Here is a 144,179-nt window from a genome sequence, read left to right as displayed (position 1 = left end):
ACCCAGGGGAAAAAGGGGGGGTGGGGGGGGGGCAGGAGACGTTTCCTTGAGGGTCACAATCACTTAGCAAATGCTCCCAAGGCTACACTCTAAACTGCAAACTTTTTTTTTTTTTTTTAGTATTTACTAAATACGAGTCCTGGTAGACCCCGGGAGTTGGCCGGTATGGTTCTAGGACATTAACAGCAAGGTCCCTTAAATTATTGCGGTGGAGCTAGGCAATGATCAAATTAATAATTTCAGATCGTGGTAAGTGCCTTAAAGAAATAAAATATCTTTGGTGCATGACGGTGGGCAGGGAAATGGATATTGGAGCAGAGATCTGAGTAAGGACAAGCAAGCGAAGCAAAGGCAAGAGATAATCATTCCAAGCAGAGGGGACATCAGTACAACCATGAGTTCTCTGGTTTAACGCTGATTCGGGGTTTAAGAAATGTTTGCTGAAAAATTAATGTTCTCAAAATTCTAGTACAAGGTAGAGTTGAGCTCTTAAGAGTGCAAAGATCAAAGTGCTATATTGGAAAATTTGTTCTTGGCTTTAACTGAAGAGCAAAAAAAATGTGTGTGAATATATATTTATATGTCTCACAAGGGTCTTTTAAAAAAGCCTTTCATGTCCTTTATTCTTTAAACTTTTATAACATAGGTTGAAAGCATGATACAATCTGTTAACTTCCAGCTCATGTACTGAGAGATCTTTTGCTCAGAACTAATGAAGACTTCCGTTCTGTTAGGAGGTAATTCACCTCCCTTGTTCCAGAATTTGAAATAAGAATGCAGTGTACCTCTAAATGCAACTATGTAAACATCTGTGTGCACACGGACTAGGCCGTGGGGAATATAGGACAGGGGCAAGGTTGTTTCCAATATTCCTTTTTTGTTACTAAAACTGGGTAGAAAAGAATACATTGTGCACAACTGTGCAATCTCCTTGTCCTCTGATGTGAATAGATGTGTTTTTAACTGCTGTTTATATCCCATTTCTAACATCACAACCATCTACATCCTCTCCAAGCCAAAGAAAGTTGAAAAGTGCACGAGGTCTTTACAATCTTGAACAGTGAGTGCGCCTGCTCAAGTACAAACCGTGTGCGCCCTTCTTTCTCTCTCTAGACAGAATTTCTTGGGGATCCTTCAGGCCCCCGGCCGTATTTCTCCCTAGGCTCTTATTAAAACCAGGTGCGCGGGAGGCGGGCCTTTTTGGACAGAAAAGCCTTCTCTAGGCCCAAAGCTCCCCCTTCCGGTGTGTTTTCTAGAGGGGATTCATGAGCTGAGCAAAGAGAAAGCAGGCAGCTGGTGCTGGCTGGCAAGCGGGGGTGAACTTGTCGAGACGGGCACGCGGCCTGGCTGGGCGAAGGCAATGTGTACAAGGGCAGAAAGTGAGGTTGGGCTGGGGGTAAACAGCCGGTGCCCAGGGACATTTCCGCCCAGTGCCACGCAGGAGCGTTGTCCGCGGGCAATGAAAGGCCCCCAGGTCCACCGCGCTCTGTAGGGCGGGGAGGAGCGGAGGGAAGCCGTACAGCCGCCGCGTATCTGAATTTGAAACCCGGGCGGGCTCCGGCCAGACGGCGGCCTGCGCCCGGGGCGCGCGGAGGAGCCGCCGGAGACCCCGACTCCCTCCGGCTTCCACAACGTCCACGGGATGCGCAGTGCTTACCCTCGGTGTCTTCCAGGGACCGGGGCGGCCCGGCGGGGACCGGTCGTGAGTGGTGCGGTGGCCCGGGCCGCGGAGCGCTCAGAGCGACCTCCCAGAACGCCGCAGCCCGGCGCCCGAGAGCCTGAGCTTCCGGGGACGCGGGGCTGCGCGACGCGAGGTCCCCGTGGGTTTCTCTGCCCGCGACCGTTGACCCGAGAGCCTAGGAGCCGAGCAAGGCTGCAGCCGGTGGCCGGAAGGGGCAACAGCTGGGGATGGGGAGGACAGTTGGGCCGCGAAGGCGGCACCCCCTTTTCGAGCTCGCAGTAAAATTCGAGCGAGCGCTTGAGAGCCTCACCCCGCAGCCTGAACCCCAAATCCGGCCCAGCGTCTGTGAGGGCGTTGGCTACTTATTAGGGTCAAGGATCGGAGTGCTGGCGCTTTGATCACACTCTAGAGTAGGAGACAGGCCTCAGATGAAAGAAGAACATGTTAGGGCACAAAAAGTTAAGGTGCAGAGAGGAACAAAGACCCCAGAAAATGTGCTTCCGAATTTTGAGTAACCATTTCCTATTCTTTGGACCAAACATCAGGCCAACCTGTTTTCTCATTTTCTCTAATTGCTGTTTAAAATTTTAAAGTCCTTTGCCAGGGTCTGTATAGCCTTTCAGCCTGACAGCCATGTTTTCTGAGGGGATTGCATGAATTTTAAGTGACCCCAGGAAATAGACAGCCAGCCAGACAAGAAGGTTAGAAAGCCCTACCATCGCAAACGTTTGCCTGACACACTGGGCTCTGTAAAAACCACTCCAAAGTGGGTCACTCCAGCACATCTTCTGGGCTTGGTGCCCTGTTTGATGGGAAAAAGTGTTCTCAGCCTTAACCCCAAGATCCTGTGACAACTAACAAGGAAACTCCAGAGAAGTTTCCAGATTCAAGCAACCCTAGTGATTTCTGGCAAAATACTGCCGATGCCAGTTTCTCAAATTTTGGTCCATGAAACACCTACAGCAGATTCCTGGGGGAATCCTTGTTGTAGGTTCAGGATTTAGGGCCTACACTATAGATGATGAGTTAGATTAAGAGCAATGAGCCCAGAAATCTGCATTTTTAACAAGCTTGCCTTGTGAAATGTCTGCTCACTATAATTTGAGAATTACTAGACTTGGCCCTTTATTTGACATTGCTGAAATGGTGCTTGTTTTTCTATCTTGAGCCCTCTCTCAAAATTCTCAACGGTATTAAACGTTCTTTTTTTCTGTTTTTTTTTCCAAGTGTAGACTATGAAGTTTGACTTCCAAACAAACTGTGCCTTATTTCATGAACTTTTTTAAACAAAATTATGCCAAAAGCATTACTTCCCACTGTATAGAGCTCTGAGCACATCCTGAGGATAAGTAGGTGGGCTATACTTTGTGCCTTCTGCCAAGGCACAAAGAGCTGTTTGGGCTGTTTGTCTTTTTTTTTTTTAATTTATTTTTAGCTGCGTTGGGTCCTTGTTGTTGCACGCGGTCTTTCTTTTAGTTGCGGCGGGCGGGGGCTACTCTTCGTTGTGGTGCGCGGGCTTCTCATTGCGGTGGCTTCTCTAGTTGTGGAGCACGGGCTCTAGGCACGCAGGCTTCAGTAGTTGTGGCACTCGGGCTCAGTAGTTGTGGCTCGTGGGCTCTAGAGCACAGGCTCAGTAGTTGTGGCGCACGGGCTTAGTTGCTCCACGGCATGTGGGATCTTCCTGGACCAGGGCTTGAACCTGTGTCCCCTGCATTGGCAGGCGGATTCTTAACCACTGCACCACCAGGGAAGCCCCTGTTTGTCATTCTGAGCCACACATATTCCTGCCATGCTACAGGAGGCTGAATGTTTTATGCCCCCTACCCGCTCCCCCCGCACTGCCTGCCAGATTCACTTGTTGAGACTTAATCCCCAGGGTGGTGGTATTTGGAGGTAGGACCTTTGGGAGATGATAGGTCATGAAAGCAGAGGCCAGTGGGATTGGTGTCTTTGTAAAAGAGGCCCCAGAAAGCTTCTGCACCCATCCCGCTATGTGAGGACGCAGCTAGTAGATAGTGCCTATGAGCCAGGAAGTGGGCTCTCACAAGACACCGAATCTGCCTGTGCCTTAATCTTGGACTTCCAAGCCCCCAGAACTGTGAGACGTAAATTTCTGTTGTTTATAAGCCACCCAGTCTATGGAGTTCTATTATAGCAGCCCAAAGGGACTAAGACACCTGCCAATTTTTTTTCTACTGCTTCACTCAGGCCTCAAACAGCACAGCTTTTCTTGGGTAAAATAGAAGCAGAGTCTGTGATCAAGATGGTTTCCAAACTGAACTGCACAACAAAAGCATCTATGGAGCTTTTTAAACTACTGACCCACACAGAATCTCAGCAGTCCCAAACATATTTGTTTGCAGAACCTATTTCACAAAGCATCTCATGGGACTAATGAGCTGTCTAAAGTATTGACAGTGCTGACAGAAGTAGCACTGAATTGAATTTGAGGAAATAATTAATGGCATAAACAATATTTGCAACAAAAATGTTCAACACACAGTTGCTTATAATATAAAGAATTTGGAAATAACCCAAATTTATCCAGCAGTAGAAAGTGGGTTAAATAAATGATGGTGCATTTATATGAAGGAATACAAGGCAACTATTAACATAGTTTAGAGAATATTTATTGACTTGGAAAGATGTTCTTGATGAGTAAAGTGAAAAGTGCAACATGAACAATTGGTCTCTTCTTGTTAAAAAAAAAAAAAAAAAAAAAAGCCTAGTGGTAACTGACAGAAGACCCAAGAAAGCAGACTCCTAAACTGATGATAGTGAGCACTGAAAAGAATCCTAATTTGCACTGCAGAACTGGAAAACCGCAGAACACAGAGCTGTAGTTGGAAGGCTATTGAAGAAGCAATTCAATGTCCTCTCCAAGTCATTACAGCTGGGTGACTGTCCTCCACCCCAGCAAAACACTGGAGGCTTATTTCCCAGAGAGGCTACGTGCATTAAAAACAAGAGGATTAAATGATAATTTAAATACTGCCCAAGCCCTCTCCTCCAGCAGGCTGGAAGCCTGACATACGTCTTCCAGAGAGGAGATTGCAGAATTCTTCTCTGGTGAATCTGGCCCGCCAAAGAGAAAAGAGAAAAGATACTGACATGACAGGCTCCTGATCAGATCCAAGCCCATAGCTGACAAACCCCATCCACACACGCACAACTTCCAATTAGCTGGGGGATTTTTTTTGCCCCACTTGGCAGATACCAAGAATTACTTGCTGTTAGAAGAAAGATTCTAACGTTAAAGAGATGGTAAGAGCAGACAGCAAAAACCAAGGCTATTAACGGAAAAGAAAACCCGTTTTTTTTTTTTTCATGAAAATTCTCAGAGAGATAAAAGAGTATATGCACCCATGAAACAAGAACAAGCTGTTTAAAAAAAAAAAAAAAAGGAAATGAGAACAAGGCAGAGCTCTTGGACGTTACCTATACGAAAAAAAATGACTAGGGATAAACGATATAGGTGAAAATAAAGGACAGGCCAGATCAACTAAATGATAGGAGTTCCAGAAAGAGAGGACAGAAAAAAATAGAGGGGAGGCTGTCATTAAATAAATAAGTTAGTTAATCAATAGGATTTCCCCAAATTGAAGGACATGAGTCTCCTGATTGAAAGGACCTCTTAAGTGCCCAGAATGGGTGAAAATAAACCTACATGAAGGAACATCCTTATAAAATTTCAGAATATTTGTACAAATAGATTTTAGCCACTTCTAAAGATAAAGAAATGAGTGACCTAGAAAGCATCAAGAATCAAAACAGCTTCAGACTTCTCAACAGCAGCACTAGAAGTTGCAAGGCAATAGTAGCTAATAGTTCAGGTAGACTCTAACTATATTGTACTGTATTAAGTACTTTACAATTCATCCTCACAACAACCCTGTGACATAGGTGCTATTATTACCTTCATTTTACAGGTGAGAAATCTGAGGTACAAAGGAGCTGACAAACTTGCCCAAATGACAGAGGTAATAAATGCTAGGATTTGAATCAGGCAGACTGGCTCTAGAGCCCATGATCCTAATTGGTATATCATACTGAAGCAGTGCCTTCAAAATTAAAAGGGAAAAGTATATGCAACTCAGAATTATATATCTGGCCAAATTATCATTAAGTGATAAAGTAGATAATTTTTGGATATGCATATTCTCAAAAATTATACCTCTCATAACTCTTAAGGACAATTATTGTACAATTTCACTTATATAAGGTGCCTAGAACAGTCTAATACATAGAAACAAAAAGTAGAACATTGGTTACCAGGGGCTATGGGGAGGTAAGAATGAGGATGAATGTTGTTTAATGTGTACAGAGTTTCAGTCTGGGATGATGAAGTGGAGATGGATAGTGGTTATGGTTGCACAATAATGTAAGTATAGTTAATGCCACTTAAAAATGGTTGAAATGGTAAATTTTATGTTATGTTTACCAAAAGGAAGAAAAAGCTCCTATAGGAAAAAGTACGCCACCCAAGTGAGGGAGTGAAGCAAGAAAGAGGAAAGTTAGGATTCAGGAAGCAAGAAATCCGACTCAAGAGTAAGGCAAAAGGAATCCCCCGGATAATGAAGAAGGGAGATCCTGGGATAGCGGCTGTGCATTAGGCTCAGCAAACAACCACTTCAGAAGGTACAGGGAGTGATATTTCCAAAAAGATGAAATTGATAGAAGACATGATATTTTTCTGAACTTACTGAGAAGATATACAGCTAACTGGGAGAGAATTTGAAGCTAAATTAATAATTACATAAAAACTTAAGCAGGGACTTCCCTGGAGGCGCAGTGGTTAAGAATCCACCTGCCAATGCAGCGGACACGGGTTTGAGCCCTGGTCCGGGAAGATCCCACATGCCGCGGAGCAACTAAGCCCATGCACCACAATTGCTGAGCCAGTGCACCACAACTACTGCAGCCAGTGTGCCTAGAGCCCGTGCTCCACAACAAAAGAAGCCACTGAAATGAGAAGCCTGCTCACCGCAACGAGGAGTAGCGCCCCTCGCCGCAACGAGAGAAAGCTCGCACACAGCAATGAAGACCCAACGCAGCCAAAAAAGAAAAAAATTTTTAATTAAAAATTTGTTTTAAACTTTTTAAAATTAAAAATGTTAAAAAAATTTTTTAATTTAAAAAATTTTTTAAATCTTTAATTTAAAATTTTTTTAAAATTTTAAAACAACTTAAGCAAACAAACAAAAAATAAGATAATTATTAATCCCAGGAAAACTTAGTGTTGTGATACAAAAGAAAAGTAATCTTCATACTTTTTTGTACTACATGACTCAGCAGTGAATTGCGTGTTATCTAGTCGTGATAATGTGAACACTAAATATCGATCTAACCAAAGGTTTATGCTAGATCTGCATCAAGAAGATGAGGGTATGAGTGCTGTGTACCAGGGTGGGCAGGTGAGGATGGAAACTGAACTCTTATATGCCTTAATGGAAATCAACAGATAATGCCTAAAAAAGAAAACTCAAGAAGTGACTTAGACATATGTGTTAAATACCAAAATAAACAACTATAAACAACTATAAGATTTAAAAGCAGTTGCCTCCAAAATAAAGCAGAAAATTGAGGAGATGGAGTGGTTTGGAAACTGCTATTTTTTTTGTGGTAAATCTTGGAGAACTGTTTGACTCTTTAAACCCTGTGAATATATGTTTGGTAAAAATCGAAACTAATTTTCAAAAAAGAAGACCAACACAACTCTAAAGCTTCTCCAGAAAGTCCAGAAAAGCCTGTTTCTACCTCCTTGTTTTCTCAAATCAAACCTACTTTTTTCCAAGCAGTAGTTTTCTGCACAATTCTTCTGTGATTCTCTGCCATTGTACACACATTTTCATAAAATAGGCTTTTGTGAGCTAGCCTGGGAATTTAACCATTGCTTATATTACTTCTCTGGAGACATGTATTTCAAGTTCTAACCAAACAACTTCCAAAAATCCTTTCAGAACTTCTCCTGTTTATTAACTGGGGACTGTATTATCCATTCCCATAAGACTTTACATACAATACAGCTAAAAAGACATTTGAAAAATCACAGAATATTATCATTGCATTTGACACTGTGCCAGCTGGTACAATCAGTGAGTGATGTGGCTACTGGACAGAAGAAGGGTAGGAGGAGAGTCATCAGGGGAGACTGTGTCAAAGAGCCTCAGTTCAAGCTGAACGTGCAAAGATGGATTGTAGATTGTTTAAATGGTGGCATCAATCAGGACTTTCTATGAAAGTGACAGACACTCAACCCAAACTAGCTAAGCCAGAAATGGAATTTTTTGGCTCACCTAACTAGGACATCCCAAGGGGTCTGGCATCAGGCAAAGATTGATCCTAGGTCCAAAAGAGTTGCTAAGCTCTCTTCATCTCCATTATTCTCCTCTACAGCTCCAGTCTTACTTCCCAGCTTTGCAGCATGGGGTGCTGATGAGGTGGATGGGTAACTCTATTGGCTGTACGTCAGAATCCCAGGGGAAGACCCTGATTGGTCCTCCATGGGTTCAGGTGAATGGATACTATGATTGGCCAGGCCTGAGTCAGCTGCCAGAAAGGGAAGATGAGGAATAACCTGCTGGGCTGCCAAAAATAATACCTATTACATCCCAGTATAATTGTACATACCAAATATGCTCTGGTGGAGATTTATTAGAGCCTGGGCCAATTGGCAGCGTAAGTAAAAATGCCTCATAAATGCTAAAGCACCATGAAATGTTGGTTGTGAGTCAGTACTAAATGTAAGTCTACATTGGCCCTACCCAGCCAAACTGCAATTACTCCTGGATCCTCAGCTCTCTGAATGTTTTAAGTTTTTCTTTCCTCCTAGCAGATTCATTTGTCACAGTTTCCCCGCGTATTGGCCTCTTTCTTCTAACAGAATCTGCTTCCAACTGCAGTGAAAAATTTGTTCATGTCATTTTTCAAAGGAAGTTAGGAGGAAAAAAAATGTCCACAGTTGGAATAGTTCGAAACTGAAAACATAATGGATGTATGTGCGTGTAATCAGATTGTTCTCGGCATCTTTCACTCTACCGTTTCTCTAATCTATTGAGTCACTTTCTTGGCCTTGTTGAGCCAGTCCTCAAATAAGCCAAAAATATTTTGCTGATACTAGCTGCAATTTACTGAGTGATAGGATATTTGTAATGTACTTTGAGACTGAGCTTATAGCCCTGAAGATTAGGCAGTTAATTAGTAGAGAAATGTTTTCACCATCTCGAAAAAGCAAACTTCAGATTAATTAACAGTCTATACTGGAATTTCCAATTTTTATAGGCCTACTTTAGATGTCTGATTTTTAACTAGGTGTGAGGTGTTCCTTGACTGCTGACAATGTAAAGTAGGCTGATGGCTAAATGTGTTTCCGATAAACCTCTCATTGATGTCAACACTTGAATACCTAATGCTACACTGAACTTTGTATTCGAAGATAGTATGGATGAATGCTAACTACTTGTGAGTCTGAGTTTTGCTGAAAAGACCTTAAGCCAGATTTGGGTAATATTCTCTGTAATGGATACTAGTAAAATCTTAGGGCAGGCCTTCACTTCATTTGCACAAAATTACCAAAACAAGACATTACTAGATGATTACCCAAGGCCATTCTCCGTCCATCTTTTCCTTGCCAGTCTCTTCCCATGACAGAGACTGAAAATGGCAGGTATTCACTTTCCCAGCCTCCTGTGCAGCTAGCGATGGCCGTATGATCCAGGTCAGGCCAGTTGGAATGAAGAGAGAGATGGCTGGGATATTTGGGGGAGAGATTTTTCTTACCTCAGTGACAGACAAGATGCATGGGTAGACAGCCTTTTTATTTGCATCCTTCCTGCTTCTTCCTGTTTGGGTCACATTTGAGAAGGTAATGCCAGGAGCTCTAGCAGCCATTTGTGACCATTGCTGAAACACTGAGCATGAAACTGAGAAAAAGCCCAAGTCACTGGGAATATCACTGAGCCACTACACCCACTGGAATGGCCTGCTTCCGCATTTCATGCAAAGTGAGATCAATCATCTCCTACGTTTCAGCCATTGGGCATTCTATCACTTTCAGCCAAAGGCATGCTTTCATCTTTAAATGATTCAAAGATACGAATTATTTACCCAGTGCTCATTCTGTTGATATGCTCTCCCCTTCTTGACTGTACCCAGATTTTATTTGGGTATCCAACCTCTCTCTGTATCCCATGTGGCCAGTGGAAGCAGATTCTTCCCTTGTTTATAGGGGTGATCATTGGTTGGCTTAAGTCAGTCAATACATTCCACTCCCCTGGAACTGAATGGAGGATTCCATTCAAGGGTTAGCTACAACTTAAGTTGTCCGACCAGAGTGAATCTTTGGATTCTTGCTTGGAATGCTGGAAAAGATGTGCTCTCTTACCTTCTCAACTACTCACATATGAAGCCAAGAATGCTATTTTGCCACCATGAAGTAAATTAGCCTTTGGAAGAAGTACATGCCTCAGAAGGCAGAACAGAAAGACAGAAAGAAACTAAGCCTATACTACCATTCTTGAGGTGTTGGATCACTGTAGTTTTGGACTTGCCATTACGTGAGGGCAAAAATCTCCTTTATTAAAGTCAGTTTGAGTTGCATTCTCTGTTCTTTGCAACTTCAGAATGCATTCTGATTTGATATACTTCCTGTCTAGGCTGTTAGGCGACAGGCAAAGAGGGAAACCAAATGGCAATCTTTTAAAAGGCAAAAGCGAAAACACCTCTCCATAAATGAACCATATTGGGTAGGTGCGTGGTCATCCATCATCCTTTTCTTCTCTCATCAAAGATAGAGAAGAAAACGATGTATTGAACTGCCACATGTAATGTGCTCTGCCACTTAACTCTGTTGGGCTTTGAGCAAGTTACTTAAACTGCTTGTGCCTTGGTTCCTGTATATGTAAAACGGAGACCATGATAGTATCTGCCTTGTAGGGAGGCTCTGAGATTAAATGAGATAATACATGTAACGTGACTCTAATGGGGCCTGTTCATAGTAAACACGCAGTAGATGCTAATTATTATGATTATCAGGATCCTCAGTCAACTGGGGATTGTGCTGGAGAGGACCAGTGTCTCCTGCCAAATCTTCCAGATGATCTCTGTACAAGATACTATCTTGTTGCTGAGGAGCTCACACCTCTTCTTTTGGTCAAAAGAGAACAAAATAATATTCCTGCAGATTTCCAACTGCACAACTCCTTAGCTCATGCACAGACTCTCTTACTCAAAGCTCAGTCCTGCCTTTCAGAAGGGCCTGGAGCACTGATTCTCACTCTCCATGAAAGGAGGTGAAGGACACCCCCATCCTCTTATGCCAGGAATCCAGAACTAGCCCTGTTCATGGCAGCACACCAGCACACCAGCCCAGCATGAGGAGAAAGCCCACCCTGGGAGGGGGGAGGGGTGTTTGTACTTGGCAATTGCCCACCTCACCCCGCAGTCCCCTGGGACAGACCAGGATGGATTAGTAAACCCAGAGCGAAAGGGAGAAACCCAGAGACTGAGAAGCAGCCTTTGTAAACAGGGTTCATGGAACGGCTGCATCGGTGATTTCATCCCTGACCAAGGATGCCATAAAAAAGAGAAATATTCAGTGATCACCATTTCATGTCACTGTAAAAGACTTAGAATCGGGGCCCAGAAAGCTCAGGTTCCAGCAACATTCTGCTTTGACAGGACCTTAAAATGCCTTCTGGAGTCAAGTCAGGGAGAAAAATTCTTAAGGTAACTGAGTGCAGCACATAACTAAGTATGAAGAATCCACTCTAATTGCCAAAAAGGAATATGGCCAAGGCTTCTAAGGAAAGGGGGAAAAAAGTGAAAAAGAAAGCAGAAACATTATGATAAGAAGAAAAGGGATGTTCATTTTCAAACAGGAGATAAGATATGGATTAAAGTTCATCCTCAGAATAATGTAGCAAGAAACTTTATAGCCAAACTGACTCCAACCGGAAAGGTCCCTGTTTCTCGGATCTCTTTGAATTATAGGGAAAACTAATTGGATCTTCATGTTTACCATGGAGGAAACCAAGTGTTACTCAGGATGTAAATCCTGGAGGTACTTTAAAAAAACAACACTGACCTTTACAAGCCTCTAAACTTATAGATCTGTAAGGAGAAAAGAAAAATTGATTTCCTGACCTTTGCCTGGTTTCTTGTCTTTTTTTTTTTTTTTCTCTAAACAGGGGCCTCCAATCCCCTCACTCTCTTCCTGGTGTTAATTTTCTGACTGTGCCCTCTGTCCCTGGTCAGAGCCAGGGGAAGGGGATGGGCCCATTCTCCATCTAGACTCTACAAAGGCCGGTCCAGGTTGAGGGATGACTCCACCACTCAAGGACCCTGGGTGAAGCCTGCTACCTCTCAGCTTCCTCCACTGTGTCTAGAAGGTGGCTCACCTCTTCAGCAGTCGCACGACAATGAGACTAGCCATCACGTTTGAGCACCTACTGTGTGCTAAGCATTGTGCTATGACATTTTTAGACATTGTCTTTTCGGTTTTTTTTTAATTTGAGCTTTTATTTTTTTTTAAGACAATCTATTTATTTTTCTCTTTGGCCATGCCACGCAGCTTGTGGGATCTTAGTTCCCCAACCAGGGATAGAACTCGCATCCCCTGCATTGGAAGCTCAGAGTCTTAACCACTGGACCCACAGGAAAGTCCGACATTGTCTTAATTAATTAATCCTCACAACAACCCTATGAGTTTGGGCCTCTAACTGGCTACACATCTCTCTCCCATTTCACAGATCAGGAAAACCCCTGTTCCCTCACCATTTCCTCTCTCCTCCTTTCTTTAGCCCACCTTCCCTGTGAGCCAAGAGGTGAGATCAATGAAGGACAGAACCATTTGAACTCCCAGAGTCCTCCGGGTTGGCGGGGCAGTTGTTGTAGAGCTGAGGAAACTGAGGCCTAGAGACGGAGGCCCACCAAGTTCCCGAGAGGCAGGGTGAGGAGACCCCAGACCAGCATCGTTCCACTGCCCCACACAGCATTTTTTCATTCACTGAAGTCTGGTCCGGGAGGCCACAGTGACTCACCATTCTTCCGTGTGAAGTAATTCCTTTGCGGTATCTGGCATATTTAGTGTCTGAGTCTACAGTGAGAAGAGAGGGGAACTTTAAGGTCATTGCAGGATTAGAGGGAAAGGTGGGTAGCGAGGGGGAAGAGGAACAAATGGGCACACCAGGGAGAAGCCAGACCATGGGAATATTAGAATCCTGGGGCGGGCGATGGATGAGGCTAAGTGATTTGTCAACATGAATTTATCCCTAATCCTCACGCAAAGATGACCCTTCTCATAATAGGCAAGGAGCTAGGCAGTGTGATCTGAGATATGCCTGCCTCAGGGGCCTGTATAGGGGCCCAAATCATGACTCTTTGCCACTCAAATGGTTTACAGCAATGTCTCCTGCTTTTAAGTCATTTGCTCACCATTATGAAGATTTTTGTTGTATTTGTGAACCATCTGCAATATTATTTGCTTAAGAGTTTAGCAATTTGGGGGACTTCCCTGGTGGTCCAGTGGTAAAGAATCCGCCTTAACAATGCAGGGGATGCGGGTTCAATCCCTGGTCAGGGAACTAAGATCCCACATGCCATGGGGCAACTAAGCCCGCACGCCACAACTACTGAGCTCACGTGCCTCAACTAGAGAGCCTGCGTGCCACAAACTACAGAGCCCACGTGCCCTGCAGCCTGTGCGCCACAACTAGAGAGAAGCCCTCACACTGCAACAAAAGATCCCGCATGCCTCAACAAAGATCCCCCGTGCCAGCAACTAAGACCCAAAGCAGCCAAAAATAAATAATAAAAATAAATAATTTTTAATTTATTAATAATAAATAATAAATAAATCTTTTTTTAAAAGAGTTTAGCAACTTTTAAAAACATAAATAGATACATTTAGGAGAAATGTTGTATCAGTACTGTAAGGAGAAAGTCAGTATCATTAGCCATAAATAGCGGCATAGTAATAACTACAGTGAAAACAAAACAAGGTTATTAGACTCTTGCTGGCTAGTTGCCTGTCAGAGACTCTGAGCCTGAGCTTTGTTCTTTCTTTGTTATAGAGGTTACCAAGTGTTAGGTGTTAAACACAGGGCCAAATGGAAATTATCTCCTTGACCTGAACCAGAAGGATTGACAGGAAGTGAAATGCTGTTGAACATCACCTAAATCATCTTGAGAACCGCCAGTGGTCTTGATCTCAGACATTAGGGGATTCTGTGGGCTCCTTTCATGTTTCTCCAAAAAGCAGCAATAGTTACACATAAGAAGGAACAATTCATCAAAGACATATTATCCAGCTGTGAGTTGGGGTGATTCACTTCTCTGGGCCTCAGTTTTCCTCATCTGCAAAATGGGAGGGTTAGAGCAGATAATGTCTTTCAGTCTTTTCCAGCTCTAGATCCTACTGCCTCTATAACCTCAGGAAACAAATATCGGATCTGGGACACAGGACAGCTTGGGTGTAATGGGCAACCACAGGGTCATTTGAAAGGTGGTAGAGAACAGGCTAGCAGTCCTGAACACTGGAGAAAGGGAGGTGTTTAGAAGTACCACAGATAAAAGTCACCCTCTTCCCAGCCTTACCCAGGGCCACCAAAATAACATGTGCATCCCAAGAATGCTCAAATGGTGAAAGTGTTAAACTCTGATCTTTTCATATTCAACACTTGGATTTCAGAGCTAAATTGCCTAATTTGCAGTGAGAAAATTACACTTCATTTTCCTTTAAAAAAAAAAGTATTCTCTTATATGGAGCATCCTGAGTAGGCTGGTTTCTGTTTGACTGAGAGGTGGTTTCGAGCAGTGGTTAGGAACTGGCCTGAAATCCATCACTCACTAAGGGTATGACTTGGACAAGTAAGTCCCCATCTTAAAAGGGGGGTTAATAATGATACCTACTTGTGGTTCCACTTGTGGTGGGTACCATTATTCAATTGTGCTGGTTGGATGAAGAAATATGTGTAAAGTGTTTGGCATAGTATCTAGCAAACAGTAAACGTATAAACAAAAATAGTAGCTGTTAGTATTTCCTGCCTATCTCATCTCGGCCCTTCTACTTGCTATCCCAATACAGCCTCTCTCCCACTCTCTCTCTCTCTCTCCCCCTCCCCCCCGCCCCCCCCCCCTCCGCCTCCACCCCACTCTAGTCCTTCCTTCCTGTCTTGGTGATCACCTTTCTCATGCTCCGGCTGGTACCTCTCTATATGTCTGTCTCCACGTCCTTTGCCAGACACAGTCAGCACTCAATAAATCTGTTGAATTGTGTAGAGGCCCCTTTGAAAATAGTGGAAGCAGCCTCTAGCTGAAAACAGGAAGGATTTTACAGGGACATTTTTACACTGCCTTCAGACTGGCTGCCGAAAAACCTAAGCCAAAAGTGTGTTATATACGAGGGATATTTGTGGGCATATGCCATCTTTATAGGACTTAGTTGAAACAATTCCTTGTTTGCTCAATTAAGATGAGGAAAAGAACATAATCTCCCACTTCTGTTTCATTTCACCCCAGGATAAGGAAGAAAAGAGGATGCAAGTTTCCTAACTGTCCTGGTTTTCTTCTTGGGTTCATCTAAGTGTGTTTACAAAATATACACAGTGGATTCCTTAGTAACACACACATGATTAGCCCCTTCTGATATCTGAAAGATATATGAATTGCTGAGCTGCTGATGAGAAAGATCCACGAATAGTTTTTTTAATTGGTTTAGTAAGATTATTTCCAGTCAACAATTCCCTAGTTTAGTGACAGAAGATAGATCTGTTTTCCATAAAAAGTGAAATGCCAGACTTTTGAATCACTCCAAATAAAAAACATTCCCTTAAAGAGTCACTTGCTATCATTTGTTTTATAGCAAAAAATAAAAGCCAAGATAGAAACTATTATCACAGAATGGCATGCTGAAGAGGCACTAGCAGTGATAAGAACACAAACAGTTCTCAGTCCTTCACTAAATTTCCAACTACTGCTGCAGGATATGCTGTGCTTCGTTGGAAACAAATAAACATAAGCCAACTTGCCCTCATTTGTTTCCATCAGCTCAATAAGAACTTGTGTCTCCTACTTGTACAGCACTTTAGAATAGAAAATGCTTTCCTAATTTTTATCTGGTCTTCAGAACATCCCTGGGAGGCAAATAGGGTGGGTAAGAGAGGTAACATCAGAAACAACCCACATGTCCACCAACTGACGAATGGATAAATAAAATGTGGTATATCCATACAATGGAATATTATGGGACAATAAAAAGGAATGAAGTACTGATATTGCTACACCCTAGATGAACCTTGACAACATTAGACTAACTGAAAGAAGTCAGTCACAATGGACCATATATTATATGATTCCATTTATACAAAATGTCCAGAATAGGCAAATCTATAGAGACAGAAAGTAGACTGGTGATTGCCTAAGGCTGAGAGAGCATGGTGGGGTTGGCGTAGGAAGTAGCCAAAGGGTAAGGGGTTTCTTTTGGGGGGTAGTGAAAATGTTCTAAAATTGATTGTGATGACCATTGCACAACTCTGTGACTATACTAAAAGCCAGTGGATTTTAAATGTCAAATAGGCAAATTATGTGGTTTCTTGTATCACAATAGAGCTGTTTTAGAAAGAGAGAGAGGGCTTCCCTGCTGGCGCAGTGGTTGAGAATCTGCCTGCTAATGCAGGGGACACGGGTTCGAGCCCTGGTCTGGGAAGATCCCACATGCCGCGGAGCAACTAGGTCCGTGAGCCACAACTAATGAGCCTGCGCATCTGGAGCCTGTGCTCCGCAACGAGAGAGGCCACGACAGTGAGAGGCCCGCGCACCGCGATGAAGAGTGGCCCCCGCTTGCTGCAACTAGAGAAAGCCCTAGCACAGAAACGAAGACCCAACACAGCCAAAAATAAATAAATTTAAAAAAAAAAAAAAAAAGAAAGAGAGAGAGATGACACTGTGGAGTCTGCGTTTGGCATTCATGTGGCTTCCATCTCAGGTTTGCCACTTAGGTACTACGTGACCTTAGTCACTTATTTCAACTTTCTGAATCCAGCTGACCTGTCTCAGAAGTAGTGATGCTTCCCTTGCAGGGCGGTGTGGGGACCCAGTCAAGGCCCACAGAGCGCCTGAAACCGTGCTGCATGTGCAATCTGCTCGATACACGGCGGCCGTAACCAGGACCACTCTGATGGTGAGCTAGCTGAGGCTCGGAGTATAAACAGCCTTGGCAATGGATACGAAATGGGCCCGACTGGCCTCCTGACACATGGCACTGACCTGCCTTCTTCATGGTTGAGACAGAACAGAAAATCAGAAAGAACGTCAGATTTGGAAACAGAAGAACTAGGCACTTACTCCCTGCTGCCTGCTAGCTCTGTGCTGGCAATGAGGGCTCAGTAGAGGGTTAGGTAGATGTGGTCCCTGTCCTAATGGAGTTTACAGAGTGGCAACTAGGAGAACCAGACTTGCTTCACAATCCTGGGCAAGTTATTTAACTTTTCTAAGGTTCAGTAACTGCCAAGCGTCAGATGAGAGTAATAGTCATGCATCATCTATAAGATTGGTGTGACCATTTAATCAGATTATCTATAAAAAGTACTAAATACAGTGCCTGACACACGATAAACACTAAAGAAATAACTGTCATTACTATTTTATTTATTATTATCATCTGCAGTAGCATTGTATCTGTACTAGAGGACAATCTGTTCAACTTCCATCAGCTTATTTCTTTATTTATGAACTGGAGATATTAATGGTTATCTCTAGCTTTTTATGCAAGCCAGATAAGAAAATTTGTGTAAAAAGCATTTTTTTTAACTTTTTATTTTATATTGGAGTATAGTTGGTTGACAATGTCGTGATAGTTTCAGGTGTACAGCAAAATGATTCAGTTATACATTTTCCTGTTTAGATTGTTGCATAATATTGAGCAGAGTTTCCTGTGTAAAAAGCATTTTTGATATGGGGTTATTATTTTCATTCCATGAAAGTAGCACCACTCAGAACCTTGAGTGAACCAAGGTATTGCTTTGTTTTGCCTCAGACAGAAAGCCCTTCTAAATTACAACCCTGGGAAATCAAGATGATAGTAAATTACTCAGGCCATCCCCTGGCCTGGGGGACTTAGGGTTAGGGTTCAGGTAGTAAGTCCTAGAGTAAGTGGACGTGTAGCCAGGCTGCAGATTGATGAGTGCCGAGAGGAGCCGGTTATTTGATCCCCAGGAAATGTTTCTGTGCTGGGGTCACTGTTGCCAGCTTTTGAATCAATAAGGCAGCACCTTTTAGACCAGAAAGTTCAGTTCTATTTATCAAGTCAAGAGAAGTGAGAGGAGCAACAAGCATGATGAAAGCCGGGCTCTAGCTAAGCCTACAGTCAGCTCCAGTGTGAGAGGGAGGGACCCAGGCAGAACAGCTGCAGCTTTCCAGGGGCTTCCCAGGATTTCCGGGGTCTTCCTTCAAGAGCTCCACCATTTTCTCACCTCTCCAGACACTGATCAGCACACGCTGATTCATTCCATAACCCTTTACTGAACACGTAGCAAGGGCCAGGCACTGTTCTAGGCACAGGGAATCTTCATTCACGTATTTGTTCAACAAATAAATATTGAGCACTTACTGTGTGCCAGACACTCTGATAAATGGAACAATGGCTGAGACACGGCCCCTCCCAGAGCTTCCAGTGTAGGAGGGAAGAGAAGTAAGTCAGCGATGACAGAGGATAAACAGCATAAGGGAGGACAGCCCAGGGTGCTATCAAAGCACAGAGGAGGGACACCCAACCCAGTTTGGAGGCTGCCTCCCCAGTTTGAAGGCCTGAGTTGGCCTTCAGGCCTCCAGGAAGTCTCTGTGCCCAACAGCCAGAGCAGGCACACATTGTCAATAGACACACGAAAGAAACAACCACCCAAATACGGGTTCTCTCAGTGACCCTCTGTTCATAACTTGAAATCAAAACACCCCCTTCCACCCTCTTCCTACTCCCTCTCCAATATGTTGACTTGGCCTTTGAAGTCACTAAAAACTCCCCAAAGGGAGGAGACCCCTAGAGGCGAGCTGGCCCCGTGTCAAGGAAATGAATCAAACTCACACTTTTATGTTATGGCATCACGTCCCTCGGGTACTTTTCCCAATTCGTGTGTTATCTGGCCTCCATGACTCTCCCGGGGTTCCCATCTAAAGTACTCCCTTGGGCGGTTTCCCATCAACCGTTACTGAGATTTTCGTGCAAGGAGGCACTTGTCACATGCCGGGTCTGGGGCAGAGGGGAAGGGTGCTCAGTAGAGCAGGGGACTCGGCTGCCCGGGTGGGGCGATGGGCAGAGGATGCTGGCTTTCCTTGCTGGAGTGAAAAAGGGCAAAAGAGGAAAGACACAAGATGAGCTAGATTAAAAGACTTGCCTTGGGAGATAGATATGTATTCATCTCTCTATTCTTGACTGTGAATGGAGTGGCTTAAAACAGTGCTTCTCAAACTTAAGGTGCGTGTGAATCATCTGGGGTGGGGTCTCGCTAAACTGCAGCTTCTGATGCAGCACCTCTGGGGTGACGCTTGAGGTCTGCATTTCTCAAAGGCTCCCAGACAATACTATGTTAGTTACCTATGGCTGCATAACAAGTTACCCCGAAACTGAGCAGTACGAAACAACAAGTACTTATTATCCCACACAGTTTCTGAGGGTCAGGAATCTGGGAGCAGCTTAGCTGGATGACTGTGGCTTGGGCTTTCTTATGAAGTGAAGAGCCAGCTTGTGAAACGGCGGCAGGCTGCAGGCTCTGAAGGGACTGGATCCCCCGCTTCCAGGCTCAGGCACGTCAGTCCCTGATGGCAGGAGCCTTCAGATCCTCACCACGTGGCCTCTCCATAGGGCAGCTCGCGGCATGGCTTCCCTGAAGACGGAAGCCACAGTCTCTTTACAGGCAATCCCAGCAGTGACATTCCATCACTCCTGCGTATTCTGTTCATCAGAAGTGAGTCATTAACTCCAGCCCACACTGAAAGTGAGAGAAATTAAGCTCCACCCCTTGACAGGCAGAGACTCAAGACTCTGTGGACATTTTTTTTTTTTAAGACATCAACTGTACTTGAACATTTGTTATTATTATTTTTTTTAATCTATTTATTTATTTTTGGCTGTGTTGGGTCTTCGTTTCTGTGCGAGGGCTTTCTCTAGTTGCGGCGAGCAGGGGCCACTCTTCATCGCGGTGCGCGGGCCTCTCACTGTCGCGGCCTCTCTTGTTGCGGAGCACAGGCTCCAGACGTGCAGGCTCAGTAGTTGTGGCTCACAGGCCCAGTTGCTCCGCGGCATGTGGGCTCTTCCCAGACCAGGGCTCGAACCCGTGTCCCCTGCATTAGCAGGCAGATTCTCAACCACTGCGCCACCAGGGAAGCCCCTCTGTGGACATATTTTAAAAGCCATCGCAAATACCATTGCTGCTGGTCCTCGGCCCATACCTGGAGAGACAGGGTTTAGAACAGCCTCCGTAGTCATAGAGCTGAGGCTGGAAAGTACCTCACCTGATAAATGGGCAGAACCGTGGCACCTCTCACGTAGGGTTGTTGCCTTATGAGATAACGCACAGAAACCGCTCGGCACGGTACCTGGCATGTAGAAGTGCTCAGTTAATGGTAACCAGTGTTATTACTGTCCATAATGTTATCGTTTGAGAAGTTGACCTGCTTCCCAGAGTCAGGCCCAGGTGGCTCCGGGCTTGGCCCTCTTTGCTCCTTGGTCCCAGTCCCACGCAGCGCAGGTGAGCTACAGCAGGAGGCGTGGACTGCACTGGGCCAGAAGTCCAGAGAACCCTCCCTTCTCACTGCTCTGCAGCCTCCCACACAGGGCTTGGGTGGGTGGGCGGAGGGAGGGGAGCAATGCCTAGACAACATGAAACCAATGTTTGGGATGCAGCACAGACAGCCTTGAGGTGGTGATGGCAGATTTTAAGGGTCATCTTAGAAGAAGACCCACTGAATCAGAATCTCTGGAGATGGAGTCAGCCAATCTACATTTATAACACACTCTCTGGGGTAATTCCTATGCACACTAGTGTTTGAAAAGCACTGCCGACAGATGTGAGAGATTTATTTACTCACCTGCCTCCCCCCTCACCTCCCAAAGAACAGGAAGGCTTGACTTTGAGTTCCTGAGAACAATAATGAGCTGTCCTCTGGGGGCCCCGTCCGAGGCCAGAGCTGGACTGGCCCTGGGGTTGACCCGGTGCAGAACTTCTGTCCTGGTGACTAATGATCCAGCACGGCCCAGCCTGGCTGCGGTTTGTCTACAGGCCCCATGACAGGCCCATCCACCCAGATAACTGCAATCTTGCCTTGTGGGATCAAATACTGGCTTGGGATTTATGAGTCCAAGAAACGACATGGCTGTGTTAGCGAGGGGGTGGTGGAGGGCGGGCGGCAGCCACTTCTCCCCCCGGGAGCCTTGGCTCCTTACCTGGCTTTGGGCTGCCTGGCAGGCCCAGAGGACAGGCTGCTGACTGTTTTGGGTCTGAACAGGGTCAGGGTGCCGGTGAAAAGCAAAGCAGCTGCTTCGCGTCTCCACTCAACCCCTTCCACTTGTGTCGGAGGGAGAAATCATTGCATGGTACACGCTGGTGCATTGTGTCATCTTAGAACGAAGACGAGGTTAAAAATAAAAAAGCAGCATTCTCCCATTCCATAGCCAGGGAATGGAAAGGACGTTTGTCCTTCATACCCCCTCAAAGCTGGAGTTGATGGCTTGCTGAGGGCTGAGCTGCTGCAGGCCTGAGTTGTGACTTGCAAACGGGCATCTTTCTCTTCATTATTCCTTTGCGAATGTGGGCCTGTGTCTTGACAATTAGGAAGGGTGAAGGACCCCAACCTCGCTTTCCAGGCGTTCAGGTCTCATTGATTATAGCAGGGCAGCATTCATTCACTGATTTATTCATTCATTCAACTGAATTTGATTAAGTTCTGTTTGCCAGGCACTTTCCTAGGCAACTGAGGAAACAGAAACTACCAAGACAGATCACATTCTGGGGAGGTGCCAGTGGAGACAAATAATACACAAGGAAGCATAAATTAACGAGATAATTTCCAGCTGTGATGAAGCAGGGTTGGAGAGTTGCTAGGAGAATTTTTAACAAGCATTAACCTGTGCTACGTTTGGAGAAAACAAAGAATTAGAAAGTGATTTGCAACCTAGACTTCAAGTTCTTTCACCATTTCTTTTCTGAAATGGTTACCTGACTTAAGGACCATCTTTCACTCACCTTTCACTTTCCATTTTGTTTGGATGGAACATCACGCAGCCTCCCAGCACAGAGACCCCATTAATAGCACAGTTGTTACTACACAGATTTGTCCAGGTCAGATTTTATTGCCTTTGGCCCAAGGCTGCTGCAAAATTTACAGAGCAAAGAGAGGTACAATGTGGTCTACTGAGCAAGTTACTGGGTTAGAGTGAGTTTCAGTGCTTGAAGATACTTAGCATTTAAAAGCAATTTCATAAAAGTCATCATTAGACTAATATATCACAATGGCAATTCAACAATGATGTCTAAAAGTTTTAACTGTGATTTTAGAGCAGCCAGTACCAAAAAAGCCTTGAATATGGGGTTGGCGTGTTTTTGTTCATACGATTTGGGGGTGACTGAACGCTCTGAGACATGTAAGATGCCGTGAGCCGTGGAAAATGCATGTGCATTCACATAAAATTTCAGGGTGCATGAACTCCTGAAGTCCATTCGTGGATTCCCCTGGGGATCCACGGGCCCCTGTTTCCTGCTCTAAAATTTACACTCATGGAAAGATATCCAAGATATTTTTTAATGAAAAAATAAATAAATTGCAGACAGTATATACAGCATGATTCCGTTTTTCTCTTAAATGTTATATATATATGAACATTCCATACCTGAGGCGAGTGGGATCAAGGGAAAGGATTACTTTTACCGTTTATTCCATATACTTCATTTTGAATTATTTCAGATAGCAAACATTACTTTTGTAATAGTAATTTTCTTGAAAATTTAGCCTCCAAAAATAGGAATCATGCCCATGACTGAATCAGACAGTGCACACTTACCATTTCTGGGCAACTGATCTTGACTGAGAACCAATACTTACTGGAGACTGTGGTGTGGACCAGAATAGAAGGGGCTGAATACAAGGTCATGTGGAAGGTCTCTCTCAGGGCAATTTAGATATAAGGTTGCTGGATTTAAAAGAGTTCAGTTGGAAAGCCATGGAATAACTTGGAAGTACATTTCTGAATGCATTTGTTTAAATTGAGGAAAGAGTAAATTAAGCATGCAGAATGGTCTCCTCAGATGATTTTAGGTTACATTGCAGAGGTCTACAACACAAAGCATTTTGATCAAAGATCTCTGTTCTTAGAGACTGATGCCAGTAATAGCCCACGATGAGTCCTCATCAGAAAGAAGCAGAGCTGACACAGGCAAGGGAGCGATGAATCCAGCTTCCACAGTTCCAAACCTGGGCACCATTCGCAGGGAAGTCTTACATCTAGGGGGTATTTGACGATGCAGAGAAATTGGGTATCTCGTGTTTTAAATCATGACCTCCCTCCCATCTGACCCAGAGCTGCTCCCTGCTAAGGTGGTGAGTAGAACAGATAAAAGTATTAAGGGGACTTTGGTGGTCCAGTGGTTAAGGCTCCGTGCTTCCAGTGCAAGGGGCGAGGGTCGATCCCTGGCCGGGGAAATAAGATCCCACATGCTGCGGCCAAACAAACAAACAAACAAAAAAGTACTGAAAAAGGCACTTTGCATTCAGGAACATTTATTGTTCTGAGCGTGGGTTTTTACAAAACCATTCAGCTTAGCATATCACACGGTATGTAAAAGGGAGCTCAGCCGTGCAAAGAAGAGAGACCGGTCCCTCCTCTGAATTAAGTCCTGGTCTGCCTTTGCTGCTTTCCTCCCACCGCGAAACCACGAGCTGCCGAGAGCAGGCGTGGGTCAGCTTCTGCTCCGTTTCCCCTGGCCTTGGGGAATGGAGGCCAGTTACATTTACTGGAGCCACTCCATCTGCTGCGCACATGCCCAGGCCTCTTGAGCTTAAGCCGGACAGGGTTAATCACCACACTTCAGAATGGCTCTTCCAGGGGAGGCAGGAGAATGAGGTGATTAAGTTAGCTATTATCAATGTGATTTTAGTGATACTGCAGAGCTGCTGCAAGACAAGGCCTAGGTCTTGCAAAGGTCTACCTGGCATCTCGGGCGAGGGTGACACTTCTGTCCCACGTCCAGAAAGTGAAAGCATTTATGGAGTTAAGATCATTCTGACCCCTCCTATCTTCCATCCCCTGTCCCTCCTTGAGACCAAGCCCATCAGAGGGTATTGGGATGGCCCATGGCATCAATAGCCTATTATCCAATAGCTCATTCATTACTACCACCATCTTCCATCCCTAGAGTGCTTTCCAGCCTACACAGTACAGCCCCATGAATTAGTTATCTAATTTGAACTTCACAATATATCAGTGAGCACCAGATGAGTGTCCCCCACTTGACAAATTAGGAAACTGAGGCTTGGAGAGACTAAGGAATTTTCACCAAGTGCGCTCATCTCATTAGTGGAAGAGAAGGCACTTGAAACCAAGTTTTCTGACCCCAAGTCCAATGTTCTTTCCCCTCCACTAGGTGAAATTAGGCAAGTCACCACAAACAAAGCACAGTCCAGCACTGAACCAGAAAGCATCCCTGGGCGTGATCTGTGTTTTTCCTGGACACAGCAAAGGAAGCAATCCTTTGCCCCCCAAACAAAGATAATAATAGCTAGCTACATAGTTTTTACTCTGTATCAGACACGTCATGAATATTACCTCTCCTGCTCCTCAAAACCACCCTAAATAGAAAGTACCATTACTCACTTTATTAAGGAAGAGACTGAGGCTCAGAGACATCAGATGACTTGTCCATAGTCACAGACTAAAAGTGGCGGCGTCAGGACTTCATCCAAGCTATGGGACTCTTAACCACACACTTGCCTCCCGCTCCCAGTGGGCTTGTTCCTCAGTTCATTTGTCAGGCCACCCACCCCAGGCCCGACGCCCTCAGGACCTTTGCTTGGTAGCAGTTTACGTGATTGAATCGAGCAGAATGCTTCCACCTCATCTGTTAACACCCCTTCAGCAGTGGCGCGTTAGGGCCCTTAAACCAGCAACACAAAATCCTCTCTTTCTGCCAAATTGATCTTTCAGATCAGTCCATGAGGACACACAGACAGATTCCTCAAACAGAGTCTCACTCGGCAGCATAATTAATAAATGTCCTGAAAAGGGTCAGGGGAAAAGATTTGCTGCCGTTTTGCTGGGCATCTGGGGAGTGAAACACAAGCAATTGAAATACATTTTTTATTTCCACTCATTGCCTTTGTCAAGAACCTCCATATTCCATAACGCCAGATGAATTAGGGTGGTTTTTTTTTAATAGTTCCATATTTAAGTGAAATAAGACACCTCCCACCTCCGCCTGATAAAAAGAAAAACCACATACAAAGAAAGAGGAAAGGCAACAACCTAAGCCTCTGCTGTTGACAAATGCCACGGAAGAAAACTTCCTTTCGTCCAGTACACTTGCCCTCGTGTTTCAGAAAAGAAGATTTTTTCTGAAGGAAATAAATGCAAAATTGATACAATTTTGGTGGAGAGAACTAAACTTGCAATGGATTGCCCCCACAAAAATGTGCTGATAATGAAGGCGGGATTTAAGATTTTGGAGAGGGTTTATGCCAAAAAAGAGAAAGCAATGCCTTTGCCTGTGACCTGGAAGTCTCAGCCCTTCGAGTCCCGGAGTTCAGCTTCGGGTTCTGGTGTTCTCCTTGAAGACTCCGGATGATAGCTGGTGTCTCTGAGGATACAACTTGAATGAATTCCCAGGATAATGACCCGGCCTCCCGTGATTTACTAACCTCACCGCTGCACGGCCGCCCCATCAGGGCCAGTTAATCCTTTAATGGTCCCTGCAGTGTGTCCAGGGCTGCGCCGAAAATTCCCCAGCCCTCCCTGGAACACTGAGGGGAACTGAATGCCCTCTCCCCTCCCCGCCACATCTCCCCAGCCTCACCCCCTTATCTTATCAGGTAGCTAATTCCCACAAATTATTGTGTGATTCAGGCAGAAAAATGAAACTGCTCTCAAATCATAAATTTGTCACTTTCCGGACAGCTGCTAAGTCAAGAAAATCTTGACCAAGTGGCGCTGAGTCATTGTTCTGGACAATTAAGACCCATCCGTGCATTTGGTAATCTCTCTCTCAAAGCAATGTTTATTGATGGGTCGGAAGAAAACCGTTTATATAGAGATTTAACACGGTATCCACTCTTAAGTGGAGTGTAATCCTTCATCACGGGTAATGGGACTCCAGCATATTGTCCCAGGCAAAAGGTCTCTGTGGCCCACAGCACCCCATCACTGTGGCCATCCTCGGGCCCAGGACTTGCCTTGAGATGAGCAATACCCAGGCTTCCTAGATCTAGTCCTGCTCAGTGTTGAGGGTAAATACCGGAACTCTCACAGACAATGCCCGTGGGGTCCCACGGGAACCGAGCCTCAGAGGGGACACCGAGGAACTCTCCTTTTAGGTTGTGTGTACAAATCTGCCGACTTCTCACCACCTCCACCACTACCAGCCTGTCCAAGCCACCTCTCTTGGGCTGTGGCAGGAGCCTCCTTACAGATCTTCATCCTTACCCCACTTCGGTCTGTTCCCCATACAGAAGTCTGAGGGATCTTTAAAAAAATTTTTTTTTATTGAGTTAAAATTCACATAAAATGAAATTAAACATGTAAAAGTGCACAATGCAGTGGCTTTTAGTGCATCTACCACGTTGTGCAACCATCACCTCTATCTAGTTCTAAAACATTTCATCATCCCCAAAGGAAACCCGTACCTAGTAGGCAGGCACTCCCCATTCTCTCCTTCCCCCGCCCCTGGCAGCTGTTAATCTGCTTTCTTTTTCTATGTATTTGCCCATGCTGGACATTTCGTTTAAATGGACTCATACAATATGTGACCTTTTTTGCCCGACTTCTTTCACTTAGCATGTTTTCACGTCTCACCCATGTTATACCGTGTGTTCTTTTTTATAGTTGAATAGTATTATATTTTCTGGATAGACCACATTTTGTTTATCCATTGATTAGTTGATGGACATTTGGTTGTTTCCACCCTTTGACTACCGTGAACAGTGCTGCTGTGAACATTCTCCTACCAGTTTTTGTTTGAACACCTGTTTCCAATATTTTTGGTATATACCTTGGATCGGAATTGCTGGGTCACGATCCTTTTAATTTTTAAGTCAGATCATGTTACTCTTCTGCTCAAAACTCTCCAATGGCTTCCCGGCCAGAATGCAAACAAAAATCTTTACAATTCCCTGCAAGCTCCCTCCATGATCTGGCTCCTGAAACTTCTCATCCGTTACTTGCCCACTTGGCCCCAACAAACTGGCCTCCTTACTGGTCCTCAAGTACATGATGACGCCCCATCCCAGGCCTCTGCACTTGGCTGTTTTGCCTGGAACACTCTCTTCCCTCACCTCCCTCAGATCTCTTCCCAAATAGCGACCCTATTCAAAATGGAACACCTATCCCCTTTACCCTGATTTGCTGTTCTTCACCTGACCTAGTAAATATTCATTTGGGTTAGTTGTTAATGTTTTTTCTATTTCCCCCAATGCAATGTAAGCGCCATAAGAGCAGAATTTTTTGTTTTGTTCATTGACATTGCCGGTGTCTGGAACAGAGCCTGCACAGGCTAAAAACAACTAGCCTGACCCACCAGCAGAGTGCTTTTCATATCGAGCTATCGTCTCTCTTTATCTCCAATTACAGCACACGACATTAGTTCAATCTTTATGCATATATCAGATTTTTTTTAAAGGTTCAACACAAGTAAATTAGGCAGCGCATGCAAACAGAAGTATTCTACATATATTAGCTCAAATAATCTTGACAAGAAGCCCGTGTGTTAGCCTAGTTCATAGGCTTCTTGTAAAGAGGTTAAGTGACTTGCTCAGGGTTACACAGCTAGCAAGAGAAAGAGCAACGATTTACACCCAGCAGAGTGTTTGGTCTTAAGCACTATACTATATAATCTTGCTATCTGAATGCATTGAACTAATGAATGAACACACAAAAAATATTAGGCTTAGAGATCCAAATTTTCATTTCAAAAATCAAAAAAATAGGCTTAAATCACTTGCTGTGGTATGGGATATTAAAATATATTTTCTTTGACAGCTAAGAAGGAGTTTTGCGTTGTGGCAGCATAGTTACTTAAGCCATAACAGAGTTGACTTTTGCAGATATGTGAAAGCAAGAAGCACAGACATCAAGCCATGGAGTGGTTCGTTCATCTGATGGATGCATGTGGTGGGTTCGAATTTCAACCCACACATTCAAGAGCATATACAATATAACTTTATTTTCTTAGAATGGAACTTAATTCCTATACGTCAGACTCCCACATCACTGAGGTCTAATCTTGGTCAACTTTAAAAGTTCTAGCCTATGTTTCAGGGGGACTCATTGCCAAAGCATGGAAGGTAGTCTTTCTGCTGTTCCAGGAATCTGTGTGTGTAGGTACCCACTGAGACGCTTCTCCTGTCTGCCTGGCCCCTCCGGGCCGGGAGGGCACTAGATATTCAGCTGGGCTGCCTAGGGTCCTCCTCCACCCTGACTACCTAAGACACATCACTCAGCCACCCCCTCCTGGGGGCTTCCCTTCTCCCTTCTCAAGCCGCATTTTCTTTTTCCACCTCCTCCTCCCTCAAGGAATGTTTTTCTGGTCTTCAAGAGAAATCCCTCCTTCTTTTAAATCTTGGTAATTTCTTCTTAGAGTCATTCCCTTTATGACTTTTTGGCAAATACAAATATAAAAATACATAAAAATTCAAAAGCAGGACCAGCTGGCCATTTCTTCTTGTCATACCTGTTTCCTGAGGAAAAGAACCCAGGGACTACCTGCTAGAGTAGGAAGAGGGAGAGCAGAAAGCTAGGAGAAAGATAAAGAGGATAATATTCCCAAAATAGCATCTGCCACATGTTATTGAGTACATACCGTGAGCCAGTCACCGTTCTAGGTGCCAGTGATATAGAGGGAACAAAATCTGCACAGAGGATGTGTTTGTTTTCTATTGCTGTTACAGGAAATTACCACAAACTTAGTGGCTTAAAACAACGTAAATATTTTTATAGTATACTTCTGAAGATCAGCAGTCCAAAATGGTCCTCACTAGGCTAAAATCAAGGCATCATCAGGGCTGCATTCCTTCTGGGAGCTCTAGGGGAAAATCTGTTTCTGTGCCATTTGCAGCTTCTAGAGGCTGCCCCTTGGCTCATGGCCCTACATCGCTCTGAGCTCTGCTTCCTTTATCGTATCTCCTTTTCTGATTCAGACTCTCCCGTCTCTTTTCCTATTTATATGTAAGGTCCACCTCAAAAATCCAAGATAATCTCCCCATTTAAAAATCCTTAACTTAATCACATCAGCAAAATGCCTTTTGCCTTGTAAGGAAACATATTCATAGGTTCTAGGGATTGAGACATCTTTGGGGAGCCATTATTCTGCCTACCATAGGAGGTTTAAAGTCTAGCGTGGCATGGTTAAGTGCAATAATAGGAGAAATGTGGGATTGTGTGAGGGGTCACAGGGGTAGAAGGCTTGGGGATCAGGAAATGCTTCTCTGTTTAGGCTGAGACCTGGAGGATGAATAAGAGGGGTTTGGGAAAAATGGGAAGAGGAAGCTATAGAGGGAGGGATTCAAACAAAGTTTAGAACAAAAGCTCAGAGATGAGAGAGAATAAAGTAGATTATTGGAGCTATGAGTTTTGGGGCAAGGTAAGGTTCAGGCGTTCAAAGCCCTGGTAAACCCCTGGGAAGTTTAGGCTTTATCCTAAGGGAACCAGGTGATGAGGTGAGATGACTTGCATTTTACCCAAGTCCCTCTTGGCTGCTGAGCCAGTATAGATTATAGGGAGCAAGACTGATGACGGAGAGGATAATTATGAGGTTGTTATGATAATCCAGAGACAGATGATGGGGTTGGGGGCTGGGGACAAGTGGAAGCAGTGGAGAGAGGTTTAGATTTGGACTTAGGGCATCATGAGTGATTGGATGTCGGATGGGGGCATAAGGAAGGAGGAGTCCAGGAGGATTCCCAGGTTTCTGGTTGGAGGCACTTTGGAGCCACTGAGGAGGAGAAGGAGGAGGGTTGGGGAGGAAGGTGATGGGTTCCATTGTGAACATGTTGATTTGCTGATACCTGTGGGAGATCCAAGTGGAGATGCCTCGGAAGCAGCTGTGTCATTGGATTGTGGGGATTAAACGATCTATGGAAAGCACTTAGCCCAGTGGCTGGCACATAGTTAAGTGCTTAATAAATATGAAGTGCTGTTATTATTTTTTAGTTTTATATTCCGGTGTGGGCTATGCTTCAATAAACCATGCTCTGAGAGCCATCGGAGGGCGGGGTGGGGGGGACAAAAAGAAGGCAAATAAATGAGAGGAGAGCAAGGAAAAGGGTTATTCCACAGCTGTATCCATGTCCATGCTCTTATTCTGAATCCCTTGGATTAACAGATAAAGGATGGCAGTTTGCCTGCTGAAGTGGGGTTATCAATTAGCATTAACCAAATACAGAGAAAGCAAAACTATCCTGAGTGCACTTTCAGGAATTTGCCAATATCCCCTGGAGGAGGCAGGAGGGAAACTTGGGTCCATTGCTAGGATTAACTCCAGGCTGGTTTGTTTTTGATGGGGAGCTGGGTGGGCGTCAGAGGTGGGGCGGCCCTTTCTCGGCAATATCATCAGCAGCGACAAAAGCGATGAGTTGATTCTTTTCTTCACTCTGATTTCAATCTCATGTTGTCATCAAAGAGAGTTCTCCGTCTACACATCTGGGCACACAAGTACTTGTAAGAAGACTGGGGCAAATTCTCCTAGGGTTTTAATATTAATACTTTCCCCTCAGAGAGAGGAATTAATTAGTACTTGCCCCTCAGAGAGAGGAATTAATTTTCCTGGGCAAAAGTACCATTTGGTACAAGGGAAGGTTTTGATTTATGAGGCACCAGAGGCAATTTATTTCCTTTAAATATTATCATTATGAACGTAGCAACTTCATAAGAGAAAAATGGAATTCAAGGGACATTTACCTCTAAATAGTTACAGCATTTCAAATTCCTGTCCTGTCTTCATTGTCCATAGGATAACTTTGAAAGTTGTGAGCACAAGGTCAGACAATGCAACGAGAAATATCCAGGATCCAGCTGGGTGTTGTTTCAGTATCTTTTATTTGTTGTTGGACTCCAACACTGGAAAAATATTAAAAGAATGCAGGATTCTACCAAGTTTAGAGGTCTTTAAAACTAGACCAGAGACATTTAAATATCTTAAGAATCAAAGAAATGCAAAATCCAGTCAAGTGAAGTAACAGATTGGGATGTATACAGACTTCTGAAAGTAGAGACAAGGGTTAGGCATTTGTGTGACCTGAATCCAGGGGAGCCTGAGATACAGGACCAAAAATAAAGCTCACTGGGTCCCATCAGTCTCATGGAAAGTTTTGTAGTCAGCATCCAGGCTCAACCATACCAAAGGTAACCCCAAAAGTGTTTGGGATAATGAAATTGTTTCCTTGGAGGGTAAAAGCTTCCTTAATTCGAACACTGGGGGGACTTTGAATACTTAAGTATAGACATGGCAAGAGAATCAGACAAAAAATACCAGTATTTTTGTGTTAAGACATCTGTATGTATTTGGTGTTTAAAGTGTAATGCTTAAGAGAATTTGTTCTATCAAAGTTGTATTTCACATACAAGGCACAAATAAAATCCATTCTAGTGAATTTTCTTATATTTTCAGCTGCTGGACTCATTTTCTCTCACTAATCTTTCTTGGGTGCTTTCCTGAGATCAACGAGCTATATAATTATGTAATCTACAAATAAGTGATATTTTGAATATATTTTCCTGTGCATCTTCCTCGATGAAGTATCTGTTCAAAACTTTTCTATTTTTGTATTTTGTATTATGCCATTATCTCTTGTCTCTATATATCCTTGAACAGTCATTGCCAGTGTTGCCAATTCCTGTTAAATAGCAGTGGTAACAAGGGACATCCTTGTCTGCTTCTATTATGAAAGAGAATTTCTTGGGTTCTTCTACTTTGGCTTTTGCATTTAATTTTTAAAAAATATTATGGAAATTTTCAGCATGTACAACGGTAGAGAGAGAAGTACACTAAACCGCCATGTACTCAACAACCAGCCTCAACAATCTTTACTGCATCTCCATTCTTATTTTACCTACTGACCTTACTCCAAACATTCTTTTCCCTTCCTCCTCCTCAAAGATGATGAGGCAAACTGGAGTATTTTTTTAACTGAGGTAAAATCAATGAAATGTCTTGATTTTAAGTGTACAATCTGATGACTTTTGATAAATGTATACACCCACGTAATCAAAACCTCAATAAAGATAGAGAACATTTCTATCACCCTAGAAATTCCCTTATGCCCTCTTCCCCACTCTCCATAGGCAACCACAGTTCTGGTTTCTATCTATGAGTAATTTTGCCTTTTCTTGAACTTCATATAAAAGGAATCATGCAGTACATTCTCTTTTATTTCTGGCTTCTTTCATTCAAAATTTTTTGAGATTCATCCATTTTGCTGCATTGATCATTCATTCATTCTTTTATTACCAAATAGCATTCCATTGTATGAATGTACCACAATTTATTTATTTATCCCTTCTCCTATTGGTGAATCAACAGGAATCAAGAGGACAGATTCCATTTACTGAAAGTTATCAGGCATTGTGATAAAGACCCTCCATGGTCTCTTTCAATTAATCTCTCAAACAACTCTTTCAAGTCTTGTTCCAGTTAATCGGTTTATTGCCTCTCAGCTCCAAATTCACCCTTCAGTACCTGCTTTGCAATGATAGACGGGATTCTTGATGTATTTCTTCTTCACACTAAGCACAGTGTTAAGCTTTGTCAGTAGAGGGCAATGGAGAGACATTACAGGAGGAAGAAGTTTACCTGGTTTTGATGTGCTGTTTTGTCTTTGCTTGTTGCTACTGCTCTGTGCATCTGCCCATGCACGTGTGGAGACGTCTAGTGGTGTTCTATCCCACCCAGGGTGCCTAGTTCCGCAGCAACCTTGAGCCCTGTCCGGAGCCCAGTGACCACCCCGCTCTGGCCTTCCTGATGCAAACACTCCAAGTGTTCCCCAGGCTCCCTAATCCCCTGTACATCTGCCACCAGCCTCTGCTTGCCTGTGCCCTGGACAACTGTTTACCATGGCCTCCCAACATCAACACCATGAACGCCAGGCCAAGTGTCACCTGCCAGGAAGTAGACTCCCAACACCCTACTTCTCTTTGCCCACCCACCTTGGCTCACCTGTACGTGTGCTGTTTCCTACTGCCTCGCCACTGGAACAGCTCTGGGCCAAACAACCCAGCAGACCAGGTGGGCTCCACCCATACCTTCTCCAACGGAGTCTGAACCTCAGCCACAGGAAGGCCATGTTTGTCCTTCCTTGGGTAGTTGCCCTCAGCCCTGGCGTCCCCTTTAGGATTCTCTTTATAGCTTTGTAATTAAGCACCTATCTGAGTTTAATACTTCTTTAGATTAAACCACCCCTGTTCAAATCACTATGTGGTTTCTGTCTCCTGATTGGACCCAGACTGATACAGGCCAGTTCTATTATTATTTCCTTTTGGAAGATAAGAGAATGAGATTGAGAGAAGCTGCATGATTGCTCAGGATCATATGAGGAGTATGGCGGCAGAGCTGGATACAAACTCGGGACTGTGGGCTCTAAAGCCTTGGATTTTCACCACTCTGCTCCACTAACTAGGAGTCAGTGTAAACATACCACATGAGACAGAGCGATGGGCTCACCTCCCCTCACCCCCTCCTTTCCCATGCTTATATGTCCTGGGTGTTTCAGATTAAAACAAGGGCAAAAAATGCAAAAATGAGACCAGCTCCTAGAGGAAGATTTTCAAGAGTCAAGAATGTCAGTAGTCATCTCGAGCTAATGGCCAAAATAAACACACAAGAATAGAAAAGGGAAAAAAATCTACTGAAAAATCACTTTTACACACTTTACATATGGTCAATATTCTTCTCCAGATACATTTGTTTTGAGGCTATTTGATTTTTGCCAATTTCCCCAGCTTTGTCTTATCTGCTAAAATGCCTCATTTTGCTAAAGAGAGCTGAAACCTCAGTTTCGGGTCTCGTCTGTATTTGTATTTGGCTCAAGGCAGCCAGATTTCTGGATGATGTATGTCCCATAAGCTCTCAGGGACTCTGGTCCCCACTGGGGTTGTGCTCAGAGGCAACGTGTAACAGCTTCCATATTCCTGGAAATGAAGCCCCAGCCTTCTCGTACAGTTTCTCCCTTGGGGAACACAGCAATGTGAGTCCTAATTAGCCTCAAAATAACAAACCCCAGTACTAATGATCTTCCTTGAGGGTTGTTCTGGTCTTCCAGCTTCGATAGGAAAAAAAACAACAACAACAAAGTCCTGTGCAAGGATTAACCATTTCCTGCTGGTTAGATGCAGGGAACTCTGGACTCTGAGTTGGGATACCTGGATTTGAGTCCTGCCTCTGCCACTCATTATGTGGCCCTTTGTTTGTCTGCAAACAAGAAGACTGGATTCTAAGCTCCCTTCCAGATCTATGGTCCTTTGACTCAGAATCCTTTCAAGCCTATTTCATCACAGCAATTTAGATCATAGCGGCTTCCATCATTGAGGGCTCTCAATGTGCCAGGCAAATTGCTAAGTACCTTAAATGCACTATCTCGTATGATACTCACTGCAAACCTATTATTATCCACATGTTACAGATTCAGAGAGATTAGAGCATAGTGATAATAAAGCCACAGCTGTAAGTTCTCTCCCCGGATGGGTCACTGACTGTTCCCCTAACCTAACGAATGGGGTCCAGCAGAAGAAATGTAGGTAGATCGGTCATTGATTTTTTTTTAAAAAAGTTAGCATCAGCCTCAATTCACTAAATGAAGATAAGGCAGGGGGTGGGAGTAGTCAGGGCAATAGGGGAGGGAAAAAGACATTAACTAGCAAAGCCAGGTGCTTTGTACACATAGTCTAGGTTAATCTTTACAGCAACCCTATGAAGTGAGCTCGTTATTCTATTTCCACGACACAGATGAAGAAAATGAGGTTCAGAGAAGTCAATATACATTTGCCAACTCGTATACATTTGCCAACACTGGTCAGCAGCAAAGCCACGGTCTGAACGTGTTTTGTTTGACTCCTTCTATCACACTGCCCTGGGACAACTGTTTGTGGCCACAGGTTTCAGGGTCTGAGCAACTATACACACAGTTATCAAGCCCAAGGCTATGGCAACTGACAATGAAATAACTGGTCAATTCAGTGAAAGGAAGAAAAATATATTTCTTTAAAAAGTCAGTCCTTTTTTGACTTTGGCTGCGCTGGGATCTCCAGGGTCTGAGGCCCAGCCCCTGCCCTGCAGGATCTCTTTCTGGACAAGTGCTGTCCCACCCACGAGAGAGGAAATCAAGGGCGTGGAACTGATCACAGCGGGGACTGACCCTAGGTTCTAAAGTGACGGAGCCTTTAGAATAGGCACGTGGGAGGAAGTACAAGAACGTAGGCAGGGACACAGGCCTCGCAAACCAAGCCATCTTCGAAACAGAAAGAATCAGATTGTTGTTCTATTTCTCTTTAGAAATTGAGTTGTTCTATTCCTCATCCTTTAGGAGCAGCTGTTGAAGAAGAACCACACAGCCGGGCCTTTGGGAGAAGGGAATAACTGACTCTGAGTACAGAGAGACACGTTGCCCAGACTCTACTGGGATGTAACTACACATCTACCACCCAGAGCAGCCTACAGCAGTGTGTGTAAACCGGCTCTCTAAAAAACAAACTAACAAGAGCAGTCCTGCTTTGCAGCACTTGCCAATTTCCACGGTATAAACACTCCCAATTCGAGCTACTAATGTTTTGACAACCGGCTTGCAGAAGTCCTACATATGTAACAGCTGGCTCTCACAAGGCAGTGGAAGCCAGCTCCGTGCGCCACTGGGTAGCCGGCTCTGAGGACATACCATCTTGAGAAAGCAGGAGTCTTTTTGGACATGGCCCACTGCCTTCCTTCCCCACTATGGTTCCACGTGTACCAAGATATTCCCGGTCCTTTTAATTCTTACAGTTCCTTCTGCCTGGGGTGTTCTTCCCCTTCCTTTCCTTCTAAGAAAGGAAGGAATGCATCCTTCATGTCCAGGCTGAAAACTATTGTCTGGTAAGCCTTCCCTAGCCTGTTTAGGCAAAGCTCATTCTCGATCCTTTGCCCACCCCTGTATTATCTGCTTAAATTTCTGCTTCTCCTACTAGATTGTGAGGTCCCTTGGGGAGAGGGCCATGCTTGCTTCATCTCTGAACTAGGAGCCAGACACATAGGAGGCTCACAATATATGACTGCTAAATGAATGAAGTTATAAACTTATCTCTGATTTTAAGTTAGGCAGTGAATGACATCACTCCTTAACCTAGTTTAAATGTCCCTGTCTCTGGAAGGTCCATAAAAGCAGTTCTACTGGTAGTGGTTGGACAAGAGTGGCTAGCAGGGTATGTCTTTTCTCTAGCTGTGGGCAGGAAGTGCCCACTGCAGGGTAAGAGCTCCTTCTGGCCAACCTCAGCTCCGAAGGGATGTTCTGGGAAGACTCAAGCCACTACAGTTGGCCTTAAACTTTTTGGCAATCACAAAAAGGCGGCGGATGAGGTAGATGTGAAGGCAAGAACTTGATTCTTCTCTTAAGCTGCCCCCAAACCGATAAGCCTTCCACAAGGATGGACGGTGTCCTCTAAGATGTCCCCTCAGGACTGACACAAGAACCCCAGAGTCAGAAGGAAGAGCTAGACCGACCCTCTCAAACTGGGAATTTCCAACCTGCAAGAGAGAAGTAGAGGGAGGGAATGAAAAGGGAGAGGGTGAGAGGGGAAGGATAAAGAATAAGAATGACCACAGAGAGTAGTAACGTTCCCTATATACACAGGTGATAAAAGCTGATAACTGCAATGACAAAATTAAGAAAATAAAAACACTGCTCTGAAGATTTTAGACCAGCTAACCCAGAACTAAATAGGCAATAACTCGGGCTGATAAAAAGCAACAGGGCATCAACCACATAAACACCCGGCCACTTCAATGCTTCTGTCTGTATTATGATGACACTGGTTTGTTGACACCACACCGTCCCCATGACCCCAGGCACCAGGAGTGGTGCCCTGACTCACGGAGGGGGGAAGTTGTGCGGGGTTGATGCGGACGAGGAGCTTTTGGGGAAAGACAAGTTATCCTTGACTGGATGCAGATGGCCCAGTGAAAAATGAAATCTGCCAGCAGAGGCTGCCTTTATCAGCTGGAGAGGTTCAGCAGGGACAAGACTTCCCCATCCCCAGCCTGCCTGAACGAGCCTCCGGTTTCAGCAGCATATCACAGACTGTCCTAATGAATTCTTCTGACGGGCTGGAGCCTGCACATATCTGCTTCTAGGAGTGCATCCTGGCAGGCTGGGGCATGGTACGGAACTCGCCTGGTGTTTGCATTCCGCCTCATGGAGTTGGCAAGGAATGCTTGCCACGGGGAAAGAGCTGTCAGGTTCACCAGGACTGAATGCCCTGCCTAAACTGGCCATCCTGCCACTATCCTGGGCTCCCCTCACTGACTTCCAGTGGGCAGGGGGGTGCCCAGGAAAGGCCAAGCCAGACACCCAGTGGGTGCCCACAGTATCAAAGACAAAATTATAAGAACAAGCTGCTGTTTATTAACTAACTTCCCATTATGTGCCGAGCCCCACACCAGGCACTTTGCCACGTTTATCCTGTACAACTGTCCCATGAGGTCAGTGTTACATTCCCACCTTAGAGGTGAGCAAACTGAGGTTTCCGTCCAGCTGTCCAGAGTCATGGGGCTGGTTAAGTGGCGGATCTGGGGAATGAAATTGAGTTTCACCTATCCACACAGCCTGCAATCCTAAAAGGACTAGTGTGGAGGAAAATAGGCACAATGAAATAAATATCTGGAGACTCTGCAGTAGCTACTCAGATAAACCTTTCCTTTTTCATCCAGGTTTAGTAGCACCATGAGGACCGTAGTAAAATATTGATAAAATATGAATCTATCATTGGGGTTTTAAAAAACCCACACACTATAAATTCGTCTCAGAACCCAGAACCAGGAGTTTTTAATTGCCGCTGCTTTTGGTTATTTGAGCCATTGTTCTTCTCATTCAGTATACCAACCAAGGAATGCGGAGCCAGCAAGGTGTTTCCGAAGACCCGAACTGGCCCCCAGACTGAGACCCACAGCTCTCCCGGTTCCTTGATACTGTTCCTCTTGCTGACACACTCCATGTTTCGTACCTGAGCCAAGGCCTCTGAATACTTTCTTCCTCTCCTCTTCCTTGGGAAGTTGAAACCAGCAGCAGGCATTTTGATGGGTTCAGAGAGGACCTTTATACGAAAGATGCCTCACGACACCTGGGCATGGGCCTGACATCTGATGAGGGTGGGTCCCAGCTATCCTTGCCTGATTAGCCACCAGCTGGCCAGGGTGACTGACAGGTGGCCAGGTGACCTTGTGTCCCAGTCCCTTCAGTCTCCTGGAGGATCACAGAGACAACTGTGGGACAAGTGGAGTTTGGCAGTTGCTGACTACCTGCCCCTCCTGGCTTCGCCCAGCGCGGCCCATGTCTCCTCTCTGCAGTGCAGCGGGCCACGGCTTGCTGGTGGGGTGGCCCAGGGCCAGTGCAGGCGAGAACCCAGGGACAGGCTCTGACTCAGTCCTCGATGCACAGCTGGAGACCTGGCTACCCTGCCTGAGCGTGTGGACTAAGCCCCTGTGGCATCCCCTTCCGTGGAGGGGAGCAGTGTTGTTACTCTGAGCAGAAGCTGAGGTTCAAGTGTTTCAGGTCTCATGGTCTGAGCCTGTATCCCATTGCTGGGATGCTCTCGCCTCCTGGAGGGCACGCCCACCCCAAGGCCTCTTTCAACAATCCTCATGCTTTGCTTTGGGCCTTTCTAGACCGCTCCTGCTAGAGGTGAATGGAGGGACTCGCCAGGGGCGGGACCAGCAAGCTGAACCATTGTATCGTGCCACTAGCAGTTGGAATTTACTAGACACTTACAGGTGGGGGGAGGGTCTTCCAAGATTCACGGCCCCTCAGCTGCTTCTCCCAGGGCCTAGGAGTCTCTCTGTCTAAAAACAGTGGCAGCTTGTCTCCACGTGACAGCATCAGGAATCTTCCTCAGAACGTGCTTTGTGTTGCCCACCCAGCGAACTCAAAGGCATCTTCATCAGGAGGGGTCTACAAGGAGGGATGAACTCTGCCTCACTCGGCCTGGTGCTAGGATGAGGGCAGGGGCGGCCTCCCTGGACTTCTTCCCCCATGAGACCTTTGTAAGCCCTTACCAAGGATCACTGTGCCCCTTCTCCCCTGCCAGGGGAGAAGGTCTGCTGCAGTGGGGACCGGAAGGAAGGCTGTGCCCACGGTGAGTGATAAAGGCCACTGAGATGGATCATTATATTTGTAGACCTCAGAAAAATTAGGACAAGAGACATCTGTGACAGGCTCCCTGGCCTTCCTCCTTTGGATGGTAAGGACCCAGAGACATCTTAGAAAAATGGAGGCTGCCCGCGGAGACAAGGGGATAATCCTATCCATGGGACCCGTCAGGAGCTTCCCTCACCTCCACTGTCACCAGACACCAGCAGCTTCCTCCTGCACCCGCTCCCTCTGACGTAGAGCTCCTGGGGAAAGCAGGATGCTGCTTTTATAAAGTATTCATTGACCTTGAACTTTTAAATGTGTTTCTCAATTTCCCCCTTTTATCACTGTCCAGCTAACATTATGCTAGGTCATTTAAGTTCCGGTATTTAATATAAAATATTGAATGAAAACATACTTTACGAACAGGCTCTGCAACTGGAAACGGGAGGAGGGAACATTTTGCCAATCATGCCTATTCTTCCTCTGGACACCTGGCAAACATTCCTAGTATCCGAACAAGCCGGTGGGCAAGAAGGCGCCACTGTTGCCTTCTCTCGGCATTCCTGCTCCTCCTCCAGGCCAACATGCCCTGAGACAAGGGGGATAAATACCGTAAAATGAAGGGGTTGAGAGCGTGGGCTCTGAGTCAGAGTTGGGTTTGAATCTCTGCCATACGCGAGCTGTGAGATCCTGTGTGAGCTACTTCGTAGGGTCTCAGTTTCTTTATCTGTAAAGTGGGAACATTCTCAATAAGAGAATGCATGTACAATGGCACTGGTCTGTACATAAAGGTCCGATAAATGGCCCCATTATTATCATTTGCATGTTAGCCCTTGAGCATCTCCCACTTGGGAAGGCCCTGGGTGCGTGTTAACAGAGCTGGGGTGGGTTCACATGGGGTGTCGGGCCCTGTCAGACAGAAGCCCCCTCTTCCTGTCAGACCTCGCTGATATCCGCACTCCACCTCTCATCTGTCTCATCTTTCTTCCCAGAGTTGTCCCCCTCTTTCTACCCCTCCTTTCTTTCTCCTGGAGTCCAACTGCCTCCTCAGTGGCCCTCAGAATCCCTGCCGTGTCAGGCGATCCTTCTCACCCAGTGTCAATGTCAATGCTCCCAGGATGCCGAGAAGGGGAGAAGCCACTTGTTTCAGCCAACCCACCCTCTACGCTAATCTTAGCCCCTCCTCCTGGACCACCTCTCAATCCTCCCTGTTCCATAAAAATATCTTGTTATCTCCTAAACTCACATTTGCTAATTTGGTCTGCCTTAGCTGCTTATATCTGAGATCTGTCTGAGACTTCCACTCATAGCTAGCTGATTTTCATGGTGTGCTTAAAGGCACTGACTTTCCTGCATCTGCATCCTCAGGATTTTGTCCTCATCGCCTCACGAGTCTCTGAAACAAAACTTTACTCAGGAGGTCCTGACTGCGTACGGCTGTCTGCTGGCTGGTCTGGTGGGTTTCCAGCCCTCTGAGAGATGACCCTTCCTATGCTGCCTGACTCTCTCTTTCCTTCTCGAGGCTGCTTGAAAAATGGAGAAAAGCCCAGAGCCCTCCACTGAAGCAGCTACTTTCTCAGTGTAAGAAATCAGACCATGTGGTCATCAACATTGTATCATTTACATTTATTTATTAAGTTTTGTGCAGATTTCAATCATTTGAAATACAATAAAATAGTCACTAGAAGCAAAGACCTGAATAAAAAGGGCCAAGACCTTCATATTTTCTTGGGGATTTGTTTCCCTTACTGTAGTTCTTATACATTCACCTGTGAGAAGTTCCTATGAGCCACTCTGCCTGCTGCAAGCCTTTGAAGAAAAATGCCCCTAGTTGGGAACCACTGTTCTATTTACACACACACACACACACACACCCCTACACCTGTTCCTGACACACCTGTTAGTCCAAAATCAGTGGTGCAAACACCCTGCAGGGAGGACAGGGCTCTGGAAGACATTGCCTTTTTCCTTTTCCCTTTGGTACCCAAAGAGCTAAGCAAGTGGCTCCTCATAGGGACAAGACGTGGGGAATTCCTGCCTGGCTCACAGGGAATAAATCCGCTCCAAAGCCACGAGGTTTCAGTTTGCGGGTGCTGGAAAACACGCCTCAGGGAGGGAGAGGCCTGCTGTGGAGATGTGACCTGAGTGAGGTGTGAGGACTGGATATGCAGGTGGGACCGTGTACCGCCTTCTCCTTACCTGGCGGAGGGGGTCTCCCTTGCTTGGGGAAAGTCACTGACAGAGGACGGTCAGGCTGTTTTGGAAACAAAGCTCCTCACGGATGGACTCTCCTGCATACAGCTCTTCTGACTGCATTCAGCACCAATGTCCTGGCCCACAGCCCCGGGGCTCATCGCAGTGGGCCCCGGGCCATCTTCACGGATGCTCTCTACAGGCTAAAAAGGTTCAGGGCAGTCTCAGGAGCGTCAGGTGCAAAGCTCATCAGTCACCTTATAGCAAATATTTCTCGAGCCCAGCCGTTAGGTCTTTGTAAAGTGTCGTCCACAGACCAGCAGGGTGGGCGTCGCCTGGGAGCTTGTTAGGAATGCAGTCTCAGGCCCCACCCCAGAACATGCCTCAGGGAATTCCTCAGGGAATGTCTATCGATATTAAAGGTTGAGAAGTCCTCAAGGAAGTAACATGGGAAGGGAGACGATCCACTCCTCTAGAAACTCACACATGGTTAGGAAGATACCACTTGTAGACATGAAACCGTGGAGCAGAGTGCATGTCTATATCATCGAGCACGTTTTGGAAGAAAACTTGGATACAGAACACCTAAACCAAGTCCTGCCTCAGCCACTACTTTCACCGAGCCTCAGCTTCCTCATCTGTACAGTGGGAATAATACTTGTCCTGTCTACCTTATAGATAGATGGTCCTAGGTGGGAAAGCATGATACCCATAAAAAATACTATTGAATGTTATGTACTCTAAGGGCTACAGAGGTGCCGGGATGAGAGAGTCTGGGAAGATCCACTGGGGGGCTGAAGGTGGCCTTTTAAAGATATTGGACCATACACTTTACTAAAGCAAGATGGAAAAATGTACATTTTGACCTTTGCACCTCATATAGACTCTAGCCTGAGCTACAGAGAGCTCACTCTGACCAGCTTTCATCCTGACAATCTGCTCGTGGTCAACTCCACGGGTCTCAAAACACACACTCAATGCCACTGGGTGTGTTACAAAAGGCACAAAGCAAATAGATGTGGTCTCTGTGGGGAGGCTGACAAGAGCCCTCTTGCTGCAAACCTTAACTCTGGTTTGTAGCATATGGAAATGGATTTGTTTGTCATTTTGCATGAAGATGTCTGGACACCGCAAGAGGATGCAGGGGGTGAGGGGGGAGGTAAAGGAAATTAGCATGAGTTCTCAGGTAATCATTTTCCTAGATGATGCCTATTAAGCCTTTGCTATGTACTAGATGCTTTCATGCTTTTTCCCCCCATTTAATCCTCACTACGACCCTATCAGACAGATAGGGACAAAAAGTCCCCACTTCACAGATAAGGAAACCGAGGACTTAGGATCTGAACCCAGGTTGGTCTGCTTTCCAAAGCCCATGACCTTAACTGCAAGCTAACCTGCTAAAGTAGTGTGAGAATCTCTGGGCTTCCTAGTGCAGATGAAACAATGTGACTGCTCTTGTGAAACCTGGCTCGCTCTGGCTCGCTGACGTTTGCCATGCTTGTCCTGAGCTTCTCCAGAGAAATGCCGTCTTCTGGCAGGAAAAGATAAAAACTGCTGATACAAATGAGTCACTACACTGGCTATAATTAACAGTGATGCAAGAGCCAGATGCAAACCAACAGGGGCCTCAGGACCTGACTTTTCAGCAGCCCAAACTTTGAGCTGCACTTCAACGCAGAAGAGTCTCTGTTGTGAGCTGCTGTCTGCTCAAGATACATTTTAAATGAAGAAATGAAGCCTGGAATGCACACGAGCTCCCAGATACCGGAGTTGAGAGGGGTGGCACCAAATTAATCTCCTTATTTACAACTGAAAAACCATCCACCAGAACCAGAAAGAGAGTTTATAGTTTATAGATAACGTAGATATTTGCCTTTCACACTCGGCTGCCCTGGAAAGTCTAAGCAGTTTCCAACCTGCTGAGCTAATTTATAGCAACTACAATTGTAAATTTGGTTGTACTAGGTGTTCAGTTTACTCTCCTGATTGCAGTGTATACCAGTGAATTTTTCAAAAAAGACCAGTTATCATTTGCATCTCTCTACTCTGTTTTGCTGACCTGGAGTAAGCAGTGATACAATGAGAGCCCAATGAAAATGACTCTGAAAATACAATTCCCCCCACGCCATCCACATGGCATGATGAGAGGTGAAGGCGGTGCTCTCTGGCTGCTTCTATGACCAGTAATTGCCTCTTGAGGTTCAACTGAGAGAAATAACGAGTGGTCAGGACCTGGACAGACTTAAGTGGTCATTGATGTCAGCGTCAGCATCTTACCTGTTTAAAAGAGGCTCAACTGTCCTCAAGATTTGTACACAATACAGCTGATAGAATCTTACCACTTTCCTTTTGAATAGACTTTAATTGAGAGCGAAGTGAAAAATGCAGGTTACATTTTTAGTGTTACTTAGTGGTATACGTTGGAAGATCAACACCAAAACAGTGATGCATCTAACATTTATACATTTCCTAACTTTAGTTGTCAAAGAGCAAATCATTATCAGATATATATATTTACACAATAATTTCAAGCAACAGTAAATAATAAACTCCCTCCCTTAAAAAACAAAAACAAAACACACACATACACCCAACCACCTTTAAACAATGGATTTCCTCACACTAGTAAGTCTCATTTTTTTTCACATATACTTGTAGACCCAAAGTTACTTAAGTTACTAAAGAACAGTCTTATCAGTGGAGATCCTGGACCAGCCCTTATTTTCTTTTAGAGTCACTTTAATTTTTACAACTTGAATCCACATAACCAGTGTGGTCTGTACACTCTTAAGGACACCCCAAATGATAAAAATGAATTCCACTTCCTTTGTGTGAGGAGACACGTACATCTCTGAAGATGCATATGATTACAACTCAAAAAAGTCAAAAAGAAACACAAAAACAAAATCTCAGATCCTCAAGCACGGTTTCTTAAGAGCATTGTGCTAATGTTAACATTGAATTAACTGAATGATAAGATTCTTTTAGATATCTCTGCAGAGGTACTGGTTAGTTCTGATTCTTTTTTCAGCTGCTTGAAATGCTTGAGTTTTAAAAGTTGCCTGGTGGCGCTACATCCTGCTTTCCAGGTTAGCAGCCTGCCTAAGCTCCGGAATGTCGGACGAGACTCACCCCCAGTGCCTTGCTCTCTGATTTATTTCTTGCTGTTGCTGTTAGTAAATGGAAACCATGACAAAGTTTACATTAGCAGACACATCCACATGCCCTGGCCTATAAATATTCTATGATGGAAAAAGGTACAATGACTCCATTCCTCATGAAAATGAGCGTAAAGGGAGAAGGGGCAGGGGGGAACATTACCAACAATGGCTCTTCTTACAGTGGAAAATCCAGACCAAATGGCAACGGGCTTTTAACTAACTGGACGCTGACAGCCACTTCTCCAGAGCCTTATGAGTCAACTAAAAGTTGGCTAAGCAGAGACCAACTCCTCTGAGCAAACCTGGTAGGATCCAGTGGTACAGGCATCTTTCTCGGAAGCTGGATGAAGAAGATCAACCTCCGTTTCCTTCTTAGAGAGGCGAGTGAGGAGGAATTTTAAAGTCAGCTTTGAAGGTAGTTCACACACAGTCCTGCCTGAGACACAGAACGGTGCCTGGCGTGGACCCCTCAAAGCGCCAGCTGGAGTTTGCTCATGTTTCTCTGGTGCATGTTGTGATGGCGGACTAATTCGTCTGACCGGGCAAACTTTTTCTGACAACTGGGCCACCGACAGCTGAAGGGCTTTTCACCTGTTGACACAATGGCCAGTCAGAGACACTTGCGGTGGAGAGATGGGGCGCAAGTTTAATCATCAAAGGCCCAAATTAAATCATCACAAGACACCCACTCCAGATTCTCTCTAGCTCTTTCCCTAAGCTAACAAATCGGGCTCATCTCGCAAGCAGCCTTGAAGTGGCAGCACCTCTGGGCCTTAAGGATTAAAATACTGTGACAATTATAAAGTGTTATTGAGTCAGAAGACTGGGGAAATGGGAGAGAAAGAATGAGTCTAGTTAATGGAAATGTCTGGGCAATTCATATTTAATCAAGGGGGAAAAACATCTGGTAAAACCCCTGCCATTAGACTGTTTTGTGAACTGTGTAAATGTTTCCCCTTTGCTGTTTAAGGAGGGAATTGAGCTTAACTGGGAGGCAAGGGCCTCAGGATCATCACCCTGGATATTGTTGATTGACAGCCATCCAGTAGCGGAGCTGTGACTGTAGCTTTAATATCTCTGTCTGTATAGATATTCTGGATGGGCTGGGTGTTTTTAAATAAATCACTGACATCAGTGCACATGGTATTTGCTTCTTTCACCTTAAAGGATTACTCAGCATAATACCCATTATACAGAAGATTCTAACTGAGGCATGGTTTTGAGATTTTTTAACAAGCTTGCCAAAAAATCGAGGCTTCTCCATCTAAGGAGGCCTCAGAAGATCCTTCCAAGCCTCATTTTGGATAGGGAAGATAATTAGCATTTATGAATGCCTAATACATGCCAAGCCTTGTGCTGGGTGTGTGTGTGTGTGTGTGTGTGTCATATATATATATATATATATATATATATATATATATATATATATGACACACACACACACATATACATACATATATATTCAAATATATATATATACATACATGTACACACACACACACACATATATATAATTTCGTGTACTCCTTACAGCAGCCTGTAAGGCCAGCATTATTATCCCCACTCTACAGATGAAGCTGGACCTCTGGTGAGGGCAGACCCAGGCAAGACTTAAATCCAGGTCTGTCTGATTCCAAAGCCCACACACTTTGCTGCATCATACCTCTTGGACCTTGACATAATGGAAATACAGCCATAGCTTTATCCTAAGTAAAAACGTTGCAGGAGCCTATTCCTGTACCACGTGGGGATGTTCTCAGGATATGGCTAGTCCCACATTGCTTTCTCTGAGAACTACTGGATGGGACAAGCACTGAGAAATGTCCCAGGAGAGGCGCTGTTCCAGGGTCAGAACTGGAGGCCAGTCAAATAGAGCATTAAACAGTCTGCTGGTGACATACGTCACTTTGTACATATACAGATATGCACGGGGTAGGGGGCAGGGTACAAGCGATGATAACTCTTTCCCACCAAGTTATGAGCTAAGGACTAAGGCAAAGAAGTGACACCAAAGGCACCTGAGTTGGGGAACGAGATGCCCATCCCACCAACTCTGGGGCACAGGTGCCTTGACTGTCTGTAAGTACAGCCTGTTGGAGCTGAGAATCCAGGACTTCACAGGGGCTCATGACCTCCCGTTTCCCTCACCTCCTACTCACTGTTCCTCTGCTCCCCACTCCCACCGCCAGCCATGCTGTCAAAGATCACCTCCTAACGGACAAATCCCAACCTCTTCTCCTGTCAGTCATCATTCTCCTCAGTCTCTCAATGGAATTCAACTCTGCTGACCTTGGGTCTCTTCTTTATTCTCTATCCTCCCTGGGCTGCAAGGTGAACCCAGGCTCTTTCCCCAACAAAGAAGGCAGTGGGTAGGTGGGCTGGGAGAAGACAGAACTGGGTTTGCTACTTACTAGCTTTGGGATTTTAGACAAAGTCATTTTATCACGTGCCTCAGCCTCCTCATCTGTAAAATGGGGATACAACGTGCCTACCCTACTCTTCTTCCAAGGATGTTGTGAAGATAAAATGAGATAACCTAAGCATTGGCCCTCCCTCCAAAGCTAGAAAATACACAACAAAGATGGTGCTGTTTTCATTATGAATCACACCAGCCTTGTGGAGAAGCAAAAACTTTCAGTAGCCAGTGAATTAATGTCCTTTTCCCCTCTCTATTCTAGTATGAAGGAAATAATACCCACACACTGATATGGGTCTGGCAGAAACCATGACTGCTCCTGCAGCATTAACTTTTAGCAGAGCAAAGATTCAGGCCTCTGAAAATACTGTTGTGAAACACAAACTTTCAGGAAAATAAGTGTTTGGCTTGCTAAAATTTTTGCTGTTTTTCTGTAAGGTTGATTATCCTATCAAACTGAGTTGATAAAAATGTGATGCAACAAATTGGGAACAGCAGGGACCTAGCTTATCTCTTCACTTCATTCTGGACACTCATGAAGAGTTCTTTTCACATCTCTTATGCTCTGTGTCCCCCACCCTCATTCCTTCTTAAACAATGTTGTTATTTAAAGATAGCCATGCAGTGTTCTTTCTCTCCACTGAATCTAAACCTGTTTAGAACCTTTACACTTGTTTTTTCCAATCTCTCTCATCACAAGCAACTCCATTCAACAGTAGTTTAAAAAAATAATGAAAAATAAATGTGAAGAAAAGTTTACGCACTTGTTTTACCTGTATGAGTCCTGGTGTGGGTCTTCAGATGGTCAGACCGGGAGAACTTTCGCTGACAAGTTTTACACTGGAATGGTTTCACACCTAAACGGACAGAGAAGGTCTAGCCGTGGCCCTAACCATGTGGGGCAAAGCAAGGCCCACAAGGCCTGCTTCCCGGCGGCCCGAGGAGCCAGGCATCTCCAGCCACGCCTGCAATATCTGCCTCGCCCTCAGATTTCCCCAGTACCCCAGGCCCAGCAGGAACCACCTGATTTTACACAGTAATCCTTGAAGACCTGTGGTCTTGGGAACAACTACTGCTTAACCACAAATGTCCAGCTTCTCACCAAGTTCTCAGTTGTGTCTGAGACTGAAAAAGTGAATCACACACTACAAATGGGATTTTGCTCTCCACCACCCATGTTCTTTACTGACACTCAGTGTATCATCAGCAAACTGCTAGTGGGAATATCATGGCTCTGTGGTTTTCAGGGGAAATATGGGATGTTTCTTTTTCTTTCCTTTCTTCTTCTTCTTCTTTTTTTTTTTTCCTTAAGGGAAGGTAAATCCCCAGAGATTAGGGGGAAAAAATTATTGGAGAAACTAAACAAATGGCTGACCCTCTCACATCCATATTGAACAATAAAGAGAATCACAAAATCAACCATGACCCGAGGGAACACACTGCCAGCAACGAGAAGTGAGCCTACAAACCTGTGTGTCTCCTTTGGTGTCTTTTGAGCTGGTCTGAACGAGAAAACCTTCGCTCACAGTCCTTGAAGTCACACTGGTATGGCTTCTCACCTTGGGGAAGACACATATTCCGTTGGAAAATGATACTGGAAATGAGGATCTCATTAGAGGCAACTTCTCTTACTGGGACTGAAGGCATCCCAAAATGCTGAAGGCACTTGGGTGGAAGGTTTCAGGGATGTGCTGCCAACTGCAGTGTGAGGTTAAAGGCCCACCTATACATACACTCATGGGCAGGAGGCGTAGAAGGGGGTTGCGTGAATAAGGATGTGTTAGAAGTGAACGGAGGGGGACTTCCCTGGTGGCACAGTGGTTAAGAATCCGCCTGCCAATGCAGGGGACACGGGTTCGAGCCCTGGTCCGGGAAGATCCCACATGCCATAGAGCAACTAATCCCGGGAGCCACAACTACTGAGCCTGCACTCTAGAGCCTGTGAGTCACAACTGCTGAGCCCACGTGCCACAACTACTGAAGCCCGTGCGCCTGAAGCCCATGCGCCTAGAACCCGTGCTCCACAAGAGAAGCTACGGCAGTGAGAAGCCCACGTACCTCAACAAAGAGTGGCCCCCGCTCGCTGCAGCTAGAGAAAGCCCGCGCACAGCAACACAAGACCCAACACAGCCAAAAATAAATAAATTAAATAAATTAATTAAAAAAAAAAAGAAGTGAAGGGAATTCAGGTTCTGGAGTCTGACGCTGGGGTCACATCCAGCTCTTCCACTTAAAGTGCTGGTTGAGGTGTCATTTCCTTACTGTGAAATGGAGCCAATAATCCAACAACTTCCAAGGATTTATAAGCAGATTACAACAGACCATCCACATAAGGGTCTTAGCCCAGTGCCTAGCACAGAGACAGTGCTCAAAAAAGTACTGGCAGAGAATATTTAAACAAATAATAAACCAAAGCAGTCTTAAGCCCTAGGCTGAGTCTGAGGCAGAATTTTGGGATGGATGTGCCTTGGAGCCAGCCCCGTGAAATAAGTGTTTTATGTTTTATGGACTGAAGATCTGGTGTTCTCTGCTACTGACTTCCCATTCCTGAGTCAGGGATAAACAGCTGCATGATTGTGAGGTGCTCAAGTTAAACCAGGAGCCAGAGCCTTTAAAGTTTTTGGTATCCCTTTACCGGAGAGAAGTCAGGAGTGGGATTACACAACCTCCTGCCTCAGAATGGAGAAGCCCCACCCCTGTCCTCGCTGGAGAAAGTTCAGCCAAATCCTGGGAACTGCGCCCCCTGAACGCATTGAGCGACTCTGGGCCATCCCACCTTCTTATGAGAATTCTGAGTCACCAGCATTCTGGATGGAGAGCAAGGCTTCCCAGGATCAGCCGGCTCTTTCTGTTGCTGGGCAGTCCCTGGTTACCTTTCCAGCCTCATGACCCCCTCCGTTTCCCTGATTAATCTATATTCCTGATATACAGAGCTCACCATTCCCCAAAACTGCCTTGTACTTTGCTCACACTAAACATCCTTCATCCCTATCTCTGGATTCCTAACCCATCAAAAACTCTACTGCACATCCCTCACAAATGCCGCTTCCTCTGCGATGCCTTCTTGGAAACTTCATGTTCACATAGAAAGCCCTTCCTTCCCTCATTACAGAACTTATTACAGAACATCTAACATGGGGCCGTGTCCAGGTCTAGTTCTGCCGCGAGCTGGAAAATCCTGAGGGCAGGAGCCTTTCCTTAACTTTCTATTGATATCCAGCCCAGCAACTTAAGCTTCACCTCTTCAACCTGGGAAAAGCAACATTCCTGTTCAGTCTCATGTCTTTTCTCTGCCTTTCTGCTTCTGCTCAGCCTTTATTTCCTCTGCCCAACCTTGCCAATCCTTTGATGGTTAACCCAAGCCCTTCCTCCTCCAAGAAACGAACGACGCTCACTCGAGCAAGTCTTCTCAGCACCTCCAGATTCACACACTCTCTGTCCCTTTTCATTTGTGTATGTCTTGGCTCCAAAACAGACCACAGACTCTTTGAGAAGGGGGCTTGTGACTTGGAGTTGAAAGTCATGAGTTTAAGTCCCGCTTCCCTATATCCTACCCACCGGATAACTGTGCGTGAGGATTAAATTAAATAATGCATGTAGAGAATTTGGCACATAAAAAGTATTTAATATAAAAGCACTTAACATAATAGTCTGTACTATTATTATAAATAAATACAAAAAGATAGCACTCTTTCAAGAAGGGGACTTCAGCGTTGTTAAATACCCTGCCCTCCTCGTCTTCTGCAAGGAAGCGCTTCTTAAAGGTTCCAGCAGGTCTGGGGGTCGTGACTATCTTGCTCACTGCCTTCCCTTCCCACAGACATCTACCCCTGTTTTCTAAGTGCCTCTTTCCCATTAAAATTTCTACAACCACATTGCCTTCAATGTATTACATCTGTCTAGGCAGAATTTTACCTTATCATTTTCCTTATAATCTTAACAGATACTTTTCAAATGATCCCATTTGGGGAAATATGTAAAAATATAACATGCAACTGGTTCTCTCATCTTTAGCTTCAAAGCAAGTGGTTTACAGAGTGCAAACTCAGGTCTATGCCAGAAATACATCCTCAAGACACAATGGTTTAGCAAAGACCAATGGTCTAAAGAGATCTGAATGCAGCTCACTTTCTTCTCCAGCTTCTCCAAAGCAAAGTCCACAGTAACAATAAAATAATAATGGTAATCATAACAATGTAGCTTCCCTTCTGTTGTGGAAAGAAAGGTACCAACTCCCCAGCAGGAAAGCCTGTGCTTTGCCCGGCTTTTCTGTAGGGGAGACCTAGCCACACTCCTATCTAGTGCCCACAAGGCCAAGAGCAGACATTTGTGAAATGGCTGTTCACATTCAAGGTAGCCAACAACAGCACATGGCCAATTCTCTCTTTCCCAGAGGCAAACCCCTTGACCTGTGGGAAAATCCAGTTTTCTTTAAAACATCATCAAAAATCATCATCTCTTTTTTTTAAGATTGAAAACAAAAATTAAACCTACAATCCATTTTCCCATTCCCATCTGGTTGGTTATTACTATCCCAAGCAGTTAAGTTCTTCTTTGGATCATCTTTTCCTAAGTCTTATGATGACCTTGCATATCAAGCTCTCAGAATCATCTGATTACCAAGCTCCCAGGCTAGCTCCTCTCCCTTAAGAGATACTAATAGAATTATAAAAGTAATACTATCATCTATTCAGACCTATTAACATAGGAACTGTACGTTTCATATCTCTAACTCCTTTAATTCAATTTGATTTTAGAAGTTAATCTAGTCTCAACAATTGTATAAGGTAGGTGAGGCAAGTGAAGTTTGAAGAACAGTTCCGTAACTTGCTCAAGGTCACACCACCTGGTGGTGAAGCCAGAATTCAAACACAGGTCTCTTTAATTCTGTGGAATTCTCCCTCCACCTACTCTGCTCTGCCCTTCTTTAATAAAGGATGGACAATCAGGATACAAAATGACCTGGCATCCTTTTTCCATCACCTGGGCCAGATCTTTGAAAGCAGCACCTACTTTCCATCCCAGAAATCACCTGTGTCCTGGCAGCGCAGGAGCCAGGAGCAGGAGCTCCTGGGCCACCGCTGCCCAAAGGCCACCAGAGCCAAGGCTGGACAGTGGACGCACTTACCAGTGTGCTTCCGGCTGTGCATCTGTAAGTGAGACAGCTTAAAATATCTCTTATTGCAGCCCGGGTAAGCACACATGAAGGGGCGTTTCTCACTGGTCTCAGATGCCGACCGAACAAGAGTCGGGGCTACTCCGGGCACTCGCCGCACGTCCTACAAGCAGAGTGTAAGAGAAACGGAGGTTTTAAGGCACACATGAACATTCATGTTGGTCCCAAGGAAAGTGAGCCTTGAAGTATTCCCAAAGAAGGGATGGCAGATGTGAGGCCTAAGCCACTCCCCGTCACACCCGAGGCGCCCGTAGCAGATGTCACTAATGGGTGACAGAGCAGTACATTCTACAGTGCAGTGCTCTAACATCGTCATGGCTATCAACCAGAACGGGGACTTGAAATAAAGTCTGTCTGCTGCTGCTGATCCGGAGCTTATGGAAAAGAAACGCTGGTGACCGGAAGAGCTCCCAGTGCATCCTGTCTCTCAGCTTCTCCTCTTGAGGCAGTGAGGTCTGGAAGTCCGAAGCCCCAGATTCTATTCTATTCCCTCCCACTCGGGACACCGGGCCACATGACCTCGGGCCCAATCTGCAGTGGGTGGGGAAGTCCTTAGGAGAGAAAAACAAAGCATATTAAATGAACCCCCAACTGAGCAGACCTTCCACCTATGAGTAAATGACAAGGAAGAAGGAGCTCCTGGGAGGCGGAGGTTCTGTCTGTGAAGGGAGCTGAAACTCCAGGAGGGCCATGGTGTGGCCAGGGCACTCCTTTACTAGAGACACTCAGAAACACTGTGTCTGCCTTCCGTCCACTTCACGTGTCCGTCTCAGGGCATTCTTCTGATCCCCCTTATCTTGTGCGAGTGAGTGTGTGCATGGCCGGTCCTCCATGAAAAGGAGCTACAGGGAAACAGTGAGGCAAAAGCCCCTTAGGCTCCTGGGACCAATGAGTCATAGACAGGAACAGTGGAAGTGCCTGAGGGATCACTGTATCCCTTGTGCTCTCACAGATGTGCAGTCAAGGCCCAAGAGCACGGCCACAGTTTGTGTTAAGACCTGGAAACACTTCTGAGCTTAACCCACTCCTGCCCTGTGCACCTCCCACACCACCCCCAAGCTCCTGTTTGAGTTCCTATTTCATACTGCCTTGCACCGTGAGATCTTTTTGAAGAAAATGTACAGTAGTCTCATACAGCTCTGCTATTGATGGGCCACAGTGCCTCGAGGCAAAATGTGGCATAAGTTTAAATGGTGAGCCAGCGGTGTCCGATTGGTCTACTCTAGCAGAAAATGAACACCCGTCTGGTCTGGAGTCTATCAGAGGCCATGACAGCGAGTCTGACAAACTGCGCTTGGTGGAAAGGAAGGCAAAAGGAGCTTTTTACATTTCCTTTAATTCATCCTAAAGGCAGCACACACGGCAATAGGATATAAATCTGAGCTGTCAATGTCAGCCGGTCCCGGTGGAAGAGTCTGATGGTACTTGTCTGATTTCCATCTGATTGCCATCATATTTCTGTAACCCTTGCCTTTATTCCCACCACTGGAAGGCCTGAGATGAGGGAGCATGCTGTTCTATCACCATGACGCTTCTGGAAACATTAATCAGAACATCTCAGAGCACTTGCCCCACACATCACGTGAGGACTTGGCCCACACACAATTTGTTTCTAGTGTGCTGACTAGGCCGGTGAAAGTATCTCAGCCGTTCCTCATGTTGCAGACACTGAGTCACATGCCAGAGTCACAAACACAAACCCTTGGTAACTGTGCATGGTTCTGAGCATCCAAAAGAGGCTCCCTGGAGGTGGCCTTCCATCGAGTTTCCTGAATTCTCTGAAAACGTCAGCCTTTTTACTTTACTTTCTTTACTCTCCCTTAGAACTGCACAACACACAAAGTGAACCCTAATGTAAACTATGGACTTTAGTTAATAATGTATCAATATTGGCTCATCATTGTAACAAATGTACCACCAATACAAGATGTTAATAATAGGGGAGACCAAGGGATGGGGTGGGAGGTGGATATGGGAACTCTCTGTACTTTCTGTTTTTCCTTACACCTAAAACTGCTCGAAAAAAATGAATTCTATTTTTTTAAAAAAGTCCATGTATAAAACTGAGCACAATGCCTGGTATATAGAAAGTGTCCAGCCATACATGGTGCTGTTATTATTGTTATTATTAGCAATGATAGACTCTAACTTTGGGCACTTTACCTTGCAGACCAAGTCTCCTTACAAGTCAAGAGTCCAGGTCATTAATTCAAGCTCATTTACCCCCCCACCCCGATACAAGATGTGCGCGGCCCACCCTGGAGAAGGCGAGTTAAGCAGTGAAGGAGGAAGGGAAGGGGTTCTGCAGGAAGCATCCTGGTCTGAGTCAGGGAGGCGGCCACATCCACACCGGCCTCTGGAGAGGAGGAGGCCCCCAACCTGCCCCAGTGGAAGAGGAGGGGTCCCTGCTGTCACAGGAGCCTACAATTAGGAACAGACTTGCCAGGGCCAAATGGCCTTCAGCAAGGAAGTGAAAGACTGTTGGGAAGGAAAGAGGCAGCTGAGGCCCCTGCATACTCACCTGAATGCCCCTGAAGACGCCGTGGGTGTGTATCCTGTACTGGGCACCACAGAGGATGGGGGTGGTGTGGTTATCACTATCGTACCCCGTGCCATGGCTGCAAACACAAAGAAGGGAGAACAAGACTCAGGCTGGCTCACAGGCACCCTTTGGAAACGCACATCTGCAGCGGAAGGAATGTTCTTTAAAAGCTCTCGGGACGATTTGGTTGGTTTCTGTCTTCCTCCACTGGGGCTGCTGGAAGCAGGGCTCTGTGAAAGGCGGGGCTGCTCGATCCTCGGGTCACCCTCATGCAGCCCCTCACGCTCAGATTCTCGAGGGCACACCACCTACGCCTCTCTCAGACAAGACGGGCAAAGTCACAGTGCAGGATTTCATCTGCAGCAAGTTGTTTACCATCAGAATGGGGCTGACAGCTGTGAATATCTCAGGAATGAGCAGATGCCTCAAGTTTCACATTGAGTGCAAGGAATTCTTGTCGGCACCTCATGACTCAGTTTTTACCAGATAGCACCAACTAAGTGATGACACTTACAAGAAGAGATGTCACATCCTCAGAAGTGGGGATTACACATCTGTGGCTCTGCTCCGCTCAACCCACAGATCACTTTTCCAGATCAGCTTAACTCTTTGCAGCCACCCCATACCCTAGGTGGACACTGGATAGGTGATCTGCCTCCTTCCTTCCTCTGACCAGTCCTCTAGTCAGAGCTCAGTTGACCTTCGACTACTACCAAGAGCTGAGGGATGGAGAAGGTTGAAAAGAACACCTTGGAAGGGGTGGATGTTCTGCTCTAAAAGTATTCTCCCCTTCGGATACAAGCTGATCTCTGTTCTGCAGTTATTTTACTTCCAGATGAGGCAGAGTGAGGGTTCCAACCCACACGGGCAGCACAGTATAATCATATCTAGACCCACCACGGGGAGCTTTTATGAAACGCCTCTGTAAAATGGTACAGCTGCTTGGACAATGTCTGGCAGTTCCTCAAAAGGTTAGACACAAAGTTATCATATGGCCCAGAAATTCCACTTCTAGGTATATACCCAGAAGAAATGAAAATACATTTCTCCGCAAAAACTTGTACACATTGTTTACTGGCAGCATTATTCACAACAGCCAAAAAGTGGAATCAACCCAAACATCCATTGGCTGACGGTGGATAAAGAAAATATAGTCTGTTCTTAAAATGGAATATTCTTTGACAATAAAAGGAATGAAGTACTGGTACATGACAATGGGGACAAACCTTGAAAACATTATGCTAAGAGAAAGAAGTCCGTCACAAAGGACCGCCTGTTGTGTGACTCTCTTTATAAGAAAGGTACAGAATAGGCAAATTTATAGAGACAGAAAGTAGATGGGTGGTTGGTTGCCTAGGACTCAGGATTTTGAGGGGAAATGGAGAGCGACTGGTAAAAATGTCCTCAAATTGTGGTCCTGGTCATACAACTCTGTGAATATACTAAAACCATTGAACTGTACGCTGCAAATGGGTGAATGGTATAGTATGCGAAATATATAAAGCTGCTTAAAAAATTACCTTGGGGGTGGGGGAGGGATAAATTGAGAGACTGGGACTGACATATACACACTACTATATATAAAATAGATAACTAATAAGGACCTACAGTATAACACAGCAAACTTTTCCCAATTCTCTGTAATGACATATATGGGAAAAGAATCTAAAAAAGAGTATATATGTATATGCATAACTGATACACTTTGCTGTACAGCAGAAAGTAACGCCACGTTGTAAATCAACTATACTCTAATAAAAATTAAAGTGATTGTGCCAAAAAACTAAAACAAAATAAAATTGCAAGCATTTATAAATAAATTACCTCTGGGGACTACTATGCATTTTTTTAAGCCTCTGGGTGCAATCAACTGTCTGTCAGAGCTGAGAACCCCTACCCTCTGCCTCTGTTACTCTAGACATTCCCTGGGGCCCGACGCAGGAGGCAGGCGGCCCACTCCATCCGGGACTGGCTCAACTCTCACTCACCCAGGAGACAGAACTCCTGGAAGGGAAGAGCACATGCCAGGGCGACGGACATGTCCACACACCCTGTGGCCACAGCAGCTGTGGCGTTTCACATTTGGCTCTGGCTCCAAACTTTTTAGAAAGAATTGCCTTGTCTCCTTCGCACAGAGCAGTGAGAGCAGTTGGGGGAGGTGGGTGGCAACTCTGCGCCCCCTAACCTCCTACACCTCATCTCCACATCCTTCAGGTGATTTCTGACATACCTGGGGAAAATGTCCCAGAGAGCTGACCCAGGGTCAGACACACAAAAACTGGAAAGAAATGCCAAACTCAGATAGTGTCTGCCCTTCAGAACCTTAGAATGTGCTTGCCAAAAGAAAGAGGCCCTATCTACCCTCCTTACAATTACATTATATAGACAGTGGGGAAGGGAGAGCTGACGAGAACGGCGATGTGGCAGCAGAAAGAGACAAGAATGGTGCTGCCAGATTTTGCCTCAAATGCTGTGAAGAGATGCTGCCTTTGCTAGGTTTAGCCTTCTGCATGGAGCCAAAATGTGACTTACAGGTTTTGTAGGGCTGAGGGATTTTTAGGGACCCAACGATAGAAGTCTGACTTATTTTAAAGTTCCACCATCAAAGAGGAAGAACTTGGGCTTCCCTGGTGGTGCAGTGGTTGGGAATCTGCCTGCCAATGCAGGGGTCGCGGGTTCGAGTCCTGGTCTGGGAAGATCCCACATGCCGCGGAGCAGCTGAGCCTGTGAGCCACAATTACTGAGCCTGCGCGTCTGGAGCCTGTGCTCCGCAACAAGGGAGGCCGCGATAGTGAGAGGCCCGCGCACCGCGATGAAGAGTGGCCCCCGTTTGCCGCAACTGGAGAAGGCCCTCGCATAGAAACGAAGACCCAACACAGCCAAAAATAAATAAATTAATTAATTAAAAAAAAAAAAAAAAAAAGAAAAAGAGGAAGAACTTGGAATCTAATCTCTGGATGTTATCTGGATTCCTGGCCGGGGTGGGGGGGGGTGCAGGTGGGGGATGACATAGGAAATAGACTTTTCTCAGGATACTTGTCCCAGGAAATGAAGTGTTGTACCACTCAAAGGGGATGTCATGATCCTCAGAGCCAGATGCAACCAACAAACAAAAGAAGCAACAAGATTGTACCTGCCAAATACGCCACTAGATTCTTCTACCAGGTCCGTGAACAAGAAAACCAGCCAGGTCCCTGCTTACTGGCTCTTGTGTCTCCATAAGACAAACTCACCAGTGCAATTCCACACAGTAGAAACCCTGCAACCCCACACTCTTCCCAGCGTGGTCTGCCTAGGACACTGAGTACAACCCGTGGGCATTCAGTATGGTAATAACTCTCTTTGGGTAAGTAAAGGAAAGCAAGTCAGGGGACTTGGAACCATAGATTAATAAAGGCAGAAAAATCATCTACTCTGACCCCCATTCAAAGCTCCTCCAGTTCATCCTCACCAGCTGGACAACATGACTGGTGACTAGCTTTGAAGGCAGCCCACTCCACTTGGGGAGAGCTCTAATTGTTAGGAAAGGGCTTTCTAAACTGAGCAGAAATCTGCCTCCCCATTTCTGTCTTCTGGAGAACCAGAGAGTATTACTATTTTACAGCCATCTCTGTGTATCTCCTCCACTGTATGGTAAACTTGGCCTTCAGGACAGACTGATTTGCTCCCCTCTGTATCCTCTCAACTTTGTGACTGAAGTAAGGTGCATAGTCCTGAAAAATTCCCGGAGATGGACTGAATCTAACTCCTCTTCCACATGACAATCCTTCAGGTATCTGAAGACAGCTCTCCAGACTACAGAGCTGTGGCTCTCACAACTATGACAATGTGAACTGGCATCTAATTTCCGTGCTTTCCAGATCATCCTCTTCTTCATCCCCTTCATTTTATGAAGTCCCTCTCAAAGTGTAAGCTTAGGATGGACCCCGGTACCCGTGAACAGTGTTTAAATAAGGGACTGAGAAAGGAGACCACAAAAGTCTTTAGAGGGACTTCGCCAGTGGCACAGTGGTTAAGAACCCGCCTGCCAATGCAGGGGACACGGGTTCCATCCCAGGTCCGGGAAGATCCCACATGTCACGGAGCAACTAAGCCTGTGCGCCACAACTACTGAGCCTGCACTCTAAAGCCCGTGGGCCACAACTACTGAAGCCCGAGCACCCTAGAGCCTGTGCTCCATCCGCAACAAGAGAAGCCACCGCAATGAGAAGCCTGCGCACTGCAACGAAGAGCAGCCCCTGCTCGCCACAACTAAAGAAAGCCCACACGCAGCAACGAAGACCCAAAGCAGCCAAAAATAAAATTAAAAAAAAAAGTCTTTAGAATCAGAGAAGTAACATAAATACCTAACACTGGAGAGTATATGCCTTACCCAAAGAGATTCCATTCCGAATTTTTCAAAATCAGTATGCTAGTCAATACAATGTGTTATGCCCACAGGCTGCCAGAGCTCAATCCCTGGGCAGAGGGTCTAGGGCTTCCCTTTTCAACCTGGACAGAGCACTGCTAACACACCTAAGAGCACACCCCGTCTTAGGACTCAGGTCAGAGTGGTCTTCCTCAGTCAAATAAAATCTCCAACTCCCACCCTAGCACAAACCACAATTAAGGCAGGTATTCCAACCTTGAACTTGAAGGCGTGATTTTTTTTTTAACTGCAATTCAGGACTACACATTTATCCTTCAAATCCCATTCTATTTCTTTTAGCAAGCTATCCTCAACTGTTGAAATCTTTTTGATTTGGCTTCCAAAGCATTTGCTTTCCATCCCATTTCAAGTTATCTCAACATTTGAAAAGCACCTTTTCTGTTTTCATAAGAGGAAAAACTCTTCCTTGCTGTTGTTGGGAACTATTATATTAACAATATGTATAGTTATTCTCTGGTAACCAAGGCAGTGATAAGATTCTAGAAGGTCTCTCCATAGGGCAACCTGAGGGAAGCCGTCATAAAGAATCTGGTCATTTAAATGGGGTCCAGTCCAACAGAGCATAAGCAGGAGTTAATCTGAGACAGAAAAGCTCAGGAAGATGGCAGCTGCCATTGGGTCCATAGCTATTGTTAAGACCCAGCTGCTAGCTTAAATGGTGGAGTGAAACCAAGCTTTACCCCCAAAGAGATCAGACTTTAAAAGTTCCAATAAGTATGCTGTGGATGAACCAAATAGGAATGAAGGTAGGATTCCTAGAGGTCTGAAACCATTAAAGGGCAAGGAGCTATCAGCCTAGAGAAGAGATTTCTGGGGCCAATGATATACCTTTCAAATAAAGGACAGAGCCCCGGAGAGTTGTGGGGCAAAAATTGGTCATGACCCAGAGACAAGGGTGTTATCATTCATGGAGCTGATATCAGAAAGCAGGTTCTAGAGCAGAGCATGAATCCCACCAGACCAAGCAGTTGAGAGACCCCGTATCTCCCTTAGGGTAGAAATGCATGCAGTGACTAGGTCTACCTTCCAAGCCAGATTAATGAGGGAAAAGTAAAGGAACCTTGGCACTACACACAGAAAGGCACATGAACCAAGCCTGAGTGAGGCTGGAATTTCTTAGGGAAAAAAACTGGCACTTTATAAAATGTTTTCATGTTTTTCTGTTCTGTTGCCTCATAAATTTCTCTTTGACAGTTAAGATACTGGACTTGGCTGAATGACAGGGGAAATGGATTTGTTGACTCTTTGGCCAAGATAATCAGGGAGAGCACAGGGAAGTACAGTTGGGTGTAATGAGGGCAGCCATGGGTGCAGCAGGTGGGGAGAAGAGCTAGTGGTAACCATATGGGAGAGGAGGCTAAGAGTAATGCAATTGCTTCTTCCTTCCTGCCCCGGAGCTCTGCACGAGAAACCACTCACCAGCTTGATAAAGATACTTAAGACAGATCCTTTGGTTTTATTGTTCAACTAGGCACAAATCATTCATTTAAGCACTTGGCCCATAATTATCTTATCCACAAGGACATCAAAATATAACTAAGCTATATGGGGAGCAAAAGTTAACTTTCAGATGTCTTTTTGCAATAAAGATCCATTACATTAGTGACCTTCCACTGAGACTAGTAATTCTAGAATAGACTTGAGCACTGCCTTGCATACGATTAACATACCTTCGTTCTTAATCTCTCTTTTCTCCCCCATGTGCTTTCCGAAATCCAGCTTAATAGCTTTACCAACAACTCACGCTAATCTCACTGCTCTATGGGTTCCAGAATCTACTGGGGTTTTTTTTTTCCCCTACTTTAAGATATTTGCCTCATTTAAGACTAAAACTAAGACAAAAGTCTCAACTCTTCTGTCACCTCTCTAATTCTCCATGAATTTCCAGATTATTGGCCAAGGGTCAATAATTTTGCTAAACTGGTCAGAATACAGATTTGGGTTTTTTTCCTTAAAGCAAAGTCACAAACTCAGGTACCTACAGGGACCAAGTAAGTGAGAAAAATAAATGACGAAGGCCCCGGAGAGAAAGATGGCACCGAACTGGCAGGGACAACCACCCCACCCCCTGCCCAAAGGAGGCAGCCAGGACCCCACTCTACCAGCCAAGTACTGTCGATCACATAAACCCAGTGTTGTCAGATCTTCCCAGTCTCCAGAAAAGTCAGAAATCAGGACTTTTATATGAGATCACCTGACTTTTAAATTCTGGCAAATTATTGAAATTTTAAAGAATCACTGCCAGGTCAAACGAAACGTACCTCTGGCCTAAGGGCCACCAATTTGCAACCTCTGCTTTGAAGGCTGAGCAGTGAAGTTTAAGCCGCAAACTGGAAAATTCCATCTGGATTCTGTTGCTTCCTCCTACACGGCAACAAAGTGGAGGTGGGGATGTGCCTGATTCTTTGAGAACTGAGTATTAGAAACTTCCAAACCCTTGAAAGCTTGAAAGGATGCTGTACTTGAACAGCAGGAATGGCCAGTGTTGCTAGAGCAAAATCCAGAAGTTACCATCTACAGGGGTCAGTGGTTTACCTCTAAATGTCACTGGTCCATTTGAAAGTAGGCTTAAGCACTGAGGTTACAGATAGAAAAATGCAGTTGCTGTGCAGTAAGTTGAAGTGTATCTATTTTCTACAGTTACTGTAACAAATTACCACAAATTTGGTGGCTTAAAAGGACACAAATCTATGCTCTTACAATTCTGGAGACCAGAAATCTAAAATCAGCCTCACTGCACTAAAGTCCAGGTGTTGGCGGGGCAATTTTCTTCTGGAGGCTGAGGCGAGAATCTCTTTCATTGCCTTTTTCAGTTTCTAGAACTCACCTGCATTCCTTGGCCCCTTCTTCACATCACTACATCACTCTGACCTCTTGCTCCCTGCATCACATCTCCTACTTGTCTTCTATAGTCAAATCTTCCTCTGCCTTCCTTTTATAAGGACAGTTATTATACTTAGGGCCCACTCAGATATTTAGGATATCTCCCCATCTCAAGATCCTTAACTTAGTCACATTTGCAAAGTCCCTTTTTGCCATATAAGGCAACATTCACAGGTTCCAAGGATTAGGACTTGGATATCCTTGGCGGTCATTATTCAGCCTACCATACCAAAGGAACTGGATTTATTTGGTTTCTTCCAGATACATTTGCCAGAGCTAAATTAACCTGGATCCTTTATCTCCAGATTAATCTGAAAAACTAGTCTGAAAGAACATGGGTTCTGCATCTGAAGGCATGTGTTCCAGGCCCAGTTCTATCATTTATTTGCTCTGTGGTCATGGGTGAGTCATCTAAACCCTCTGTGACTGAGATTCATCCTCTACAAAATGAAGCAATAACCTATTTCATACATTTGTTTGAAAACCAAAGAGCTAAGCTATATGGGGAGCAAAAGTTAAATATCACTCAGTAACTTTATCCTAACAAAATGTTCAGGTCTATGGTTATATGCATTAGGTGACTAACAACCACAGAAATTATTTCTTGTATGCTTCTTATAAGCCTGGTGATTGAGATCTATAAAACATATATTTTTATCCTTAGCACAACACTAGAAGTCATTAAGGGTATCACTCTAGGCAAATGACTTAGCCTCCCTGGCCTCAGCTTCATGTAAAATGAGAAAAACAGTATCCCCGCCATTAGACTGTTATAAGGTCAAATGAGATTAGGTAAGTAAAGCACAATGCTTGTTACATGGTATGCCCTCAATAAAGGTTACTTAATAGTATTATCCCCATTTTACAGCAAAGAATACTGAGGTTTAAGGAGAGATTGAGTTATTTGCCTAAAGTCAGATAGATGGCAAGTGGCAGAAATGGGGTTTGCGTCCAGGTCAGTGTAGCTCTTCTTCCTTCGAAACCAGCTAGACAATTCTGGTGGTGCAAGCCCATCCTGGGTTCACTTCTGTCATCGTGACACTTGAATAATTCCCAGCTCTTTTCTCCAGGGGTGTGAATGAAATTAGCTACATTTGAAGGCTTGAGAAATGCAGTAGGAGTGGGTAGGATAGGAGGATGGGGGCTGTGAGGAGGGGCAAGTTCAAATATGCACTCAGCACACTTCAGCTTCTGCTCAGAGGCACAATATTTATTTGGTATAAGAAAGCGCAAGGTAAACTGCAGGAAATGGCCTGCTTATGTGCGATAGAGCAGTTGAAACTGAGGACAATTTTTACAGGAAAATTTCTTTCTACCTAACTGGGAAAATAAACTAAGCAGAAGCAGTTATCAGCAGAGCATACATCTCGCCACTTCATTTCTGGCGGTGGCACGGACTGTACATTTTCCTAAACAGCTTTAAAACGCATTAAAATGTATCTTGAGAAAGTGTGCTCTTCCTAGACAGCTTTAAAATACATAAACATGTGACCTTAGAAAGTTTGTAAAAAGAGAAAAATGTCCCTCATATAACACAAATTATGAGCCCTATTCATGCTAAAAACTTGTACATTGAGGTTCGGCCCAGAGAAAAGTTAATGTTTAAAGAGTAGCTTCTTTAGAAATGATTAATTTTGATATTTCACAGGCACAAGAAGATTAATAAAAAGGAATTGAGGTTTTACACATGAGGAAAACCAGAGCTGCCCTGAAATCCCTTATCAACAGAAGAGGTTTAAAAAAAAAAAAAAAAAGAGCCTTTTGAGGGCAACTAGCATTTGATAAGAATATTCAAAAAGGGGAAACCACCACCTGTGATTTCTCTCTCCCACCTCTAACCTTTGGCCAGGTGGGCATCCCCCCATCTTCACCTCTGTCTTCTCACCTCTGCAGAATTAATCAGATTTAAAGGGAAGCACATGGGAAAACTTCATACTCTTGTGTATCCAGAAAATGGAATTTACCCATCAACCCTTCTTCTCTCTCCACCTTTGCTACTCAGGCTTATATATGAGATGCTTAGGTGCCTGATTCCTTTTGGTGTTGAAAATACATTTTGCAAAAAAAAAGAAAATACACTTTGCTGCCAGCCTTGAGAACCATCATCCCTGTCTAGTGTGCCAGTTTTGAGCAATGGAACCATGTTTAAAAAGTGTGCTTCCTTAAAGTTTAAACCCAAGAGATGAGACTGAACACACCACCACTCCTCAATTATTCTTGCCAAAAAAAAAAAAAAAAAAAAAAAGGAACCCAAATCTAATCAAGCCTCCAGATCTAACTACTTAATTATAGGAAATACAGGGCATGGACATCCAAAGTTAAAAGACTATAAGAGGAAGTGATCTGCCAAATCCTGACTGTGAGATATTCTACTGACCAATTGACCTGCCATCTTCAACAAATCATAGCATGAGAAAAAAAGAGGAAGTGGGGGCGGGGAGGGCAGTTACAGCATAAAAGAGACTTAAGAGAAGACAATCAACAAAATAAAAACCAACAAAACAATAAGCCTCTGCACAAATGCTCACCGTGCACAAGGATGAGCCAGAGACAGCTGGACTTGAACCGTTCAGTTCTAGAGGCCTTAGAGTCAAGAAGTCCCCACGGAAGCCTCAGTGGTCACATCAGAATGCTTGGGTTTAAAGCTTTACTTTAAAGCAAATGTAATTTCCCTACAGCCAGAGTAATTTCAAAACTCACTTTCATATTCATTTATAAAATCTGACTTGGGAAAATGAATAGATATAGAACTATCTTTTTGTACATATTCAGAGCTGGTGTCGACCTAGCACAACTACCTCTAGTTCAATATGAATGCTATGTTATTCTCTTGCCTGAGTGTTATGATCTACAGGCAATATTTAAATAAAATTCTGCACAAATATTATCAGCAATGCCATCGAGCCATCCTCTTTTCTTTGTGTGATTTAATCTTTTATAGTGGAAGTATAACAAATCAATGTATATAAATATATGTGACATATAATGTATACATATATGTATGCATAATATAACACATAAATACATAAGATAATACATATAAAGTACATATCAATACAAAAAACAAAGGATTACTCTGCTACTGAGAACATAAAGGGAAAGGCTGAAAGATGCAGTTTCTTTTACTAATCCAGCATAGAAAGTAGAATCTAAAAATGAAACGACCAAGTTAAATTTGACTGAGTTTAAAAAAAACACAAATAATATCTGTAATCTGATAACTTATGAGTATAAAATTTCCTCAGTAGTCTACAGAAAACAATCAGCCATATTTTTACTTGAAATATTTACTTTCCTCCTGCCCTCAGGTGTTTCATTTCAGTTCACACCTCAAGAAAAAGACACATTTTTTACTTTTAATTTAAATATATTGTATGTCACTTTTCATTAAAAATTATACTATGGTAATAATTCTAACTATTGTACTTTTTAATGAACACTTTTCCCATGAGCATTAGAAAGAAAGCTCCTCCCGCCCACTCCATCCTTCATTTATTTTCTATCCGGGTCTTGTACATCCCTGCAGCATCCAGCTCCACATAATATCTGGAGGGGAAGAGGACTCACCCCACTTTCACTAACTCTGACTTTTTAAGTTCTCTATTGAGTATGTTTTTTTCTTTTTGCCCACCGTCCTCTGGTAACACAGCCTCTTCTCCTTTCAGGGAACCATCTCTCTCTAATCCCACCCTCAGGCTCCAGGGGTGAGTACATGCCTATGGCCTGGCCAATCAGACCACTGCGTTCTCTAGCTACCCAATCCAGGCCAATCAGAGGCTTCCCTGGGTCTTTTGGTGGAGAAGAACCAATAGGGAGGCAGTCTTCTTGTGAAGCTGTAGGTGCCAAAAAACAGCTATTTTCGCCACAGTGAAGAGAGCCTGTCTGAGAGGACAGCCAGCACAGAGGAGAGCAAAGACAAGGGACAATGAAACAGTGTTCTAAAGACACTGTCTCAGCCCCTGAATCCACACATGGGGTTTTAAAACACAATACAATAAGCCACTAAATTTAAATTCCCTCTTTGACCTATGCCGGTTACAACTAGGGTTCTGCCACTTGCAATAGAAAAAGTCCTGATAATACATAATCTAACAGTTATCTAGAAGTAATTGTATTTATTTTTCAGCAAATATATCAAAACATGATACCTATAAGTGAGTACTGCAAAAGGTCCCTTCAAAGTATTACCTTTTGGGAACTCTGCTCAGTTTTAGGTGGCAGCCTGGATGGGAGGGGAGTTTGGGGGAGAATGGATACATGCATATGTATGGCTGAGTCCCTTGCTGTGCACCTGAAACTATCACAACATTGTTAATCGGCTATAGTCCAATAAAAATTAAAAGTTAAAAAAGTAAATAAATAAAAATAAAAACAGCCCTCCATCCACATTTCATGATAAGACACAAAACTCAGTGAAATGACATCAAGAAAAAGGTAAAAAATAAAAATTTTAATGTATTCATTTAAAAAAATATATTACCTTTTGGAAGATGCTCACTTGTTCCAACCATGCTAGCTATTATTGCTAAAACTTGTTCGTATTCCTCTTTTGTAAGTTTCTTTATAGTCACAGCTCGTATGTTTTCACATCCATGCAGCCTAGTTCTTAGCCACTATTTAATAGGGAATACAGGCTGAGTGGTTAACAGCCTGACAACAACGCTTGTATAAATCAGCCATCATGAACCATCAAGCTTTCCTCACCACTTGAAATGGTACACAAACCTCTTCCAACTGACTTTTTTCTCTTATTTCACACTCAGAGCAGAGCTAGAAGCTATTTTAAATCTAGTTTCCCATAACAGTTTGGGGAGAATACAGCTCCCCTCCAAAAATAAAACTCCACACTATTTACTGGCTCCTACTGCTGGGAAGAATATTTTTAGGCATGACTTTCCTTCCTACTTCAACACATACAAACATAGGAACGCACGTTCTCGTAGATCACCTCATCAGACCATATGAGAAATATCTGGATCTCCCCTTACATGCGTCTGGTATTGAAGTGCTAGTTCATCAGAATCCCAGTTTCATCTAACTCACTGGGTTCTAGAATATCAGTGCTTTGGCTCCATGGCCAGAGACTGCTGCTAGATTCACCCCAAGAACAGCTGTCCCAAATTCACGATAGATAAATTCTACACAGGGAAAAGAAGCAGGATCTTTTCAGCCTGGGTTCTCAAAGGCTCCCACCCAGCTTGCTCACACACTCTTAAATCTGAAAAATTTGACTCAACCATTCTCAATTACTTAAAAAAAAAAAAAAAAAAAAGTCCTGCCTGAAACCCCAGAATCAAGCACAGCGCTCTTAAGACTAAGCCCTTTTCTGCTTCTCCACTTGAAACGGAGGTTTGTACACGTGAAGGCCACGTGCATAATCATCTCTACCAAAGGCACAACCTTTCAGCTGACATTAGTAACACAACAAAGTATTTCAAGGTAAAGAAACAAAAGAAATACCTTGTAATACATTCATAGGAATCACACTCATTCTCAAAGAGATTTATGAAGCCAGAGGCATTACTGTTAAAATTCCCGAAAAGGAGAAATTCAAAATAAGGAACATCTGATATACAAGACTTGAAAAAGAGTTGAGAAATGCCATCCATGTTCTTGAAGAAAGGACTAGCAATTTTTCAAAGGTCAAAACTCTCCAAAATTAATTTTTAAACCTGATGTAATTCATTCAAAATTCCAATTAAGAGTTTTATAAAATAAACTTGTTACTTTAGAATGGGTCTTTATTTCTAAAGATAATATAGACAGTTGCGATATACTCTGCACTGTTTCCTCTATTCTTAACATCTCACATTGGTATGGTGTATTTGTCACAATTAATGAACTAATATTGATAAAGACTTTCTTTGAAATTAACAAAATGAATCTAAAGTTCATCTTGAAGAATAAACAAGAGATAATAGCCAGAAATAGTTTGAAAAAAGAAATACAATGCTAGGGAACTTTCCTATCAGGTATTTAAACAGACTATAAAATTATAGCAAAGAAAACAGTCTGATGCTTGACAAAAAGAGCCGGACTGATCAAAAGAAGAGAATAACGAGTCTAGAAATGGATCCAAGGAATTTGATAGGATTCAAGAATTGATAAAGGTAATATACGAAGTTAATGAGAAAAGGATGGATTATTCAAAGCAGTTTGGGGATACTGGCTAGTCATCTAGAAACAAATCAAGGTGGAATCCAATCGCAAAATAAATTCAGAATAAATTAAATGTTTAAGTGTTAAGAAGTCAATCAAAAAATATACCAAAATACAGTAAGTAAATTTTTTAAAAATGGGGGGACTTCCCTGGTGGCGCAGTGGTTAAGAATCCGCATGCCAATGCAGGGGACATGGGTTCCATCCCTAGTCCGGGAAGATCCCACATGCCGCGGAGCAACTAAGCCCATGCGCCACAACTACTAAGCCTGCCCTCTAGAGCCTGGGAACCACAACTACTGAGCCTGTGTGCCACAACTACTGAAGCCCGCGTGCCTAGAGCCTGTGCTCTGCAACAAGAGAAGCCACTGCAATAAGACCGCGCACCACAACGAAGAGTAGCCCTCGCTCGCTGCAACTAGAGAAAGCACGCGCGCACTAACGAAGACCCAACGCAGCCAAAAATAAAATTAAAAAAAAAAAAAATTGGATATTTTTTGGATTGGATTGGAGAAATCTTTTCTATATAAAAGCCAAAACCTTGTAACTATGAAACATAAACTGATAATTTTTACTATGAAAATAAAAATTCCTGACAGAAAAAAAACATTAATAGTTAAAATACAAACCAGATAAAACATTTGCAGTACATATGACAAGCAAAGGGTTAATATCCTTAGAAACAAAGATCTGTTGTAAACCAATTTACTACTAGATGAACTATCCCAGCTCCTAGCTAACCAACCCCAGTTGCCCACGGAGCCTCTTCTCTCTCAAGGACCCTGTTCCAGCAATTCTATCCCCTCCCATCATTAATTATTTTCCCTCTTCTTGAACATTCTCAACAGCAAACATGCAGGTACTTCCATCTAAATATAGATAAATCAAAGCAATAAAAAACCACCTTCTCCCAACCCTCTTTCCCCATTGAGCTAGAACCCCATTTCTTTGCTCCCTTTTGCTGCAAAACTCCATGGAAGTGTGTTGACTTAATACAATGTCTCCAGCTTATCTCCTCCTATGATCTCTTAAACCCATCTCTATTAGGCTTTTTCCCTTTTCCTCTAAACTTTTCAGAGGCAACTACAGTTAATAGTTCAGTAAATGTTTCCAGAACTTCTTCTCTGCAGATACAAATATACCCCAATATGTTTAAAAACTAGTTATCTCTGTGTGGTGAGATAACAGATGACTTTTCTTTTTTTCCTTTATAATGTTTTGGTACTGTCTGAATTTCTTCAATATATAATAAGCCTGTGTTACTTTTATAATCAAGGGGAAAAAAGTTGTTTTCATTTTGATAAAGTCACTATCTTAGCCTTAAGAACACTACATCTGTGGCTTTGCTTTTAAAATGAAGAGTTAGAAATAAAACCAGAATAAATGAAATTGTTCACTTTTAAGAGGAAAAAAAACCCTACTAAAATAAGCAGTAACCCCTCATTCCAGAGATGCATTTATTTGGATGACTTTTTATGAGTGCAGCTTCTATATTGACGTCTTTCTAGCTAGAGGTTATGATTTTTTTCCTCGAATAGATGACAGGGAGAAGGATAAATGGTGAGCAGAGGGTCTCAGAAGGGCCTATGATGGGATCATAGACATGAGAGGTCCAAAAGACACCTTGAGGTCATGAAAGAGATCCTCCACTCATCTGATATAACTTCTCGCCCTCCAACACACACACACACACACACACACACACACACACACACACACAAACCCTTTATCAACAGACTGGAGCCCTCATTAACCCCTCCCTGCACCGAGTCCACCATGCTCCTCATTCCCAGCTTGACCCCCTTCATCACCACCTTCCTTTGCTATCTTTCCTGCTTGGCTTCTTTCTTCTCCTGACCTGAACAAACCTGTTATTCATCCTCCCATTTATGAGATAAAACTAATTCCTTGCTTTAAAACAGAACAGTTAGAAACATAGTATGGAGATGATAAGTCTACAAAGCCCAAAATACTTTTTAAAGTGAAGTATTTTTAAGAGGTTGAGAATATTTTCAAAAACACTCTCATGAAGGTCGAAACACAGAACTCGGCAATGGCCTATAGGAGTGCAGTTGCTGAATTAGATCTAAGCCGAAGCCAATCATTTGTTATAAAAAAGAAAAGGACACAAATGTATACCGATGCATGGCAAAAGGTCTGAAAGTGTATGCAACATAATATTAATAGTAGTTTCATCTGGGCTACTGGGGGGAGTGTTAATTTCCTTTCCTATAAAGTTGTATTTTCTAACTGTTCTATAATTTATACATATTACTTACATAATAAAAAAATTAAATACATGAATTGAATATAAGCCCAAAGAGAAAAGAAGGGGAAAGACAAAAAGCTAGGGAGGGGAAAGTAGTGGCAGGGAAGTGAAGTGAAGGCAAAGAAACTACTGAATTAGTCCACATTGAGAGGTACAGGGGAGACAGCTCTAAATCAGAGTCCCCATCTTTATCCTGCAAACCCGGGAGAGTCCCCTGCTTTGTTCTGGTAAGTATGGCTAACAGACTCTAGCCAAGTCCAGCACAGTTGAAATGCATAAATGTAACCATATAAAAGAAGAAATTAACAGCTTTATCCTGGGAGTGGAAGTGGAGGAGTACCCTCAGGAATGCTGATATTCCCAGAGCTGCTTCTCTCCACCTTTGTGTTTTCATCACAAGCTCCAGGAGCCCCTGAAAAGCAAGCTATCCATTTTCAAGAAGTAAATCTCTTGGATGAATACCTTCTGTTCACTAGCTGGAGAGGAAAGGTGCTGGGCTGTGTATTGGAACTCCAGCTATCTCTTCTGGCACAGGTTCTCAGGGATGAGACCATGTCTAGTGGGGATTTTCTCCAGATTCGACAGCCTTGGCCCTACCAAAACACGCAGCTTTGTTTTCACCATACATCACTCAACCTGAGTCTTTCGTTTTTCCTTTCAAGCATCCACAGGTCAAATACTGTGTGTTCCCAATGGTCTGAACTTCTTGGACCAGCAAAGGGACATTCATTTTGCTCAGCACTCCTTTCACATTTCTATTGTGTTCGATTTCCCACTCCCCCTACCCAAGTCCCCAGAGAATAACTTCTTCCTTGTTTTAATAACTTGGACGGCACTCAAGGTTGATGTGTTTCTCCATTTTGCAGGATATTTTCTTCAGAAGAGACAAAACAGAGGCTGACAGAGTAGCCGGGCTTGGGAGCAGCGTTAGGAAATCAGCAGGCGTTAGGAACACACAGAAAATGATTCTAAAGAAATACAAAGCAGACTGCAATGCGAGGCACCATACACAGAATTATTCATAAAGGTGGACTAGTGCTTAGAAAGATTCCCCTCCAATTTTTTCTCCCAATGACCCACTTAGAAAATATAATTTCATTTGTTTGTAAGGAAAAGGGTCAGAGTTAAGAAAGTGGCTTCATAAAGTACCTTCTCTTCGACTTAAATTGAAACACAATATTCTCCCATTTGAGGTCATAAAAGTAGCTCTGATCCCTACGGGCACGCAGAGATTAGAAAATGAGTAAAGGGAGGAGGAGAGAGGAGTAAATCAGTGGTAAGATTCCCTCCTCCCCACCCTGTTTCATGTTTTCATCTCGTCTTGCCCATGTCCTCCCTACAATCCTATCCCCACCCAGTATAATAACACTGCTCCCCAACGCCTAACGAAAGATGTCTCTGTGGACTTGCTTAAGCAAGGAAACAAGCTCACTCTTTTTTTAAAAAGTAAAATTCTCAAGAAAAGGCGATGTGAACAAATATTTAGTGGGCGTTAGTGGGAGGCACATGATCTTTTAATAAAAACATTATAATGCCTCTTTTTTATGAGTGATTTAGAAATTATATCCTTTTTCTCCAAAACATGACTCAAACCTCCAGTATTCATGTTACAGATCTACCTTGTCACCATGATTTTTCTTACTACTGATTTCAGATAGTGTCCAGACACTAGTAACAGATAAATGTAAAAACACAGTTATTTCTCTTTGTCTTTCTTCATGGAATATCTTTTCTCAAATGTATTTTCCGTATTAACAGCATTTTCATACCATGGCAAAGGAAAGCAAATTTGGTACAGAGAATAAAGATACCTACCCAGATTATGTACCCCCTGGGAAAAAACCACTTTCTACTGGGGTATCAGCTTCAATTGAATCCAGTTCTCTGCTGTTCATGGGCTTGGAGGAAAGAGCTAAGGAGTCACTATTTTTAGAGCTAAGAGAGGCAAACTGTGGGTCATGATCTATTAATGAGTTGTAAAATCAATTTACACATCTCAACCAGCATTTTTTAAAATGATATGTAATAAAGTAGAAAACATCAGTATGCACAGCATGTAGTAAGTATCGTTTTGTGAAAACTTCTACGTGTGTGGGTACATCTGATCTCAGTGTAAAAGGTATTTCTAACTGTGGTCGCAGTCTAAAAAGTTTAAGAAACTCTAATCTAGGGCCCAGATACTGGAGTCAGACAGAAGTGGGTTCCAACGTGGCTCTGACCCTTACTTGCTAAGTGAACTTAACCTCTCAAGCCTCCTCATGTGAAAGATGGGTGTGAACATAATACCCTAGGATTGTCATGAGATCAAAAGAGGAGAGGTATATAAAGCCCTTCACACCCTGCCCAATAATGTTAACAACCATCTTCAGGTAAATGTTCAGCTCACACTCAGAAGCAAACATTTAGTTGACTTACAACATGTGCTAAAGGGATAAAAACACAGTGTGAGAGAAGATATTAGGAAATTAGACAGTTGTAATGTTTTGCTCTCCAAAGAGTTACTCTTCTATAAGACTATCTACTGGAGGAGTCCTTGATGCTTTTTATACAACTCTCTGAATAAAGTATTCAAGAAATACATTTTAATTTCAGGAATCCTTTTCCAAAACGTAAGCACCAGATCAAGGAAAACACTTCTAGTTTTTGTTTCTTTCACAGGATTGAACAAAACAAATTATATGCATTTTGTGCTTCATCTTTGTAATATAGCTTCTGACTCCCTAGCAAGTGACTAATATCATGTGTCTAAAGATCTTAAAAGGTACCAAAATTATCTCACCTATGGAAAGACCCAGATTCAAATACATGCCAAGATTCTTTATATGTAATTTTTGCAATTAAGCAAATAAACTAACCCTGTACTCCAGCATGAAGAAATTTTAAAAACTGAAAACATACTACTCACTTCACAATCATGTTCTATCTATTCTTGGCAGGTAGTTTGGTGAGAGTTACTGAATTCTGATTACAGTAGAGAGAAGAAAAGCAAGGGATCCAGAAAGAAAGGCTGGGACCACGAAACATAGGACAAGTTTTGAGTAGGTGGAAAGATACAGTGCTAAAACTGTCAGCAGCCCCTTGTGCTGTGGGGAAGTGGGGAGAGAAAAAAATCCAAGTCAATAGCAGGCTTTTTTACTTTTGGGTCTAGAGAGACGAAGTGGAGATTTGGTTAAAATAGAAAAATTGGGGGCTGGGGGTGGAAAGAAGGATCTAATAGTGAGTCTTAGAAGATGAAAAACAACTTCACTAATCACTGAAGGATGATCCAACAAACAGGACTGAACCAACAAAAGAAAGATGAGAAGAGGGAGGCTGGTTTTGGTGTTTAAGCAGAGAAAACAAAATCAAAAGAAACAGTTACAGAAATGTCCAAGGGTGCAGGCTATAATAAGGCTGGGGAAAACACAGATGTTTAGGAATTTTCAAAAGTCTTTGCAGAAAGTCTGGCCATAGACTTGGGGTAAAAATTAAGTTCTCCCTGAGAGATTTAAAGGTAAATAGAGAAAAGGCTGAAAGATTTGACCGATCTAACAGGAATATGTGTAATGCCGCAAATTTCATATTTTTTGAAACGTTCACCAGGAAATGAGCAGGGTTGCTACAGCATCATTTTTTTAATTGTTTTCCAGGAGTGTGTTGATGAGAAATGTCACCACCTCCATTTTTACCCACAGTATATCTACAATAAATAAGAGGAGGCAGAGAGAGACAGAGGGAAAAAATGAATAGATTCTTCCCATCCCTGTGCACCAACTGCTACCCTGATTACCCATCATCAGTCCTAACTCCTGCATCACCCCAGGTGCCAGTCAACAAGGCCTATGTCATTTGCTTTGCCATCATCGCATTGTCCACTCACTTGCTCTGCCCTTCTGTCCATTTCACTGAGCTGGAGCTCCCAGCAGCAACTCTAGAAGAGAAGAAGAGGTGGGGAATGGGGACTGGAGCATGCGTGGCTCTAGCAAGCCCCCCAGATCCCACAGTCCAATGAGAAGCCACTAAATACACAGAGATGTAAAGCCAGCTGTCTAGTCAAGAGTGCTGAACTGAGTCCTCGATCCCACTGGGGCTGATGGGGTGGGGGTGTGGAAGGCAGCACAGGGAGGCTGGAAAGAGCCTTTGCTTTGGAATCAGATCTGGACGTGGAATCCCAGCTCTACCACATAGCATGATGTGAATTTGGGAAGTTACTTAATTCTCTGAGCTTGACTGACTTATTTGGAAAACAGGATAACAGTACCTAGGCATCATAATGCCATCAGGAAGATTAGATGAGGTGACCTAGACGAGAACCTGATACACCACAGGTGCTTCATGACTGTCACATCCTACTGCCCACCAACTCAGATTCGAAACCAAAAGTGAGTTCTTTTACTGTTTAAAGCAAGTCCCACCTGCTTTATTTTTTTCACTTCCAGGTGCAAAGCATTGTCCCTACCTATGTTTGATTGCTATGTTCTCCCTATTCTGGTTGTGTATCAAGTGTGATAAAAGTCTGTTCAGGCAACCAGGTGTGAACACGTCTGACTTTGGATGGTCCAAATCATCTTCACTCAAATAGGAGTTTGGATCCTGGACTTTGTAAACTCAAAGCATTTCCTGATAAGATAATGTAATGATTAACCTCTGTGATATCACTAGCAAAACACAAACATTAAACAAGTTTGAATGGGCACAAGTTTGAAGAACTCTAAAATATTCAATAAGGAAAGGCCATATTTAATTTTCCCAGTATTCTCAACCCCCTTGTTCTAGACGAGAACATCCCCTATTTATATTCCTAAAAATTTAATACTGAACAACACTGACCAACTGGGAGAGGGAGGAAAGCATCTTAATTCTACAGAGAGCCATGCCTATTCTTCTAAAACTGTACTCTCTTCATACGGTATAAGGACCTTTAAAATGGTTCAAACAAGTGTAAGTTACTGTTTAAGGGAAATGGAGTAGAGAAGACCTTACCCCTTTAATGTGGCTCCTAAGTTCATCTGATTCCAGGTCATGCATTCAAGTTGGGAGGTCATTTGGTATAAATTGTCACTGTTAGAAAAACATTCAGAGTTAGAAATGCATAATACAAAAGACATATATATATGCAACTGTTTCTCCAAAAAGCAATAGACTTTTAACTTTTCTTTACAATGAAAGCCTCCACATTTTCCAGAATGACAGAATACACGAGTCTGAAATGATTTTCATTTCATCCCACTGATCTCTGCACGTCATTCACTTCACACACAGCAGAAAGGATGTGAGAATAATTTGGAAGCCTTTAAAAAACCTTAGTAGAGCAAACACTGAAGTTTCTAGAGAGGTACTAAACCTCTGAAGGGAAGAGGCTAAAGGGAGTGAAACTTTGAAAGGCAACACAGGCTGGATAGCTCAACATTAAAGTTAAAAGCCTGCAGCTGAAAGTAAAAAGACAGCAGATTAATTATTCGTGAAAAGGCCATTAAGTTGTTTTAATCAAAAGGATAAGTATCATGTGGATTATGAGGGCCTGAAAAGTCAAAGAGTGATGGGTGATGGATGGTCTAATACTCAAGGATGTGACAAGCAAAAGAAAGAGGATGATAAACTCTAGATACAACTGAAGGAATCATTCTCTATAAATTTTATAGTCACGGAGTTTTTTTTTTTTAAAGCCCCCAACTCAGTTCTATATTATATGAGGGAAAACAATGGCTGATCATTTACATTAAGACCCCAAAGGAAAAATGTCCCACCATATAAACCAACCAAAAGTTTTTCTCTCCCTTTTTTTTTGCACATACAACTCTTAAAAACATCATTATTACATATGTTTTAAAACACATCTCTAAATGCATTATAGAAGAGCTATCACATCTATTTCCTGGAATAACACTCTTGTCAAAGTATCCTGCATGCACGACTCATGAACATCTTTATTATATGCTTTTATGTTTATTAATTTATTAATTTTATATTTATCTCCTTCCTAAAAAACTAGCACATAACTCAATTACCAGAAATCCCCTAAGTAACCAAGCTCATCTAGGAATAAATGTAGTTCTGAACTGAAATGGTTAATTATGAAATTTGAGACCCAAGAGATTAATGGTTTGTCTGGGAACGCTTGGTCTAAACACATTACAGAAGAACATTTCCACTCCACCGTCACAGCAGAAGGGAAAGAAGGTAAGAAGCTTTCAGTATGTAATGTATGATACCAGATTGCAAATTCTGGACAATATCCACCTTGTCACGGCATTCCTTTGGACTGCTTCATCCATCGGGCAGAGGTAACACCAAAGTTTAATTAAGAGAAGGTTCTGTAAGGCCAGCCAAACTGAGGACTTGTGGAGGGGTGAGGGAAATTACAGTATTTATCCCTTGGAATAAATGAACACCATGCTCTCTCTCAGCATAGCTTGATAAATCATGGTGGAGTCCATCTGCCTCTCATATAATCACTGAAAATTATTTGGAACTCCTTAGTGGTGGGTACACAGGATAAGGAGGAAATCAGATTCCAGGAGGGAATTTTACGTATGAAATGTGAAGTGACTTCAAACTCGAAGTACGTGTAGTTTCATTAGTCAGTGCATATCTGGACCCCATCATTCATCCCCGTGTCTGACTGGCTATTATGCTACTACAATATCCTACATATCAATGAAAAAAAAAATGATTAGTCTCTCCTGCAGCTTCCCTGTTCTCAGCAGCGGCCGGTGCTGGTCTGTGCCACTACGTTTCGCAATTCCACGAATTCTTGCTGTAAGGCCAGTGTAATTAATTCCTGAAGGACCCCAATTTTTATTAGAAGTGCCAGCCTGCTGCATTTAACATGGGAGAGTTTCTTGAACTTTCTTTGGGCTGACAGTTCATTAATAAGCGGCCTCCTCCACAATCTCTACTGGTTTTTGTTCTCCTGCGCCTTTTCATCAGGCAATCCATTTATTAATCTTGCCATTAATCTCAGCCAACAGGCATTGTATTCCCCAGGCAGCTCTCTATTTTTGTCACTGATTTTAAAAAATTGTTCACCAACTAAAATCACTCAGCCCCAGTTGACAATTTTCCTAGGTCCTATTGGGATGTGGGATCTTTCTGAAATTATTTCCTCCTTGCATAAGACTAAGAACACTAATTTTCAAGAGGTCTGAGAAGCAAGATGAGTGACAGAAGTTTACACACATGGGTCAATGAGTCCCAAATATCTAACTTTATGATTTAGGGATTTTCTCACAGACTTAAAGAATAGTCCAGCAGATTCCTAAAGAGAAAATCATTTTAAGGACATTTTCTTGGCCCCCAGAAAGCAAACCTTCTAAAATACAGAACCTATGTCTTATATATGTATCTTCCTAGTGGGTGCTTGATAAATACTCTCTACCACACTGCCCAATATGGAAGCCACTAGTCAGACATGGCTATTGAGCACTTGAAATATGGAGAGTACCACAGGTTGAAATAAGATTTGGGCTTTTGAGGTTAAATAGAATATTTTAAAAATTAATTTCCTGTTTCTTATGTTTTTTAATGTGGTTACTAGAAAATTTCAAATTACATAGATGACTTGCATTATGTTTCTATTGGACAGTGCTACTCGGTAAATTTTAAGACCTTGAGCATATCAGTTCAGCTCTCTGCACCTCAGTTTTCTCATCTGTTAAATGGGAATATTAATCTCAATCAGTCTAACTTTACTGGGATGTTGTGAAGCTCTAATACTGGCTCTTTCAAGACTATACAGATAATATATTTTAACTTTTTCTAATCCATCAAATTTTGTATAGTACATTCACACATCACCAATACTCCTCACAACAACTCTGTGAGGCAGGTGTAATTATGATTCCCATTTATCAGAGGAGGATGGGGGCTCAAGGAAGTGTCTAGTGCTGACTTGCCTGATGCCCCCACCTCTACCCTGCCAGGCCCCTTTAAAGGCTTCCTGGCATTATTTGACCTCTGAGTCTTGTCCTCTCACTACCATTTAAATGATAGTAAAAATAATATAGTAATACAAACAGGAGTCTGGAGGTGAAAGAGAACATACTCAAGGGAGCATCATGACCTACTCTGTCTCCAAGATGTGGTGTCCAACCACATCCTCTTCACCTGATTAAGAATAGTGTGCCAAGATCCCAGTAGGACCCTCACTTCGATTTCAGTGGTCCTGATAGCTCAGCTTGCAAATCCGCATAAGGGGAGAGAAGGTGGAAAGGGCCAATGGGGAAGGACTTTCAGAAAATCCCCAAGCAAAAACCAAAAAAGAAAAACAAACAAACAACAACAACCAGCAAATAGGTTTCCTGAGGCTGGCCATAGGATCAGAGCACAATTTTAACCACATCCTGCCTTCTGTTGGCTGCGGCTCCTCAGCAGCTCAGTCAGTCGGCTTGGCTGGCACCACCTTTCAGCTGGATGACAATGACAGTAATGACAATAGCTGCTGCTGGGAGAGGACAAAATGTGAATTTGAACTAAAAATACTGGTCCCAAGCATGCTCAAGCTCTGATCTCTTTGGGTAGTTGGTCAACACCCAGCTCTCATCATGAAAACCCACGAAAAGAGGCAGCACCAGTAAAGGAAAATATGACCCCTGGAAAATAAAGCATCTAATTACTAAATAACCACTGTAGGTGTCGACCACCTCATTCCCAGAGGAGATCAGATAAGCAGGTGGTTTGGCTCACAGTGACCACAGTGGTCATGTAGGCATTTCAGCTCCCAGCTCCCCATCTAACTCTGTCTGTTTGGAAGTGAACTCTGAAATTGCTGGCTGCCAAAATATATTCCAAAAGTCATGGTGTCTTTTATATTTTTAAGTAGATCTTTAAACAGAAAAAGTCACTGGTTTCCTATGTAAGAAATGTTTGAAGCTGGAAGCAAGGGAGAGAGGAAAGAAACTTCTACAACTGGGATTAATGCAAGTTGGAGTAAAATAAAAGGAAGTCAGTCCTAGCAAAAAGGGGAACTTAAAAGGAAATCAGTAGTAGATCATATAGAGTTTGCTTTGGCCTGGACTGCAGTATTACTGAGTTCTTGACCTCTGCACAAAAAGAAAGGAAGAGAAAAGCTCTCGGCTATTATCTGGACCAGAACTCCCCCACTCTTCAAATGCATGTGTAATTCAAGTATATTTTCATCTTTAAGTGTGTTTAAGTATATTCAGCAGAACAAAGTAGAAAAGTCCTTATTACCACTGGAATGGAACTGTCGAACCTGATTAAGACTGGAGTTACCTCTGCCAGATGGTTGCTGGCTGGCAAACCAGTATCTTGGTAGAAGAAAAGTATTTCCCGAGATCAAGGAAAAGAAATTCCCAATAAGAAAAAGGCACATGTAACTGGCATCTGCGAACAGAATTCATGATGTTTCCAGAGTTTGCTGTAATAGCTCTGCCCCACGCCTCTACCTGATGACCAACGCTCATGCACAGAGGCTGCAGCCAAACTTCCACGCAGACTTTTTCCTGCGTTCTTCCCTCCAAGGCGCCACAGAGGCTGCCTGTTCAGAAATTTCTGCTCAGCAGGCCATGGTGAATAATCATTTTACAGTCAATCTCTTGGTATTGTAATTTCTCTCTAGCTCACCAGTTAACCAAAGAAAAACCCACTAGGGATTCAACTTCTATTAATAAACACTTGGTCAGCACAAATGTTGCAGGAATAATTGAAACTAGATTTTTCCCACTCCCTGGAGACAAGTCCAATTCAAGCCTTTCTTTGGCTTTGATAACACTGCCCACCACCCTGGAAACCATTTCAGACTTTCTGCCTTCATGCCTACCTATATGGGAAACAAATATCAGTATTGTCTTAAACGAAACTTGTACACCATGTAAAGTGTTTGTAGACGACACGTAAGAAGAGGCATTATTAATTATGATTTTATTTCTTCGGTGACAGATGTCCTCTGATTTAATTCTACATTGAAGGCTAACCTAAATGGTAGATCATGTACTTCCCACTGACCGGATTCCCCAGAAGCTCTATGGCTGCTAAGGAAGCTTCTCTCACATGACAGTCTACCAGTAACAGGCTCCACTGTCAACTTCATCATTGGATTGAATTGTCAACATTCAATTACAAATATTCAAATTAGCAATTACTGCTTCTAAATTGGAATAGTTTTACCTGCTAGGGGGCCAAAGGAAACATGCATTCTCATTTAAATTGGTAGCACAGTTGCTAAAAATGAATATGTAAACCTAATAAGAGTGCAAAAAGAAAAGGAAACTAGAATGTCTAAAAAAAAAGTGTGCGTGGGAATATTTTTCAAACACAGGGCACAGAACTCCTTTTCAAGGTAGCTGTGAGAATCAACCTGTGAAATGGGCATGGTCAGGGATTGTGGGCTCCAAGGAGCTCAGCAAGCTGAGGGAGAGAGGGGGACTTGTGGAAGAGGATTCAAGGGAAGTGAGCGGGGAAGGCCCAGCTAGCTGCCTGCTCTAGGTCAAAATCAGGGGAAAACTGTGCTTGGTGTGGTTGGACTTCACTACGTTTTCCCCTCAGGGTAGCACGGGGTCCCCCCTGCCCTGGGAACTTACCTCTGAGCAAGCACAGACCAGGGTGGCCCTGGAAGCTGTCGCTCCCCCTGGGTCTGGATGGAAGGGAGAAAGGTCTCTGCCATTTCTGCCTGTTTCTTTAGGAGCCTGGACTGAACTTCAGTAGTTCACGCCCAGTGAGCGGTAAAGGGAAAGCTGGAGGAGTCTGGAGCTTGAAAGACAGCTGCTTTGTGAGTTAAGACTTCAGGAGACAGCTCACGTTGGCTCCTACAATACTCACCAATGAAAATACTGCCTCTGATCCACTGAGCGATTTCAATTGAAAACTATGGGTAAAACTAATGGATAACGGGGTTTCTTTCACAAATGTGAGGAATAAAGACCTTCCTCTAGCAAGACCTAAGGCAGATGCCACGTTTGGAAAGAAATGGCACTTAACCATCAGGAGAGGCAGCAGGGTGCAGAGGGTGGGAAGATGGGTTCTGGAGCCTCACACTTGCTCTGTCCCTTACTGTGTCACACTGGGCAAATTCCCCTCCAAGGGCTTCAGTTTCCTCCTCTGTAAAATGGGGGTGATAACCTATTGCCTACCTCAAAGAGTTTCAGATTAAATGTAAATAAGTCAATACCTGGGAAGTGCTCAGAATGGTTTCTGTAAGTAGTAAGTTTATATAAGCATCTGCTCTTTTTATTTATTAGCAAAGGTGCTGGCACAGACTGTATAAGGGGAATATTCCAGGTGGAGGACACCAAGTGGCTTGGAATCCCTCAGCGATTCAGAGCACACATGAGCTTTGAAGGCAGACAGACTAAGAATCAAATCCTGGTTCTGAGTCTCACTCGCTGTGCAACTTGAGCAAGTTACCTGGAGTCTCTGAACCTATCTCCTCTGCAGTAGAGTGCGGATTACCGTACCAACCTCGTAGGTAATCAGAAGAACTAAATGAGCAAACTGAGTGCAGCACACAGTGCAGTGCCCAGCAGCACAAAATATGCAGTAAAGCCTAGTGATTACGTAATGAGGGCTATGATCGCTGGGCTCCAGAAGGGCTGAAATCTGTTCCAGAATCCTTAGTGACCTTTAGACAAGATTCTACCCACTCTCAATACGGTGGGGAGAGAGTATGGAGAAAACTGTCTCTTAACACTTCGCATAAGTTGATTGGGGTGTCACTTTCTATTCACTACTGATCACATCTGTGTATAGCTGTAACTCCTCAGATCTGTAACCTGAAAGAGAGGAGAGAATCACTTCACAGTTCTCTCAGAATAGGCAGAGAATTTTGAGAATTTCCTCAAAGCAAATTCACATTGTGCAGTGCTTATTTAATGTCAGTGTATGTACCATTACCTTTAGGTCATGTGGGAAGGGAGACTAAATCCAAGAATGGGGAGACAGAAGCTTTGGAAGGGCAGGGCAAAGAAGCTGGGCAGGCTGCCTTAGGGGGTCAAGTGCAACAAGTCAAACAAAATACAAGCAAGCCTTTCCCAGGAGGTCCCAATTTTAGACAGAAAAGGGAACAAAGCCAGGGATCAGAAGAACCACTGAATATCTAAAATCTAAAACTTTAGCCATTAAGTGATTAAAGTTTAGTCGTACTTCCTATGCTTTTTCAAACACTGTGTTCACAAAAGCATTTAAATATCCTTCAAACATTTTTAGGAGTAGGAAAGAAGGAAATGACATAACCGTAATGGTAGTAACGTTGATGCACAGATCCAATTTTAAAACATCCTTACAAATGTCCATCCATCATTACTGCAGGGGAAGTACCTGATCTTTGAAAAGTGATTAGAAATGCTGTCAATTTAGAGTGGATGGAGCTTCAAAGACTCAGTCAGCACAAACTTCAAGGAAGCAAACTTTTCCTACGGGGTCACAAATTCTTTTTCAGGAGATATTACTTAGAGATTTTTCTGTAACAAGAGAAAATGGTATTTTTATGACATTCATATAAAAATGAGCAAAGAAGTTCCAATTATGTAGAAAGAAGAAAGGGATAAGCAAATATCTCTGAAAGATGAACCTGACAAAACTGCTTTATACAGTGGCCAGTTAGAAGATGGATTAGAAAATGTGAAATTTTTATGTATAAAATGCAATCCAAGTGACTTTTCCTGCTTCCATAGCAACCATTAATTCAGTCCTAAGTCAAAATCCACCACAGGGACTCAGTTTGGAGAAATGCTGTTAAGACAGAAGTTGTGATCACTTTATCCCCTACTCATTTCTAGGCTGTTCAGTCCCTTCGTAGGGACCCACAAGGTGGATCTAGGCTTGAAGAGGGGAGAGTAAGAAATGTGTGTAACTGTGTCACTACTGAACCAGACTCCAAAGCCTCCCACTCCCCAACCTCCAAGGAGGTATCCGAACCCATCTAAATAGCACCCATTCCAGCATCAAGGTCTTCCTCTCTGCTTGGGGTGAGGCATCAACCAGGAGCCAAGGAAGAATGACTGGGTCAAAGTCATCCCACCGGGAGCCATTCCAACTGTACCCCCAGTGGCTAGAATAAGAGCAATGCTGCTCTGGCAATGGGCAGGAGCAGCTCCTTAAAAAGGATGGCAACGACCCCACCATCTCAGTTTTGCTTGGAGAGGGGGTTCACAACAGAGATTTCAGATCCTGTACCCATTCCAGTGAGTTGACCCACCAAGGGAAGGTTCAAAGATGGTTGCTCGGGACAGATCACTGGGTCTGAGGTGCCAAAGAACAGAACTGGGTTCTAACTAGAGAGGGAGAAAAGGAGGGTGAGAAGCTGTGACCATTCAATACCTCTATCTGGGCAAAATGCATGCCTTTCCCCCCCCCCTCTAAAATTATTAAAAAAAAAAAAGGCGGGGGGAGCAGGAAGGAAAAAAAGTTATCTTGAATACAAGATCAGATCAGATATGCCGGATTTCCCGATCAAAAGGAAAGGTTTCCAAAATCTGTGTACCGTAGGCGTACAGAAGTAGACGGGCTCGACCCTGTCCCTCCCCGGGATGGGAGAATCAGACCAGTCCTAGGCTCGGTTTCATAAACACGTCGGAACATTGGCATGAGCCGCCTGCGGGCTCAAGAGCGAACACTCCTTCCCCTCCTCCACCTGTGGGACTGGAGGTCCCCCAGGCGCGGCCATTCCTTCCACCAATCTCCCAGGGCAGGCGCTTTTCCTTCCTTTATTACCTCACTACCTCCTTCCCTTGACGTCAGCCCCGGGTCTTCCAACAGAGGGGAGGGAGGATGGAGATGAGTCTGGGGCAGTCGGTATCAGGATCCCCGCAGCACCGGGTGGGGGGTAGGGATGGAATATGAGGTAATGCGCGCCCAATCCCCGGCATCCAAGGCCGCGATCTGCCACTTCCCTCCCTCCGCCCCACCTTCCCGCCCAGCTCCGGCCGGTATAGTTACTAGGCAACCCTATCGGTGACGCGGGATGCCGGCCAAGTTCACCCAAAGTTGAAGAGTAAATTTGGGGGAGAGAAGGTGGAGGGTGGAGCAAGAGCCTAGAGAAGGCACGAGGAGCTGGAAAAGAGTCTGCAAGGAAAAGAAGCTGGTCTTCGGCCTCAAGGGAACAGGAAGAAGGGCGGGCGCGGGCTGGAGCGGTCTCCCAGCAGGTACCGCTGCCGCCCGACCACAGTCCCGCACACAGTCCGGGGTAGCTGGGCGCTGGGTACGACGCCCACAGAGTGGTGCCGCAGCCCGAGACTCTGGGGGACAGGAGTGGGGAGAAGGTTGTGGCCCGAGTGTACGCGCCCTCGAATTCGTCCCAGAGAAGGCTGGCGGGTGTGGCCAGTGCGCGAGGAGGGGCTTGAGGAGTGAGAAGAACCGAGTGGGAGTGGACCCCGTGTTTAATCTTTGATCTCGAGGAAGCTGAAGTCCTCCCAGCAAAGAGCCCTTTTAAAAAAAACTCCTCAAAGCGCCGCTCTTCCTTCTTCATCTCCAAACAGTAATCGCCCTCATTTATATTCAAAGTAAGAACACTGGGGGGACTTCCCTGGCGGTCCAGTGATTAAGACTCCGCGCTGCCACTGCAGGGGGCGCGGGTTCGAGCCCTAGTCGCGGAGCTAAGATCGCGCATACCGCGCGGCGCGGCCAAAACCAAAAACCAACGTACACACACAAAGTAAGAACACCGGGAGACAGGGAAAGCTACTTCTTTCAAATGGGAGCCAGGAGAGAGGCTTTCATTTGCTTTATGGAGACGAGTGGGCTAAAGGCGTACTTTGCCTCCAGGACCCTGCACGGCCGCATCCGGGCTGCCCCGCGTCGGACGTTCCCGTGCTCGCTGGCTCGAGCGCCCCCTCCGAGGTCGCGTGGGCCCAGATGTGGTGCCGAGCGCCTTCCTACCTGCTGTAGGGCGTCCTCAGCAGCAGGGCCTGGCTGCCTGTGCAGCTGTCGGTGGGCGTGTGGCAGCCGTAGACTGGGGGCGGCACGGAGTACTGCTGTTCACCTGCAGAGAGCCAGGAGAGCGGGGTGAGAGCACACCAAGGGCTGGGGGTGCGGGGGTGCGAGGCTGCGGGCAAGGGCTGGGGCAGAGCGTCCTGAGCTGGGCTCCCAGGCTGCGCTGGGGGCACTGGGGCCTGGATGCCGGGGCCGTGCAGAGAGACGGCCTACAGGTCACAGCGAGCTAAGCCTCTCACTTCACATTCCCTTAGCAGTCAAGGCACAGAGCACCGAAAATGCCCTCTGGACATTCGCAGTCTCGGCTGAGCGGAGTTAACATACTTGGGGTGGGGGGAAACAATCTTTTCTTTTGAGTGAGATTAGGCTAATTATTTCTAAAATTCTTTTAGCTATCCTCTCCTCCCTTCCCCAGTTTGCTGTGTGCTGGAAATTCCTGGGGAGGGAGGGGTAGCATGGAAGAAGGGGAGAAAGACCCCACATCATTCCCTCCGCTTACCCAGCGAGCCCTGCTGGCCCATGGGGTCCTCGTGCTTGAAGGAGTGATTGGGGAACTGAGCCGCGTGGTGTGAGGGCGTGTGACCGTAGCTGGGCGTCCCGTCGAAGGTGACCGTGCTGTATCCTGCGGGCGCGGCCGAGAGAGAAACAGCGTCGGCGGAGAGTCAGGGACCGTGTGTCTGAACCAGCACCCGGGCGAGGAGCGCCCAGCCCCGCATTCGGATCCCGCTCCCTCAGCCCCCAGGGCTTGCGGCGGGAAGCCGGGCCCAATGTGACCTCGCGACAGGCTCCCCGTCCTTTCCCGAGTAAAGCCCAGGCCTCCCCACCATTTCCCAATTTATTTACGCCCTTGTCTTTCAGGGCGTCCGCCGCTTCTGCACACCTCGCAAGTATGAAAGCCGCCAACCGCTCGGCGGAGAAAGTTGTTCTCCCCCCAAAACAGGGCAGCGCGGGCGACCGAAATGAATCTGCTCGCCTGACCCGGCGCTGACTCGCAGCCGTAAATCAGAGGCCCGCGCACCAACTTTCATTAATTACTCGGGGCCAGTTAAACGGCATGGGCTTTAAATGGGGAGAGTAATTACAGAGTAATGTTATCTGTCTGAGGCTGCGCGACCCGACACCATTGACACCCAAGGCCCTCGGGAAAGCTGGTGAGGGGGAAAAAGAAGGGGCCTTTCAAGTTGGGCCCATGGGCCTCGACCCTGCGCCCTCCTCCTTCCTACCTCGGACCCACCTCGCGCCCAGCGGGTCGGACTGTGACCACCACTGCCGGGGCGGACTTCCTCGCGCACCAGTCCGGGAAGCCTGTTTGTTTCAGAGTGTGCCTGAGACTGTACCTCCCTTTCCCTCCATGGTATACACTGGTCCTCTGCCTCAGTTTCCCTGCCGAGAAACCGAAGGCAATACCGCCCGTATTCTTCCCCAGCTCTCCGAAAGTGAGGGAAGAAAAAAAAAAAAAACGTGTTGGTTGAAAAACGTAGTCTCCTTCTGTGACTATTGTCACTAAATTACTTTAAACATTTACCGCACTAGCTTCTGCAAAACTGTAGCTGCCTCTGGGGAAAAAGCATCCTCCAGCTAAGATAAAGATCAGTTCTGAGCCCTGAACCCAATGGTGGGGTCCCTTCCGATGCGCAGGCTCCGTAGTCTCTGGCCTGAGGTCCTGACCAAGTGACGAATCAGATTGGTCCAGACGCTCACATCGGCTCCCTGCAGGGCCACTGGGCCGGACCCAGTCCCCCCCACCCTCGGCCCCGCCTCTGGGCACTGAGCTGAGTCTCCACACCCCGCTCAATTCTTGGGAGTGGGATGAGTCAAGTGAACCCCATTCCCCCACTCTTGCCCCAGACATGGTCAAGGCTCTACAAGTGTCCAGTGAAGACTTAGATTGAACAGTGAAAGGTGGCCATTACCCACATCTTTCAAATACACATCCCCAGAACAAAAACAAAAACCGACCTTCTACAGTCCACTTCGGGGAATGTGGTGTGTCAGTGTGGGAGGGAGGGTTTGAACAGGTCTTCATTACCGGATTGTACAGGGCAGTCCAAGTCTCACGCACCAATTGGCGCCACCGGTTGACAACTTAAGAAGCCACCAGCTTTTATAATTTACATGACCCCAGAGGCCTCCATTTCTGGCCTGCTAAGTGGGTAAAGATAACCCCCGCCCCGTTAGCTGTCAGGAGTGGGTGAGCACGCTTGGGCTTCCAGACACTTCATTTTGGGAGCGGAGGCCAGACTGTGTTTAAGGCCTACCAGTCCGCTGACAAACGAAAGTTGGCTCCAAGCACCCAGTTTTGCAGAGGGAAGGCCGAATTTTCAAAGACCATTTTTTAAATAAAGAGGAGAAACAGAAGCAATAAAGAAGTTGTCTCTAGACGAACCCTTCTCCATTCTTGAGCCGATGAGAAGGCAGTGGCCCGGGCACCGTGCTGTCCTCGGAGGCGGGCTCCGCAACCTTCGGTGCACGGCTAGGGCCACGGGTTGCGGGCTGCAGATCCTGCGCCGGCCGCGTCGCCTCCGCGCCCCGCGAGGCTCCCAAGGACCCGTCCCAGACCGGACACCGGACCGCTGGGCAGAGGCTGGCCTCCAACCCCCTCTCGCAGTCCCCCTCCCCGGAGAGGGGACGGGCATCGGTGAAAGGACCCTCAGAGAGGAGGGAGGGCTCTTTAAATTAGAAACTTATCGGATGCGGAACTGATCAGAGCGTGCTGTCCCGGGGCCTAGCGCTGAGCCAGGCGCGGAGAGCGCTGGGGCAGAGGCCGGGGGGAGGGACAGCTGCCGGCAGAAAGGGGCAGCATGTTCAAAGGCTCCTTGTACAGGCCTTAGAGGGAGAGGCTCGAGGGGCCAAGGTAGCGCCTTTCCCACGATTAGTCTCGGCCGGGGAAGGGAGTGCAACCTTGACCGCGGGGAGAGGCGAGACACGCTGTGCGCCTCTCTCCCCCGCCTGCCGCAGCGGAGGAGCCCGGGAACCGCTTGGCCGAGCCAGGCCCCGCGGGAGCTGAGGGATGGAGTGGACAACAGGCTCTGTCAGGAAGGTGGTCCCAAGGCTGAAAATCATGACTCCGCAGCTTCGGCAGCATACGGGGAAATTTGTCCCGCAACGAAATACCCTCTCCAATGCGACCTGAGGGGGGCGCCCTTGGCCCTAGGGCTGAGCTGGTGTCCCCACGTGACACTAGGGTGGCCTGGTGATAACAAGGCCTCCTGTAGGTAAAGGGTTCTGCGCGCCAGTGGGGCTGGGGGAATCGCGCACACTGTCAAGCAGTCTTTGTCTTCCCTTCCCAAACCCCGCACTTAGTCTAGGGCTATCGAAGTCCTCGCCCTTCTTCTGCCCCGGCAAATTCCCCACCTCTCATACAGACTACAGTGGGTTGGGTGCCCATCCAGCAGGGAAGAGAAAATCCATCTCAACAGCGGGGCCAAGATCCCTGGGAAAGGAGGTAGAAATAACCTAGAATGGTCTGGGTTTGAGTCCAAGTTCTGCCACAGAGAGATCTCCTGCACACATTATCTCTTAGAGCCTAGATTTCCTCATCCAAAAATAAGGGGCTCCTCCAGTGTCAGGCTGTGAGCTTCCTGCAAAGGTTGAGGCACTTTAATTGTCTTAACATTCAATCCCCAGTGCCTGGCACAGAGTAGGTGCTCAATAAATGTTTCCTGAATTAATATTTAGAAGCAAGATTAGAATACCAGCTATAATATTTAAGCAATTGGAAAAAAACGAGGTGTGATACCTTGGGGTGGGGGGAGGTACAAGAGTGCCAGCAATTGTCCCCACCCCTGGGCCCTCGCTAGGTTGCCCTGCCTGGGGACAGGGAGCCAGAAGCTTCATTCCTCTCTGCCTCGGCCTGCTGATGGCCATTCCCACACTTTGGGGAAGGAATTGATGCCCTTGCTTTCCCCTGGTTAAGCCTCCTACCAAGACTCTACATTGCTGGGAGAGCTGCAGGAAGCCCAGAAATCGAGAGAATAAATCTGAAATCTCAGGGCCCCAGGGCCCACTCTGGTTGCCAATGCCAGGGCTGAGGCACAAGTGGCTTCTGACATCCGACCCCAGCTCCCAGCTGCTGACTGAGTCCCAAGGACTGGTCAAGTGTGATCCCTTTACGTTTTGATTACAAGAGAAAACCTAAGCCCGAAGAAGACAGGAACCGGCTTACAGGCTGTGGCCTGGATCTGGGGCCGCCTCTCTACTGGGCTATTTCCCAGGATGGGGAGGGGGGATTCCTTTACCTGCTAGTTGGTCTCCAGCTCCCAAGCCCTTTTTCTCTTTAACATCCTGGGCCTATCCTCTAGAAAGGAATTGGGATTTTTCCTTTAAGCATAGTGCCCACTGGCTAGGAAGCCCACAGTCTCACTCCTGAGGCTGAGTTGATGAAATTCTGGGCAGCAGACCACCCTGTAGAAGGATGGACCCAGGGATCCAACCAAAGCCGCAGAGTCCAGGTTCCAAAACCCCGACAGAACCTAGATGGTTTCAAATAAATGATAATGGTAGTATTTTGCACAGGGGGTACTTAGATCAAATAGCTTCTCAGGTGTCTTCAAATAGCACACATCCACACAGAGACTCACTCACGTCACACACCTGCCTGCCAGTCTTGCCGTTTCTGGTCCAACCAAGTTTACGTGGCTGCTGCCTTCTGTGTTTAGAACCCCTTGGGTGGGAGGGGGGGTCGGACTTCTGCTTGTGTGGCATAGAACTTCAAACCTGAGCCAAACACCAGGTTGCCCATCTTGGCTCTCCTCTTACAGATGGGGAAACTGAGACCTGGAGATTTGCCAGAGGTAACATCAGCCTGCTAATTAGAGGTGGTACGATCAGAGGAAAAGAATCTGTAATAGTCACTGAGCTGTTTCAATACTCCTTGAGTCTGAAACACTAATTTCCTTTAGGAAGGACCTAGAGTGGAGGGACCCCACGGGTGGGCTTGAGGTTCTTCCACAGAACATGGATCCCAGGTTCCCCAAACGAAGAGAGGAGGAGGGCGGTTTCGGTTTCGCCAGGGCTTCTAGTGGGCCAGGTGTTCCGGGCTGGGCTAAGATACGAACAGCCTGGAAATACGGTTTTACAACGTGCGTGCGAAGGCGGGAAGAACAGGGCCCTTCTGAGCCTTGGGAGCCGCAGCACCTCCTGCATACAGTACACACTCTACTCCTCCTAGCCCACGCATTCTAGAAACATCCCAGTCCCTAGGCCCGAGGGAATTTTTGCTCTAGGAAAAGCATCCACCCCTTTTTTAAAGCATTTCCTACAATATCGAATCAACTCGAATTGGTTTAGGTTCACAACAGCGCAGAAGTCTAATTAGAATAAACTTAGAAATCAAAATACAAAGGTTCGGCGTGATTGGTTCCGCACTGGTCCCTGAGAAAAAGAAGTGAGAGGGTGCCGGCGCGGGATGAGAAAACCACCAGCTGTGTCCCTCGATGTACAATGACTGAAAACGGAAAATAAACCTGTCCTTGTTCTAACCTCCAAGTCTTGCAAAAATCTTTCTCCAGCTAAGCCCCGTGTTCAACGACGAGGAGGCGCCAGAGACGGGCTGGAAGTAAGGCCGACGCTCGGGCCTCATTCCACCGCCTGTGGTAGGACCCGGTCCCGCAGAGATTGGAATCAGATAAACGTGGTTCTCTTCCAGCCCTGGAGCCCGCGTGGCCGCCACCTGAGCTGGAACCCAGGAGAGATCCACTTATACACTACCATGCGCTAGAGCCATAGGCGAACACGGACACGGGTCCAGGAAAGCCACTATTGTCTCTAGCTCATTCATTTACTCATTCTAGTGCTCCAAGGTGCTTACTGTGCCTCCCTTAGGTCTAGAGTGGCTCCTGGACATTTTGGCGTGGCGGAGGCAGCAAAGGCTGCTCACCCTGCGCTGGTCCCACTCTGAATCCAGGGTCTAAAAAGTCCAGTGCCTGGCGACAGTTTGGTGGTGCCTTGAGCGACAAAACCTCTTCCCGAGGCAGAGCCAGGCATTGCACCGGTTCCCGCTTCCCACTCCCACGGGGAATAGTCTTAGAATCTCCCGAGGTCCGAGGGGCCCCAGATGACCTCCCGGCTCATGCGAAGAGTCCGGTTCCCCGCTCTGGAGGATGTCAGGGGGCCATGCCCTGGACTCCCTCTCCTTGCCCTCCTCTCCCCCAGCTGCTGCTTCCTCTACCCTCACAGTCCTTGGGGAGGCGGCCGAGTAAGAGCTGTGGTCAGGTAAGGGGTAGGACAGGGGAGTGCCCGCGCGCAGCCACAGCCCAGTCGCCACCGCCCCGCGTGTAGGGGGCGCTCCCCAGTCTGCTTACCCTGGTTGCGAATAGCGGGCTGGCTCTCGAGGCAGCTAGGCAGGTAGGGCGCGTTGGGGAACATCCTGGCCTGGCCGGACGACGCCTGGCTGGGCGGAGGAGGACCGAAGGGTCCGTAGCGACAGGCTCCAGCCGTACCGGTGAACTGGCCCGAGAAGTGGACGGTGAAGGCGCTCAAGCACTGCTCCTCGTGCGGCTCCGCGCCACCCCAGCTCGGCTCCTGTTTGATGAAGGAGTGAGGCGGCGGCGGCGGCGGTGGTGGCGGCGGAGCAGGCGGCGGCGCAGGACCGCCCAAGGAACTGTAAGCCGAGGCGCCCGGGGGCGCAAAGTCCAGCACCGGCGCCCACTGCGCCGCGCCGCTCACGGGCAGGGCGCAACCGCCGCCGCCACCCAGCGAGGGTACCGCCGGCAGCAGCGCGTTCAGGTCCCGCACGTCGGAGCCCATTTGCTGTGGCTCAGCCCCGGACGCTCCGCGGCCCCACCGGCTTTGCAGACGCTCGGCGCTCGATTCCGCCGCGCCTAACTTGGCCCAGATGCCTTCCGGGCCCCGGATCCCCGGCTGCTCGGTCTGCTGAAGGCACCCAGGCCCGGAGCGGAGCGTGTGCGAAGACGCTGGCTCCGGGGCACACGTGGATGCCGGCTCTTGCGGCAGGGGTAAGTCCAGGATCGCGGCGAGGAGGCGGCGGGGCCCCGGCTCCTGGGCTGCAGTCCCGGCTATGGGTGGGTGGGTGGGTGAATGAGTGGGAGGGAGGGCGGGAAGGGGGGAGCGGATAGGCGGTCGAGTTTCGGAGAGCCCCCGGGTGTGGGCGCTGCCTTGAACTCCTTACCCCAGCTGCCTGGCTACCCCCAGCTTCCCAAAGCTCAAATAAGAGGGGCCGGCGGCGGGGGAGGAGGAGGAGTCAGCAGTCTCGGCGGCTCCATTCACACCGCAGCCCTAGCAGATTAGGCAGAGCGCGCGACTCCTTGGGGGCGTCCTCGCAGTGGGGGTGGGGGGCGGGCCCGAGGGAGCGTCCCTCTCGGAGACACCCTCCTCTCCTACCCGCCACGCGCTCTCCGCAGGCCTGTGGGACACAATCCTCCCCCCACCTCCCTTTCTCGGCCTTCGCGAGTGTGGGCGCCTTGGGGTACTGGCGAGCCTCTCCAGGTGAGCACTGAATGTCCCCTCTGCATCCCTGTGTGATGGGGGTAGGGAAGGGGTTGTTAATCAGGGAGGGCGGGTTGGAAGGAGGGGCAGGGGGCTCCACGAGGGCGGGAACTTCAGGATAACGCAGAGAACTTTACCGGACTTCAAAGAGGCGGCGGCTCTTCCTTCTAGAGCCGTCAGACTGGACTGGTGGTCATAATCTTGGGGTCACTGGGGAGCGGGGTGGCTTTTTGTGGATTCCAGAGGCCAGACTCAGGCGAACGTGGGTCACCTGGAGGTTGCATCATTTGTGATAAACGGGGCGTATATCCACCGTCTGGTAGTTGGCGACATGGTGAGGTTTGCGCCCAGAGAAGGGCGGTTGTCGCCTACCTAAAAACGGTGTCAGCGGCACTTAATCTCCCTTTCTAGTGAGGAGTACCTAACTCTTCTACGGGGAAACCGGGAAAACAAAACGGCGGCTAGTTTGGGAGGGAAGAAAACCCTTAGGGAAATGCCCAGATTCCGGTCGGAGAATCCAGGCGCCGAGTTTGGAGGTTAGGGGGTGGGGAAGGTTTAGATACGAAGTCCTTGGGGCGAGGTTGGCTCTTGGAGCCGCTCCTGCTGAGCTCTGCCTCCGCTCACTCCAGTCGGGAGTACCATTCTGCATGCGTAGTGACTGATCAGGAGGCGAAAGCCAGGGTACGCGGACGGAAGAGAGCCTCCAGCGACCCAAGGTCCAAGGCAGGGTTCTTACTGTTCAGAGCTCCCAGCGCCTGGCATGGCCAAATCAGATTCCTCCCTCCACCTAATCATTCTTTGGGAGCCCCGCGCCCCAGAGCAGGTGCTTGAGGTTTTGTTTTGTTTTCTTTCTTTTGGTTCTTCCAAAAGAGTCGGCTTCTATCGGGAAACAGACCCTAGGCTAGAAGCGCCGGGAACCTGAATGGGAGTGCGCTTCAGGGGCGCGTGGAAACGCCCAGGAGGCAGCGGCGACGGCGCAGCCTGGGACTGCCAGGAGCGCCGGGCGGGAAGCGGCCTGTTGCCGCCTGGCCTCTGACACGAGGCTGGCCGGGGATGGGGCCCGAAGCTTTTCAGCCAAGCCCATGTGAAGCAACAATCAAGGTAGTTGCAGTTTTATAGAGAAGTCGGGAGTTTTAAAGCCTTGATTTACTCACAATTTCTTACGCGTTGGTTTTAGTTAATTCCCACTAAGTAAACGGTAGCCAGGAGTTCTCGCTGCGGACCCGAAGCGTGTGCCAGCTCAAGATCTACACGCTAAGCGCAGTTCCCTCCTGTTGGGGTCGCTTGTCTTGGAGGCGCAGGAAACCGTGAGGGCAAAGGTCAAGAACAGGCGCTACCCGTTTGATCGCCGGACCGCTTTCGCGGTGGTGGACACTTCTCCGCGCTACTTTGGTGCCTGACTTTGCAAAGTCTTCAGTCAGAAACTTTTTCTTTCTTTTTAAAAAAATAAGTGAAAAGGCTCTCGAGGCCAGCTCCTTCTCCCCTACACTCCCTGTGGGCCGCCCACTCCTCGCCCGCATGTCCCATCTCTAAACCTGCGCGGGACTCCAGGGCTGGGCAGAGGACAGGCGCTTTTCGTATTTTGGGTGGAGAAAGGCCTCGCGAGATAAAACTTCTCAGGCCAAGTTGTCCCTAGGACGCCCCAGACCACTGTCTCACACCCTTCACTTTTATTTCTACTTAGAAGTCGTTTTTCTTAACTAGGACTCACTCAAGCGCTACGAGGAAAGGCGAGCCCTTTATGAAAGCCCGGGATTTCCACTTCTAAGTGAAAAAGGTTGAGATTTTTTTCTTTTTTTATCCTTCTTTGCAATTTTTGGGGGGTGGGTATTTGGAGGAAGGTGGCTTGATTGTGAGCTTTTGCGGTTTTGAATCCCAGATAGAGGAAGGGCGCTTAACTCTCTGAGTTAAAAAAAAATTTTTTTTTGGTTTTTTTTTGCCTGGGGGTGGGGTGAGAGGAAAGGAGGGGGCTAGCAAATTTAGAACTCCTCTCTCGCCCGCCATTTGTCGCCTGAGACCTCTTCAGGGAGGGAAGAGCAGTGGTGAGATCCCCATTTCAACCCTGGGGTACCCCCTCTCCCAGACCTTGTAGTCCAAAGCGGTGGGAGGAGTTCCCTGCAACCCTCAGGGCAGAGAAGTAAGTGCTGCGCGTCCGAAGCCGCAGCCAGAGGGCCTCACCCGAGACGAGGTCTTTGAACGCCCCTAGCCAGTGCCCACGCCCGGGAGCCCAGGCGCCCCAGGGCCAACCCTGGGAAACCCGCACACTGCTGCGCTCACGGGGTGCCCTACGCTCCCCACTTGTCCCTCCACTAGGTGACGTTCTCCGCGGGAGCTCTGCAGTTACCCAGGCGGACGCGCCCGCTCTGCTGGCCTCAGCGCCCTGAGCTGGGCAGAGGGGGAGACAGTCTGGCCGGGAAGAAGGTCCAACCTCCGCCCGCCCCAGCAGGTAGAGCGCGCTCTGCTGCACCTCCTGTGGCTCGAGACCGGCCCAAGGTCCCAGGGATCTGAGGGCTGCGGAGAACTGGCCTCTCCTTTCTCTCAATCACCTTCCCACCCCCCGATAGCACTGAGACCTGTGGAAGAGGATGTGGTCTGAATCGCCGATTGGCAGAGCTGGAAATTAAACTCCTCGTTCTACAGAAAAGGAAACTGAGGCCCAGGCAGAGGGAGGAAAGGCAGATGTGGAGTGCAGTGGTTAAGAGCAAGAGATTGGTGGCCAGAAAAAGGAATCTCAGCTCCACCAGGTAACCAGCAGCTGTGCAACCATAGACGAGCTCCGCAGCCGCTGTGAGTCTCAGTTTCCTTATTGGTCACATGGAATAATGGGATATTAGTACCCACCTCAAGGGGTCCTGAGGATTCGACGGAAGAGAGTGTTGGCCTATGCCCTCAATAAACGTAACAATTTTTGTTACTATTGTTCAAGGACACGTAACAAATTAGTGGCAAAACCGAGCTGAAACCCTGGTCTCTCTCTGGGCTTAACCCACCACTCCTCTGCTTCTTTAGAGCTAATGGAATGGAGAGTAAAGGAAAGAAGGAGGAGGAGAGACGCTAAAAACCCATGTGGCTTTGTATCACTGGTAAAGTTCATCCTGGCCTGGAAGGGGCTTAATTATTGCAAGCTTTAAAAATGGATGCTGAGTGGGAGGGGGCAGTGAGGTCCTCTACCCCCCCGCCCCCCACTTTGACCCCGGCGCCGTCAACTGCATCTGACCGAGAGCCCAGCCCGGCCCTGCAGCCGCGGCCCCAGGGACCAGCGCGTACTCCCGAGCCGCGCTCCGGGTGTCACCCCGCGGGCGCCGACAACTGAATAAACACACCGTAGCGCTGCGATCTGTCAAGGGCTGGGGCCGCCTGCCCGCGCCCGGGGCCGTAGACAGCGAAAAGGAGTGGTGGGCCGCCCGGGAGGAACCAGCGCTCGATTAGCGCCTCGCGCAGAGGCCAGTGTCCGAGCTCCACGCTCCCGACCGCTGCTCCTCTCCTCCCCGCCGACTCCAGCTCTTAGCATTCTGCCTACCTCGGGCTGCTGGGCAGCCGCTTAGGCTGGTTTCCATCCCCGCGCAGGCGGTAGAAATCCCAGCTTCATTTATCTAAATTTAAAAAAAAAAAAAAAAAAAAGTAAGAGAAGAGCTTTTGGTATAGTCTACCCCAGGCTTCCTCTGTTCGTTTGAAAATTAACTCTACTTTTTGGCCAATCACCCATCTACGGTTCAAACTCAGTTGGTTTGGGGGCCAGGACCGGTGCGCACTACCAGGTGCGCAGAGCAAAACTCCCCCTTTCCCCCAGCTCGCAGTGCCTAGAGCGGTCAGGGTTACCCGTCTGTTCTGATGCCACCGCGAGATGGTCCCCGAGCTCCGAGAGAGTCCCCAAAGAAAGGACTGCGCAGCGCTGCCACTATTATTATACCGTAAATCTTTTTAAATTCTGGAACTAATTATATAGAGGATATGTCTCAATTTGTTCTGCATTAATGCCACAGTGGGGATGGAGGCCGGGCTGTGGCCAGAGCAGATACGCAGGCCCATGAAATTGATGAGCTGAGAGTTGCTTCCACTCCTGAGCGCACCATCTGGAATTCCAGTCTGAGGTTACAATTAGAACTACTGACCCCAGATTCAACTTTGCAAACAACAGGAGAAAAAAATGGGAAAAAGAACCAAGAGAGAAAAAAAAAAAAAAAAAGAACTTATTCTGCACCTGTTAAAAAAAAAAATCCTCGCACAACCTTAAAATCTTCCCATCTTAGAAGATTCTTTCCAAGTATTTCTTTTGTGTTTTTTAAACCTATAAAAGATAATGGAATATATTTTATAGATTGGATTTTATCTTATCCCCTTTCCCTCTCCCGAGTGCACTCAGTTTAATAGTTGTCAGTTTTTCCTCAGTGTTGGATTTAATTATGTAGGACCAAAACATTCCTCAGTAAATTAGCTTGCTAAATATTGTCACTTTTGTGATTCTGCCTTTGAGAAACAGCTTAATTACTGAAATCTATCTGGATCTAGAAACTTTTTTTTTCTTTTTGACGGTTGCTCCACCTTAACTGTAATCAGAGATGTTATGTGTGTTGTAATTTTATTTGTGTTCTAAATCGGTTGTGCCAGTTTCTTCTTTCTTTAGTTACACGCTGCTTTATTTTCCTCTCACTTTGACCCCCTGAAGAAAACGAAGGACCAGGCAGTACTGGGGAATCTGTTAAATTTATTAGCATAAATGCCTAGACAAAACGAGATATAAATCATTCAGATGTATTAAGCCGTAAAGTATCCCAATGAAGTCAGTCCCTTGCCAGGGTCCTGGTGTATAAATGTTCATATAAAACAAGGTATCAGTATTATCTTTCAAACTGAATATATGTTGTAAAAATATCCAAATGTTAAGTTAGGAATATGGGGGCAGTGGCAGGGCAGGAAGGGAATATTCTTTAGAGCAGCCTATTAGCATTGTAGTACTCAAAAAGTGTGACAGAAAGGAAAAATCTGAACAGTTTGCATTTGGAATATTCAGTAAACCGTTTTTTTTAAGGCTATATTTGACTGGAAGCACAGGAATGAGGCAAGAAGAGATAAATAAAGAACAAAAGTCATTGCTTTCTATAGAATGCATTTTTTTTTTCTCCAAAGGTCAATTTAGCTTCAAAAAAAAAAAAATTCTGCTCAGAAAAGCACTGGCTTTTCATACAGATAACGGATGAGCCATTAATGAAGAGCCACCTGGGCCTTCATCTGTGAACCCGGATATGCAGCTGGTCGTCAGGAGAAGGATGTGTATTCACTAGAGGTGGATTGGGAGAAGAGGGGTTGGGGGAGTGAGGAAGGGGAATTGCCAGAATTCCTAGCAGAGGTTTACGAAGACAAAAATCAGATAAAATGTTTCAGGAGCAATGGCTCGCATAGCTCATAACTACAGCTCTCCGTAAATCTTGGCAAATCAGGGCTTTTTTTTTTTTTTTTTTTTTTTGCCTCTTAGAAATGATTACTCTGAAGCTTTTTTTTTAATCAAGGAGTCAACCAGAGAAAGGGAATAGTCCCCCTTTTTTTCCAGCAGGGGCATCCTTACCCTTTCACTTCCATTCATTCATTCGCCGTGCAGCAACTATTCATTGGCACGTCCTATGTGCCAGGCACTGTGGCAGGGACCGAGAATACAGCAGCGTGGGGACAGGCTCTGCCGTGCTCCCATGGATCTTACATTCCAGTAGGAATGACAGACAAACTACAAGAAACAAGTCAGATGCTTTCAGATAGTGGTAACTGCTGTAAAGGAACAAGGAGGTCTGCTGGTCTGAGAATGGCTTAAGGCGAGATGGGGATGGGAGCAACGTATTACCCTCACTTCATTCTTCCCTCAACCCACACTGCCACATTTTAATGTGTTTAGTAAGTATCCCACCCTACAGTCGAGATGCAGGGAAAGTTGGAAGGATTTGGAATGCTTGGTCTAGATAAGTCTCTGCCTACAAGGCAGCTGAACTTTTCAGTGGGGCAGCTGTTCAGGTAAAGCTGGATTAAAATTGCCAGCACTAGCTGAGTGACTGAAAGTTACTTAAACTCTGAAAAACTTGATTTTCTCCTCTTCAAGGTAACAATAACGGTGCCTATTCAAGTTGCAAGAACTAGATAAGGTAAGGCATGTAAATTTTTTAGCCCATAGAAGGCATTTAATAAATGGTGGCTGTTATCTATATTAACATACAGTCTGGTTTTGGTTTGGTTTGGTTTGGTTTGGTTTTTGCTTCTAATTAACTGATGAGTTCTAGACTTAGAGTTGATATTGGTGTGAGTTAAGAAAAGGTAACAATCTTTGCTCTCGTTGTGTCAGGGAGAAGGGCAGTAAGGGAGCCCTTTGCTCAAGGGTCTGACCTCAAGCAAGGATGTTGCCACCTCAAAGTAAATTGAAACCATTTTGTCCTACGCCTGGGCCCCGAAACGGGAAATATGTGGCTTTTGCTTCAAAATCAACTTCTTTCCTTTCAGTACAGAAGGCTCTAGGCTAACGTCAGCTTGAAAAGTTTAGGATTGCCTTCTTCCTCATAGTCACATTTCAGGTGTGCAGCCAGGTCCAGAATAAAGAATTAAAGAATCCTGGGCTAGCTACAAAAACACCTGGGCTCAAGTCCTGTCTCTGCCAATGACCATGGCCTTGGGGAAATAACTTAAGCTCTTGGTTTTTCATTACCCTTATCTGGAAAAGGAGGAGGATGATAGCAATGAAGTAAAGTGTGCAGAATGATCTGAAAACTGTAAAGTGCTGGGCGATGCACGGAACCATCAGGATGATCTGTAACATGGGAACTAACCGTGGAAAGGAATACTCTTGGGAGCACGGGGGTACATGGCTTGCTCTCATGCCTCTTCATTTGTAAAGTGGGCATAGGGCTTTCCTCTTGGGCTTGTGAGAATTAAATGAGATATATGAACAACACTTGGCATAGAGTGTGTGCTACGTGGGTGTTGCTGTTGCTCTTATTGTTACCCTTCTCTGGTCATTTTTCTGGGCTCAGAGGTGGGCCTTAAGTTTTCACACCAATAACTTCTTATTCTGGAAGCACAGACTAGTATAAGTAATTTGGCTTATGGATAATACGGCTGGGGCTTAAGTCCTCCTCTGCTACTTATTTTCTGTATGACTTTGGGTGACTTCCTTATCCTCTCTGAGTCTTAATTTTCATAACTGTAAAATGAGGCTAATAATACCTTCACCTCACAGAGTTGTTTTGAGAACAAATTAACACAACACGTGTAAAGTGCCTGCATGGCGCCTGGCATGTAGTTGGAAATCAGTAAATGGTAGTAATTAAAAATTTAATTTGTCTAATCAGAGAATATTAGCTGACTTCAAAAAACAAATCAGCTATCAAGAACTTGAATTACAGCATGATTCTGAGCACGCAGAGAAACGAATTACCATCTTTTTTTAAACTACCCCGTGCCACGTTGAAATCTCACTCTCTCATATATGAACGGCTTTGCAATCAAGACATTGACAAGGTTTCCTTTTTGACTATGAGCCTGTTAGGATAAAAGTCAGAATCCTATTTATTTCCACTGGGTTTCTTTGCAGAATATCTTGCATATATCAAGGATTTTGGCAATCCCATGCCCTTTCAAAATAAGCAGGAAACTGTTTTCAGCCAATGGAGAGAAAAAGCAGTTTGACTCTCTTCCTGGAGTTGCCACATAGCATTTATTAATAGCTCTGTAAACAGGCTTGAACATAGTATCAGCTGGCTGCTCAACATATTACAAAAGTTTATGAGAAGTTGCTTAGGAAAAACAAGATAGAGTCATTAGAAATCTGATACTGGTCAATAGTGCATTTATTCCAAGTCTCCATAAATCACAGACAAATGAAACTTCTATTGTGATCACTGTTCCAGATCTAAAGGGTCCCTGTCTCCCCTTTGGTAGAAATTAAATACATTTAAGAACGCCTAAGATTTTTTTCTCTGCCGATACAGAGGCTAATTACAAAATTTTCCAAGAGATAATAAATATCTAACTCTAATCAACAGATTGACACATGATAAATAAGAAGCACATAACTTTGATTATTTAGGGCACATGTTTATCTTTAATTATCCCCAAACTGGGAATAGAGTAACTGTTGTTATCTGTTATATTTATTATCTATTTCTAGAGTGACACCACATTTTGATTTTGCCCAGGAAAGCCTCAGTTTAAGCTGTTGTCCCAGCTTAATTATTATTTTCCCTTTATTCCCAAAAGCATCCTAGTTATGATGGTAAATGATAAGGATTCCATTTGCTTAAAATTTTATTTTATAAAAAAGATTTAAGAAAGCTGTTACAACAAAGGTGAAAGACAAGAGTTAAGTGGAGCTAGTGAGAAGGAAAGATTGGCTTAATATTAGAAATGAAAGGATGAGGCTAGCTACTGTAACTGAGCATAAATCTTAGTCTGAGCTTCCTGATGGCCAAGTCAAAAAGGGAAAATAAAAGTAGTTACATATCTCTCTTTATGCAAGAGAAGAAAGAAACCCAGTTTTTCAGAAGAGACAAACTTTTCTAGCACTAAACTTTAAGAGGAACTCACCTCACTGGCTTTTCTATAAGGGTCATCAGCAATGGTTAGTAACTTCAACAATAATGTTTCAAAAGCTGCAGAGACACTCTGGTGGTTTCTCATTTCAACTCAGTGGTGTAGTATTAAAATTATAGTTCTATAAAGCTTTTTCTAAGAGGGGAGAGGCAATAACATACTCCTCTTAAAGTTTTCTTAGGATCTAACCGGATTCAAATTAACCTTCTGTGTTAATTTTCAGAAACTCCCAACTGATAATTTTTAAAAACATCTTTTATTTGTTAATCATCAAATAACTTTGAACATGAACCAAAACACTACTAAAGACCTGACCGTTGTTCTTCAGAATCTGTGATCTGATTTGGGGAGAACTGTAGGGCAGCGGTTAACTCAAGTGATTTGTGCCCACTCCCCCCGGGGGCGGGGGGTACATCTGGCAATGTCTACAGACATCTGTGATTGTCACAACTCTGTGGGAGTAGGAGGCGGGTGCTACTGGCATCTAGTGGGTGGAGACCAGGGGTGCTCCTGAACAGTCTTTAAAGCACAGGGCAGTCCCCCCGACAACAAAGAATTATCTAGCCTAAAATATCAATCGTGCTGAGGTTGAGAAACCGTTCTCCAGAGTATTATCAGTAGAAGAGACCATTATTTCTAGCTGGGGTAAAAAGGAAAACGTTTCATGGAAGAGGGGCCCTTGAACTAGATTCCCCCCACCCAACCCCAGAGGAGCTGGAGATGCCTCTCCCCAGGCTCAGGAAATGGTGGGAACAGAAACAAGCAGGTAAGAAGAGGTAAGGCGTGTTGTAGGGATGCCATCCACAAAGGGAATTGTGGGTCAACTGATTTAGCTAGAAAAGAGGGAGAATCCATGTGGAGCAAATAAGAGAGAAAGCCAGAGAATACACGCAAATTTAGGGCAAAGAGTTTCTGTTCTGATGTTATGCTCCAAGATCCCTAAATATTGCTAGTGTTTTTTAAAAACCACACAAATCAAAGGCAGCATAAACTTTTATGTTCACAAAGCTCATCTTCGGAATACTGGCTTGGGGTGTGTATAAGGATAGGCACATGTTTTGCTTCCTCTCCCCCACATCATTTTCACCACTTCCATATTAGAGATTCCTTGGAACTCAGTTTTATATATCACATTAAATTTTTAAAAATGGGTGCCTGCTTAAAAATACAACCTGTCAAGGCACAGAAAATTCTGAACTGCTGCTGTAATTAATAGAACATTGTAGGAATCGCCATTAGGAAATATTATTCTGACCTAGTTTGCCATGTCACGCTGCAGATTGTCCTTTTCTTGAATCGTGGAACGATTTGTGAGAAAAGACCACGAAGCTGGGTCCCTCGATATTAGCCATCTCACCCCTCAAAGTTCAGCCAGGAGTGGGACAAAACCCTCCTCACCATGTTGACATGTTTATTTCTGGTGTAAGAAAATATTGCTGTTGCCCAATTTGGTTTTCCAGTCTATTCACTTGCCTGAAGTCATATATTTTATTCTTTCCTTTGATGATCTACAGATAAATTAGCACGATCCCCTAAGGTCTGCCAACATATATGCGTTACTGGAGAAATCTGAGATGTTGAAAGATGATTGCACTTTATCGTATCCCAATACTTTCTTCTTAAGGACCGAATAAATAGCATCAGCTAGTTTATATACCTGACATGTTTATTGAAGTATTCCCGCTGAGTACTTCCCATTGTCATGTGTTCTCACACATTGTTTTCACAAACTGTGTTTTGAAAGAAGTCAAGGGAAATTCAGGCCAGAGAAACAAGATGTTATCTTTTGGAAAGGATGAGCCCACTCTAATGGAAGAGGATAATCCATTCAGCGGTTTGGAAAGCCAGTGTCCTCCAGTGGGTGTGATAAATCCACAGGATCTGAATCCAGGATTTTGCACTGGGACCTTGAACTCAGCAGGAACAATTTAATCGTGTTCCAAATAAACACAGTGTATCATTATTATTATTATTGGAGAAGCATGAACATTTGTTAGGTCAATTTAGCCCCATTGCCTTAAGGCAATTGAATTCACTGAACACAGTTCTAATTATGTCTGTCACAGATAGATCTAAAATGGATCTATAATGCCATAACTGCTCCTTGATCATCTCTGTGTTTGAGACCAGGTTTAGAAAAGAAAAAAATTCACCTGCTTATCTCAGATGGGTCACTTGCATGGAGAATCCCATAGAGACTTCAGTTACCTTGTGGATTCTATCAACAGAACCATTTTCAAAAGATGAGAATATTTGAGACAGCTGGACTTTTTCACGTTGCATGTGCTTTAAGTGATCGTTTGGGGCAAGAGGAATCCAAATATCACTTACTAAGAAGTTCATCACCATGTCCTTTTCCTAACTCAATATGGTGCCTTCCCAGGTACCACTCATTTCACACAAGATACATAAGATAAATTCTCTCCAAGGCAAAGCAGCAGTTTCGCAGCAGGTTACAGCTGTAAGGGACTTTAAAAAGCTTCTAGTCCTACCCCTTGTTTTTCAGACAAGACATTACATTATTTACCCAAGATTACACAGCTAGGTAGTGGCAGAGCTGTCCCTAAAGCAAGGCTGGTGGAGGGTGAGAACCATCTTTGTATAATAGCACTCACTCTTCTACACTTACTGTGTACCTGTTACAGACCCAGCAACTGAATTAGAGATACATAGTCCTTGCTGTCAACTTGCTCACAGTCTGGCTGTGCTGTAGGACTTGGTCACAATGGAAGCAGGATGTGGAATTTGTGCTATAAGAAGCATCCTTGTAACAGCCCTCACTTAGACCCAGTCCAAGATTCCTCTTCAGCTCCTCTGTATGGTGATCAGGGAACCTAAAGGCCACTTCATCAGGTTTTAGAGAGAGGGCCTCTTGTGGGTCTGTAAAATAATTAGCTAACCACAATGTTGTTAATATTAGGAAAGCATCAGTGTACTTTACAGAGGACTCAACAAGATACCTAATATGCTGACAGCATCTTTTTGCTTGAATTAGTCAATGATGCCTCATAGAGGTTTAGCAACAAGGATACCCCAAGGGGGAGCTCTTCTGGTTTGGAACTGAACTGAAGTGACTGGCTGATCAAACCCAAAAGCACAAGCCTCTTTCAGAGCTGCATTTAGTAGCACGGTCAAAGGAAGATAACCAGAAAGCCACAAAGAAACCATTCATTCTCTCCACGGTGTATTTTGTTGTTGCCTTTTTAAGCTGATGAAATCCTGATAGCATTTGGGACCGGGACCGCGGGTGGGGGTGGAAGGATGGAGTGTTACACAATGTGCAAACATCACAGACATTTACCAAAGATCAAGTTCCAAGATGTAAAACAAAATAAAACAAAAAAAAAGATTTTCTCCTAATTTGAATCCCAAAGGACCTGAAAAGCATTGCAAACGTGTCCAGTAAGGCATTAAAAATCCCAAAGAGTAATCACTCCCTTGGTTGTTTTAATGTATTTTTGTCCACAAACGAGAGAAGTTTTCTAAACTGCTGCACTGGCTTACTTTGAAAGGTCTCTGGAACAAAAGTTCTTTGGGTGACCCTAGGATACCTGGCAACAGTAACTAAGGATGTGGATGAGGCTAAGAAAGATAAAAACAGATGATGCACTTTTTGATGTCAGACCTGAAATATTGTATAATTAAAACGTAATAAAATGCTGAAGCTTAGAAACAAAGAAATAATCCCATCAGGGAAATTAGCAAGCTTATTTAAGAGAATGTTGAATATGATTTCTTTAAAGGGTACTATAAAATCACTCTTATGCTCCCCAGATGGCCCTGTGGGTGACTTCTTTATGTAATTAGATTCAGCACTCCCCCTCCTTCCCTCCTTCTTCCCTCCTCCTTCTCTTCTTTGCATGATAGTTATTATTATCAGCCATCATTTATTAAGTGCCTAGGCGCTCTCATGCATTCTCTCTATTTCTCAAATTTTAATTAGCAGTTATTATCACCATGTCCAAGATGAGGAAATAGATGCCAGTAGGTTTGGGTTGTCCACTGTTGGCTATCTAGAAGGTGGTGTATCCAGAGCAACAGTCATCATTCTGTACAATGTAGCTTCTGAATTCTGGAAGGAAGTGAAGGGATTAAACCTCAGGGATCCACTTCGGCCTCAGCCCTTGACAGAGAGCTTATCCTCAGAATCAGACTTATTGTCCTGCCCAGTTATGACAAGATCCACGGGCCAAAGTAAAATCAAACTGCTTCTGCCACAGGATCTGCTTCCACCACACAGTGTCAACTAAAGTCTAACCCACCCACTTCCTGTTTATATCAAATTCTGGCATACCCTACTTCATACAATGGCTGTGTCCCTGAAATTAATTTTTTTGTTAAATACGTGAATATTGTGTCAATGCACTGTGGGGGAGTTACAAAAAGAATGTGCTATTTCAAGGAATCCCAAGGTGATTTTTTTTCTCCCCTGAATCATTCTTCTCTCTCTCCCTCTCTCCAGACTTTTTATATGCCAGGATGGGATGGGGAGCAGAGATGGAATGTAGGAGCACACCCTTATTGTGTCTAAATAAAGCAGGAGGCAGCTCTACTGAAGAATCCACTCAGGTTTTTAACAAGGTGGCTCTCAATAGATCTCAGAGCTAGGCTATTTCTGGTAGCCACAGGAAGAAGGATGTACACATATATAAACCTAGAAGCTCATATGTATGTATAGCTGTTCCCGTGAGGGTGCATTCACATGTGCGCACATGCACATGTGCACATTTCTAACATTTACAGGCCTCGGCTTTCTCATTTTTACCTCTACTGAAAAAGCAGCTTCTATTTATACCTCCTCTCCCTTCCACACCCCCCTTCACACAAACAATCCACAAGTCTTGAGCTAAAGAAGTATTGCAAGTTTAGAAAGGAAGATGGCTTCTTAGGGGCAAGTTGGGAACTTTCAATTACACTAAAAGACGGAACTCTGTCAAAGTTGACTTTACGGAGGTTCTCATATGTTGGTAGGAGAGCGGGGTTAAATATCCCAGGCAGGAAGTCAAGCCCTCCAAAGCTAAAATAGCTCGGCCTGACTGAGCACCTTAGGAAGATAACCAGGGATCCTCAGCCAGGTATTTGGGATCACAACTCTTCTGAGAAATGCATCGTGGTTTCAGTTTCCCCTTTATCTCTTGCAAAGAACACTGTGATCACCAGCGAAGGATGGTGGGCGGAACTTGGAGCCAGCTGCCAGAGGATGCCCCACCCTGCCCATGAGGGTCCGCCCCCAAAAGCAAGAACAGCCCTCTCAACCCAAACCACGCTTCAGGGCTGGGCACGAGGCTTCCCCACTTAGTTCAGTTTCCTTGGGCATCCCTTCAGGATTCACAAATGAGGCTTTGAGGTTTATGAGGGTGGCATCCCTGCCCTTTGAGTCATTTGGCCCCATCGAAGAATGGGCAGCTCTTGGCAGGCTAAGAATGGCACAAGGATAATAATTAATAACTACCTTTTACTGAATGCTCGTTAAATGACTGGGACTGCGATACATTTTTTCCTGGATTATTTCATTTGATCCTCACAGAAACTCTGGGAGGAAAGTCACATAAACATCCCCATTTTTTTTTTTAATTAATTAATTATTTATTTATTTATTTTTGGCTGTGTTGGGTCTTCATTTCTGTGCGAGGGCTTTCTCTAGTTGCAGCAAGCGGGGCCCACTCTTCATCGCGGTGCGCGGGCCTCTCACTATCGTGGCCTCTTTTGTTGTGGAGCACAGGCTCCAGACGCGCAGGCTCAGTAGTTGTGGCTCACGGGCCCAGTTGCTCCGCAGCATGTGGGATCCTCCCAGACCAGGGCTCGAACCCGTGTCCCCTGCATTAGCAGGCAGATTCTCAACCACTGCGCCACCAGGGAAGCCCAACATCCCCATTTTATCTGTGAGGAAAGAGAGGACAAAGAGCTTGTCATGTGTCCAAAGTCCCACAGGTACAAAATGGCAGAGCTGGAATACATATCCAGGTTGACATGATACTGAAACCTTTCATCATAACTGTACTGCCTTCAAGGAGTCAGGGAAACCATCTAATGGTCATCCAGGCATCTGCGTAGGTCAGGGTCCTGCAGGAAACAAGTGAGTGACACAGTCACATGGGATAATTGAGGAATGTTTAATGAAGGGTCTATTTTAAGAGATATGGGTGGGACTTCCCTGGTGGTCCAATGGTTAAGAATCCATCTTGCAATACAGGGGACACCGGTTTGATCCCTGGTCAGGGAACTAAGGTCCCGTGTGCCAGGGCAACTAAGCCCACGCACTGCAACGAAGAGCCCACATGCCGCAACTAAGACCTGATGCAGCCAATAAATAAATAAATAAATATTAAAAAAAAAAAAAAAGATACGGGCAGGGTTAAGGGAAACCAACAAGGGGTGGTGAAGACCCTTGACCCTAGTCACTGCAGGGATCCTGTTACCTTCCCTGGGACTGAGAGAGAGGCAAGCAAAGGAGGAGGTTCCCGGAACCCAGAGAGAGGAACTGAAGTTGTTGGAGAGAGTGGAGAGGCCCACCTTTCAGGAATGCTGACCTCGGGTAAGGAAGTCAACCTGAGCCGACTTGGCAGGGAGGGAGCCAGGGGACAAACAGCCTGACCTCATCTTCTTTCTCCCTCCAAGCTCTGCCAGTATTTCCCACTGGCCAAATCCTACGGGAAGTGGAAGATAAGAGAGCCCATGGATGCAATCGATTCAGGTCAGCCTCCTGGGGCCCAGGGTAGGGTGAAGAAAGGTGGACATGGACTTGGAGGGGGCTTGTATGTCTGAAAATAACTTTATTCTAGCCTTTTCTTGACTGATATTTGGCTGGCTATATAGGTTGGAAATCATTTTCCCTTGGAATTTTGAAGACATTGCTCTTTGCTTTTTAGCTTATAGCATTGCTTTTGAGAAATCCAAAGCCGTCTGATTCTTGAGCCCATATGTGAAGTAAGCTTTTTCTCTCTGGAGTTGATAGGATCTTTTCTTCAGGAATTCCCGAAACTGCCCAATTCAATTCCCGATGATCTTTGTTAAAAAGGATCTATCTATTAAATAAATTATCCCAACTATTTTAGAATGACAATTTACAGAGAATTTATATAGACAGAAGAAACAACTTACCCATTTTCATAGAAATCCCTTTTCCCTTAAGTAGCATTTCAAGCCCAATCTAACATAGGTATTGAATTTTAAATTCAGATTTAAAATACATTCTCTGGGCAAATAATGTAAGAGATGAGGAGAGAAAAATTCATGATAGTGGGAGCATCCAAAAATCATAGTATTTCTATTCAGCATCTAAAAATGCCTCAGTTATCCTATCCTCACATGAAAATTGCTGCTGAATGAGATAGGCCTAGGTTAGCACTGAACTGTGTGTGTCTTTTCAACAATAACTTGGGGCCTCAGACTCTCCAAAATGCAGACTTATCAGACATTTCTCTTAGAAAAATGATATGTTTTATTCTTAATGATCTTATTATTTTACAAGAAGATATTATAGCTGGGAGAAGAGATTGCCCGGTTTTAGAAACCACCATGCAATAAATTGTTGCCCCAGTGCAGAACAATTGGTGACAGAAATTTCTTTTGTGGGTTGTAGTCCCCCGATGGAGCCAAAGTTGGTTGTCATGAGATGATTTCCACGGTCAGTTGAACACCAAAGATGAGACCAGCTCTTGGCCACAGTCAGTAAGACCTGCGTCCATCAACCCAAGGCTGCTCTGACTTCTGATTTTTTTAACAATAGAAATGAAACTGCCACAGGGAGGAGAGAGAACAATGGTGTTTTGACAAATGAAACAAAGATAGAGCTTGGCTGACCATTCAGGTCAGAAAGAAAATGAAGGCACAGGAAGACTGATGTTGGTTGACCTCCTTGCCAAGAAGCAAACATTCTGTGGGAGGTTTCCACCGACTTGACGAACAGGCTCAATGGTGGCCTTTTGGATTTGGCAATTTTGTTGGCTATTTTCTGGCAAAAGAGCACTTTTTCTAGGACTTCAGACAGAATGAGAGTAAGAAATGCACGGTTAACACATATAGACGTAGTATCCTTGAGACCTAAGGAAGGAGGAACTGGCAAGAGCTTAGAATCACTGGAAAATGTTGTTGTCCTGTTTCCTTAGAGATCTTCTAGAATGGTTCAGATGGAGTTCTGGCCTGTGGAAGGGGTGAGGCTAAGAAACCTCTAGTTGCCCTTGCTAGACTTGTAATCCTCAAAAAATGGAAATTCGGAAGCATTTATTCATGACCTTGAAAACTTGTTTATAAAAGCATATTATAATGTATCAGTAAAATGAGCTGAGAAGAGGGTTTATGAGAAAGTTCACGTGAGAAATGCAGCTATTAGCACACATGCCATTCCCCACCTTGACCCCAGCAGGAATGCGTAAATGGTGACATATGGAATGTAAGCATCTGTTGAGATGTTTCATAAATCTGCCTGGCAACGGGCATCACAGGGCCCTGGGTGAGAACAGGCCCCAGGAAGGGAGAGATGGTGAATGTCGCATCTAATTTTAGGCTACTAATCAGCCCAGAATTTGACAATCAAAAATTTCCAGATAATTCTCTTTAATCATATTGATTATTTTCTGACAAGGTGACACTTTTTCATGGGACCCACTTCAGGAATAGGTCATATGTTCATCCATCCATCCATCCACCCAGGAAATACCTATCGAGGGCCTTCAGCATGGAAGGCAGCGTACTAGGTACTGCAGGTACAGTGGAGGACAAGAGAGACACTGCCATGCCACTGCAGAACCTACTGCGTGTGGGAAAACAGATATTAAACAAATAGTAACACAAATAATTTTATAATTACAATTTGGATAACTGCTATAACAGCTTATACTCGTAGTACACTCTTCCAAATTTTCTACATGGATTATCTCCTTTAATCCTCATCATAATACTCTGCAGTAGAAGCTATTGCTAGTCTCACTTTAGAGATGAGAGAAGAAACAGAGGCATGGAGGTCTGCATGTCCTGCCCAAGGTCACACAGCTAATGAGTGGTGGGCCTAAGATAGGGAGTCAAGCAGTTGAGTCCAGGCCTCAAGTTCCTGACACTACACCGTTTTTTAGGACCTGGGTGGGGAAGGGGTGCTGATTTAGATTTGCAGGTTAAAGAAACTTTTTTTCAGTATATGATTTTAGGCCTAGACCAAGGATAATTAGAGATTAATTGGGCACAAGAAGGTAACAAGAGTATTCCAGAATTAGGGAATGAGATGTCAAAAGGCCCTGAGGCAGAAGGAGTTGGTCTTGGAGGCCGGGGTGACTGGAGTTGGGGGCGGGAGTGGTGAAAGGTAAGGCTGGAGACGTGGGCAAGGGTTAGAGTGCGTGGGACCTTGTAAATCCTGCTGAGAATCTTGAACCATATCCTGAGCAGAGGGAGAGCTCCTGAAAGACCTGGTATTGCTCCAGACCCAACTGCTACAGCTGGGAGAAGAGAGGCGTTCTCCCCATGGAAGCGTAAGGCTGTTGCTAGGCTAGCAACTCGCCCTTCCTTCCCACTGTCTTCTGTAGGAGTAAATGGATGCTGCACACTTCAGTTCTTATCAGACCGCTGTCCTCTGGTGCAGTTAAAAGACAGCGATGTCAAGAAACAACTCATGCTTTGGACTTAATGTTTGTGTCCCGACAACAACAACAATAACATCAACAATTCCTGTATCGAAATCCAAATCCCCAGCGTGATGGTATTAGGAGGTGGAGACTTTGGGAGGTAATTAGGTCATGAGGGCAGAGTTCTCACAGATGCGATTAGTGCCCTTATAAGAAGAGGCCAGAGAGCTAGCTTACTGTCTTTTCACTATGTGAGAAGTCAGAGGTTTGCATCCTGGAAGAGGGCTCTCACCACAACTGGACCCTGCTGGCACCCTGATCTCAGACTTCCAGCCTCCAGAACTATGAGTGATAAGTTTCTGTTGTTTATAAGCCACAGTCTATGGTAAATTGTTATAGCAGCCCAAACTGGTTAAGACAACGGGCAGATTTAAAAATTCATTCAGCACTGAGTTCTGCTTAATATTTTTTTTCTTTTTTTCCCTCTTTTTCTGGCCACACTGCAACAGCTTGTGGGATATTAGCTCCCCGACCAGGGATTGAACCCGGGCCCTGGCAGTGGAAGCTTGGAGTTCTAACCACTGGACCACCAGGGAATTCCCAGGTCTGTTGAATATTAACCTCAGTTTACCACCATTAATTTTGGCATTGCCCAGATGTGGGACCCCATTAAGATTTCTTTAAAAAGATTTCCTCCAAATTTCCATGCTAAAAATAGCAGCATTTCCTTAAACTCCTAAGACAGATACTCTATTATTCTGTGTATTTTTAAATCAGTACTTTCATTTATTCATTCATCAAAGATTTGCAGACCTGTTGTGTGACAGAAGTGAAAGATACAAAAGTCTGGTTCCGGGGGAGCACTCACACCACATGATGCCATCAATCCCTGTGGCAGGCAGAATAATGGCATCCCAAAGATGTCCACCAACTAAGCGCTGGCACCTGTGCCTGTTACCTTGCATGGCAAAAGAGACTTCGTAGATGTGATTAAATTAAAGATCTTGATATGAGGAGATTATCTTGGATTGTCCAGGTGGGCCCAATGTAATCACAAGAGTCCTTTTAAAAGTGGAAGAAGAAGATGGGTGGGTCAGAGACAAAGAAAAAGATGTAAGGACAGAAGCAGAGTGATAGTGATGCAATTCCTGGATTGGGGCCACAAACCAGGAAATGTAGGCAGCCTCTGGAAGCTGGAAAATGCAAGGAATGGATTCTCCTAGAAAGAACCTCCAGAAAGGAATGCAGTCCAGCCCACACCTTGAGTTTAGCCCAATGAGACCCATTTGGGATTTCTGATCTCCAAAACTGTTAGATAATAAATTTGTGTTGTTTAAGCCACTAAATTTGTGATAATTTGTTACACTAGGAAACCAGTACACTCCCTACTCCAGGCACGACTTGGCTCAGGACAGACATCGCTAATCCCTCACAGTTTCCTACTGGGCCCAGATGCAGCCTCATGATCTTTCTCAACCCAGCAGTCCAGGCAGTTACTCCCAATCAGTCAGTGGAATGCAACTCACTTGCCATCCCATGGGGTCTGTACAGAAATTTACACCTGATTGTGACCCCTCCGCCATTGCCACATATGTAAATATTAATTACTTGAATATTTCTTGATAGTTCTTTTATATCTGGGTTCCTAAACTAGTTCCACCACTTAATTGCTATGTGTCCTCGGGCAAATTACGTACATCTCTCTGCTTCAATTTCATCTCTAAAATAAGAGTCATAATAACGGGAGTTCCCTGGTGGTCCAGCGGTTAAGACTCTGCGCTCCCAGTGCAGGGAGCCCGGGTTCGATCCCTGGTCAGGGAACTAGATCCCGCATGCATGCTGCAACTAAGAGCACGCATGGCGCAACTAAAAGATCCCTCATGCCACAACAAAGATCCCACACGCAGCAATGAGGATCCCGATCCCGCGTGCCACAACTAAGACCCAGCACAGCCAAATAAATAAATAAATTTTTTTTAAGATAAATAAATAAAATGAGAGTAATGCTATTTATCCATAAGGTTGTGAAGATAAATGGCTCAGATATTCAAGCATTAAAAATAGTGCCTGCCACATTGGGAGTGCTCAACAAATTTTAACAATGGTGATGATGATTGTTATCATTATTCCCTACAGGGGTTAACATGAGGCTTAAAAGGCCTTTTCAGTCATCCTGTCTACAATGTGGGACATATACACTGAAAAGGCAAGAGTGGGTGCAATTTCATAGGAGCTAATTGGGGGAAGACTGAATTAGGGTGAAGATGGTCAAAATGGAAAGAAATGTGTGGACTTGAGAGATACTGCAGAGGTAAAGATACCGTAGAGGCAAGGCCTGTTGGTGAATTGCATTTAGGGGGTGAGGCTGTGCCTAGGATGACAAAGTTAGAAGCCTTATAATGCCCTGCTAAAACAGCATGAAATAAATCCTTATTTTGCTTTTCTGCTCTCATAACCATCCATCTTTTCCTACTGTGATATCTCTTTCCTTTCTTCGCATAATAAAGAAACATCAGAAAAATAAAAACCAGGGCCAAAAGGAGTCACCAAGTTTAGGAGTATGAACTATTTGGCAACATATAGCAAAAACAGGAGAGTTCTGTCTAGATTTTGGCTTTTTGGTGCCCATATGTGAAGAAAGCATTATATTTGGGCAGAAAGAGGGGGTGTATGACAGGAAAGGAAGAAAAATTAAATAGAATTAAGATGTCTGAATTGATTTTTAAATACATGAGTTAGCATAAGCAAATGAGTTTTATTTTTAATGCCTGTAATGAAGTTGGGCTGGGGGTGTAGGCAACAGATGGAGAAGAGGAACCAGGCCCATGGTGGCTGTGAAGGGTATGTGATGGGGCCGGGGGCTGAGTGATGTGGAAGAGGGAGGCATCCTGGAGATGGAGTCAGGAGAGATGGTTTCCAGCCTCTTGCCACCAATGCGCATTTGAGCGTGGTGCCTACCGCACAAGGATTCTATGGGATAGCGCTTGTGTTCATGGGCTCTGTAAAGTTGTAGGAAACTGTAGGGAAGGAGTCCTCAGGAGAAGCCCATCTCGCTGGCACGTGAGATGCGTCTAGCATCACACTGGCTCCACCAGCTCAAGGGTGGCTAGAAGGAACCACCTTCCCCCAAAAAGACCTTCACGCCCTTCTGCCTTTGCCCTCCCAAAGTGACTCCCATTAAAGATGGAATGTTTCTGAGCTGGTGGGCCAGGAACTGCTGACCGGTGGAGTTTATTTCTCCATGAAACAAAACACACCCACCCCTTTTTTTTCCCTTCTGCCTGAGTCTAAGACTTGGCTGTGCTCAGCAGAAGGGAGGTGGGAAAGGCACCCTTGAAACTGTAGCGAGCATTTGAGCAGACCGAATTCAATTTTGGATACAAATGTCAAGGAAAGGCTGCCTTGGCTCCTGCTGTTTGTTTACTGAGGCGCGATGTGATGCTCCATTGAAAGGCCTGCTGATTTCACCTGCGCAGGTTTGATAATGATACAGTACAGGGAGCGCGAGGAAGGATGACCTTCCTGAGGATGCTTGGAAAGGCACAGCCAGGCTGCTCCGCGCTCACCGGGACAGCGGGCAAGAACCCGGGAGCTTCTCAGGTCCCAGCCTGGCCACAAATAAGCTACCTGGACTCTTCCCGCAGCTTTGGCTTGATCTTCCTGGTCCATAAAATAAAGGGACTGGAATAGATGACCCCTAATATCTTTTCTTTCTGATGTTTTATGATTCTGGCATTTGGAGCATTTACAGATGCTGGTAAGGAATGCCAGCAAAGCGTGTAGGATATTTGGCCTAACCATTTGGGAGGGTAATTCAGCATTAGCTTTCAGATTTTTTGATGTATACCCTTTGGCCCAGAAGAATCAATTCTTGGGATTTATCCTCTGGTAATACTAGCATAAGTATGAAAACATGGATGTTTATAACTGCAAAACATCAGAAACAACTTATGTGCCCATTAGTAGGGAAGTGGTTAAATAAATCTACTACACAACTGTTATAAAAAAATGCAGATCCATACGTCCTGAAAAGGAAAAATATCCAAAATATAATTTTAACTGAAAAAAATTAGATTGAGTAAAATATATAGCATGATTTTTCTGAAATGAAACCCAGATATGTGTAATATACATATATTGTTTAATTATACATTTATATATGTATATATGTGCATAGAGAAAAGGTCAAGAAGGTTCCACACCAAATTTACATTAGCGGTTCCCTCTAGAGCTGCACGGTCCAATATGGTAGTCACTACCCACACGTGGCTACTGAGTACTTGAAATGTGGTGCAACTGAGGAATCAGATTTTTTAAATTTATTTAATTTTAATTACTTCATATTTAAGTTAAAAACTGGTACTTCATTCAGTTATTGGGAAAATTTTGAGTACGTTTGCAGCAACTTGGATATGAGTCTACTTTTTCAACTTTATGTTTTAGGAATCTCAATATAGATCAAGGTTTTTCAATGAAAATTTAGCATCCAAATTGAGAGATGCTGTAAGTGTAAAACAGATACCAGATTTAGAAGACTTGGTACAAAAAATAATGGAAAATATCTCAGTAATAATTTTGTAACTCATGAATAATTTGATAATGTTGATTACATGTTGAAGTAACAGCATTTTGGGTACGTTAGGTTAAATAAAATGTATAATTAAAATTAATTTCACCTGTTCCTTTTTTACTTTTTTTAATGTGGCTACTAAAAAATTTTTAATTGTATATGTGGCTCACATTTAATTTCTGTTGGACAGTGCTGCTTTGGGGAGTGGGATAGAGGAGAGGGCTAGGCTTTAACTTTTTGCTTGATATACTTTTGTATTGTTTGATTTTGTTACAGTAAGCCTCGGTAACTTTCATAATTTATAAAGAATAATAAAGAGTTTTAAAATATTAAAATTAAAAGTTAACTTCTAGGATACAGTTTGGTATATAAAGAAAATTATTGAGAAAATACTTCTAATTTGTTCCTTTGGAGTTGGAGTGTCAGGGTCTGAAATAAATATTTTGCCATCAGCTTATTAGAAAATGGAACTCTCACTGTGGTGTCTCTGGGATTTACCAGCATCTTCTAATTGCCTGACTCTTTTCTGGATGACTGCTATCCTCAGCAAGGATACCTTTGCCTGACACTCTGCCTGACAACCATCCCAGCTGTGATGGAAAAGGATTGTTTCTCTGAGAGTAGGAGTTAAGCCCAGGAGGGTTAGAAAAAAAAGAGAAATAACCCTTAAAATAATCTCCCTTCTTCTCTCCTGCTCCCTCCTCCCGTATCAAGATTTCTCAAGGCTTTGGGGATCTCGAGTTCTAGGCTGAACTTCCTACCTCACTAAATGACAAGGCCAGGATGTTAATGTTCCCCACACAGACACGTCTGCATTAAACATAAAGATGTCTGTGTTACACATAAACACGTTATGGCTGTAACAATATCACTTTCAAAGGAGCGCTAATCCGCTGAAGTCATCGAGTTAGAAAACATTTGCTTCTCCATGTCTTGTGTCTGAACTGTGTGTGAGAGAGAAAGTAGGAAGGAGGGAGGGAGGAAAGGATGGAGTAAAGAGAAAGAGAATGCACTTTGTAAAACCCTACTTTGTAAAGATAGTTTTTAAAACTATCCCTCTGGTTTCTTACTCATTTATTATGGTGTCACTCGCTTACACTGTTTAGTCTCTGTTTAAAAAGTTGATTATAATCTTTTCTGTACAAACTTACAGATACACAGATAACCCCAATCAACATTTTGGGTATGAAGTTGTTGGGCTTGAATGGATGTCACAAGGTGACTTGGGTGGAGAAAAAAATCAGCTGTGGTTCTCATAAAGCTCAGGAAATTGATAACTCAATGCTTCCCTAAAACCCTCTACTACCCATATCATAGCTCGTGATTCCCTAGATCATATTTGCCTAAATCATATTTGTCTTCCTTGCTAGGCACCTCTAACCCCAGCACCTAGCACAAGGTCTGGCAAATACTAAGCTCTTAATAAAAATCTGTTGATTGACAGAATGAAGAAATGAATGGACCTATCATTCAAGGGTCAGCCATTATCTAAAACATTTATAAAATTAGAGTTCCAGCTCAAAAATGAACTTGTAAAATTTTCCATCTTATTAACACTGTATTTATTAAATGCCTATTATGAGCTAAAAGCTGACTAAACAAAGCCAGCTTTTAAAAACACGCGCACACACACACACACACACACACACACACACACGGTCTCTGCCCTTGTGAAGTTTACAACCTGGGGAGGGGGGGGAGGCAAGGGTAAGACATAAATACACAAAATAAAAAATTACAAATGGTAATAGGTGCTCCCAAGGATACAATCAGGGATGGTGATAAAGGATAAAGGAGGGAGCTATACCAATTTAGCCAAGCCTATTTGTCTCTTCTCTGAGGAAGTGACATTTAGGCTAAAGCATGGGGGATGAGAAGGCGTCAACTATTAAACTATTAAATAAGCAAATTTGGGAAATGGGGGTATGAGAGAGATGGAAGAGCCTTCCATATACCCAGGAGCACTGTCTGCTGCTTGGGTGACTCACTGCCCAATGTGCTATGAAATTCAAACTTGACTTGATTCATTTGGGTTTTAGAGCCCACGCTAATCTGCGTGCCTGGCTGGGTGTCAGTGTTCGCACTGCTCTGATCACAGCTGTTACCAACTGACCTGACAAGTCAGGCAGGTGAGGCGGTGGGACAAGAGGCAGAATTCCAGGTGCCCAGGAATCAGAAATGGGTAGGCTGAAAGGATTCTAGCCGTGGAAGCCCCTACATGGCAGGACTTGAAAAAGGGATCCTCAACTGATTACTCTCCAACAAAACAGAAGAGCAGCCAGGGCTGGACCGTCCTCATGCCAGATCAGCCTGTCTATCTCCAAGCCAGCAAATACACAAAGATCCATTCCAGCCTCGAACCTGACGTTCCCCTTAGTTACAATCCTGTGATTTCCAAAAAGACCATTTTCTGTTTCTATTCAGCTTATAGCAACCTGCTCTCTTAAATAGCTTCTTTATCTGGTGGGGCAATTACAGCCTGTAACTAACAGCTGCAGTTCATAAACATGAGTTTCACTGTTTGGGTCAGTAGTTCTTAGTCTTTTCTGAATGGCAACTCCCCCAGCTGATCTTGGCGTGAAGAGAGGCACCTTCCATCAGCACTCTGCTTGGTACTCGATAGTGCAGTTTACTGTTGGAGGGTTCTGTTTCCCCATTATAAAAGAGGTGACATTTTTATTAAAGTTACAAATGCTTGCATCTAATACCAAATGTATTTCTGGATTTCGGTTTTACTAGTGATTTTAACTTTCCTCATTGAGTTTTTCCTTATATTCCAAATGGTCTACAATAGGCATGTCTTTCTTTTATATTTAGGAAAAAATGCCCTGTCAAAAAGTAATTCATAACTATAAAAATTTTAGGAGAAAATCTGTAGGATCTAGGGCTTGACGAAGGGTTCTAAGACATGGCAGCAAAAGCACAATCCATTAAAAAAAATCTATAAATTAGACTTCATCAAAGAGGATGAAAAGACAAGCTATAAACTGGGAAAAAATATTATTTGCAATGACTGCACATCGGTATCTCAGAGGATGGGAAGCCCATTTTTTGAGCCCTTAGGATGTGCCAGGCCCTGGACCAAATGTTTATCAACCCATTTCAATCTCACAGCAATTCTATCAGGCAGGAGCTGTTACTATTCCCGTGTTCAAATGCAGAGGCAGAGGCTGGAAGAGTTTTAGGGTCCAATCCAAGATCCTATCACCACTGAGGGGCATGGCCAGGATTCAGTCCAGACCTGTTCATCACCCAAGTTCACCATGATCCTGGTACTTGGTAGCGTCCCTACTTGGTAACTATTTGACTTTGCCTCCATTTCCCCAACTGTAAAATGGGATTAATAATAATACCTACCTCATAAGGTTGTCGTAAAAATTAAAAACATGAATCTGTCTACGGCCTAAGAGCTATGTGCCTGGCACATAGCAAGGGCCATGTGAGTGATCACTATTGTGATGGTGTTGTTAGTACTCTACTGACTCTTAAAAATAGGATGGAGAGACAGGAGAAAAGCAAATGACCCAAAGAGGCACCATTTCATGTTGCCTCAAGGGATTTCTCCTAGCCAAGTAACACAAGATGTACCGCCTCCAGGCTGCCGCTCCCAGCCTCAGGGCTTTCAGCAAAGTGAAACCGGCCATTTCCAAAGCCAAATTCTTCAGGATAGCATTAAGTCTTTGTCTTATCAGGAAAGGGGGGTTGGGGTGGGGGGGACAACTCTTTCCTTTAAGAGCAGCAGTGGATTTCCTCTGAAGAAACTTGCCTTTTACAAGTATTTGTTTAGGAGTATCCAGTGATCAGTGATCTTATTTTGTGTATCTCTGCTGCCACAACATACCATGGACCGTCAGCATCCTCTTTACTACAAGAAATACAGTCCTTAGTGCCTTTAAATCTAATCAGATTAGAGAAACAGTTCAGAAAATTCATCTTTAAGATTCTCTTCCTCTAGAACAACTCTAGGTACCTAAAGTTACCAAAAAATAACGAGGCACCACCTGCCTGACAGTGACTGGTTACAAAAGTGAAGAGCTCCTGGACTTGAGGCTTTCTTAACTCCTCCAAATTGGTCATGATTATTATGCAAATGATGGCTTCAGTCAGGGCCAGGGTTCAGTTTTCAACCCCAGTCAACAGCCCTATGAAAGACTTCTCTTTGAGAGGCCCTGAGGTTGCCTTTTGAGATGGGTGGGCCTCACAGAGCTCAGGGGGCTACAAATAGAGAACCCTCTGGGCAGAGCAGTAAGAATGTTACTGCTGGCGTAGGACCCTGTGCCAGGTTTACAGCTCGGAGTCCCTGATGCCAACTCCAGGTTATCATAGCCTTCAGGAAGGACACAGTTTACAGCTGATCTAGTTAAGGAAGGAGACCTCTCACCGGAATTCCTGAGTACAAGGAACACCTGATTTGGGGGAAAAAATCTGCCCCAGGACTGGTGTCCCAGAAGAGTCCCCTTAGAATCCCCAGGATTTTGTTTTCATCTCTATAAAGAATCCTATGTCTTTAGAATTTGGAAACTTATCTTAATATGATTTTGTCAGCATCCTTTATCCTATACACTAATAGAAGGCACGATCCTCCGTGCCACGGTCACCTTGTTGGACTCTTCATTTCATGATGAAGAAACTGAAGCCCAGAGTCAGACAGCATTATAAAAACAAAGGCCTGGAACCCAAGACTGCTGACCTCATTCCAGTTCTCTACCCTCTGAGCTACCCTGCCAAAATGACAATTTAAAGAATGACTTCCTAAACAGATTATTCCTTCTCTCTTTCACAATACCATTGGGTCGCCTCCCTGCAGATAATTCTATCCATAAGCCAATTCAAACACTCTGAAGCATGTCTCATCATGAACTAGAGCTTCTGCTGGGATGGGGAAAGAGGATTCAGTGGGGCTTTTTTGGGGGGCACGGAGGGCACTGAACTCACTAAAAGACTCAGTAGAACAATCCTGATGATTCAGAATGACTAGAGAATAGTCTTTCTGATTATCTAGTGGTTTTGCTCATATTTATGGAATGAATGAATATGTGGGACATTGAAATATAATTCCAGCAATTCTACTGAATTTAATTCAATCTTTCTTTCCCTAGTATGTCAAGATCATAATGAATATGGATTACCACTCTGGAGAATTCAACTGATGAAGAACAGGGGTTGGCAATCTTCCCTTTGGTGTATTTTTGGTAAATTGCTGACCCTGATGTAGAAGGTGAGGTTGACCAAGCTGGTTCCTCTCTCTCTCTCTCCTTTAAAAGTAAATCCCTCATATCGGTTTGCTTATCTTTCACTTATCCCTTTCTCATAAAAATATCTTGAGGAATGTACACACACACCCAAGTCAAGTTATTTGATCTCTGGTTGACTGGAACATAGTTACCCAATCAGTAGGACCATCACACAGAGGATATGTCTTAAACTTTTCCGTTGAATTCTCAGTTAACGAGACTGAAGACCTGCCATGGGGCACTTGATTCTTTTTACTTCATTTAGGAACATGAATGCTGAAGCCAAGAGGCAGAAACCAGCCAACTGACACAACGCAACTAGACACAGAACATCTTAGTGGTGGGTTCAAGAAAAATAAGGTCAATTAAAAAATTTTTGAATTCAATGTCCAATTACAATTTAATACATTTTTTGAGCAGGCAACAAATTAAAACACAAAGAACAGTAAGCAGAGAAACATGTCAGGTAAATTACAAAACAGAGGCTTTTCAGTGAAACTATTTTTTAACTTAGTGCTTTTCAACTCAAGATAATATTTTTAAATTTTCAAGTTATTTGTAAAGTCACAAATCAAGATTTATCTACATTCAGGTAGGTTCTGCTGGCTCATGTCCAAAAGGCTTGGTCCTCTGGGGAGAAGTATTCCTTGCTCTTTCTTCAAGTACTTATTAACACCTTTTACTTGTCAGGAATTATGCCAGGTATGGCGGCTACGAAGGACTAAGACACAACCCCCATCCTGTGGGGACTGACATGGAGACTAAATGCTCACACATTTTCTCACCCTCGCCATCATTTTCCTTCTTACAGTGCCACCAATCTGAACTTTATAATAATCATACGGTTTCTCTACAGGGTTTCTGTACACTCGATAATGATCCTTAATTCAGTTCACCCAACCTCTCAAAAATCCTGCTGTGCTTTCTTTTTCCTTGCTTTTTCTATATATATTTTTTTAATTTTTATTTATTTTTTATTTTTGTCTGCGTTGGGTCCTCATTGCTGCGTGTGGGCTTTCTCTAGTTGCAGCAAGTGGGGGCTACTCTGTTGCGGTGCGTGATCTTCTTATTGTGGTGGCTTCTCTCCTTGTGGAGCACAGGCTCTAGGCACGTGGGCTTCAGTAGTTGTGGCACGTGGGCTCAGTAGTTGTGGCTCATGGGCTCAGTAGTTGTGGCGCACCGGCTTAGTTGCTCCCTGGCATGTGGGATCTTCCCGGACCAGGGCTCGAACCTGTGTCCCCTGCATCAGCAGGTGGATTCTTAACCACTGCACCACCAGGGAAGCCCTCTTTTTCCTTTCTTTAACTTGTTTTTTTCCTGGGTTCTTTCTTCGATGTCAGCTGTCACTCTGACACAATGAAGAGCTAAACGGAGAAGGGTCTGATTCCCCACACTGGGCTCACAGGTAAGGATTTTGTTATGTACTATCTTTCCCAAATTTGCTGTAGCCCATTTATCCCTAGATTGTTTCCTTTCATATTAATAAACCATCATTATTATTTGCTGAAGCATTGTTTGTTAATGTTAAGGGGAAAAACACAGCAGTTACCTATATCTCCACCCATAGAAATGGGGCTAAATAAACTATGGTATATCCATACAAAGGAACCCGCTCCATGCTTTAAAAAAAATGAGAGGTCTCTAAAAAAGTTGAACTCCTAAAAGCAGAGATTAAAACAGTGGTTGGAGGAAATGGGGAGATACTCATCAAGGGGTACAAAGGTTCAGTTATGCACCATGCATAAGTTCTGGAGAGCTAATGGACAGCATAGTGACTCTGGTTACTAATACTGTGTTGTATTCTTGAAATTTACTGAGAGAGTAGAGCTTTTTACCACATACGAAAATGTAGCTATTTAAGGTAATGGATATGTTAATTAGCTTGATTTTGGTAACCATGTCACAATGTGTGTGTGTGTATGTGTATATATATATATATATATATATATATATAAATATACCAAGTCATCATGTGGAGCACCTCAAATATATACAATTCTTATTCACCAAGTATATCTCAATAAAGCTGGGGGCAGGGAATGAGAGATCTGTGTGAGCAAGTATCTATGATACATTGTAAAGTTAAACAAATAGGCAAGTTGCAAAACTCTCTGTGTTATGAGACCCCATTTAAAAACACATATGTGAATCCATATGACATGCATCTGAAATACACACACACATAGTATTTAAACGGAAAACATTTTAGGGGACACAGAGTACATGTCTGGGAGCTAGGGGAGTTTAGTGAGTGAGTTAGGGGAGGAGCAAACGAAAGAGGGAATGTCACTTTCTCATTCTACACTTCTCTATTATTTTGACAATGAATAGATATACTTTTGTAATAACTAAATAAATAAATAGAAAGGAGGAATGTATTATTTTCCTAGACATTTAAAAACTATATATTCTTCTAGAATCGCATAGCTGTTGAGTTTTCATTCCTTTTGATGATACACTTATCTCCTCCTTTGTAGCTTCGGAGAATTAAGGCCCCAGGTGGACCAATCTGTGCCCTTGCTTCCCCATCTGCCCCTTCTGCAGGTTCTCCAGCCCCTGGGATAATGAGCTATGCACAACTGCTTGCAGCTTCCAGGCCACCTGCCAGCTTTGTAACCATTCTGCACTTGTCTTTTGCAACCAATGTCATTTTAAATCTTCACAGTGCATCTCCTGCAGACCTCTGCAGCATTCCTGGGGTAGACAGGGTGTTAGCAATATTCCTTTGGGCTCAGCAGAGTGAACAATCTGCCCTCCGTATCCGCGGATGGGAAACCTCTGGATAGCTCCAGCTGACTCTCTTCACTGTCATACGCCATTTTATATCAGGGACTTGAGCATCTGCAGATTTTGGTATCTGCGGGGGCTCCTGGAACCAATTCCCCGCAGATACTGAGGCACAACTGTATTTCATTCAGGTTTATCATACCCTGTTCCTGGAAATCTTGGTCACATCATAGATAGACTTGGCCCTGGAAAATCTATCCACCAGTCCCTGAAAGCAAGCCAGAGAGGTATTATTCTCATCTCACAGACTGGGAAACTGAGGCATCAAAGATTGACTGGGGCTGCCTAGACCACATGGCAGGTTAAAGGTGATGAGGTGTTGTGGAAAAGGTATTGGGATTAAAACCTAGCGTCCCAAGTTCAAGTTCTTGCCACATTATATTTTCTTTAAGCAAAACTTGAACTCCCTGAGCCCCAGTTTCCTTATCAGTAAAATAAGAATTATAATACTTGCCTCCCAGAGTAGTGGTATTACATGAGAGTATATACAATTGCATTTTGTAAAGTACATATTTTATATATAGATATATATATATATATGATAGGAGGACAACAAGCAGGAAATTATGTATGAAAAGTTAATCTTTGTGGCTGTATATCCAACTAGATTTTTGTTTGTTTAGTTTTCTTTTGCCCAAAATAGAAATTTAAAAATTTCTTTGAAGCATCTTAGAAGCCATTCCTTTACCTTGAATAGTCTTGTTCTTTAAATTCAAGTGTCTTTTTATACCCGAAGCATTTCTCCAGATGGGTTTTAAAAGGGGCACAAAAGTATCAGTTCCAGGAAGAAGGCAACAACACTCTACCAGAATGCCATGCCAAATTGCATAGCACTCTGAAAGCAGATTAAAGTTGTTTCAAATGCTTCAAAGAGAAGGAAAAATCTAATCCCCCAAGGCTTCCTTTAAATCCATATTCCTTAATTTCAGAAAATTTCCCAAGTCTTTTAAAAGGCCCAAATATCATTTTACAGTTTGGAAATAGTAATGGAGAACATTTCCCAATTTTTTAGAACGTTCTTGTTTCCTTTAAAAAGGGCTCAGTAAAGCTGGGTCTCTCTCATAAAGGAACTGGCCCAAGTGGAAGACAGCCCGCCTGGCTTGAGGGGAATGGGTGCAGCCATCCCCAGGGCCCTGAGCCTGGAGTCTATGGCTTATGGTTACCTGGAGAATTCCTTAAAGAAGCAGAGTCGGGCATTTTCCCTGTTATTTCTGGGCAAGATTTGCATGTCTGTCATTGTGGGAAGAACGCCCAGTCTCCTCACTATGTAACACTGAAGGAAAGAAAGTTTCCAAATGAGAAGAAAAACAAGCCCCGCTGCAATAGAGGCAAGCAGGACCATTTTCACTGCTTTGGAAAAACTGCTCTTCTTAAGCCATCTTCACCCACCCAGAGAGGCAAACTGTTTTCCTGAAACACTTTTCCTGATTCTTACCTTGCTGACCTATGAAAACAGTTATAAGAGCCCCAGTTACAACGAGTATTTATTGAGATTAACATGTACCAAGCACTGTGCTAAAGGTCCCACATGCTGTATTTCATTAAATCTGCTCAGTAGCCTTGAAGCAGATACTATAATTAGCCCCATTATACAGATGAGAAAGGTGAGATCTAAAGAGATAACTAAGCAGTCAAATGACACACAGCTACTTAAGTGGTTGAGCAGGGACATAAAACCAGATCTTTCTGACTCCGAAGTCCAGGTTTAACCAGAGTGAGGCACTGCCTAAATACAGTCCAAAGGCAGTGCAGGGATGGGTCCATGTTGTACACGTCTGTTCTACCTCAACTCTGGAGTTATTTTAATTACCAATAGCTGGCCTGTGTCCCAGCTAACTGTGCTAAGTGGTTTACATGCCTGGTCTCATTTAATGCTTCCCAGAGATTTAAATGGTATAAACTACCCTGATACTTTCTGCCTCTTCTGTCAGACTCTCTTCTTTTCTCCTTTTCTCCTGTTTCTTTCTCTCTCCCTCTTCAGCTCTGAGCCATTGAGTGCTTGGGTTGCATTTTCACCTTGCCTTCAGCCTCGCTTAAAATGTAGACTGTGTGGTGAGGAGAGAGATAAGTGCATCTTTTCAGGTGCCTTCCGCTTTAGTTTGAGGGCAAGTTACAAGTGCCCGTCTGCTCTACAACTTCAGGACACCTCCCTGTGTATAGTGCCAGAACGGTGACCTCAGGCCACAGCTTGAACACCGATTGCAAGTAATCCAGCTCCAGAGGTGATAGAGTGACCTCTCTTTAAAAAGGAGATAAAAATAGCTAAGAAACAACACTTAGCTTAGTGCTCTGAGAGGTTGGCATCCTTCCAGGATAGACTTATGTACTTTTTGTACTTGGAGGAAAAAAAGAGATGGGATTTGATCCAAGAATGGTCCTCCAAACGAGAGAAATATGGAGCAAGCAGCTGGAGCAGAGTGGCCAAGTGGTACCACCAGCTGCAGGCCCATTAATTAACATTCCCTGGTATGTAGCAGCTCCAGTGACCTTGATTCTTGTTGAATTCACAGAGATAACTTTTACAGAGCCTCTACTTTTCTCACTGCAGTATATTTATCCAAGGAGTACCTTGCATATTTCCCCCCATCTCTCTGAGCAGTAAATTTATTCTAATTACAAAGAGATATAGTAAAAGCCTGATTGAACGCTTGGCAGTTTATAGAAATTTATTTCTGGGGCTTAAGGGGGGTTTTTAGAGTGTGTGACTAGAGTGGGGTTGAGGGGAGCTGAGGAAAGGAGCCCAAGAGAAAATGTAGATTTAATGGACCTATAAAATGACCCTGCGGTAGATAAATGCTTGTTCCAGAGAAGCTTAAACAGCCTGACCCAAACCAGGGTCTGTGCCAGCCAGTCTGACACAAGGTGTCTGAAGCATTGCATATTTCTCTTTGGGTTTTCGGGTTTCCATATGAAATTTGTTATTCCCCAGGCAGAGGTGAGAGAGCAGGGAAATCTGTTTTCCAGAGGGAAGAAAGCATATTTAACTACAAATTTCTAAGTACTCAAAGCTATGAAAAGAGGAAAAAGTAAACCTCCAGCACCGGCCCTTAAAATCACTTTGCCTTTTCTCTAACTCTCTTGAAGCTTAGTTCTGAATTTTAAGCCTAAGATCCTGGAAGGCAGATCATGAGAGCCTGCCCTTTGTACCAGGATTTCTGCATAAGAACCAGCAGCCTTCCAAAGCCCAGTTATCCCAGGCACTTCCAGCTCATAATGAGACAGAGGGACACTATCGTCTAACAGAGCCTTCTGTTTAGAATAGGCTTTGCATGCACACACTGCTGAACTTTTCCACGAAATCCTTCTAGGCTTTTGATCCCATGAGTGACATTCATCTTTTTTGCAGCTGCTTTGCAAGTTTTGCTGAGGATGAATTTTAGGGCTTTCAACTGTTAAATTTGTTATACTGTAAATCTAACCACTACTAAAATGGAGACATTTGTTCTGGGGGAAAAAGCAAAACAGAAAAGGGTCTAAAGTAGACACTAGGGGGGGAGGTAGTTTGGAGAGTGAATGCACTGGCCTCTTTGGCCAGAGGCTAAATGGGGATTGGGCCAGTGTTTCTTGGGGTTCCCTGTGTCAGCTTGAATAATGCAATAGCATCAATTATTTTACCAGCAAAGTGAGTTTATTCATTAATGCCAGAGGAAATGCAACCCGGGATACTGAATTATGGAGGACCACAGGCAAACCCAGGGAACAAGGAAGGGAAACTAGCTTTTATAGGGAAAAGGCGAGACTTGGGAGGACCTGTAATAACCAAGGAGCCATTGGAGGAAGCTGGGAGTCCAAAGTATGGAGGCTTCTCATTGGTTGGACTGCTACAGTCTCGGATTGGCTGGGCTGTCCTTCAGGGAGAGAAGTTTTCTTCTTCCTGTTGGATAGCGCAGTAGGCAACACGTTCCTGTGGGAGATGCAGGAGAGGTGTAGGGGTAGTCCCTTCCGGTTTGGAGTAATTGAAGAGGCATGGAGGGCGCAAGAGCTCCCCCTACAGGCCTGTACTGACTCTAATTTTAGCTGAGGGTTCTTTTAATTCCACACCCGCCCGTTTTCTCTTTTTAGGAACTGGCATAAGGAGACCTTAGGGAAAACATTTAAACTTTTTGATTGTTTAACACTCATACAGAGAAAACATTTTACCATGTTGTTTTAAAGTTAACACTCAAGTCAAGAAGTATAATATTGTGAATTCTCCCCCCCATCTCACATGCTCCTAGAGATAACCACTATCAGAACTTTTATGGGAATCACTTCTTTGCTTTTTTAAATAATTATTTAGCACCTAAATGTGCATCTACATAGAATATAGCTTAATTTTGTGTGTTGGAACTTCATAAATGGAGTTAATGCCTTGTTCTTTTGTGTCTGGCTTCTTTTGCTCAACCTCCTGTTCGTAAGAGTCATCCAGGTTGTATGTAGCTGTAGTTCATATTTATTACAGCACATTTTTTATCTACCACGTACTGTTGGTGAACATTCTGGTTATTTCTAGTTTGGGGATGTTGATAATGAAGCTGCTGGGAGCATTCTTGTGCATATACACAGGGAGCATGAGAATTTTCTCAGCTTGCCTGGTTGATATCAAACAATTCAATTTGAACACATCTTGAATCACGGTTAGTCCTAGTTTTAAAGGCAAAATGGGCAAGATTTGTCACTTGTTCATTCAATAAACACAAACCAAACTTCTAGTGTAGGAATAGAAAATATAAGACACAGGCTGCCTCTCCTCTCTTCTGTGCTCAGAGCAGACATTACTAGTTCATAAGAGTGTGCTTTCCTGTTAAGTCTGGACGTGGCTTCAGAATCGTTTGCAACGTGGTGCTCAAGGCAGCCACTGGTAAGGATTAGAGATGAGGGGTGTGATGGTTAATTTTCTGTGTCAACTTGGTTAGGCCACAGTACCCAAATATTTGGTCAACATTATTCTAGATGTTTCTGTGAAGGTATTGTTTTAATTGAGATTAACACTTAAATACTTGAGTAAAGCAGATAACCCTCTATATTGTGAGTGGGTTTCTGCCACTGAGTTGAAGTTCTCAGTAGAAAAAAGACTGACCTTTCCCAAGGAAGAGGGAATTCTGCCACCAGACTGCCTTTGGACTCAAACGGCACCTCTTCCCTGGGTCTCTAGCCTGCGGCCTACCACCCCTGCAGATTTTGGACTTGCCAGCCTCCACAATCATGTGAGCCAATTCCTTGCAATTTCTCTCTGTGTATATATAGACATCTTTTTGGTTCTCTCTGGAGAACACTAACTAATACCGGTGGCGTACTATTTGCATAGGGTCGCCTGGTGACACAGGAACAGAAAGCCTCTCGAACTAATTTAAATAAAGGAGATTTACTGTTCATAGAGTGGAACTTCTTAGCATCAAATACCAGGAAATACTTTTAATATTCAGGATTACCCCCTCAAAACCAATTCATTATAACACTACTTATGTCTGAGATATTTTCCAAAATAAAATTGCAGTGGGTTTTTGAGTGTCATCAGTTGCTGTCAGCCAATGAGATCTAGAGCAAAGAAGCCATTCTGAGTGTTCTTAACACACAGTACCGCGGCTGCTTCCAGTTGGTGAGCTGAGTTGAAAGCGTCCTGATGTGTATATTGTTTATTCTGCTCTGGGCTCCCTTTCTGCCATTGCTTTTGTGTTCTGGCAAACAGTATGACTCAGACTGGCTGACCAAAGGAGCATAGGTGATAATATTGGACCTACTGTAAAGAAAAGGAAGAGTATCGTGCTAGATGTTAGAACACAGGTTTTCCAGAGGCTATAGATTCTCCAAGTTGGGAAGTCCACTTATAAATAATACTTATATTACAAAGTGCTAAGTTCTGTAACAGCGAGGTGTACAAGTGTAATGGAAGTAAAATAACCATAGGTTGGGGCATCGAAGTGTGGGTAGAAGCTCACCAGAAGAAAGGGTGTAGAGAGGAAAAGGAAAAGGAAACAACGTTAGTAAAGGTATGGGGAGATGAGAGAACACATACTACTCCTTGGCTGCCTGGTTACAGCAGCACCTTCCTTTTCTGTTTTGATTTCTCCCAAGGAGCAACAGTGAGGCTCCAAGAGAGAACTTCAGGTGCTCTGGTGAACTTCAGGTGAACTTCAAGCCTCCTGTTATTTTCCACATCTATGGGGAATGTGTCCACATGTTTTGAAGCCAGGGAAAATATTACTTTACAGTAAACAGAGAAAAGGTTTAGAGGAGGTTAGAAAATGGAAAACTGGAGCACAGAGTCAGTGATAAGAAGACAGTTTTATATGGCACATAGCAATTGCTTCTGGAGTCATTAGGAGTAATATTTATAATCAGGATAAGCTAATGCTTTGGATGAGTTCCTGTGATTCTTCTGTTTTTGAGAAGCCAGATTACCTCTGGCTCCTGCAGACCTGCAAGAGACTTGTCCTCACATGGAAGAGACCTGAGAGTAGGAATGACATTCAAAATATTTAACCAGTGGATAGTAGATACCCGACCAGTTGGAGACGACTGGGATGGCTGGACCCAGTGCATATAGGCTGAACTCCAGCCCTCTCTTAGGGACCATTAAACCCAACACTTGTTCACTGAAGAGATTGAAGGATTTACCTGAGACCATGTGGTGGTGGCAGAGCTAGGAGTGGAACCCAAGCCTTCCGTGTTCACCCTCTAACTACCTCCGCTGCAGCCGTCACAAAGCCCCGGTAAGGCAAGTGGGGTGCCCTGTTGGTTTACCATAGATTCTACTCACACCCAAGGCTGTCCGTGGGGAGGATACAGCTCTCATTCTGTTCATGAGTAACATGCTGAAAATTCTTTATCCATTAGTAAATAAATACCTCCTATTTATTTGCAAATATAACTTATTTGCAAATACAGTGTATTACATAACATACTATAAAGGATGCAGGAAAATAGTCAGTTAAAAAGAAAGCTGCCTGGGCTTCCCTGGTGGCGCAGTGGTTGAGAATCTGCCTGCCAATGCAGGGGACGTGGGTTCGAGCCCTGGTCTGGGAAGATCCCACATGCCACGGAGCAACTAAGCCCATGAGCCACAGCTACTGAGCCTGTGCGTCTGGAGCCTGTGCTCCGCAACAAGAGAGGCCACGATAGTGAGAGGCCCGCGCACCGTGATGAAGTGTGGCTCCCACTTGCCGCAACTAGAGAAAGCCCTCGCACAGAAACGAAGACCCAACACAGCCATAAATAAATTAAAAAATTAATTAATTAAAAAAAAAAGAATTCTCATTTCTCTACATGGTCATCAATACTTGTTGGCTATAAACTAATTCACTGTAATTTAAAAAAAAAAAAAAAGAAAAGAAAGCTGCCTGACAAGTGTGCAAGATGTCACTTATTTTCCTTAAATCAACATAGTTCCAACTCCAAGTCCTCATCCTGCCAAGCTTGTGAGAAAGGTAACAGCCTCCCTCTTTGCAGTCCATAGGCTCATGCAGAAGTCCAGGGGTCTTATACAACACCAAGGCCCTGCCTTATCACCATCATTCACTTACTTAACAAATATTTACTGAACACCTACCAGCTGTCAAGGCCTGCTCTAGGAGCTGATAAGTAGCGATGTGCAAAAGAGGTCAAACCCCTGCCGTCTGTTCCAGGCTGGGCAGGTACACCTGGGGCCCAGGAGGGACTCTGGCGAGGCTGGGACTGGGCCTCGCTGGCAGCACGAGCAGCCGCTCCCCACTAGATGCTGCCCACCCAGGCACTGCCAGGAGGCAGGGGGCATATACCCCCTCGAGATGATCCTGCACTCTTTCCTGACAGGCAATTTCTTCTCCCAGACTCATCGCTTCTCAAAGGCAGCTTCCCTTTGCCCTCTTTCTCCAGAGCTCACTTCATAGTCCCTCAAGGTACAAAACTTTTTTTTAAAGAAAATAAATGCTATGTTTATTTCTTGTTATAACACAAATGTATCAGAATCCTCAGAACAAAATGATTTGTATTTAATCCAATCAAGTTTTTTTTAATTGTGGTAAAAAGCACATAACATAAAATTTACCATCTTAACCATTTTTAATTGAAGTGTATTATTATATTATAATATTCTTTTTAAGTCATTATGTTTGAGAGCTTCATAATAATATTTTTAAAAATTAGTTACCAAATCTATATAAGAACATAAGAATGTTTATAATATTAGGTGAAAAAAACATGTAGTAACTGTTAATGATGTTCACTGATATTTTCAGTTCTCTTCCTTCCTAAGCACTTCCTTGGAGTTAGGTGTGGCCCTAGGACTTGCCTTGGCTAATTAAAAGTGAATGAAACTGTTGTGTGTCACTTCCAGATGGAAGCCCTTAACAGCCAGAGTATGATTCACTGTATTTTCTCTCCCCTGTTACAGGACTGATGTTCTTCCAATAGTCAAAGCTCCATCAGCCTGAATCCCTGAGTAAGAATCACACAGAGCGGAGGCCCTGCTGACCTGGGATGAACGTGTAGCATAAATGGGAAATAAACCTTTGTTTTTCTAAGCCACTGGAGGTTGTTTGTTGCTGCAGCATAAGGTAACCCATTCTGACTGGTTCAAAGCAGGAGGTAGCTTCTGGCAGTATAGATAACTAGATACTCAGAAGGCCTTCCAACTACAAAAGAACTGGATCACTTTTTTGGCCATGCGGCTTGCGGGATCTCAGTTCCCCAACCAGGGACTGAACCCAGGCCACGGCGTGAAAGCACAGAGTCCTAACCACTGGACCGCCAGGGAATTCCCTGGATCACTTTTTAAATGGGCTGTTGGGCTTGTAAGTAGTAAAGTAATTGTCTAGGACAGCTCTTATCCTCAAATATGAGCTGAAACCAGAACTGGGAGCCAAGAGTGCTAAGAAAATAAGAAAACTGGGTTGTCCTAAGGGCCAGTGCCATCGTAGCACGGTATGAACTCTAAAGCATCAGAAAGTGGGGAAGCCAAAGGTCTGCCACTTCTGCGTTAGGCCAGGACACTCCGAAAGGGGTGAAGTGTCTCAGGCTGGTGTTTTCCTTCTGCTCCCAGCAGAAGCAAATACAAATCTTCATAGTAGGCCATTAAGAGCCATCAAATTTGAGTTCAAATCTAAGATCACGGAAGGAGGCAAACCACCAAGAGAGAATGAGTTGATGGAAAAACAAGCATCTAGTTTAGACCCCAAGAACTTTGGATATATATTTTCATTTACAAAAGTGTATAGCGCAATTATTAAGTGCTAGGCACTATTGTAAAGTTTTTTTTCCCCCAATTTTAACTTATTTAATTCCCATAACAACTCTATGAAGCAAGTACTATTGTTATCCCCATTTTATAAAGGAAAAAAACTGAGGGACAGAGAGATTAAGTAATTTGTTCCAGGTCAACATTTCTTAAGTGGTAGAACTACAATTTGCATTCAGGCAGTTGGTTCTAGAGTATGCACTCTTCATCTCTACATTTTGTTGACTTTCTAACATAGAATGTCTACGTGTGACAAAATTTTTTTTTAATTAATTAATTAATTTATTTATTTATTTTTGGCTGTGTTGGGTCTTTGTTTCTGTGCGAGGGCTCTCTCCAGTTGCGGCGAGCAGGGGCCACTCTTCATCACGGTGCGCGGGCCTCTCACTGTCGCGGCCTCTCTTGTTGCAGAGCACAAGCTCCAGATGCGCAGGCTCAGCAGTTGTGGCTCACGGGCCTAGTTGCTCTGCGGCACGTGGGATCCTCCCAGACCAGGGCTCGAACCCGCGTCCCCTGCACCGGCAGGCAGACTCTCAACCACTGCACCACTAAGGAAGCCCTATGTGTGACAAATTTAAAGAAATAAGAAAGACTTCCCTGGTGGCACAGTGGTTAAGAATCCACCTGCTAATGCAGGGGACACGGGTTTGAGCCCTGGTCCGGGAAGATCCCACATCCCACATGCCACAGAGCAACTAACCCCGTGCGCCACAACTACTGAAGCCCTTGCACCTAGAGCCCGTGCTCCGCAACAAAGAGAAACCACCGCAATGAGAAGCCCACGCACCGCAACAAAGAGTAGCCCCCGCTCGCTGCAACTAGAGAAAGCCCACGCACAGCAATGAAGACCCAACGCAGCCAAAAATAAATAAAATAAATTTTTTTAAAAAGTTAAAAAAAAAAAGGAGTGGAGTACCAAAGATAACCAAGCAACAAAGGACCATCAAAGGATGACCAGGTAGATTTGAAAAAGAATAAAAAAGAGACAAAAATAAAATGGTTGAAAATAAATATTTAATAAACATGTTAAATGTCTGAAGAGATACTTAGTGAATTAAAGAAATATCTGAAGAAAACATCCAGAATGTAGCTCAGGAAAAAAAGGAAATGGAAAATATGAAAGAGAAATTTAAAGATATGGAAGATAGAATGAGAACTTCTGATATAAATTTAATTGGAGGTTTGGAAGTAGAGGATAGAGAGAATGGAAGATACATAATATCTGTAGCTGAGAGTTTTTCAGAACCGATGGAAAGACCTAAGCCCACGGATCTAGGAAATACAGCACATCCCTGGAAAGATAAATGAACAAGAAATTTATGCTTTAGACATGTTATAGGGAAACACCAAAGACACTGAGAAAACCTTAAAAAGCAGCCTGAGAGAAAAGAAAGATCACCTGCAAAGGACTAAGAATTAGACTGTCAGGCTTATCAAAAGTAATTGTGGATGCAGGGTGTCTGTGAAATAATTATTCAAAGTGTTGAAGGGAAATAACTATCCATTGCACATCCAGAAAAGCTACACTTCATAAGTAAGAGTAAAATAAAGTCATTTTCAGCTAAACAAAAGCCAGCAGACATTTACTAAAGGAGTTCACATCCATCTTTCAAGATTCATCTCAAATGCTGTTTCTTCCATGGAACTCTGACCTTTGAATCCCCATAGCATTTTATTTGAGGCTTTCTCATGATACTTCCCAAATTCAGACATAGACTGAAGTTATTTGTGCCTTTTCATAACATGCTGTCGCCCCTGCCACCACTCTTACCCCACGCCCACCACCCTTAAACGCCCCAGGAACTCTTTGGTGTCTAACTCACTTTAACTCTTTGTACAGCTCCTATCATGATACTTGCATGAAGTAGGTGCATGATAAGTATTTGCTGAAGCCTACTGGTCAGCCTTCTCCTATGGGTTTCATAGACCATCAGTTCCAAAATATGCTCCCTTCAAAAGGGGTTTTATGAAACTGGTGTAGACGATCTTATTTACAAAGCAGAAATAGAGACACAGGCATAGAAAACAAACGTACAGATACCAAGGGGGAAAGGGGGGGGGGTGGGAGGAATTAGGAGATTGGGGTTGACATATATACACTATTGATACTATGTATACAATAGATAACTAATGACAACCTACTGTATAGCACAGGGAACTCTACTCAGTGCTCTGAGGTAACCTAAATGAGAAGGAAATCCAAAAAAGAAGGGCTATTTGTATACATATAGCTGACTCACTTTGCTGTACAGCATAAACTAACACAGTATTGTAAAGAAACTATACTCCAATAAAAAAAAAAGGGTGGGTGGCGTTATGGCCAAACCCTCTTCCAAATGCTGAGATCCACAGTTTAATTGTTTTAAGCCCACATTTCCCCCAATTTTTTGCCCACAGAACAACTCCTTCCACTCTTTACTCCATGAATATCCCAAGAGACTGGTGTTTCTAAGAATAACTTTTGCAAAAATACTGCAGAAGGCAATCACTTATTTGAGTGTCCAAAGCCTGAAGTCAACATCTTGGATCCTGGTTCTATTCACAGCTAATCATATAATTAGTTCTAAGTCATTTATCCTCAGGTTCCTTATTTGCAACATCATTAGCAGGTGACCCCTTCTAACTCTAAAATTCTATGAATTAAAGGGCATTGCCTTAGATCCTTTTTGACCTACCTCCTAGAGTAATGGAAATAAAATCAAAAATAAACAAATGGGGCCTAATGAAACTTAAAAGCTTTTGCACAGCAAAGGAAACCATAAACAAGATGAAAAGTCAACCCACAGAATGGGAGAAAATATTTGCAAAGAAGCAACTGACGAAGGATTAATCTCCAAAATATACAAGCAGCTCATGCTGCTCAATATCAAAAAAACAAACAACCCAATCCAAAAATGCGCAGAAGACCTAAATAGACATTTCTCCAAAGTAGACATACAGATTGCCAACAAACACATGAAAAGATGCTCAACATCACTAATCATTAGAGAAATGCAAATCAAAACCACGATGAGGTATCACCTCACACCGGTCAGAATGGCCATCATCAAAAAATCTACAAGCAGTAAATGCTGGAGAGGGTGTGGAGAAAAGAGAACCCTCTTGCACTGTTGGTGAGAATATAGATTGATACAGCCACTGTGGAGAACAGTATGGAGGTTCCTTAAAAAACTAAAAATAGAACTACCATATGACCCAGCAATCCCACTACTGGGCATATACCCTGAGAAAACCATAATTCAGAAAGAGTCATGTACCACAGTGTTCACTGCAGCACTATTTACAATAGCCAGGACATGGAACCAACCTAAATGTCCATCGACAGATGAATGGATAAAGATGTGGCACATGTATACAATGGAATATTACTAAGCCATAAAAAGGAACGAAATTGAGTTATTTGTAGTGAGGTGGATGGACCTAGAGTCTGTCATACAGAGAGAAGTAAGTCAGAAAGAGAAAAACAAATACCGTATGCTAACACACATATATGGAATCTAAAAAAACGGTACTGATGAACCTAGTGGCAGGGCAGGAACAAAGACGCAGACATAGAGAATGGACTTGGGGACACAGGGTGGGGAGGGGAAGCTGGGATGAAGTGAGAGAGTGGCATGGACATATATACACTACCAGATGTAAAATAGGTAGCTAGTGGGAAGCAGCCACATAGCACAGGGAGATCAGCTCAGTGCTTTGTGACCGCCTAGAGGTGTGGGAGAGGGAGTGTGGGAGGGAGGCTGAAGGGGGAGGGGATATGGGGATATATGTATACATATAGTTGATTCACTTTGTTGTACAGCAGAAACTAACCCAACAATGTAAAGCAATTATAAAAAAATAAAGTGCATTGCCTCTTATATTCAATTAGTCAGTCATTCTACACATACTAAATTCCTACCGTATGGCAGTGTGCAAAATCCTGGGCATAGCGTGGTGAACGAGATAGGCATAGTCACTGCTTTCATGGAGCTGCAAGTTGAGCATGATTTTCTAGAGCTCACTATTAGAACAGTGACTTCCAGAACCAAATGTCTTCTAGTTAAAAATTGGGAATTTACTGTTTCATGTATTATGTGTATCAGGTTGTGGAGTAAATCTTTAGAATCTAAACGTATGGTCTAACTAGGCTTATGATTCTATTTCACCTAGGAGCTCCATTGTAAGCATCGAGAATTGAACACGTCAAAAACTGAAAACTAGGTGTATCTAGTTTTTAAGTCTTCATCTTTAACTTTCCTTGTAATGACTCAATCCTCTGTAGTTTAAAAAGCAAATTTTGATGACACGGCATCAACTGAGCACTTTTGTGAGTAGACACTGTTCTAAGCACTTCATACGTCATCCAGCTGGTGAAACTAGGCTTTGACCCCAGGAAGTATGGATTTGCAGTCTGTGCTCTGAACCTCAACTCTAAACTGCCACTATCCCTAATTGTCAAACACTGTTCAGTAGGTTTTCTGCTGGAAGTTTAAGGGTTAACATCTCTGAAGAGCTGAACAATCATATGGGATTTTTAAATGTCTAACTCCAGCCAGGTAGTGTACTGAGGGGGTAATGAAAAATTAACAGCTTTTTTTTTTTTTTTTCTTTTTGACTAAGCACTAATCTTCGTGGTTATGGATGTATCCATGTGCCAGAGAATATTGAGATAATAAGTTAACATAAAATTGGTGATACAGTTTTAAACCTGACAGCTCCATGTGTCTGATATGTTTTCTGAAAGTAATTTTAAGATAAGACTCCACTCTCAAATCTAAAATTCTTTCTTCAAAGACTGCCAGCACCACACAGTATTTGTCATTGTATCAATTATATAGAGAAAAACTACAGTGCTAGGAGTAGAGGACAGTTTTAATCATAAAATAGTAAAATAACAAAATATAATCAATGAAATGCGAACCACACAATGTCAGTGAGAATTCTTGGCATTTAGTTTTAGAAGCCATTTTGCATGGAAATGAATAAAATATAAACACAGTACTTTATCTAGGATAGGACAAGAAACTTCAAGATTGTAGTGTGCATTAAGATAACATTCCAAACCTATCCTTTCAAGTTTTCAGCCAAGAATTTGTTTTTATAATTTCTTTGCAGTTGGCAAACAGCTAGCCTCTACTTGAGAATATCAATTTTCAGGCTTATGGTCCCAATCCCGTTGTGTGTAACTGTTAACTTGCTGTGTGACCTTGACTAAATCACTCCCTGCCAACCCAACCCAACCCAAATGGAGGAGTGGGATCTCTCAGGCCCCTTCTGGTTTTAAAATTCTGTAGTTCTAGCCTATGGATCATGACATAAACACCATAAAGAATGCTTGCTAGAAGATTGGATTTTTTTAAATTTGTGCTATTTAAGCATTTTCAAATGACCACTCTTATAGCCAGCTGTACAGACCATAAACCACGGCAGCCAGTTCCTATGGGTGATTTACTTGGTTTTGATGCTGGTTAGCAGCAGCTGTGCTGTCTCAAGTCACCAAGCACCTTCTGTAATTCACAGAAACAGTCCATCCACATGCTTCCTGGACTCCCCAACACGAACAGGCGCTGAGAGATTCTGGGCAAAAGAAGTAGGATCACAACCGCCATGGGCCATCAGATGGCCTTGAACACCCTCCAAAGATGGAGGCGGTGTGGACCCCTTGATCCACTGCTTAGATCCCCGCTTCGAGACTGAAGTGCTTATGCCCCCAGCTGCTGGGAGTGTTGGCTACTGATGGTTCTTCAGTGGAGACCCTCTCTGGAGATAGCCTTTGGCTGAAGAGAGCTGCTTTGCCCAAACCCACACCCCTGTTGGGGGCAGGCTACATGCAAGGACCGCAGATTCCACTAACAGGCCAACCCCTTGCCCCAGTGGGGTCCAACTCTGAAGGGCCAGGCCAGTGCTGGAGCTCTGGTAGGGTGGCCTTTCGTCCTGTAGGGTGATGCACGTGTGCTGCATCACAGAGCACCTTCTCCCTTGGCCCACAGGTGTCGCCCCCGAGCACTCCCCTTAAGCTTCCGGCACCAAGATCTCTGTCTCAGAGTCGGCGCCAGGAATCAGAACCTGCCACAGAGACTTACAGACCTGAGTTTGAATTATATCTGCTTCACTCTGGGTCCAGGAGTAAATGTCCTCTCCAGTGAAATGGAATAATAACTACTCATAGAATTGTTTATTATATGAATATGAGGAAATGAATCCAAAGCACGTAGTGGATGATTAGTAGCAACAATTTAACATTTATCAAGCATTTATTATATGTCCGGTGCTGTTTTATGTACTTCACCACATTAGAACTCTATGAGGAAGATAATATCCCTATTGTACAGATGAGACAGCTGTGGCACAGAGAAGTTAAATAATTTCTCCAACGTTACACAGCTAATAAAAGTCAAGAATTCAAACCCACGCTGCTTGACTGCAGAAATAGCATTCTTAGCTTAAAAACTCTGCTGCTTCCCACTGAGAAAGGAAAATTGTTTAAATATTTGGATGATGGTAAACAAAAGCCTAGTAATGTCACCTGATTCCAGAAGTATCTTTGAAACAAAACAGTTAGAAAACATTTACGAAGAATTTCTGTACTCCTGTTGTTTATATTTTTGTGTTGCTATAGATTGTTTATTTTTGCTTCAGATCAACCCTTTTTCATCAAGAGAATGGATGAAACAGTTGGAGGGTAGGAGACCTAATCTGATGTGATAGTGGTTGTTCCACAAGATAATATCTTTTTGCTATTTGTTTCTATTTTAATGAAACATGTGCTGAGTTTCTATTTTAATGAAATGTGCTAAGTACAAGGTCAAAGAATAAATAAAACAATGACATGTTTCGTTGTTAGCTAGTAATTTTGTATACTAATAAGGTTTAGGTTATATCATATTTCCTACAATTTAAAATATCTCCCTCACCTGGGTCCTTATAATGGAAGTACATTATAACAGAGAAGAGCACTATGACAAAGACCCCTACTAGGCCCCTTCTGACCCCTCACTGGCAGTTTACACTTGTACTCACTTCAGAGTAGTTATCTGTTAGCATCCGATGGAAAGCATTTGTTTCACATTTCACTTATAATCCGAAGGAATTTATACCATAATTTTTATCTCAGGGGATAATGTGTTAACAGTGCTTGTTTGGATCCCCGTTATACTTTTAAGGTCAGGAAAGTCTCTTTTGCTTTTTAAGGCACAAGTCTGTTAAAGTTTTTATGATTTGCCAGCAAAGTGGTTTTTCATCTTCTGCTATTTGATAACTAAGGTATAAGAGAGTTCCTTCTACACCAAATAAATTAAACATCTAAATAATTTATAGCTCCAGGTACGTTTGCCAGACTAGCATAACTGAATAAAGCCAACAGATTAAATGTTCCCTTGGCAATCAACAAGGGTATGATATACAGCACCTGGGCTGCCCCATTGGGTCTCATTATTAAATCACAGGCAAGAGCTCAGAATCCCAGGGTCCCGAGTGACAGGTAGAAGCAGACTTTGGGCGGAGGTTTTGCTCCTCCCAGGTATCATAGCAGTCATTACTCCTGATCTTTGGAAGTGGAAAACTCTTAGTACAATGGAGATAGAGAGAGAAAGAGAAGGGCAGAGGCAGAGAGGAAGAAAGAGAGACAGAGACTGCATGTTTCAATGAAGAAAGACTCTAGTTACTTATATATCACTAAGTTGGGAATTCATCAACATAACACTGTGTATTTGCACAATCTCAGAGCAAAAGTTGAAAAGAGTTAGGGAATATTTTGTATATGGGACCACCGTTTATCACTGTCAAGGGTCAGAACAAGAACTAGCTTCAAAAATAGACTACATTTCCCTCTTTCTACTCTCCAGGTTTTGACCAGCACCTGCCTTTGTGTAGGGAAGGAAGGTTTGGTTTCCAGAGCTGATGGCAATGTTTCCAGAGAAACATTAGAACTCAGGATTTAGGGAGTTACGTGTAATATCCAGTCTACCTCCTGGAAAAGCTTTATGTGCCAGAAACCAGTCATCGGCTCTTTAACAAAGGGAATTTATTAATTAAAATGTGGTTTTAAATTTGCACATTTAATGATGGGAGGGTCCAGATGATCAGTAGAAAGAAAAGGTGGGAGGCAGCAAATATATATTTAGTCAGTGGAGAGCCCATTTTTAGATCCTATTCTCTGCACCAGGCAGACAAGCAGAGTACCACCTAAAACAACAGCAATGTCAACAACTTCTCTCCCCTCTTGAAAGGACTTATGGAAATCTAAGTGCCATAAGGAAAATATGGAAGGTAGAACTAAGCTTGTACTTCTTAACTATTGTTGGCACAGCTTCTCTGAAGACGAATGGGATAGAGGAAGAGAAAAAACCAAAACATTCCCAGTGTATTGTATACTGACACCTCTAGCAATTACCTGATGTCTGGTCCTGTGATAGTCCCCTTGGGAGGGGGGAGAATCGGAGGGAGCAAGGATAAGGGTAGTGGGGCAATGATTTAGAGTGCCTAACCTCCTAAGTATCTGAATTTAAAGTAAAACCATTAAATCGGGTTCATTGCTGAATTCTCATGGGATACACTAATTTTTCATTTTCATTTAGGAAGAAAGGGTGAAAGAGAAGCTTCCCATGCCTGGTTTATGAACGTGGCCTTGAAAATGTCCACAGAACTATTGTTGTCTTGTTGAGTCTGCAGGCAGGAAGGCAGAAATCACTGCAGCAAAGCAGGTGTGAACGTCCCCCTACTTCAGAGGCAACTCTCTTTGAAGCTGGAAAATCAAGGACGCTGGTACCTTCAAGGAAACAAGGATATAATTATCACAACACCCAATTGGCCAGTGACCTTCCATTCCTCAGGCCTGCCCTACTCCCTTCACTGGCACCAGCCCAGGTCCTCACAGACTGAGCTCTGTCCCAGATCGCTCAGCCAGAGGAACAGCCCACTCCCTCACCCTTTGAAAGTGTTCTTAATCTCTTTCTACTGCGCTGCTCTTGCTGACATAAATCCGCCAGCCCAGGGGGCCTCTGAGCCCCCCACAGAGGGAGGCCCTTCAGGCCAAGCGGAGTCTGAGCAGCGAAGGCGTAGAATTTATGCTTCCTCTCACCTGTGCCGTCTGTCTGTGGCCTCTACTCCAGGCTGGTTTTGAAGGTTTGACCAGAACCTCCCAGCTCCTTGCCAAGTCTGCCATCATCACCTCAGTCACAGAAGCAGACTTCTCAAGGCCACTGGAAGCTAATAACAGGGACTCTCAACTTCATTATTATATTTGAAATGTTGAAAGCTAAAGCCTAATAAAATAAGTTCAGAAAAACAAAAAGAGCTATAAATTATCATTTGAAAGTAGTGGCTAAAGAACTCATCTACTCAAAATACCTGGGGGCTATTTCTCAACTACAGCAATAATCCAGTATTTGGTTTCCTTCCCTTCACTGTGCGAAAGGCTTGGCTGTGTTCTCTTAGCAGGGATTCTTTTCTGCTTCTAGGATCAAGTGTCTAGAATCAAAAGTTACACAACAGACACTCTCTACCCAACTTTTTCACACACACATACACACACACATACACACACCCATACTCCCCACCCAGCCTTGGCCCTAAAGGGTCCACTGAATTGTACTAATTCTTTTTGACCGCAAGGAATTATCATCCTACATTATCACCAATCAATATTCATTGCAAATTTACCTTTTATTTATTTTAAGATAAGAGTAAAATTCTATTTCCTTCGTTTCACAAAGACTACCTATGTTAAACTGATATATTAATGGAAAAACATAATAATGGAAGCATTATTTCCTGTAAAATCAGAAATAAACTAGAGATGCCCATATCACAGTTATCATTATACAATATTTTGGAAATTCTAGACCAGTGGACTCTGCTGGTGGTAATTTTGCTTCCCAGAGGATATTTGACAATGTCTGGAGCCATTTTTGGTCGTCACAACTTTGGGAAAACTATTGGTATCTAGTGGGTAGAGGCCAGGGATTCTGTTAAGCATCCTACAATGCACAGGACAGCCCCCACAAGAAAGAATTCTCCAGCCTAAAGTATCAATAGTGCTGAGTTTGAGAAACCTTGTTCTATACAATGCAACAAAACATAAGACATAAATAAGAGAAATAAATTTAGAAAATAATTTTCATTAATTGAAAATAACAAGTATCACCTAGAAAAGCAAATAAGAAACAATTAAACAAACATTATTAAAATTTATAAAATAATAAATAAAATATTTTCAATTGCATGAGAGACTAAGAGTCTTTAAATTTTCCTATGGGTCTATTTATCTATTCTACAAAAATTTTCTGAGAACAAAAGGATTAGTTTATAAAAGAATACTCAAGAGGGATGCGAAGACTTTTGCATTTCAAAACTATGGAAACAACTAAGAAATTTTAATAATCTAGCCTATAATACTGTAATACAAAATATTATAGGAAACCTAAGTAGACATATCTTCCCAAACCATAAGCTGGACTTGAGGACTTTTTTAAAAGGTTGTCTAAAGCACCACAAAATTATTTGGGGGCAATGAAAACACACACACACACACACACACACACACACACACACAAAAATGCTCCTTTGGCAGATAAAAACTTTCCCAGTGTTTCTAAATAAGGACAGTATTCAAATGCATCATGGAAATCAAGATAATCTTTAACAATAGATTATTATGATTCAGCAGATCATATTGTAGGTAGATGTAAGTTTCTTGAGGGAAGGGCCCATATCGTACTGATTTTTCCATCTCTGTAATTGACACATATCAGGAACCCAATAAATATTTGTGAATTAATGAAATAAAGAAAATATAAGCAGAGATGATCTTTGAACTCTCTAGTCAAAAGTTAACTTACAGCTCTAGCAGTTGTAATTCAACATCTAAGAACCCACATCTGAAAGGTTAAATGAAGAGTCAACATTTTAATAGAAAGTTTTGCCTCATGTTGCAGCTATATTATATATACACAGGGTGAGCCAACAAGAATCAACCAGTGCTGTTCTACTGAGAACGGTAAACCCAAGTTTTAAATGTTGAAGACTTGAAAGAATCTATAAATATCTACATGATATACCTAAGTATATCGAAAATTTCCTTCATCTTTCAGTTCATTTTCATAATAAGCCTTCAAAATTTGAGGGGAAGGGAGGGAGGAAAGAAGCAAAGGAAGGCCAGATGAAAAGTAACAATCAGGAAATAATCAAAAGCCTTCCCTTTATCCCTTCCATGCAATCTCACAGCCTCTCCCTAGAATCCTTGGTCCTGAATGTTTAATAACGAGTATTCCATAGTTTCAAGGGGATGAAGGCCCCACAATCCAGTTTAATATAAGGTCATTTGAAATGCTGTAGTGGGACAGGTTCATGGTCCAGGAAGCCTCAGACAGTTTCACCAGGGAACATATTCCAGAAGGTCATTGTTCTCTTTGATATAAACTTCAAAGCTTAGGGACAAGAAAAATAATAGTTACTGTTCACTGAGCACTTGCTCTGTGCCAGACATCTTCCTAAGGATGAGTTACATTTTTCTGGGCTAAC

The 144,179-nt window shown here is 44.2% G+C and overlaps 2 protein-coding genes across 31 annotated transcripts; one reads left to right on the top strand and one right to left on the bottom strand.

Annotated features, from left to right (window-relative positions):
* Positions 1-43,770: 43,770 nt before the first annotated feature.
* On the bottom strand, positions 43,771-92,226 carry WT1 (WT1 transcription factor). 3 transcript variants are annotated; one of them, XM_082343804.1, is made up of 10 exons: positions 91,631-92,226; positions 85,828-85,950; positions 85,275-85,377; positions 75,426-75,503; positions 74,323-74,373; positions 54,703-54,799; positions 52,134-52,284; positions 48,475-48,564; positions 47,770-47,862; positions 43,771-45,180 (listed from the first exon to the last, which is right to left on the bottom strand). In XM_082343804.1, the coding sequence occupies exons 1-10, from the start codon at positions 92,073-92,075 to the stop codon at positions 45,059-45,061; spliced, it is 1,353 nt and encodes a 450-aa protein (XP_082199930.1). In that variant the 5' UTR covers positions 92,076-92,226; the 3' UTR covers positions 43,771-45,058. The 3 variants fall into 3 exon arrangements, with proteins under 3 accessions (XP_082199930.1, XP_082199931.1, XP_082199932.1); XM_082343805.1 differs by having other exon boundaries at positions 47,779-47,862; XM_082343806.1 differs by lacking the exon at positions 74,323-74,373.
* On the top strand, positions 92,144-143,673 carry LOC309606562 (uncharacterized protein). Of its 28 annotated transcripts, XR_014231919.1 has the most exons (10): positions 92,355-92,774; positions 95,088-95,220; positions 95,339-95,561; positions 98,860-98,902; positions 107,738-107,874; positions 107,958-108,033; positions 111,403-111,497; positions 120,563-120,681; positions 131,835-131,997; positions 141,236-143,673. XR_014231919.1 is itself a non-coding variant. In XM_082343888.1 (6 exons), the coding sequence occupies exons 1-6, from the start codon at positions 92,264-92,266 to the stop codon at positions 112,488-112,490; spliced, it is 588 nt and encodes a 195-aa protein (XP_082200014.1). In that variant the 5' UTR covers positions 92,158-92,263; the 3' UTR covers positions 112,491-120,556. The 28 variants fall into 28 exon arrangements, 1 of the variants encoding a protein (XP_082200014.1); XR_014231917.1 differs by lacking the exon at positions 107,738-107,874; XR_014231918.1 differs by lacking the exon at positions 111,403-111,497.
* Positions 143,674-144,179: the final 506 nt, after the last annotated feature.

The sequence above is a fragment of the Balaenoptera borealis genome (genome assembly GCF_965194805.1).
Source record: "Balaenoptera borealis genome assembly, chromosome: 11".
Lineage (NCBI taxonomy): Eukaryota > Metazoa > Chordata > Mammalia > Artiodactyla > Balaenopteridae > Balaenoptera > Balaenoptera borealis.
Note: the sequence above shows the minus strand (reverse complement) of the source record. Positions and strands in the feature narration are given on the sequence as shown.

Coding starts and splice junctions, on each gene's coding strand:
- WT1 (XM_082343804.1), bottom strand. CDS start 92,075: ATGGGCTCCGACGTGCGGGACCTGAACGCGCTGCTGCCGGCGGTACCC. Junction 74,374..75,425: donor TTAGGAGCCACATTAAAGGG/GTAAGGTCTTCT, acceptor CTTCTCTTCTAG/AGTTGCTGCTGGGAGCTCCA. Junction 52,285..54,702: donor GCGTCTTCAGGGGCATTCAG/GTGAGTATGCAG, acceptor CTCTGCTTGTAG/GACGTGCGGCGAGTGCCCGG.
- LOC309606562 (XM_082343888.1), top strand. CDS start 92,264: ATGCCGGCTCTTGCGGCAGGG. Junction 92,285..92,689: donor TGCCGGCTCTTGCGGCAGGG/GTAAGTCCAGGA, acceptor CGCTCTCCGCAG/GCCTGTGGGACACAATCCTC. Junction 111,498..112,262: donor GACCACCAGGGAATTCCCAG/GTCTGTTGAATA, acceptor TTGTTACACTAG/GAAACCAGTACACTCCCTAC.